This window comes from Euphorbia lathyris, chromosome 5 (genome assembly GCF_963576675.1).
Source record: "Euphorbia lathyris chromosome 5, ddEupLath1.1, whole genome shotgun sequence".
NCBI classification, from domain to species: domain Eukaryota; kingdom Viridiplantae; phylum Streptophyta; class Magnoliopsida; order Malpighiales; family Euphorbiaceae; genus Euphorbia; species Euphorbia lathyris.
This window is the reverse complement of record NC_088914.1, coordinates 20,448,430-20,592,608: the sequence shown is the minus strand read 5'-3', so window position 1 is coordinate 20,592,608 and position 144,179 is coordinate 20,448,430. Positions and strand designations below refer to the sequence as shown.

The window sequence follows — 144,179 nt, the reverse complement described above, 5'->3', positions numbered from 1 at the left end:
GCAAGCTAGTACATGTCCAAACCATGTGTCAGATAAATCAAGTAGTGATCCATTTGTTGATGGATTGACACGTGAAGATATATGAGGTACTTATAAGGTTGATCATGATGATGTTGGAGATACATTTGTCCCTGAAACACCCACTTGGTAAAGTTGTTCCTGAAACAAATGGATGAGCTGATTGTGTCTCATCAAGTATCTACGAGATAGATGATGAAGATAGAAAAAGAAGGATGACTGATCCATTTCGGTGGCTTCCAAAGATCCATGATGCACCCGTGATTCCTATTGTATCTAAACCATCAACATGGATGATCAGTTTAAAGGTGCATGATATATTCTTAAACAAACAAAAATTGCAAGATGCACTTAGGAGACGTGCAACTCAAGAGAAATATGAATGGAAGGTCTACAAATCCAACAAGTCTTTACTTGAAGTTAAGTGTACACATAATATATGTAAGTGGAGGGCTAGAGTTATTCTTATACAGAATTTCAAGATGTTCAGGCTTCAAGGCATGAATAGGATGGACCAACACACTTGTCATAGAGATCAAATATTACCACATTACAGGAAAGTGGGGAAACGTGTTGCATGAACATTACTAGCAAATATGTTTGATTAGGACGATAAAGTGTTTCTAACAAATTACATTATTTTTTATTTTGGGAAAGATCACACAATTAACCTCTCTTACATGCAAGCTTGGAGACCAAAAGTTGGGCTAGAAGCTCAATATGATACACAGGAAGAGTCAAACATGTTACCGGACTACTGCGAGACATTGAAGAGTACTAATCCAGATACGGTTACCCATATTGAAACTGGTGATGATGATTAGTTTAAGTACTTCTTCATGGCTATAGGTCATTTCAGACAATATAATATGCATTTAAGTAAACACAAGGGATGTGCTCAAGCTGTAAGGGCTCTTCCACCCTTAATCAAAGAGTGAGAGTGAGGGTTTGAACCTCACTTTGGGCATGGAGCAATCTTAAATCCTTGGGCCAGTTGTCCCACCCATTTGAGGTTTATAAGTTCATTCCATACCGACCGGACCGGAATAGGCTTATATACATTCCCATTATGAGAAAGAAGGGGTTATTCGAGTGTATCTAAATAGATACTATGTTTCCATATGGATCTCTCTGTCGTTACATTCCATTTAGGATTAGGAATAGGCGTAATAGGACCCCCATTTTTACATATATATCTCTCCTTATTTGGGACTACCAACCAGCGATCAAGGATTAGTCTGGATGTGGACATGGCTTAAAGATGCCGTCGTGGTGGTGCGAACCATCCAGGATTATCTCGTGGTTTGACAAAAAATAATATACATTTAAGTAAAAATAGTTTATGTTTTGTAAAACATACCGACTTCGCAATTCACCTGAAGGCTTCACATTTACCTACTTGTGAAGCAACCAAATTCACAATCTCATTCAATTGCAAAACAAATGGAAAATTGTGATTTGCAATCCAAGTGGAATGTTCGCAATATCGATATTGCAAAGCCCTTTGCTAAAAAAAATGGCTTCACAATTCATCAGAAAGTCTTCACCATTTACCTATTTGCGAAGCCCTTTTGCTAAAAAAAAATTGGCTTCACAATTCATCAGAAGTCCCATATTTACCTATTTATGAAACCCTTTTGATAAAAAAAATGGATTAACAATTCATCAAAAGGCTTCTCATGTACATATTTCCAAAGTTCTAGATGAGGGTTTAGGGTTTATTTCTTTACAATTTGGTAATTGCGAAACAAACTCACAAAATGCGAAGTATCACAAATGTTGTTAAAGTTCCTTTAGATTAAATTAAAGGTCAATCGTATGCATGCTACAACGATTTATATCACAATCTCTAGTTGAAAAAACACTAACATACACCCTCTTGAACATATAAACGACTTCTGATTCTCTCCAAGGCGCATCTACGTCCATTTGATTAAAATAAAATCATAGTACAAAAGATCAAAGCAAAAACTTGGAAAGATCAAAGCAAAAACTTGGAAAAATCAGTCAAAAACTTGGAGTGAGCTTTCATCCGCCAAGCGCGAGTCGCGCTCTAGTCCTTTAACCTCCCCTCCAACCGAGCAATTTTAGCACGATCCTAAATGGCTTCCTCCCTCAGTTGTTGGACCTCAAACTCCTTTTGCCTCAAAACATTAGATAGAGAAGTCGCATTCTTCTCAGCACCGTGTAGCCTACTCTGCAGGTCGACCGCACGACCAGTGTAAGGCTACAGGGTTTTACCATAGTCAAACTCAACCCCAGGCATTGGCAAAGCTACGAGAAGGCTTCGGTGTCGAGTAGCGAATGGAACATATCAACGTACGCTGATGGTAGAGGCCGAGTTGGTATAAGCAACACTATAGGGGACAGGGACTACTCTGGCATTAGATCTCCGCCACCCCCTGGGTCAGTAGTCGGTACTGGGTTAAGCGATCCATCCCCTTCCATTAGGGATAGGAGAGTCGGGCATTCGTCCTTCGTGAAGGGAGGCGGATGTCTCCGTAGAAAGGAACTATATGGACATTATGGGGCCGACAAATGCCCATAGTGCGTGCCCATTTTAGGGCAAGGTTTAATCACAGGGAGACCCTTCGGGATGAAATATCGACAGACGCATTAACGGGACGTGAGATGGGGATAGACCCCTTCGATATGAGTTGGCTGGCCGAGACTTGGGGGAAAGTCGAGGCACCCGCGGGGTTTTGGCCTAGCTCTAACCTGGCCTCGTGATTTGGTATCAGAGCCTAAACCAAGCAAAGGCCTTGTGAAGTATGCGGTAGTCTCTTAACTAAGCAAGACCTTTGTGAGGTGGACGAGTAAGCTTTAACTAAATTAGTTCTTCGTGATGTGAGCGTGTCAGCTTTAACTAAGCGAGTTCTTCATAGTGTAAACCAACCGTGCTTTTAACTAAGCAAGCTTTTCGTGGTGTGAGCCAACGTTGCTTTAACTAATCAAGTTCGTCGTGGTGTGAGCGAACATTGCTTAACTAAGCGAGCCCTTCGAGATATGGGCTTGAGATAGTAAAGATCCTAAATTTCCCCAACGAATTTATGGATGGAAATTTACGATGCTTTTTCCTGAAAATATTTTATGATGCCTTTGGTTTGACGAAGGCCCGTGGTTTACCAGGGCCATGGTTGCGAGACTTTTACCCAGTGTGTGGGAGTGCGAAAAATAGCAAAAAGGGAACTAAGATTGCTAAAGCATACGAATGCTAGAAAGGAAAATGATACTCCCCTACGGCTGTAGGCGATGGAATTCCACGTGATTCAATCCCTTTGGGGGTAGAATTCATAGGTGACAGTCGGAATTCGATGCACGTGTGAAGTAACATAGAGATGATCTATCGAATTGATGGTTGTCATAGCCAAATTATTGAGGCGTAATTTGTGCTTGAATCCTTCTAATTCAGTTAGACATTGCTTAGTCTTTTCTATGAGCCGAGAAAATTAAGGCGGGATATTGAGGGCTTGGGGGAAGGACATGAACGGACTGTTGAATTCTTGTGATGATGTAGGAGTATCAATGTATAATCCGAATTTCATCCTATCATAATCGAATAGAAAGTTGTGTGTGCCTTCTCAAGAGTCGGGGAAAAACTCATTATCGAGTTACCCCTCGATTATGTCGACTTTGTCCTTCGGATGGAATTTGATGGCTTGGGCGAAGGACATGAATTGACTGTTGAATTCTTGTTTGACTATGTAGGGTTATGGGAGCATAACCTGAATTCCGTCCTATCTGAATTCAGCAGAAAATTGTGTGGGCCTTCTCAAGAGTCGAGGAAAACTCATTGAAGAGTTACCTTCGGATTACATGGACATTGTCCATCAGAAGGAAACAGACCATTGTTCGAAAAATTGTGGGAATTCTTAGGCATGTTGGCCTAGTCTATCATGGCAAAGGTAGACATCGAAAGTAATTATGGATATTGGGTGGGAAAACATCTTATTGGGAAATTTGGTGGCCACAATTGGCCTTGTTTGGGAAATTACGGAAGTTGTGTTTGTCCAAAGAAGGTCGTGCAATAAATACTAAGGAAAATTTATTTGACCTAGAGTTGGTCAGGAGATGATAGTGAGAACTCTGAGGCTGTGAGCCAACGTGGAGTGTTTCAAGATTTGGGTGACCTTGGGGTCCGGTCCGTGAGGATGACCGATGCGATTAAAAAGAAAAAGGTCGTGATCACTCGGGAAAATTATTGGAAAAGGCCATTTTGTGAAATTATTGGCGGTGGCCATTGTGAAAATAAAAAGAATTAGGTTGCGGTAACCCAGGGTGGTATATACCCTTGAAGACCTCCTCGAGTGGAGATGAAAAGTTCTAATCGCTATGAATGTATTGAGGGGACGCCTGAAATAATTAATAGGCCTTCATATTTACTTGTAATGAGCTCTGTGGAGGGGATGCCCAAAACAACTCATATATAAGAAGGACGTATTTTCTGTGCAGGTACTCCAAGAAGCTTGAGAAAAGTGAGGAGTTTCGACAGCAAAAGAGTGGGGATCCCACTAAGAGAAATGAAGTGTGCAAAATCATCCAAAAAGTGACAGCAAACCCTAAGGAGCTTAAACTCTGTCCAAGAAAACACAAGTTGAATCAAAATGGTGGCGTAAACAAATGGAAATGTCGACTGACAAATCAGCGAGCAAAAGTGTTAGCAAACTGTAGACATGTCCATCCCAAGGCATTCTACTAGTGAGCTAAAACATACAACAACAAGGAGATCCTAGCGGAACCCATGAAGGCAAAGATCGGTGAAATAAAAAGCGTGAGCAAAGTTGAAGGAGGAAGATTCAAAGCAATCGAGGGAAAACCCTCGTGATCAAAGATTTGACGGAGGCAGATTGTGAGACCATCGATGGAAAAACCCTTGGGTTTTTAGATTTGGAGTTTTGACTTCGACTTCGAACTCATCCTGATGGAGAAGGAGAAGCAACCAATACAGAAATCGAAAATTGACAGAAGCAGGAAGCAAGCAAAGATTGCGAACGTCAACAACAAAATGTCCATCAAACATCAGGTGTAGCGAGTTCTACCTAATTTCGGTAAATCAAAGTATTTAAATACTTGATCAATCGTGTAAGTGGACTTACCTTTATCTCATGGTTAATTATGGTCATATTATTTCCTCGATATTTGGTTTTGGTTGTGAATGTTGGTACGGTTGCATTAAAATGTACTTTGACTACGAACATTCACGCAAAATTTTTTACTTGCGAATACTGTGGTATTTCCTTTTGTTCTTTTTGCAAGGTGCAAAACTTGAGAAGAGTTTGGATAGTCGACCTCATGGTCTTCGTCGACTTACCAAACCCTTGCTCTCCCAAGCAACGATCAACGAGGACATTGATCCTCAAGTGGGGGAGCGTACACGGAGGAGGATTGGACCCGAATGGACCCCAATTATGGTATATTATGGTGATATATTGAAGGGTGGGTTAGATGAAGATGAAAGATAGAAGAAGAATGAGATGAAAGACCCTGGATGGAGGAAGAGTATGTCGGATAAAGATCCTGAAGAAAGGAGGAGTACTGGGATGAAGACCCTTAATAATAGAAAAGTATTTTTAAAGTTCGAAAAATTCGAAATATTACTTTTGCTATCATAAGGGAATGTGCCGACATTGGTAACGCGAGAAAAGATCGTCAATTGCAGACGCTCATGTGGCAGAGTGCAAGAACAATGAAATGAAAGCATCGACATGATGGGTGAAGTGTGTTGGGATTAATCATTGAAAATTAACCAAGTGCAGCAGACAACTACGGTTAGATTTTCTATAATCCAGTTAAGATCGTGTCAGACTGCCACAGAGTGAACTTCAAAACAAAGATCCAGGAACTTACGGGTGATGTCTCTTCTAGAAACGGCTGCAGGAATCCACAAGTCGAGTGAATCTCTTTAATCACGTGCACCAACCGTATAAGAACTGAATCGGTGCTAGCCGTAATCGATTCAAAATGATCTGAGCATAAAGAACGCGAAGAACTTTGTGCAAGGACTAGCGGGACCGAAATTTCCAGTTGGAAGGCTAGTGATCATTAGCTTTCTAAACCTTATGAATAAATATTTGGGAAAATACAAAAATAAACATTGTGGTTACATTTGTTTTCGATCGCAGCCTTGTGATTTAAAAATTTATAAAATGGTATCTTGAGGTTCATTCCATTAGCAAACACATACCAAATTAACTAACGATGTTAAAAGTTAAAGGAAAAAGAGTTAATTTAGTCCTTATATTTATTTATTTTATAAATTAACTCTCTTTATTATCTAATTATCACAAACAAACACCAAAATAAAAAATAAAAATAAAATAACAATCAATGATTCAGTAGAAGAATGGAGAATAATGGAAGATGAGAAAATGGAAAGATGGAGAAGAAGGTGTATTTGCTTTTTATTTTTTATTTTGGGGTTTGTTTGTGATAATTAGATAATAAGGGGGTTAATTTATAAAATAAATAAATATAAGAACCAAATTAACTCTTTTTCCTTTGACTTTTAACATCATTAGTCAATTTGGTATGTGTTTGCTAACGGAATGAACCTCAATATACCATTTTATAAATTTTTAAATCACAAGGCTGCGATCGAAAACTAGTGTAACCACAAGGTTTATTTTTTTATTTTTCCCTAAATATTTGTATCAATTAGGTTTAGGTTAAGTGGCTAATGTTCAATTGGCCCCTCCTTGGTCCCTAACCATATATAACCCACAGATTATATTTAATTCAATTAGGTCCAAATAGACCTAATTTAATTAGCTAATTTCTAATTAGTCCCTCCTTTATTCTTAATTATAAATATAACCTTACAGATTATATTTAATTCAATTATATATATATATATATATATATATGGTCCAATAGTATTTAATTACATTATGTTCAATAAATAATTTATCATATGTAATCTAATTAATCATTGATTGATTAATTACATTTAAAAACTTAATTAATTAACCATAACCAAATTAAATATCAAATTAATTAACTTGTTAAATAATAAATAATCAATTTATCCCTTTCTTAATTAATTAACAATTAATTAACATATTCCATTATGATTAAATACATAACATGTATTTAAGGTTATACTATTATTCAATTCCACGAGTTGTGTGTGCACGATCCTAAAGGTTCGTCCTCAACCAGACAAGGGCCTAAAGCCCAATGACCATAAGTGGATTCTAGCAAACCATTAAGGTCTCTGGCTTATACGAATTACTTCAGTCGTCTATACAAGACACGTGAAATCCAATAGATGATCTCTCAGTATCTCTTTCCATTTGCATATCCATATTATAAACCAGAAACATGGTGGTTCTCATTCTCTATGCGGTTTATTATATTTCTTAATCTTAAGTGAAATGATGAAACAGATAAGTAAACTACTTGTCAGGGTGTGGCCACACTCTTCTTCAGTTCCACTTATCAAGTGGCTGGTGATATTGGCTCATCGTTAGGTGAGTGGTAATCCCATCATTTCATCTTTCCGCAACAACGTGTTCAACGATCCACCCAACATACCTGTATTTGGCATCCTGTTACGGACCGGTTAGGCGCATATCAAAGTGAACCGCATCCCACGCCATTTATTATAATGAAATAGGTCTGGGATAATAGAGTTCTACACTTAGAAAGATCAATGACATGTACACCATGAATCTTTCTAGAGCGGATCGGTCCAGTCCTACATTGAGCTACATCAGTGCGTACCTGTATCCATATCTGACTATACAAGTGTTGTAGTAGTGCTTCCTACACAACTACACAGATACTGGATGCATAGACCTTTAGTTATATTCGTTCCCACAAATAGAACATGTCTCGGATGTTTCATGATAATCAATCAACGGATACTCCATACATGTTTCATAGCACAAGATATAAACATCATGAATTATTGCCTTTATTCATGTAACACATATACAATGTATTCAAATAATATACAAAATGTCTAATACATATTGCATGACCAATGCCTACGAACTAGGGCACACCAACAAAGTGAACCATTTTCAAAGATAAGCGAACAGTGAGAAAAGTCAAGCAGAGTTCAAGTGCAAGCGGAGATCAGGTTGGAAAGAAGAATGCGGATAACTTGGCGGAACCTCGGTGATGTTCGAGGAGGAAGCAAAGATCCCTTTAGATGAGGTGGACTTGATCAACGAGGATGTTGATCCTCTAAGTGGGGGAGGATGTAGGGGGGAGTTTGACCATAGGCAAACTCAACCTTAGGAATTGGCAAAGCTACAAGAAGGCTTCGACGTCGAGTGGCGAATGGAACATATCAATGTACGCTAATGGTAGAGTCTGAGTTGGTATAAGCAGCACTATAGGGGAACATGGACTACTCCAGCGTTGGATCTCCGCCACCGCCTGGGTCAGTGGTCGGTACTGGCTTAAGCGATCCACCCTCGTCCACTAGGGACAGGAGAGTCGGGCATTCGTCCTTCATGAAGGGAGGCGAATGTCTCCATAGAGGGAAACTCTACGGACATTATGGGGCCGGCAAGTGCCCATAGTGCATGCTCATTCTAGGGCGAGGTTTAACCACAGAGAGACCCTCCGGGGCGGAATACCGACAGACACATTGACGGGACGCGGGAAAAGGATAGACCCCTTCAATAGGAGATGGCTGGCCGAGACTTGGAGGAAAGTCGAGGCGCCCGCGGGGTTTTGGCCTGGCTCAGACCTGGCCCCGTGAGAACTAGCACAACTCAAGGCCTCCTACTCCCTAGCACGAGCAGCTTTCCAAGCTCGAGAAGCCGATGCGGCAGCCACATCTGCCAAGGCCTCAACCTTCTTCAATTCTTGGACAAGATCAGCACTCGCATGTGCCTGGCCCAACTCCCTCTCCAGCTTTTCCACTTGGTGAGCAAAGGCTAGAAAACTCTGTTCTGTCGCATCGAGTTCCGGCACTCCAAGAGTAGAGGCTCCAAGATCTTGTTGTGTCCCATGTAATCTCATTTCAAGCCTCACACAGTTTCGAGCGAAAGAGGTATATTGATGGCTCACCTCCTCAGTCGATGCCAAAGCCTAATAAAAAACAAAAGGTTACATCTGCACACCATATAAAGATAAAACAATCAACAATGACTTACCTTGGCAACACAAGTGATGTGCATATCAATCATCTTGTAACCATTGTCTGACAAAAAAAAATTGCTCTTGATCGAAACTAGAGCAAAACGACCGTGATCATGGGAAATCTGGGGGTAATTAAAAAGAAGTCCCAAGAAATATAAAAAAGGAAAAAAAACTAAGCCGAGAAATGTCAAACTGAGCAAACTAGGCCTCTTCTTTTACTGTCAAAGGCCCATCCTCTCGAGCCACCCCCGCATCTTTCTCGTCCTGAGGCACCTCAAAAGATCGAGCCTTCTTCCTCATCGGACTGGACGAAGATCTTCCTAGGTAGGGATCTTTCTCTTATTGCGCTTGCGGACAACCTCAACCCTCGAATGTTGGCCAAAACCTTAGCTTCAACCTCATCAAGAGATGGCCCCTTCGGAATAGTTCCAACATCTTCTTCCAAAGGAACTTGAGGCTCGGGCATGGTCCCCTAGGGACCCTCTATGACATCCACTCGGGAGGACTCTAAATCAGATAGTGTGACCATAAGGACTTCTTTGTCCCCCCCCCCCCCCCCCCCCCCCCCCACTATCCCGAACCAAAGCTTCAACACTTGGCTACACAACAGGCTGTCCAGCAACCACGTCCGCCTCGAGCATGCACACCCTAACCTCAAATTGAGGCATATAACCAATAATAACATTAGGCTCGGGGCAAACCCCTAATGGTTCAGGAAGAATAGGCTCGGGCTGGAAGGAAGTCGCTTCTCAGCTAGAGAAATGTACATCAAGTCCAAAACGAACCTTGCCTCCCCTAACCACACCTGCAGATCTGATACAGGTAGCGTCTTCATGAGGATCAACCATACCCATAGATCCAGTATGTATGGCATCTTCACGAGGATCAACCACACTAGTAAATCCAACCCGTGTAGTGTCTTTATGAGAAACACCACCCTATAGGAGGCAGAGGGAAGATGGACATCCATCCTTTCCAAATCAGGACAGCCAGAAATAAAAGACCATAATTTTTCTACAATCATCAAAAACTTGTCTTCCATTTTCTTCCTAGAAGATTTATCGGCATGTGAAGGCTTCTTAGGGTTTTGCTTCTTGGGTTCTATAATTGAAAATGAAAGTACTGGAAAAGCAAAAATAAGATCAAAGAATACCTACGTTCAAATCAAATCGCCTGAAAAAGAACAAAGCAGTAAGAAGGCAGTGAACAAAAATGTAAAGAGAAACTCGCCAACTTCTTCCTCCTTTTATACGCTCAAAGTAGAAATTAAAACGCTAGACGTCATCATTACTAAGCAATAATGATCAAAGAGCATTAACTGCTCCTAGCACGTCCCTCAAAGAATGTGAAACACGACATGTTGAAAGCAGAGACAAACCGCTGTCAACTCAAAAGATGCTCAACACAGATAGACACGTTCTGACATAGTTGCAGTTAAGAACAAACAAAAAGACGAACAAATTAATCGACAGAAACCCACACAATCTCCTTATAGGTCCCTCAGTTTTTAAAAAATCTTAAAAATATCAAATCGAACTCCCACATATAAAGGTTCAGGCCTTTTTTATCCATAAAGAATAAACAAGTATACCGCACCCCGAGGCCAGGGCTTTCCCATCCGAAAAAACGATAAACTCAAGTCGATGATGACATCTGATATCAGACAAGTATAAACACACTCACATGACACTATTTGGGCCACCACTTGGGGTTAGAACTCATGTGGAATCATCATAGGAATCAACTACGACCCAATCTCACAGTCTTGGCCCGCAAAATCTCCATCGACTCCGTCAAAGATCAATGTGTTACAACACTCATGCCCAATCTCATCAATCACGGAACAAATGGGCCTAAGAGATACCAAACCCCGATTAGCAAGCACATGTTTGCCTATCAATAGATGACATGTAGCACAACACACTCCAAAGCTTATAATCACCTCCCATAGCTTGATCACAGTATAAATAAAGATCCAAGGTATACCACTTCATTTATATTCACTAAGCTTATCCTAGCTTTGATTTAATGTTATATTCATCCTCAAATCGTCCCTAAAAGCTAACTTGAACATCAAAGTGGATTAGACGGACTTTAGCTCTAACCCCTCCTTTAACATTGTTCCTTCCTACCTGCAATTAGTCACATAAGTAAGAATAAAATTGATTTTGTTTAACAACATTAAGATAAAATTGCATTACTTCGTATATTAATAGTAAATCTGCACTTTTTCAAAAACGATAAGAGCAAATTTGGACATAATTATTTTAAGTAGTATTTTTATGATTAACTAGTTAGAGACTTAAATATTGACATTTTAATAGATTACTTGTAATGCAAAAGTAACAAACTAACTTTTTTTTAGACATAATTGATGTTTGAAAAGTTCGATATAATAATTAAACAACGAAACAAATAATAGCAAACTTATCTATTTAATTTTTTCATTAGGATGAGATAAAATTGCGATTACTAAATTTGGACATTATCCTAATTATTTATAAGTGTGAATAACATGATAAATATTTTAGCTATTTTTTTTGTGATTAATTTATATATACCTACAGACTTAGCCGTTGACATTTAGAAACGATTACGTTAGTAACACAATAAATATTTTAAAATATAATTAATATTTAGAATGCAATAAACATTTTAAACATGATTGATATTTGAAATATCTGATATAATAATTTAATAACAAATCAAATAGCAAAAGAATCTATCCATTTTTCGGTTAGATAAGAATAAAAATAACCTTTCTTAAAAATATTAAAGATAAAATTTTAACATTTTGTACATTAAATCTGTACTTTTGTAACATACTTGGACTTCATACCTTTGTATTCTATTTTGCTTTGAAAAAAACATCAAAACAGCCCCTTCTCTACCATTTTCTAACTTTCCCACGCAACATAAATTCCTGAGATTAACAAAAACACCAAATTTGAAGTCTGCAATAATTAAACAAGAACCAATAGGTGCATAAGTGTATATTTCTTATGTTGACACTTTGCTACACAAAGAAACAGAAAGCCTGTGCTTCATTTGTCGTGAATTGGGAAAAAAAAAATGTAGTGAACCAATTTAAAATGAAAAAAGCATTGATACACTTCGACTGTAATCTGTTCTTAGCACTACAATACTAGGAAAGCTAGATCTACTGAAAAGTTATGACAGTATTAGCATCAATCAGTTTCACCGCTACCTTGAAAAAAGATAAGGCACCCTCACCTTTCATGTTCTTGACCTCAAAGCAAGACCAGTTTCTACCTTCTTAATTTCAAAAATAAGCATCCTCCACATCTTGAGCACAAACATTTCGGCTTCATCATCTAATATAGACTGAAGCATCTCCAGCATTTGCGACGCTTTCACATGTTCTTGGGTGCTTGATACAATATAATCTACCAATGTAGCTTCTTCCTCACCCAAAAACTCGGTGATTTTCTTCGAAATCCAAGGTCTCATTCTCTCATGAAGCTCTTGCTGTAAGAAAGAAAACAGAAGAGAAACTAATTTAGGACATGTAATTAACACCATTAATTTGAGTTCAATTTTTAAGCATAGAAGCATCAAGAAAACCATGAAATGCTAACTTTGGCATATTGAGCATCAATGAAGACATTTCACTACTAAAAGGAGCTCAAGTCACGAGGAGCATATGCAGGAACCATTGCGAATTTTAATTAAAAGCTAAACTCTACAAATAATTAATGTATACTCAGTCAATAACAATGAACTTTTAGATTAGAAAACTGCAACGAAAAAATAACACTCCTGAAAATAAATAAAGATAAAGTAGTACATTGGTTTTGTTTAACCTATTCTTTGATTTGGAAACTTTGTTATCAGCCACACTCTGTACAGTAGTAGGTAGTCAAACAAACAAGTTTCAGGCAAATAGACAGATATTTGGACAACTACAGAGTTTCAACAATTTACATGTCTAAAAGTTCGCTTTTCATGATGATGGCAAATTTTTTTAACAAGTCTTGCATATCACATGCAAATACAATTGCAAAAAGTCTAAGCTGATGTAATTCAACTATAAAACTGATGCAGAATACTTCAATAAAATTTGGAAGCATAAGAAACTGGGAGGAAAAGGATTCAGAAAAATTTCTTACTTTATCGTACACTGCCCAATTGACCTCATATGAGAATAGCTCATCCTTTGTCTTTGGAATCATATCAATCAACTGCTTTGCATCCAAAAGTTTCTGCTTGTCTGGTGTTTTTACTTTGTTCAACCCATGTTCCCGATTCCTGTCCCGTTCAAGAATCTTATCCTTCTCATCTCTCATCCTATTATTACCATCATCATTTCTGTCCCTGTCCCGCTGGCTTGACTTATCATGAGATCGTCTACTTCTTTCCCTTTCCACATCAGGCTTCTCTTCTTTTGGAGTAACATTAGAAATACGCTTTGCAAATTCTGCAGCAGCAGCAAGATTCGGTGGTTGAGCATCAGAAACAGTAGGTTGAACAGCTTGCAGCTCCTCAGTTGAATAATCAATGGGAACCAGTGGCCTCATCTTTTTGTCCTTGTGTGCATCATCATCATCCTCTTCATGGAAAACTGAAGGAACTGCTGCTCGTTTGCCAGACCCAACTAAACCAAAACCCAATTTTCTTGCAGGAGCACTACCACTGTCACTGTGCCGTATATCTGACTCAGCCAGTGATGCTACAGATGATTCATCAACAGTACCATTTTGTAAAGCCTCATCTCCTGCCGGTCACAGTTACAAGCAATCAAAACAAAACAATAGAAAAAGTATGCGCATATACACATGCATGCAGTCTTTCATTCATTTTTTACTTCAGCTAGAGCACAAACTTCACAGGATACTGCGTATGAGTCACATGTGGCTTGTAAAAAGTAATTAATGTAAAAACAGAAAAGGACGAGTTAATCAATTCAGTTTATTACCAGAATCACCTTCATCATGTTCAAGAGCCTTATCTTCAAGTTCCATATTTGCTTCTTCAGTAGAATCTTTCATTTCACTTCCATTTGTGATGTGATCAGTTGGGAGGTTTGATGCATCTGCCTGTTGCAACTTGTCCTCCTCAGCCCTCCTTTCGGCTTCAGCAATTTCTTCCTCTTCTTTAAGTTTATCAGCCATGTCTTCCTCTTTTTCCCGTGACCTCTTCCTTCTTTTCTCCTCAAAAGCACTCCTACGCCACCTTTTCCCTAAATCATCATCATTACCTTCTTCATCATAAAGGATTTCCTTCCTCCTTTTGCGGTCTCTTTCTTTATCTTTCTCTTTCTCATACTGTCGCTGTTTCTCTTTCTCTCTCTCCCTATATTCCCAGTCTTTAAGTCGTTCTTCATACTCACGCTCTGCCTCCTCAATCTTCCTCCTCTGCTCCCTCTCCTTCCTAATTCGCTCTCGCTCTGCTTCCCTTTCATATCTTTCAATTTCCCGTTCCTTTTCTCGCTTCAAATCTCTTTCTCGGTCTCTGCTTCTCCTGTCATATTTTCTACTTCTATCAGGTGAGCTTGTTTCAGGCCTATCCTGTTCACTCGCTGCTTTGCTATCACTAGTTGTTTCATCATCATTTTTATCTTCAGCTGCATCTAAAGAATAAACAACATCAAAAAAACCCAATTCAAAACTTGTATTAACAAATTGAAAAGTATCCCTATGTTTTCAGAAGAAAAAAAAAAAGGAAGAAAATTCAAGGGTTCCAGCTCTAAATAAATAAACAATTGTCAACTATACACTACACATGGAGAAATCGGTAAGGAACTTTAGTTCTTTATCGTATGTCAGATTTAATTTTTGAACCTCTAAGGAAGTTAATCTTAAATGAGAGAGAGAGAGAGAGAGAGAGAGAATAAACAATATGTTTCAGATAATAAAAAGGGGAACTTTTTCAAAGAGTTTTGGCGGAAAAAAAAAGGAGAACAGCAGCATGGGTTAAGAATGAAAAACGTATCAACAAAAAGTTGAAGAGAGAATTAGTCATTTTAACTAGGGAGATATTTTTTATTGAATGCAGTAACAAAATTTTATATTTATATATCACTTTTTTTTATCTATTGCTGAAGTTAACACTAGTTTTTCAAACAAAATGATTGCGTTAAAACGTCGGAATATTTAGATTACCACCATATACACTATCAATTATCACAAGCAGATAGGTAATAGCTCCGGCATACAGTACCAAACAGCAATGCAACCATATCGTTTAAAATTGTAATAATGGTACATGTGATCAAAATAATCCAAACAAACACTCACCATGTCTCATAACATCTGGATCCGGGTCCCCATCCCTTGATTTAGCAGGCAATTCTGAGTTGGTAGTGGCAGATCCATCTACAGGTGTTCGTGGAGGTGGCGGAGGTGGAGGCAATGGCCTGGTCTTCAATCTCTCTTCTATCATGCTAGTAAGTTTCTGCAAAGCCTCTTTGTCTCCTTCCTTATCTTCACCCGTCACAATCCCAAGGGTTGCATTATCAGGATTTTCTTTGTTCCCTTTGTCACTGTCAGAGGCTTCAGCAGATTTGAGAGGTTCACTCTTTGCAACTAAAGTTGTACCATCCTCCTTATGAGTACCTGCAGCTTGATTTTCTTTGATATCCTTTAAGATTTCAGTTTTCTTTTCAACATAACGCTGGAGATATTCTCTTGTTGCTTGATTGACATTTAGCTGTTAATTATGCAAATTATATCACATACAAGTCTCCAAAATTTATATAGATGATAGGAAGGCAAAATGGAATTCAAGATACATGTGAAAAGAAAGTCCACATCTCTCTCAAGGTTTTTCATTCCTTTTATTTTCAAACAATACAATTGATGCAATGGGGCTGGGCACAGATCTTGGAAAAACTGGAATGGACCGAATATCCGAGTAAAAAGATCCAGAATTGGACCCAACCGTTGACTTTTTTCAAAGAACTGGACCAAACTGGATTGTTGACTTTTTGTCAAAGAACTGGACGGAGCTGGACCGAAATTATCCAGAACTACACCGATAATCGAATTGGATTGGACTGAACCAAATTGGATTGAAAGAAATGAAGATTTATCATATTAAATTTATATTTTATATATGAAGTTTTACTTTTTTTTCTTATTTAGTGAAGTGTTGTATTTCCTATTTTTATTTAAGGTAGGTTGTATTTCCTATTCTTATTTAAGGTAGGTTAGAATTATTAGGGCAGATTATATTTCCTATTCTTATTTAAGATAGGTTAGAATTATTAGGGCGATGATTTGTTAGGCCAACTGTACTTTCCTTGTTCCGTTTCCTATTTAAGAGAATCAGCTTGTACTAATTGATTATGCAATTGGTTAATGAAATCTTTTTTTGGTTAATGAAATCTTTTTTTTCTCCTATATTCTTCTCTCTATTCTCTCTGTTCTCATTCTTTTTTCTTCCTATTCCAAAATCCTAGTTCATCAGAATCCTAGTTCATCAGAATCCTAGTTCATCAGAATCCTAGTTCTGACATCATCTCCTCAATTTCATCTCTGAAGTGAAATCTAATTGTTTGCAATTTCAGTTTCAGGTATTGTTTCTCCTACTATTTCTTTTGGTTGTTGGTTAAATCCTAAAATTTGTGTACATATGACAATCAAAATAGATCAATTAATTTGGTAGTGTTTGGCTTTAGTCAAATTTTGATTTCTGTTATTGAATTTTAACTCGTTAGAATCTGGTCAAGTTTTTTCTGCTATTGTACTTTAATTTGTTGCTGTTTAGCTTAAGTTGTGCATTTCTTAAAATTTGCGTGTGTTAAGATGTTAAAATTGTTAATCTTGAAACTAAGTTATCCATTTGTTCTTTAGCAATTCGGTTTACCAATTACTTTATTTAGGTTGAAATTAATATTTGATATTGTAAACACATGTTATTTATTTTGATTAAGAATTTTATATATTTATTATCTTGTAAATTATATTTTTAATTTATTTTTGGTAAAAGAATACGTATTTTATTCTTTGACTCGTACTGGATTGGACCGAAACCGAATCCCCGAATCTCCGAATTGGATCGGACCAAAATTTTCAATCCAATCCTGGAGATTCATTTTTCGGAATCCCCGAAGTTCAATCCAATCCTGGAGATTCTTGAATCCCCGAACTGGACCGAACTGTGCCCAGCCCTAGATGCAAGGCATGCATAAAGCCCAAACCTGGATAAAAATCACTGTTTTCTATCAGTCGTTTTTAAACTGGTCACAAACAAAAATCATTCATGCTCTTAGAAACATTCCACTCTAATCTGGTTTCAAGATGATCAAATTAAATAGTTCAAAATTCAAATATGTGAAAAGGCACATGGTTTTCCATTACTTGACAGTCAATTACTTCTTTCCACATCTATAACTCACATTTTACATCGAAATAGAAAACAAATGACTATGCATGTATGTAACATTTAAAACCAACTATCAAAAATGGAACAGGGTAGATAGGAGAAAACTGAGAAAAGAAGTAACAATAAGTTATTTAATCAACTAACATATTACTATTTAATCAACTGATATATTACTATTTAACTCACAATCATTGTATGCAGTTAACCCCAAATGAAAATAACTTGAAAGAGAGCAATATAATTTGAATATAAAATACAAACATATTTATACATACCACCAGTTCTTGCCCATCAATATTAAATTTGCTCAGAAGTCGTAATGCACGGAGAACCCCTTCAGCAGATTCAAATTCACAAAACCCAAAGGCTCTAGGAGTCTCATCAGTGGGGACTTGAGCACGTTTCCAACTCTTGACTGGTCCACAAATCTTCATGAAATGCAGAATTATTCAGATTTGAAAAGGTATTCAAAGCCTAGTGCAAAAGCACAGATACAAGCACAAAGAAATAGAAAACTATGAATCAATAAGTTTAAACACACTGAAAGTGCAATCAAAAAGTACCCGAAGCAGAGAGAGCATAAAATCATTATCCACAGAAGGTGCAATCTTGCCAACATAAACAGTTGTTTGTGGTTTCTCTGCTGGCGTAATGGAAGGAAAAGCTGGCCTGATAATTTGAGGGATAATAGGGCGTACGCCAGGAATCCCTGGAAGAAGGGGACGTGAACCTGTTGGAAGCATTCCAGGTGGACGAGGATGATACATAGGGCGAACCATAGCAGGATATGGAGAGGGATATCGTTGAATCCCTGCAAAATTGAGAAACAAACATCTATGCAGACACATCAGAGCAGGTCCACAAAATAAAGACAGAAATAACTGTTAAGCCCACCACTATGCACATATGTGAAGAGGAATTAAATATAAAAACAATAACAATAATAAATGATGTTACCACACAACAAAACCAAATAAGAGATGGCACCATAGGCATCAAGAACACCAGCTCAACAGATAACCTGAGGGAAACATAAAGAAAATAGATCCAGCTCATAAACATGGATATGTGAAGTAAGCTTACCTCATACATCCATTTGCAATATAGCAGCCTTTTCAAACTATCTCATGCAACCATTGCAGAATTTTGACATAGAGCAGCATGAGATTTTGAACATCTCATGGCAAGGATTTCATAACAAGTAATTTAACCAATTTTTTTCCATTTTAATTTAACTCAGCCGTTAGTGGTCAAATGTGCAGCATGAAAACAACATAAAGAAAATCAAGAGAAGAAGGATGAAATATAGACTGTAATTGAAAGAATTGTTATACCTTAGAACACAAGCCAAGGAGCACTCAGTTGCTAACATGGTCTGCCGCTGGCAATTCATATACCCATGAAAGGGAAAGAACCCTTATAACTACCAGAAAGTAGCCTACTAAAATAAACATGACATAACCAGACATAATTTAGGACATATGGTATATGAAGGTTCAAATGTTCAAATTATAATTTGTTCTTATGTTGGTAGATCCAAATGATCTTAGTTAGTACAATAAAATAAATTCCTCAGTATTCTAAATACAAACAAAGATAACCAGGCAAATACGTGCATACCAAAAAGGAGTTGTAGTAGGTGAGATACTCTGTTAAGCAATATGAAGCCTTCCAACCTTGTTCAATCAAGACACTGTAGGAGAAAACATCCCGTCATCGACCCCTTCTCTAAATTCCTCCAAACCCCTCTTTAACACTCTTTCCCACCAAATCATACAATCAGGCGAATTTATAGATGACTATTATCCATGAGTTATAAAAAAAATATCTCACCAATGCACTTCATAGCTAATTGCACATCTCTTATGCTCATTCAAGAAACATCTAGCTACTAATGAAAAAAACTCAATGCTTCTTTAACAATGACATTCATTTAAGCACGCACGAACTAAATAAGCAGACCCCAATGGATATAGGAAGAGAGAGATAAAGGAAAGGAACAACCCACCAGAAGGGGGCAAAGTCCCTTGAGGAACACCTCCAGGAATTGCACCATAACCATTTGGCATAGGGGCGTATTGTCTCAAAACTGGATTCGGAGGCTGACCAGGATTAATCTGATAAGCCATCATCTGAGCTGGCACAGCCATGGCTCCAGGAGCACCAGAAGCAACAACCGTCGGCGCACTCACACCAGGCGGCTGAACCCCAGCGTTAGGGTTTTGATAATTCGGCAGCGGCGAGAATTGCGGAACCGGACGGAAGGACGGAGGAACAGGAAGCATAGCGTTGCCGGAGATCGCAGGCGGCCCATAGGATGGGATTCCAGGTGCCAGTGGAGATACTAAATTCGTATTCATTGTAGAATTAGGGTTAAAACTAGAATTTATCGCGGAAGTAGAAGTTGCCGATTGCTGTTGTAATTGTGGCAGTGGTGGTGGTGGTGGTGGTGTTGTAGAGTCGGATGTTGGATGTGTTGGGGTTAGGTTAACCGAATCGGGCTTATTAGAATTGGACTCCATAGCAACAGCAGGAGACGCCGGTGGTTCCGCCATGGAAACACCAAGAGATACCGCGCGAGCGAGGGAGAGAAGAGATCTGTAAAATGGTCGAGTGAGAATTTAATTTTCGATTTTGGCCCCTTTTTTTCCTTTTGCCCTAGAAAATGGCGTTCCAGTTTCTTATTAGCAAGTATTATCACAGTGTTTCAAGGTATAAACTTTCCATAACTACACTGCAATTTAATTGGAGGAAGATGATCATCATCAGTCATTGACGGCTGAGGCCTCCTTGATTTTGATCAAATATTATTCTAATGCAGCCATTTGCAGCTAGGCACGTCAGTACCCTAGTATTTATTGTGTTATTTTAGGTTAGATGAAGAAATTTTAGTAAAAAAAATTTACATGTTTTGAGAATAATATAGTCATTTTTCCATTATATATATATATAAAATAAAATTTAATTTTCAACTATTCAACTTTTTTTACATATATTCCAACAATAAGAGTGAATAAGTAAAACATGCGAATGACATATAAGATATACTTTTATAAGTGACTTAAAAAAACATGCAAATGACATGTAAGAAACATGCAAATGACATGTAAGATATATTTCATGTAATTATTTTTTTTTATTTCTCACAGAATCTAACTAAATCAAACTAAATTTTTTATTTATTATATTATATCCACATGTAAAAATTTGATTGATGGGTAATTCACGTGCCATTTTCAATGATTTTTATGGTGAGAATCTAGATAAAAATAACTACAAGATAAATAAAATGTAAAATTTGATGATTTTATTATTGAAAAATTAAATTTTATGATATTAGTATTTCATTATTGAAAAATTAAATTATATAGTCATTTTGTGGGTTAACTACAACCATAGTCCTTTAATGTAATAAAATTTAATTTCCGATTATCCAATTTTACATTCAACTTTTTTACATATATTCCAACAATAACAGTCATTAAAAAACATGCAAATGACACGTAAGATATATTTCTATAAATGGATTAAAAAAACATGCAAATGACATGTAGAATATATTTCATGCAATTATTTCTTTTATATTTCTCACATGAACAGAATCTAGCTAGATCGAACTAAATTTTTTATTTATTACATTTTAATCCACATGTAAAAATTTGATTGATGTGTAATTCATGTGCCATTTTCAATGATTTTTATTGTGAGAATCTATATAAAAATGACTATAAGATAAATAAAATGTAAAATTTGATGATTTTAGTGAATTATTATATGAAGCTTCAAATTCCCACCTCTAGCCCCGTGAAAGGACGAACATACCCTTTTACCAAATTTTAAAATTCTCAAATCCTCTCTAAACCCTCTTGGATCAAATCCAGAATAATTTATCAACGAAAACATGGATCTGAAGAGGGACGGTAAAGGAAAATGACTAATGTTACGAAATTCTGTTTGATTTTGTTGATTTTTGCACGTTTTGTTTATTCGAATTTGGATTTTTGGGGAATTCGGATTCGTGAGGTAGGGCGTGAGGCTATCACGCCTCCACCTCTGGTGCGACGTATGAATATCACGCCGCACCATAAGTGGAGGCGTGATAGCCTTACGCCCCATCATAGGAGACGACGTGATATTCATACGCCGTCTCATGTGGTAGGGCGTGATAGCCTCACGCCCTCACCTATGTGAAGGCGTGATGGGATCACGCCCGCGTGGGCAAAATTCAATTTTTTTAAAAAATTTAATTTAGTTTTTATTATTTTTATTTTATTAATTTGATTATTTTTATTTTTTTCCTTCACGACACACGGGCGTGTGGCTATCACGCCCCACCGTGCGGTCGGGCATGTGGCTATCACGCCTCACCATGTGGTCGGGCATACACGCCCGACCACACGATGAGGCGTGATAGCCACACGCCCGTGTGACGGAAAGGCAAAAAAATAGCTTTTTCCCATCCAAAACCTATGAAAGGGCATTTTCGTCCTTTCACGAGGCTAGGGGTGGGAATTTGGGGCTAAATATAATAACACCCTTTTATTATTGAAAAATTAAATTTTATGATATTAGTATTTTCATTATTGAAAAAATAAATTATATAGTCTTTGTGTGGGTTAACTACATCCATAGTCTTTTAATATAATAAAATTTAATTTTCGCTTATTCAATTTTACATTCAACTTTTTTTACATATATTCTAACAATAACAGTCATTAAAAAAACATGCAGATGACACATAAGATATATTTCTATAAATGGATTAAAAAAATATGCAAATGACACGTAGGATATATTTCATGCAATTATTTCCTTTCTATTTCTTACATGAACAGAATCTAACTAGATCGAACTAAATTTTTTATTTATTACATTTTAATCCACATGTGAAAATTTGGTTGATGTGTAATTCATGTGCCATTTTCAATGATTTTTATTGTGAGCATCTAGATAAAAATGACTATAAGATAAATAAAATGTAAACTTTGATGATTTTATTATTGAAAAATTAAATTTTATGATATTAGTATTTCATTCTTGATATTTAGAAGACAACGGGTGTGATTAATCCTTATTTTATTTTATTATTGATATTTGGTGAATATAAAATCGCCCATATGGCACTCACGAAGCCCGGACCATCACTCGGAAAAGAGAACACATTGAGTCATCATAGTGAAACTGCTTAATACGATCTTGTCTTAAGGTCTTAGCTCGGAAAGTCTTTCAAGACCCCATCAAGGATCAACTTGTTACAACAATCGCGCGCAATCGTGTAAACCATGGACCTAACGGGCTTAAGGAATATTGAGTGTCGATATATGGGTATACGTTCACCTATCTACAAGTGACACATAGCATATCCCGCTAAACTTATAACCATCTTCTACGGCTCGATCACGTCACAAATAGAGTAAGACATTGCTCAAAATACACTATTATTAGTGTATGCCCTAGTCCTATTGATGTTGTAATCTGATTATTATTATTATTATTAAATGGCATTAATCTGTCAATTACGTTTTAACTTGTGCAATGTTTTAATTGAAAGAGCATGTATAGTGATCTGCACATGTTTGGATACTTAAGGACCCGGACAAGTGAAACCATGTGGCAACAAGATATTATACTAAAGCATTCCTAGTATATTGTCATCATGGAAACGATGATGAACACAAAGACTAGTATATGTCTTGGTAGTGATGGTGTTTCATTGGTCATTGAGTGTTAGACCAAGGGGTATAAGAGCTTACATGATGGTAAGCGCTAGACTGATCTACTTATGAGAACATCACATGGTCGAGTGTCATAGATGGTTCTCATGTAACGCTTATAGTGGATTCCTTAGACCTGAAGTCATTGTGGAACCTGGATGACACAACATACTTTTGTTATCGCATAATGGGCCAGTAACTTGGTGCCAAGTATGGGTTAGTCAGATGTGTTCTCAATCATGTTTATGGACTATGAGTGAAGTGAAGGGATTACTACTTTCCTATGTGAGAGAGGATATCATATGCCACTTGATATGTGAGACTGAGAAGTGTACGGTCGTACATAAATGAGACAGTTTGGTAATTGTTCATTTGAAGCTTATCATTTCACTAGGGATGAAGGAACGTATTAACGTATAATGAGGGTGACAAAGACCATACCTCATGCTAATCAGATATCCATTAGTAAAGGAACATAACAAGGTTGCTATTAGGTTCACGTGACCATGCAAGTTATACTATTCAATCTGGATGATCTAAATGACTTGCTAGAGTGTATTTGATTTATGGGATGATAGATGGAATCGTTCCCACTACCATATATGAATAGACCTAAAGGATCTCATGCTAAAGAAATCAAGTTGAGTTCGTTCGGGAAGTTCAAAAGTAAATATAACAGTTATATTTATTCTGAACATAAATTGATATTTATGTAAAATTGTGAAAAAGGTTGTAGCTGATTTAATTGGATTAAAGTCAGGTCAAACTCACTCTAGTTGGATTGGATTGAAGGTCCACATAATCAATGTAAATTAATATTAGATATTAATTTGCATAAATTAATTTAGTACATAGTTATATGTATGTAAATTAATTTAGATTATGTTAGGTATTTTGATAATTAGATTAAATTAAAAACTAATTAAATACAAAATATTTAAATAAAGGAATAAAGATATAATGAAGAGTTTTTTAAGGGACAAACTACACACTCTCTATCCATAGTGGTCGACCACTGTTAAGCCCAAAATATACCTAAAATATCATATATAAATACGCTAAATTTACATTGAAATCGTGCTAATTATATTCATTTAGAGTACTTTTACGTCTTTATATATTTTTTTGATGCAAGGTACTTAATTATTTGGTTAAATCCAAATAGAAGCTAAAACGGAGCAAAAACGAGGGAAAAACCTAAGTTACGTGCCAAAAGTACGTGTTAATCAGAAGACCGATTCAAGGAGACGAGAAGCAGCCGAGAGATGGGGGAAAACATCCCTGTCGCGACTGAGATTCTCAAAATCTCAGTCGCGACATGCTAATCTCAGTCACCAAAATTCGACTTTTGTCAGCCTTCTCCCATGCCCCGTGTCACGACTGAGATTCTCAAAATCTCAGTTGAGACAGCGAAGAATTCTGCACAGCTTTCACATGTCAAAAATCCAAAAAACGCGTCTGTTCGTTTGGATAAAAGCGACCCTTCACCAGCGGACACGACCCTTCAAACACAACCATTCACCAATTATAAATAAGTGATTCATTTCAAAATTCAATGTGAGTTGTTTGTTATAGAAAGAGAGTAGATATTATGTTGAAGAAACTCTGACTCGGAAAAGAGTCAGATTAGTTTTCAATTCTGTAAAAGCAAACTTGTTGTACACAAATTGTTCTTAGATTAGTTATAAACACAGTAGTGATTAGTTTAGTTTTAAAGATTGTTCAGAGACAAGTTCTCATTCTGATAGTGGACCTAGCGGTCTCTATTCTGAAGATTCAGCGAGAAGAACTAACGGCTGAAGCGCAAAAGGGTCTGACAAACCTACGGAGTTTGAGGGAAAGATTGACAACCCGGATCTCAAAGTTTTCTTCAAAATGCTATCCATGTTTCTTCCTCTCTGTTAACTTGTGAAGATTCACAATTCACTAATAATACATTTATTTTATTCAATATATTCTTCCTGTTGTTATTTTGATGTTATTCTGACAAAATGATTTTCAAAGTAATAAACTGGTGTTTTCATTAAAACGTTTTACACAATTATATTTACAAGGAAACTTTGTTGAACACTTGAAAGAATTAGTTTTTATGGATGATATGATCGTTAGTGCGGCTTATCGGATATAAAATACTAATTTGATTAAGGTAGAAATTTGCTCCGATCCAGAGAGATTTCTACGGTTCAAAGCCCATTAATTGCGTAAATTCATGAATTGTTACATGTTTATAATCTTACCAAAGTTATAGTTGTTTTCTTTGCTTAATGCGAATAAGTTTTATACACTTTTTATTCTAAACACGAAAGTTTCTGTCTTGTAATCAAATCTCAAGACAGAATTGTTCTCTAAAGTTCAACATATAATTCTCATCTAATCCTAACCAATACAAACCAATACAATTAATTAAACGATTTTCTTAAGTTAAACCTAAAGTCGAGAATAAAACTGAATTAAAATAAGTTTTAGTTAAAAAGCGTTCCCTGTGGGTTCGATATCTTTTATTACTACAAGCGTATACCGTGCACTTGCGAAAATCGCTCAACAAGTTTTTGGCGCCGTTGCCGGGGAACGCCAAATTTTTAACAAAAATTTATATTTTTCGTGTTTTATTCTGAACCTTGGTTTATAGTATATGTATTTATTTATTTTATAGTTTTTTTATTTATTTGAGGATGGTCACCAGGACTAAATCCTTGTTGTTATTTAACATTTGCAGATTAACAGAAAAAAAATCCAAGTTTCTCAAAGAAGATAAACTGGAGATTTGATTCACATAAGAAGTCTACAGAAAAGAAATTCGGCTAGCAGATACATCAGAAGGGAAAGGAAATTTTTGAAAAAGCTTGTCAGATGTCACTGATGGTTTTTCTAGAAAAATTTACCTCTTCCCAAACACCTTTAACTCTTTTCTATAAACTTAACCCTTCACCAAAACATCATATCTCTTTGTAAAAAAAATTTATTCAAATCCTACATTAAAACTAAATAATTTCTTTTTATTTATTCATATCATTTTCTTAAAACATCTACATTTATCTCTCTAAGAAACAGCTGATCAACTCTTCTCATACAGATATATCAGAAAGTAGGAATGGGGAATACAGTCAATGAAATTATCTTATCCGTCAGGAAGGAATTGTCTACTTTTAGTATAGTTTTGAAAGTTTCAGTTCATGTGCGTAGTTTTTGTTCGTGCACAGAACTATAAATTCGGGCATTCAACCGAAATCACTAGATCCTTAATTTGATAAAACGCTAAAAAAAACAAAAAAATATATATATTTTTTCAAAGTTGGGGATACAGCTCTATTATTTCCAGGTAAGCTTAAGTCTATATGGAATGGACCGTATGTGGTTATTGAAACATTTGATTATGGAGCTTTAGAGTTAGAAAATTCCAAAGGCGATCGATTTAAGGTTAACGGTAATCGATGCAAAATTTTTTACGAAGGAGCTCTAATTCAAGCAATTGAATTCGTGGACGAATTCTATGAAAATTTATTTATTTAGTCTTCATATTTTTAATTTTTCTTATCTTTTGTTCATAGTTTTTATTTTTATTTCTTTTAAAATTAATCTATTTTTATTTTCATTTTTAGTTTTTTTATTATTTATTTGTGTACAAATAAGTTTTTTTTGTAAAATAAAATTCTAATCTAGTCATGTTTTGAAATATTTCTTAAAGTATTAAGTGTTTTTGAGAAAATATATATTTAGAAATCTCTGTGGAGATTCTAGAAATCTCAGTTGAGATTCTCCATGTTTTAGAATTAGGGATTTCTCAGTAGAGATTCCCGAAATCTCAGTTGAGATTTTCAGTCAATTTTGTCCAAAAGGTATCAGTTAGACACAACTTTTCATTTTCAACAGACATAACTTTTAATTCTCAACAGACACAATTTTTCACTTAAGTAACCTATATATTCCTGTAGATTCAGAATTCTTTTATTTCACTTCATCTCTTTCAGAATTCTGAATTTCTTTCTTCATTTCTAAAGGTTACAGACACAATTTTATTCACAAACATGACTACCTCTCTGAAAAATGCTAGGAAAAATACTTCTGCTCGTAGCAAGTGTGTTGATATCTCTTCACGCTATGGAGCATGGTTTCCATCTACAATGAAGATGAGGGAAGACGATATTTGAAGTTTAGATATGCACAGTTTTGTGGAATGCTGTATATGGACGAGTTCCTGAATGAAGAACTCGGGATTAGCGATGATATGAATCGCTATCTTACAAACTTAGGATGGACCAAGTTTGCATCAATGAAGTTTCCTATTATTGGAAATTGGATACTAGAGTTTCTATCTACTGTTCGTTTCGTCAATAAGAGGCGTGTTCATCCCAGTTTTCATTGTGAGGGTAAGATATTCACTTTTGGATATCATGAACTTCATGCTTGGTTTGGTTTTCCACCACGGGACACTACTCAACACCATCCTGTAAGAGATATGACTTCTACAGATATATGGAGAATGTTGACGGGATTTTGGAGATTCAATCCAAGTCTTGCCTACAACAAATCAATAAATTCTAACTCCATGCTGTATCTTCACAAATTTCTCTATCATAGTTTGTTTGGTCGAGTCAGAAGCAGTGTCGTCCAAGATACATATTTGTACGTGTTAGGAGATATTTTCCAAGGCAACATAGTTAATTCCTCAGAGATTTTAATGGAGGGATTAGTTGCCGCTTCACGTTCGAAGAATCGGAAAATAGGGTTTGGGAATATCATATATGGAATAATCCTGGGTACCAAGGGATCAGTTTCTGTTCCTTGGACTGATAAGGAACCATTTCCCATACTTAATTACGAGTTTTTGGAAAGTGAGGGACTTGTAAAAAGAGTTTTTCGTTCTGGTCCAAAATTTATTTCTCCTGGAGAAAGACAAATCTTCATACAAGTGAAGATTAACAAGGCCAATGCACGACGTATTCCAATTCATAGGGATACTGTTTAAATTTATATTGTTTGATTGTATATACTGTACATATGTTTGATGTTTATGTACATAGATGTTTTGTTTTTATGTATATATCTAATGAGGTATTCATTGTAATTATCTTCATTATGACTAATAAATTTTCATTTTCTTTTCATCATTAATGTATCTTTTAATTAAGGCAAAACCTTAGGTTTTCCTTCAATTTAATGTTTCAGTTTTTTTTTTAAGTTTCAGGAATTAAAACTTAGCATTATCTTCGTTAATTATAAGAGGAGTTGAATTAATCATGTTGATATTGTCAAATTTATCAACTTTTAGCTAACAGTTCCGGAATCTCGGTTGAGATTCTGAAATCTCAGTTGAAACAGCAAAAGAACCAAATTTTCAGGAGCAATCAGTCCCTTGGCAGGCTTGCTGTCGCGGCTAAGATTTTGAGAATCTCAGTCGCGACACGCGACCTGAGTGACGGGAATGGGACTGATTTTTGAGTTAATTCATATTCCTACTCAAATTACATACCTATTAATCTATCCTATTTAATACCTATAACGTACACCTATATACATCACCTCTATTTTCACCAATCAATCATCTTTTACTCTTCCCAAAACCAAGATTCACTCACCTTCCCAATATATCTTTACCCTATTCATCTTCTTCTTCCCTAAACCACAACCATTATCTTTACTCTATCATTCATCTCTTTCAAATCTCTTCATCTCTTTCACCAAAATCACACAAAAATGCTTAGACAAAAGAGAGTTGCTAACAAAACCAAAGCAACTGAAGCCAATAGATTACGAGTTCATTATGGAGCACCGTTCGATATTGAGACGGAGGCGGAGGGCCGAAAATTTCGCCACTTTTCTCATCACAATATAGAGTTCATCGACATGCCTTTTATAGATACTGAAACGGTAAACGAATTTTCTTTTACCGAACGTATTGATGAATTTTTAACCGTTCTTGGTTGGACAAAATTTTCTAGCATGCGTTTTCCTAGTAGTGAATCGCATATTGTGGAGTTTTTAGTCACTCTCAATTAACAAGAACCGTGGTATTATTTCTTTTCGAAATAATGGTGTTCGTTTTGAGGTCGGGTATGCGGCGATGGGACAATGGTTTGGTTTTCCTACTCAAAACTTTTATTCAAAACCAAAGACGTTTGATGCACACACGGTTTGGCACTCTTTAACCGACTTAGATGTTTTTCATCCGAAGAACACGTCTAGTAAGTTAATTAAGGATAATTGTATCTTTTTCTTTCACAAATTTTTATCCTTTTCTTTATTTGGTCGGGTTGAAAGTTCAAAGGTGCAAATCCGTGACTTGTTTGTGTTAGATTGTATTTTTAAGAATTTGACCATCGATAGTATTGGAATGATATTTACTAATTTGGTCCGAGCTTCCGCTTCCCGTACTAAGCAAGTGCCAATGGGTAATTTAATTACCAGCATTGTTTTGGGTGCTCGAGGTGAATTAGCGGATTATCAAAATTTGCCTCATGTTGGTTTGCCTTCCTTGGATATCACGACACTTCAAAGAGCCCATTTGTTGAAAAAATTGGGACCACCCGCATTTATATCGTACGAGGATTGTACAAGACGTATTTTTGCTACTTTAGGTGGTGAAGCTTCAAGTTCTCAAGGATTAGGTGCCCACGAAGATGATGAGGAACATGATGAGGAATTTTATGAAGAAGAGGAGGAGGAGAATGTTGATGCAAATGCCCAAGAGCAAGCAAATGAGGAACCAAATATTGAAGAACAGGTTGGATGGCAACGTGTTTTGACACAAATGAACGAGAATAACCGTCAAATGCATTTTACGGTTAGATGAAGTCATTGCCAACAATACCGAAATGAGTTCGAGGATAAACACGGTGGATGCCAATATCACTACTTTGAGACATGAGCACAAATCTACTCGTCGTCGGTTGCTCTCATTCTTCTAACGCCAAGGCGTTGAGCTTACGCCATCACCACCGAGTTCACCTTGATAGGTTTTATCCTTTCTTTCTTTAACTCATTTTCGTTGTTATTATTATGTTATGTTACGTTTGGTACAATTTTATTTAGGTTTGGTACAATTTATTATTTTGTTTGAATTTTTCTTACCATATTTTTCATTCTAATTCGCATGATTTAATTTCGTACTATTTTTCGTGTTTTATCAATTTTTGCACCAATGAGGACATGGTCCAAATTAAGTGTGGGAGGAGATATTTCATATTCGTTTTAATTTTAAGTACGAATGAATGCAACGAATGAGAATGAATGTTATTTATTTAAGTATAAATGCATGTTGTTATTAATGTTTAAGTTATGTATATAATGCAACATTTTTATAAACAGAAATACAACATTTTTTTTTGTTAAGTATATATTTCATATGTTTCACCAATTCAATTTTCAAAATAATGTTTAACATATTTTAAGGTTATCATTATCGTTAGAAATAATATTTCTATACGGGCAATATCTTTTTAAAATATTTTTTACAAATCTCCGAAACGATTTTATCAAAACAAAACGTCTCGAGTAAATATATATATAAGTAAAATTTCTTTAGTTTCAAATCTCTATTTTATATCATGAGTACATGATACTTTGGTCCCTGGATGGTGGCAAAGAGGCCCGCTAGACGTAGGAATCAACCTGCAGTGGTTTACAATCGTCCTCCTGATATCAACACAAATTCTAAGTCCCTTTCTCCTAAAGCTACTGTTATTCCAAATGTCAAGGAGAAGCCTGTCCTCAAAGCTAGAAAGGAGGCTGGGGTTTCTTCAGTAGCCTTGCCTGGGTCCAGATTTGGGGCCCTGATGATTGAGGAAGTTCAAGAGTCAGACCAAGATGAGAATCATATGGATGAGAGTATTCCAGGATTAGAGTCTGTAGATCCAGTCGAGAAGGTGGTTGAATCTGTGAACCCGCTTTTTGTCTCTAAGGATGAAGCCCAGGGGGGGACCCTGACCCTTGCAGCTAGAAGGATGAAGAATTCAAATGAGGTTAGTATTCCTGTTCCTGGTATTGATCCTGGGATTGGGAAATCTATGGGAGTTAACAAAACTAATATGAAAAAGCTTAAAGGAAAACAAAAAAGTGGCCTTAACACTTTGGCGTTTCCAGATAAGAGGGGGCCCGGGGGTACCTCGGTAAGGCTCTCAGGAGCCCCTAGTAAATACCTAGCTTAGGGTAGGGGTGTGGTCAGTTGTCCTCCTTTCTATGGATTTGTTATTTTGGAATGTTAGGGGTGCGGCTAGCAAGGCTACCCGTATCCATATTAATGATCTTATTAAGCAGTTTAATCCATCTTGTTTTGCTCTTTTGGAAACTAAGATTAGTGGTGAGAAAGCAGATGAGGTGGTTAAGAAGTTTAAGAACTGGCACTGTGTTAGATCGGAGGCAACTGGCCGGGCTGGGGGGATTTGGCTTTTTTGGAGGCCAGATCGGATTCATTTTGATATTCTTAGCATGGATAAGCAGTTCATTCATTGTAAAGTGAGTATTTCCGGCAATACTCCCTTTTTTATTACCCTTGTGTATGCTGACCCTATCTTGTCTAATCGAAAACGGCTCTGGGAGGTTCTCTATTCTATGAGTGTCAGCATTTCGGAGCCCTGGTTTGTGGCGGGTGACTTCAATGATATCGCCTTTATGAGTGATCAGAGAGGGGGATCCAATCATTATGTTAATCGCTGTCTGCATCACAAGAATAGTATGGATTTATGTGGGCTTTCCGATCTGGGGGCTTCTGGTCATAAATTCACTTGGAAGCGTAATAATACTTTTGTTCGATTGGACAAAGTCTACGCTAATGTTTTAGCTCTAACTTCCTTCCCCGAGTGCTCTGTGTTGAACCTCCCATTCCGTCATTCGGATCATTGTCCTATTTTATTTAGACTTTTGAGAGGTAAGCATCCTAGGGGTAAGAGACCGTTCCGGTATCAGTTGGCTTGGGAGTCCCATCCTAAGTTTAAAGAGTTCGTTCATGAGAGTTGGAGACCTCATTCGTATGTACTGCAAGCTGCTGAAGGGTTCAGGAATAAGGTGCAGGGGTGGAATAGGAATGTGTTTGGGCATATTATCAGAAGGAAGAACAAGTTATTAAAGAGGATGGAGGGCATTCAACGCAGGTTGGAGGGGAGGTTTGATCATAGCCTTGAGGGCCTCCTCAGAACCCTTCAGAAGGAGCTGGAGGCTGTGCTTAGGCAGGAGGAGTTCCTTTGGTTCCAGAAGTCTCGGAAGTCCTGGATTAGAGATGGCGATCGTAATACCAAATACTTCCATCTCTCTACCCTGATTAGAAGGCAGAGAAATAGAATTGAGGCCATTAAGGATTCTAATGGTGATTGGGTTTATGAAGATGAGGTTATTCGAAACTTAGCCCTGGATTTCTACAGAGAGCTGTTCAAAGAGGAACCTGTTCTTTTGGAGAGGGCTCACTCTATTGCTACATTTCCTTTAATCAGTGAGGATTGTAGTCAAGAGGCCTTTCAACCTATTTCCCGAAAAGAGATTGACCAAGCTATCTTCAGCATTGGGGCTTCTAAAGCTCCTGGGATTGATGGTCTTCCGGCGGGCTTTTACCATAAGCATTGGGATGTAGTGAAGGAAGGCATCTATAATTTTGTCTTGGGGGTGTTCAGTGGTTCGAAGGATATTGAGCTGGTTAATAGAACCCTCCTGGTTCTGATTCCTAAGATTGATAAGCCTTCTTCCTTTTTGCATATGAGACCTATCAGTCTTTGTAATGTTCTTTACAAAACTGTTACAAAGATTGTGGCTAATAGAATCCGTGGCATTCTTCCTGCGATCATTTGTCAAAATCAGGGTAGCTTTGTGCCTGGTAGACAAATGATGGATAATGTGGTGATCGCCCAAGAGATGGTCCACACGATGAAGATTAGGAAGGGGAGGAAAGGCATTGTGGCTCTGAAGCTGGATTTAGAGAAGGCCTATGATCGAATTAATTGGGATTTCTTGATGGAGAGCCTTGAGAGAGCTAGAATCCCGGACAGCTGGAGAAGTTTAATTAAGGTATGTATTTCTTCTCCTGTGTTTCAAGTTATGGTCAATGGGGATATGTCGGAGGAATTTTCCCCGGGCAGAGGAATCCGTCAGGGGGATCCTATGAGCCCTTTCCTTTTTGTTATTGCTATGGAGAGGCTCTCTCACCTGATTCAGGATGCGATTGATAATGGGAGTTTCCACCCTGTGGCGATCAACAGCTTCTGTCCCCAGGTGACTCACTTATTCTTTGCAGATGATGTCCTTATCTTTCTTGAGGGTAATGAGGAGCAGTTGAGAGTCATTAGGATATTCTGGATTGTTTTTGTTCGGCCTCTGGGCAGAAGCTTAATATCCAGAAATCTAGGATGATGTGCTCTAAGAATATGAATCAGAGAGTCTGTAAGAGATTAAGTGATCTCTCAGGTATTCCTCTTACTGATTCTCTTGGGAAGTATCTGGGCGTTCCCCTCCATAGTGAGCGTGTGTCTAAAGGCTCCTTCAAAGAGACTTTGGATAAAGCTAATTCGAAGTGTGCCACTTGGAAAGCCAAGACTCTGTCTCTCGCTGGCCGCCTCACGTTAATTCAATCTGTTAATTGTGCTGCTCCCAATCACATCATGCAGGCTTGTAAGCTTCCGGATCCTGTGCTTAATGATCTTGACAAGATTAACCGTAGGTTCCTGTGGGGGGAAGCTGCGGAGGGCAGGAAGATCCATCTTGTGCCTTGGAGTGAGGTTTGCCAGCCTAAAGATTCTGGGGGTCTGGGTATTAGGAAAGCAAAGGACAATAATAAAGTTTTATTAATGAAACTCCTTTGGCGTATGTGGCAAAACCCCTCCTCTCTTTGGGTTCGCCTCTTTTGTGGTAAGTATCGGAAAGACAAAATCTTCGGGGGCCCGAAAGAGAGAGTTGCTAATTGTTCCTTCCTCTGGAAAGGACTTAGTGCTGTGTTTGATGAGTTCTGCTCGGGAGTTGGCCTGGAGGTGGGGAATGGTAAGTCCATTAGTTTCTGGTTTGATAACTGGATTGGGGATAAACCGTTAATTGAGGTGTGTTCTTCCCCCCCGCCTAGTGATATACGCAACTGGAGGATTGCCGATGTGGTTGACTCGGAAGGGGACTGGATCTGGTCAAAGTTTGATACTTTCTTTAGCCTTGAGACTCTCCTTAGAATGCGGGGAGTGAAGGTGAGTAATCAAGAGGAAGACTTGGATAGGCACTGTTGGGCGCTGACTAACAATGGAGTTTATTCTTGCAAATCGGCCTTTGAAGCTTTCTCTCTCTTTAGATCTGATCCTCCCTCGGATGTGTGGAAGTCGATTTGGACCCTTAAAGTTCCTTTCCGTATTAGGAGTTTCCTGTGGCTGGGCGTTAAGGACAGGCTTCTTACTAATTCGGATAGGCACAGAAGGCACTTGGCTGATTCTGGAGCTTGCAGTAGATGCAGAGGCCATGTTGAGACTTTGTGCCATGCTCTTAGAGATTGCTCTAATAGTAAAGAGGTTTGGAGGAAAATTCTCCCACACCATATTTTCTCTTCCTTCATGGCACATTCTGAGGTCGACTGGTTCTCTGATGGTGTTAGAGGAAAGTTGCTTCCATACATGGAGCATGGTGACATTTTCTTTGCTATTATCTGTCACCAAGTTTGGAAATGGAGAAACGAGGAGATTTTTGGAGATAAAACTGTTTTTATGACAAACTTAGCTGATTTCTTCTCGAAAAAACTTTTCTCTATTATCGATAGTTTCAAAGGAGAGTCCCTTGCCAGAGCCTCTCAGTGTTGTGATGTCCATCTCGTGGGATGGAGCAGGCCAAGAGAGGGGGTTGTGAAGCTGAATACTGATGGTTCCTGCCTCAGTAACGGTAAGATTGCGGCTGGAGGTGTGCTTAGAGATGTAGGGGGCGTCTGGCTTTCTGGGTTCTCCCAGAATTTAGGGTTGGGTTCTTCCTTTTCTGCGGAGCTCTGGGCTATTCTTACTGGAATCAATCTTGCTAAAAGGCTGGGTGTTAAGAGGCTCTCTGTGGAGTCTGATAATTTGGAAGCAATCAAAATGATTTTTGAGAATCATTCTATGGGTCTTAACAGTCGCAACCTCATCAAAGCTATTATAAGGCTTTGCTCCTCCTTTGAGTTCGTAGAGTTCAGACACATTTTTAGAGAGCAGAATCGTGTTGCTGATCGCTTGGCGGCGGCGGGCCATGAAGGGACGTTAGGCGTTACTACCCTTCCTGTTTCCCCTAGTTTCATCTCTCATCTTCTCTTAGAAGATAGGATTGGGGTTAGCTTCCCTAGGCTAATTCCTGGGTAGTTTGTTGTTATTCATTTTTCTTTTCCTTTTCTACCAAAAAAAAAAAAAAAAAAAAAAAAAAAAAAAATATCATGAGTACATGATAGATATAAATCTTATTTTCAATTTTCAATTAGGTTTATAGGCATAAATCGAACTAACAACTTTAGCTTTTTAGCTCGGTATGATTTTCGTCTTACATTAAAAACCAATTGAAGTTTTTAAGGAAAATTTAGCCATAATACATGTTGAATTTCAAAGTCGATATAGGATGAATGTGCTATTTTTCTTCCCCAATTTTATTTACATGTTAATTAAATCAAGTAGTCGTATTCTTAACTTTTGGCCACGATTGAGACCAACCTTATCACAATCGAGGTATGAAAGGAAAGAAAAAGTAAACAAACGGTACTTTTGGCCACGATTGCGACCACCCTTATCACGGTCGAGGTATGAAAGGAACGTTAGAAATTAAAGCAAAATTAAACGTGTTTAAAGTTTTAAGTAACGATTGCGTCCACCCATGGCATGGTCGGTACCTCTTAAACGAACACAAAAGCAAATTAATATATATAAAGTCACGGACGAGACCACCCTTATCACGGGCGTGACTAAGTAAATATATTAAACCTAAGTCCTTAATAAATCTATATTTGTAATAGTTTAGGTTTGGGAAAGGAAATTTTGTGCTTTGAAATGCCTTGAGACGAAATATTCAAAAACATGCGTGCTTACACCGTCCCGAATACTTCAATATAAAAATTGAGATACAATACGAATGATATATCTCTTTTACACTAGCTAGTTTGATACTTTGCGTATAAATTTACCATGAAAAGTTTTTCTTTCGGTTTAACTAATTTAAAGAGGAATATATGGATATATGTTCTATTTATAAAGAGATTGATTAAAGAATAAATTCAGTGAAATTTTGCTCGGGACTAGCAAAAGCTTAAATGTGGGAGTTTGTTAAGCCCAAAATATACCTAAAATATCATATATAAATACGTTGAATTTACATTGAAATTGTGCTAATTATATTCATTTAGAGTACTTTTATGTCTTTATATACTTCTTTGATGCAAGGTACTTAATTATTTGGTTAAATCCAAATAGGAGCTAAAACGAGGGAAAAACCTAAGTTACGTGCCAAAAGTACGTGTTAATTAGAAGACCGATTCAAGGAGACGAGAAGCAGCCGAGAGACGGGGGAAAACATCCCTGTCACGACTGAGATTCTCAAAATCTCAGTCGTGACACGCTAATCTCAGTCACCAAAATTCGACTTTTGTCAGCCTTCTCCCATGCCCCGTGTCGCGACTGAGATTCTCAAAATCTTAGTTGAGACAACGAAGAATTCTGCACAACTTTCACATGTCAAAAATCTAAAAAACCCGTCTGTTCGTTTGGATAAAAGCGACCCTTTGTTGAGCGATTTCCGCAAGTGCACGGTATACGCTTGTAGTAATAAAAGATATCGATCCCACAGGGAACGCTTTTTTAAACAAAACTTATTTATAATCGGTTAAATTTACTTTTAGGTTTATAATATGGAAAAATCGTTTAATCGGTTTTGGTTTTGAAATTGCTAGAATAAGAATTAGATTAGAGTATGAAGATGTTAGAAAATATCTGATTTAAGATTGAATTTGCAAAACAGGAACGTTTTAGTACTTTAGAAAAGTAAACAGGTATATTTGTTTGCATTAAGCAAAGAAACAACTTTAAACTTTGTACGAATTATAAAGATGAAATAAATGACGGAACCTCTAATTAATTGGCTTTGAACGCGACAAAACCCTTTCGGCATAGTTGCCCTTAATCAAATTAAAACTCTTTCGAGATAATAATTTGCCTAAGTGTTCAACAAAGTTTCCTTGTAAAGATTTGAATTAAATACGTTTTAATGAAAACACCAGCATCAATCCACTTCGGCTCATTTACCAAAGTGCTGCATAAAAATCTATCGAATAGAACAGACTTTATTAGATGAAATATAAATTGATACAAGTTTACAGAGAACATGGAGCATTGAATTCTTCGACGGCGTGCAAGTGAACGGGTTGTCAATCCTTTCCTTGGGTTTCGTTCGAGTTTGTCAGGCTCAGGGGCGAATCCTCTACTCAATCTTCTCGTTGAATCTTCGTAATAGAGACTGGGTCGGTCTACTACCAAAATGAAAACTAAACTGGAACAATGTCTAAACGCTACTGAATTTGTTATTAATATGTAAACAATGTGTGTACATCATATTGCTTTTTACAGAATCTAAATCTAACTTCTGAATCACTTGATTCGGAATTTCTGCATAAATTCTACATTAATCTCTTTCTTCTACACATATATCATTATATGTCCTTATTCTTATCAAATCTCCATCAACTCTTTATTTATAAATGTTGAAGAGTCTTGATCGAAGTGTCGTGTCCGTTGCGAAAAGACGTATCCGTTGTGGATAGTCGTATACCTTGTGAAGGGACGTATACCTTGTGAAGGGACGTATACCTTGTGAAGGGACGTTCTTATCCACCCGAACGATCGCGTTCTGTCGAAAATAAAAGTGTGTAACTAGGCTTCTAAATCTCCTGCTCGTACCGAGATTTATCAAATTCACTACCGAGAATGGGGGAGCATCAATTGTACTTCGGACGAAGGGGAAAAGTGACTGGCGACGCGTGTCGCGATCGTGAAAAGGGGAAGCCGCGGTCGCGGCACGGAGCTTTTTTCGTTTTTCAGCTCTCGTTCGTGTCCTCGACTTGGCGTTATTAATTTTCGTCGTCTTCGACTCCTTTTGTAGGGCTTTTCTTCTATTTTTGAGCTCTATTTACTCCTATTTGGATTTTACCAAATATTTATGTACCTTGCATGAAAGAAACATATTCGAGAGTAAAAGCATTCTAAAATAGGTATAAATAGCATAAATTCGTAGCAATATTGATGTAATTATTGATGATATTTTAGGTATATTTTGGGCTTAACACCCTTCACCAGCGGACACGACCCTTCAAACACAACCATTCACCAATTATAAATAAGTGATTCATTTCAAAATTCAATGTGAGTTGTTTGTTATGGAAAGAGAGTAGATATTATGTTGAAGAAACTCTGACTCAGAAAAGAGTCAGATTAGTTTTCAATTCTGTAAAAGCAAACTTGCTGTACACAAGTTGTTCTTAGATTAGTTATAAACACAGTAGTGATTAGTTTAGTTTTAAAGATTGTTCAAAGACAAGTTCTCATTCTGGTAGTGGACCTAGCGGTCTATATTTCGAAGATTCAGCGAGAAGAACTAACGGCTGAAGCGCAAAAGGGTCTGACAAACCTACGGAGTTTGAGGGAAAGATTGACAACCCGGATCTCAAAGTTTTCGTTAAAATGCCATCCATGTTTCTTCCTATCTGTTAACTTGTGAAGATTCACAATTCACTAATAATACATTTATCTTATTCAATATATTCTTCCTGTTGTTATTTTGATGTTATTATGACAAAATGATTTTCAAAGTAATAAACTGGTGTTTTCATTAAAACATTTTACACAATTATATTTATAAGGAAACTTTGTTGAACACTTGAAAGAATTAGTTTTTATAGATGATATGATCGTTAGCGCGGCTTATCGGATATAAAATACTAATTTGATTAAGGTAGAAATCTGCTCCGATTCAGAGAGACTTCTACGGTTCAAAGCCCATTAATTGCGTAAATTCATGAATTGTTACATGTTTATAATCTTACCAAAGTTATAGTTGCTTTCTTTGCTTAATGCGAATAAGTTTTATACACTTTTTATTCTAAACACGAAAGTTTCTGTCTTGTAATCAAATCTCAAGACAGAATTATTCTTTAAAGTTCAACATATAATTCTCATCTAATCATAACCAATACAAACCAATATAATTAATTAAACGATTTTCTTAAGTTAAAACTAAAGTCGAGAATAAAACTGAATTAAAATAAGTTTTAGTTAAAAAGCGTTCCCTGTGGGTTCGATATCTTTTATTACTACAAGCGTATACCGTGCACCTGAGGAAATCGCTCAACAACCACCCCCTCTTTATATGTTGGTCAGTTTTGTGCTTTTCACAGATTGAGAAAAGAGAGATATCATAACCTCATAAGTTACTATACAAAAGTTCCCTGGTTGTCATGGTGACTAATGCTAGCACATCAACGGATTCAATTGATTTATTTGTGTGTGAGATTGCAGAGGGAATTTGCATTTCAACTCCTCAAACTCGTATCAACAGGATTGACTGTCGTTCCATGGTGTTCAATAATTATTTTAATACCCTCTTTTAAGATACATTTGTTTTCCTGAGTGTTTATAGAATTATTTCCGCCATTATTTTTCTATAATTAAAACCCAATAGTAATATCAGAGCATTCTTATATGCTTTAGTCGGATTAAAAGTTATTTTTGTTCATTAATTATGTTGTTTTAATTGCTTTTGGGACTGTTTTGATTTTAAATATGAATATGATTTTGGAATTTTCATATTGCATTAAAATGTAAAATTAAATTTTGTATTGTTCGGGTTTTGAACCATGGATGGATGGGAAATGGGCTCGTTGTGCCATCGTCCATCATGAGGCGCGATGGAACAGCAAGCAAGTTGTTCCGCCACACAGGATGGCAGGAGCCAAGCTCATTTCGTTTAAAATGATAATAAATAAATTTACTATTGTCCTGAACAAAAAAGTTTAGGCGGTCCTCATAATGGACAGACCGGAAAAAGAAAAATATAGGTTTGGGGATTTGGAATCCATCAAATGTAAATTTTTAGTAAATGACAATTGGGCTAGGCCCATGAACCAAATCCCGAAAGTCAAGTTTTATCGAACATTAAACGAGTTAAAGTCTAATGGTTAGAATTTATATTTTGTTAATTGGATTAACAAAATTGGAGGAGTTTTATGGATAATTAAAATTGGTAATCTTAATGTTGAGAATGGTTCTCATTTTTGGAATTTAACTAGGAATTAATTATGGCACAATTAATTCCACTAACATATTAGAATAATTTCATTTGATGAAATTGATCAATGGTTGATTGGAAAAGGTTCTAGATATGTGATTCCTATTAAATTGGCTAGGGATTTTAATATGTTTTTTGTTGTGATACATTGTGATTTATTATTGATATACATGGGCTTATAAGTCTAGTTTCCAATTGGGTTGTAAATTTTATTAAATACGTCTACATACCATTTTTATTGTTCTTTGTAAATCTATAACAGTTTAAAATTCTATTGTAATTCAAAGATGGAAAAGGGAGACTAGAAGGAAGCTCATGCCCATACTAAGAGTTGAAGCCCTACGCTTTTTCCTATTATAAAAGTTTTTTTTAGTTTACTTTCAATAGGATGTACTAGGAGGTCCATGTATAGTCAATTATACATATCTATATTTGCATATCCATTTCGCTTTGTTCCATCCATAGGCTAAATAAGCCTCAATTAACTTGATTATTAATCCTAAAATATTAAGTCGATAAATGTTTTTCACAATTGCACCTTGTCAAGGTGTCGATAATTTCAATGTGGGATGTGCCAAATCCGAGTACATTAGATTATCTTTGTGAGGCAAGGGTTAAAAGTATTGGATACACTTTAACATCGAATTGGTGGTTGGGCTTAACAGGAACCCCAATGATAGGTCCATATTTATACACATATTTATATCTTAATTCCTTAGGGTTTAGTTTTAGTTTAGTTGTTTAGGTGTAAGTTTACATTGTTTTCTGTTTTATATGTTTTTTAGACTCAATTTCAAATTGATGGTTATATGGTGATTTTATGGAGCTTAAAGAGAATTTGAGGAAATTTGTCAAGTCTTGTGCTGAAAAAGAGTTTTAAATGATGATTTGTCCTAACATATGCCCATGGATCAATAATAGTCTGGATTTGAGCATTTAATTGAGAATTCATGACTTATGTTATGAGATTCTTAACATATATAATATTTATGAGATTTTAACTCTATTAAAATTTTCTTAAATAGTCCTAATTAGAGTTTAATCCTAAAGAGGAGTTTCTTTTAGAGTTTAATTCTAAAAGAGGGTTTATGTTAGAGTGTAATTCTAAAGATGGGTTTCTTTTATTATTATTATAAGGAATTAATAAAAGTCAATTTTTCTCTCTGCTGGAAGCCAAGATGCACGATTATGAAAGTTATAAGCAATTAATAAAAGTCAATTTTCCATGGCTTCTTCTTCCTCCAAGATGAACTAATTTCCAATTTCTAGTTAGAGGTTTTTAGGTCTTGAACATTCAATTGGGAGATCATTATGTACTTAATCTTTTTCATCTATTTCAAGTAATCAATTTCTATTTTGTTCTTGTTCGTATTGCATGATTTAATTGAATCCTTGATTTGATTATTTGCTTGTAATCATTTCACTAATTAGATGTTTAAATACGTAATCGTTTAATTCATCTAATACAAGTGGCAACTAACATAGTTAATTATGGATAAGCTTTTAACTTATGTTGTGAATGTAATTGATATGCTTTAAATAATCATGCTTTAGTGATTATTGAATAGAATTGGTATCTCTTTCATACTTTAATGCTTTCAATCAAATTAAATTCTGAAGCTTGTGTGGAATTGTTTAATTGATTAGAGAAAATTAATGAACTCTTCTTAATTGTCCAATCGGTAAGAAGACATAGGTTGTTAATGCTTTTTAATAACCGTAGCTAATTTATTTGAAAGGTTGGGATTTATATCATCTGTGATCGATGATCAATTGGTTCAATTCAAGACTCAGACCTAACCTCTAGCTGGAATCTTTCTCTTACATATTTATCATCTATTTATTTGTTTCTCTAATTCTACTAGTCTCTGTGGATTCGACCCTACTCCATATTTACTACAGTTTTTGGATTTCAAGAGTAGGTATTTTATTTTTGGTGAATTCGACACTCATCAAATTTTGGCGTCGTTGTCGGGGACATGTTTTTTTAACGGAATTATTTCTTTTTAGTTAGTGCTTAACAATTTTCTATTGCTTTATTTCTAGTGATTAGTGTTCATCAAGCTCAAGTATGTCTCTTTAATAAAATTTTCATGCTTTAGGTGCTAATATTTTGCAATTTCAGCAGAATACTTTGATATTTCAACAAGAGACCCAAACAAGTCTAGAAAATTTACAGTCACAAATGAGCCAAATGGCAACTTTAATCAGCAAGTTGGAATCTCAAGCTTATGGACATCTTCCATCCCAACCTGATGTGAATCCTAGGAAGAATGTTAGTGCTATCATGTTGAGGAGTGGCAAAGAAGTGCAATCACATGATAACTTCGTCTCAAAGCAAGTTGTGAAAAAAGAGCTAGAAAAAGAGGTCATTCCTAACCCAAACTCAAAGGAAACACCATCACCATTCATTATAATTCCTCCCCCGTTCCCTAGTCGATTTTCAAAATCTAAAAAGGAGGATCAAGAGAAAGAGGTACTAGACTTGTTTAGAAAAGTTCAGGTAAATATCCCTTTTCTTGAAGCAATTAAACAAATTCCTCGTTATGCTAAATTTCTTAAAGATTTGCGTACTAATAAGAGGAAATTAAGAGGTAATGAAAGGATAAATGTAGGAGAGAATGTTTCTGCGATAATTCAAAAGAAACTTCCTCCTAAATGTGAAGATCCAGTTATGTTCTCTATCCCTTGCAAGGTAGGAAATGTTAGAATTGAAAATTCTATGTTAGATCTAGGAGCTTCAATTAATATTATGCCACGTTTTATTTATGCATCTTTAAATGGTGGACCTCTAAAATAAACGGGCGTGATAATTCAATTGGCCGATAGAACTAATGCTTATCCCGATGGGGTGCTAGAAGATGTACTTGTGCAAGTTAATAGTTTGGTTTTTCCTGCGGACTTTTATGTTTTAGATATGGAAGATGATGATTTTCCTAAGTCGTCACCAATTATTTTAGGGAGACCATTACTTAAAACATCTAAAGCTATAATCAATGTGCATGAAGGTACACTCACTATGGAGTTCAACGATGAAGTGATTAAATTTAATATATATGAAGCTATACAATTTCCAAGTGATGTAGCTTCTAATTTAGTTACTGATGCTGCTAATGCCATGCATGAGATTTTTTATAGCAAATTTTTTGAAGAAACATTACATGTGGAGCTAAATGATGTTTTGCATGAGAAAGGTGATCTGAAGCTAGAACTCGAGGCCATAATTGGTAAATTCAAGGTTGTGTATATAGGCGATAATGAAACCATTCCGGTGATCATACCAAAAGGAATGCAACAGGAAGTGTTGATTCAGGTCTTGAAGGAACACAAAAATGTCGTTGGAATTACTTGAGTATTTGGCATAATGTCTAGTCAAAGATGATAAATAAAGGCGCTCTTTTAGGCAACCCAAATTTCTCACCATTTACTTTATTTTAATTTTGTTTTATTTAAATTCGGTTTTAGAAACAAATTCATGTCTTTGTGTTTTGCACATTAGGGACAATGTGTGTTTTAGTGTGGGGGAGAGGTGTCTAGGAGAAAATTTTGCATTTTAATCTTAATTTTAAATTGATTTCTCTATGTTTAGTTTGTGTTTTGTGTTTTCATTTTCATTTAGTTAGCTTGTGTTTTAGTCAAGTCGTGTTAATCATATTCTCCTTAACTTGATAGTTTAATTGACTCGTATTATTGGAATCAAGAGTAACAGTTGATTTGGTAGTCTTCATTTTGAGTGCACTATGCCATTTTCCCTTTCACATGACACAAGATACATGACAGACATTTGTTTTCGTGTCGTCTCAATATTTTTCGTGACAGTATTTTAACTCCATGTCATCTGAAGGCGAAATAAAAAATGCGCTCGATTCTCAGATGACGTTACGATTACAGAAGCCTATCATCCAAAGAAAACGCGCATTTTTGTTAAATTTCACTTACTCATCAGATAACACCTGAAATAAATGACTGTCATTGTATACGGAAAACAAAAAAGCAGCAAACGAAATTTCACTTACGCGGTCATATACCAAATTTAGGCGCTGGATGGTTTGACTGAAATTCCAGCTCGTATAAAAAGCCCATCTCTCACCCAAAATCCCATTTTCTAGGTTACGCAATCTTGATCCCCTCTTATCTCTCTTTATCTCTATGGTTGATTCATGCAATCAGTGAGCTCGAAAGACGGTACTGGTAAGTATCTATTGATTTTTATTATTCCTTACTCTCTCTTTTCCTCATCCGATTTACTTTTGTGTATGTCGATTTCAGCAGCTGGAATAAGGATCTATTGATTTTCAGACCTATGATTTAAAGGGTTAGATCTCTCGCTTAGATACTGATTTTATTGTATTCATTGTTAGATTCACCGCTTAAAAGCTTGGGTCTTTATCTTTTTTTTAACCTAGGGCAATACAGTGCCGGTTGCTGAAGATGTTCTGATTTCTTTTTGTTTGAACATAATATTTACATGGATAGTAAGAATGCTACATGCGAAGGTTAACTGAAGAGATTGTCAATCAGTTCTTGTGTTTAGCATATGGGAAGATTTCTTTAACTTATTGAGTATACATTGTTGTTATGTTGGTTTGAACTAATTGGTTGCATGTATGATGTTATTGTGGGTGGTGCTGCTGAGATAGGTTTGCAATATATCTTCCACTTGGCTTGTTATCTGAATGAGTATATGCATGTATATGAACATAGAACTCATTGATTTAGGAAACTAGTCTGATTTTGAGTATATATAAACTCTATAAGTCCTAGCTTCCTAAACAGTTATATCTAACCAATCAGTTCATACCAATCATTTCATCATCACCCACAACATCATACATATATGTAATCGTTCAGTTCAAACCCATATAGTAATATATATATATATTACTATATGGGTTTGAACTGAACGATTACATATATGTATGATGTTGTGGGTGATGATGAAATGATTGGTATGAACTGATTGGTTAGATATAACTGTTTAGGAAGCTAGGACTTATAGAGTTTATGTATGAATGATCATTACGCATGTGGCTGATTACACATACTCTAAAGCTTTAAATGTTCTTTGTGATTGGCAATACTCTTATGCTATGAATGTTCATTTGGGCATGTAACTGATTAGTTACATGTATGATGTTGTTGTGATTGGCCATACTCTTATGCTATGAATGTTCATTGAGTGAAATAATGTTTATGCCTACAACATATGGTTTGTGAAGCATAGTCATATGGTCAACCTAAATCTCCATTACTATGTATCATGTCACTTGGCTTGTTATGCTTATGGAAAAGTATTTAACATGGTGATGAAGTTGTATGATTCTAACAACACAAGTTTATGACTAAGCTTGTGGTGACAATATCATACACTTCATCACCATGCTAACTTCATCATGAATTGTACAATCCAAGTAGCAGGTACATAGTGGTGGCTTTAGGCATGTACATAGTGATTCTAACAACACAAGTTTATGACTAAGCTTGTTATAGCATGTTAGGCATACTCTTAAAGCTAAAAATGTTATGAATAAGTAAGGAATAGACATGCACAAATAAGTTGTCTACTTGATATTCTGTTTAGGAATGTAGCTGATCATGCATACTCTTAAAGCTGAAAATGATGAACTTGCCTGATTCCTTTCTATTTTAACATGAGTTATGTTGATGAGACATATGTTTCATGTCAATTTAGCATGTTATGTGTTATGTGTCTATGTATGAAGCATGTTGGCTTGTTTTATGTTCTGTTTAGGAAGTAGAATTGATTCAGGAATAGACATATGTTTCATATCAATTTAGCATGTTATATGTTACTTGAATATACATATGTTAGGAAGTAGAAATGATTCAATTTAATAGACATAAACGAATAAGTTGACTACTTATTATAACATGTTTTGTGTCACTTGAATATACATATATATGTCTACTTGAATAAGTTGTCTACTTTGTATTACCTATCAAAAAAGGATAGCGTGCAAGGGGGGCATTATGATGTGACATGCGAATAACATACAGGGGGCGTGATGCATGAATAGAAAGGAGATTTGGATGCTAAAGAAACACTGGAGCTGGATGGATGGAGTAGAATATTGGAGGGGCATGGAGCCAACATTGAAGATCACATTGATTACCAAGTAGATTTGTAATCAGTAATCATTTTGTTCTTCAAGAATGGCTCTATGCCCATCCAGTAGTCCACACCATCCAGCTCAGTGTTTCTTTGGCATCCAAATCTTCTTTCTTCAACAATGTGTAGATGGTAACCAAGGATATCGGGATGATGGGGAACCATTAAAGTTAAATGGCGTCGAATACTGGCGGGGCATGGAGCCAACATTGAAGATCAGATTGATTACCAAGTACATTTGTAATCAGTAATCATTCTGTTCTTCAAGATTGGCTCTATGCCCATCTAGTAGTCCACACCATCCAACTTAATGGTTGCCCAACATCCAAATCTCCTTGCTATTCGCACATCACGCCCCCCTTGTACGTTATTCGCACGTCACATCATAATGCCCCCTTGCTTGCTATTTGCACATTATATATCCCCTGCATGCTCTTCAGTCCATCTCTTGGCAGTTGCTACATAACCTGCCCTGTTGTTGATGTATCGTTCAACAATTCGCTCTCGGCCAGGAAATGGCCCCTCAATGAAGGGCTCTACCAGCAGTCCATAAATATTCCACAGCAGCTATAAAATGCATAGATAAATTAAATTAGACCCCAAACATGAGTAGATAAACTAGACCCCAAACATGAATAGATAAATTAGACCCCAAATGCATATATTTATAGCATCATCTTACCGTGGCAATACTATGGGCAGGGCGATCAAGTAGCTGGGGCATAGAAACATACCCCAAGGGACCGATATTAGGATGATAAATTTTGGTCCGGAATATGACATGCGAACAATAGTAATCTCATGAGAGTATTTGCATATATATGAACTGATTTATATGTGTTAACAAGTTTATGCATGTTCTTACAACTGGAGGTGTGGAAGGGAAATCGACAGGGAAGTCCATATGGACTATGAATACACCTCCTTCATAAGGGGTGTTTGGAGGGGCCTTCATCACGACAGTCCATTGCCGATGGTCAGGACCTGCATATATATTGACAAGCCACCTGGGTGCCTCATATCGGAGTAGGGCAATCTGAAACTCAACATTACGATGGAGGTTCCTTATAAGTCTATCCATGCTCGATATAACTAGAGTAAGTATAGTGTTAGGTTGCCCTGGGTGACTCTTGAGAATTGTTAAACGCTTCATATTTATAATGTGGGTGGGTAAGTGAAGGGTCTCAGAATGGAAAAAGGGTAAAACGAGATTAGTTAGGTCTATCTGTATGCAGTGCGTAATTAATGAGCATCACCAATTGGTTTTGCAGATATCAAGACTTTAGGGATTCTAGGAAATGATGACTTAGATATGCTGCAAATCAAGTTGGATTTGGCTTCCAATCAACACCACCACGCCTCTTGAAAGATTGACATATTGACATATTTGGAGATATTGCTTTTTTTTTTACCTTACTACATTCAAAAATTTGTGTAGTTTAAATGTAAACAGATTATGAGCATTAGTCTCCAATAAAATTAAAATCAATGATATACAGAAATTCTTGTTCATTTGATTATTGTTCATTTCCAAATTCATTCGAAGAAGAAGGCAAGGAGTGACATTTACGGTTAAAAAAATATCATCTAAACAACAATAAAAGACATTAAAAATAAAAGAATATGTCATCTAAAATAAATCTATTGACATGATTGATTAAGACCTATGTCATCTGATACAAGTTACTACGATAGAAATTATTATAAAAACTGTCACCGTGAATACCAATATGCCAATTTCCCATATAGCTACTTGACATTTTTAATTATTAGTATGTCATGTGATGACATTAAAGGTGACGTTAATAAATAAAAAGATGCATCGTAACAATATTCATATGACAGTACGAAACTAGGCTGATGTCATGTATAATATCTTCAAATGACAGAACCTAACCATCGTCTGAAGGCGCAATAGACGGCAGCGAGCCTTGTGACAGATTTATATCTCGCGGGACGACGGTTTCTAACCGTCATCTGAAGGGGGTTTTGGCGTAGTGGTGATTCATTTTACTGAAAGGATCAAATTGATTGAAAAGTATGCAAAGCTTGGTACAATTACCCTCGAATTGGTGGTTGGGTTTAACAGGGACCCCAGGCAAACCCTGGCCCTAAGCATAAGAGAGGAAGTGCCAAAAGTCCGAAAGACTATTCCCTCTAAATCGAAATTGCACAAGATTGCAATCGAAATGACATTCTTACCTAAACAGCCAAGTCTTAGCATGAAGGGTGACTTTAGTAGGATTGTGGCCTTACATGGGTCTCGGTCCACTAATAATAGCATATATTAATATGAGTTATTTTAAACGATATATTAACTCATTAAGTGGGAGAAAATAAAATTCCATTTGTTAATCAACCCTATTTTTCTTACATGTAGATAAACGAACTACAGTTAATAATGACACAATAACCGAACCTGAATTAAATAAGAGTTTAATGGACTTGGAGCCCAATGTATTAAATTAAAAAAGAAAAGAATTGGGATGCTCCTGCTCCAATAAGTTGGGCCATTATCAATTAGAAGATCCACTAAAAGGAAAGCTAAAGATTGATATGGGTCGGGCCCATACCGTGGAATGCAATGTAATAGACATCAATCTTTCTGTTGCAACATCGTGGGTATTGGATACCGAATATGGGTCACATATTTGCTCAAATGTGATAGGACTTAAGGACATGAGAGTATTGGCACAAGGTGAAGTAGACCTTATAGTTGGGATGGTGCACGAGTTATAGCCTTGGGTCTCAACTTATTTTTGGCATTATAGGTTAGGACATGTAAATGAGAAAAGAGTCTCTATGTTACATGGACTTAGAGTCTTAGGATCATTTGATTTGGAATCATATGACACATATGAACCCTGGCTTAGAGGCAAAATGACTAAGAGTCATTTCAACAAGCAAGCTAAAAGGACCAAGGACTTATTAGAGTCGATACACACGGTTGTATACGGTCCATTAAGTTTCTTAGGCAGAGGTGGTTATAGCTACTCCATCACTTTTACTAATGACTTCAGCAGTTATGGCTATGTTTATCTGGTGAAGTATAAATCAGAAACCTTTGAGAGGTTTAGGGACTATAAAAGTGAAGTAAAAAACCAGTTTGGCAAGTCGTCCATATGGCTAGTATGATCCAAAGCCTAATTCCTACATACCTAATATGGAAGTTTTTAGCACCTTACATCCTACTCTCCAAGTCGGTCATATGGCTAGTACGATCCAAAGCCTCCTGCTCTCAGGCACGAGCAGTTTCCTTAGCTCTCCGAGCCCAACTAGCAGCTTCCTTTGCTCGAACCTCGACTTCAACTGCTCGAACTTCAACCTTCTTCAATTATTCAATGAGATTAACACTCACCTGAGCTTGGCTCAACTCTCTTTCCAACTCCTCCATTTGGAGGGCAGAAGCTGCATGATCTTGTTGTGTCTTCTTCAGCCTCATTTCAAGCCTCACACACTCCTCAACTAGAAAATTGTATTGCTAACTCACCTCCTCTACCGAAGCCAATGTCTAAAGAAAAGTGGAAGCTTACAGTCGCACAACATATAAAAATAAGTTAACCAAATGATAGCTTACTTTTGTAATGTGGGTAACGTGCACATCATTTATATGGAAAAATTGCCATCTTACAAAAAGCCATGCCCTCGCAGGAACCAAAGCAAGGCGAGTGAGATAATGTGAAATCCGAGGATCACTAAAAGAAACATGATCCCCTCCATAACGACGGGTCTAAAGCTAAAAGAAACATGAAGTTAGAAAAAACCCAAAGAATGAAGAAGGAATATAGAAAAAAACAAAGCAAAAACTAATAAATTATTCCTAAATAAATAGCTACTTTGGTTGGTTTTCTTGTTGTGTCCTCTTCCTCTCTCTTGAAGGCAGTTGCGTTCACATGGACCCTGATGACCACGGAAATTTGGTCATTCACCGTTAGATCTAGACGGATTAAATATAAGCCTTAGGATGTTTTGCATCTCCACCTTAGGATTTTAATCCGTCTAGATCTAACGGTGAATGACCAAATTTTCGTGGTCATCAGGGTCCATGTGAACGCAACTGCTCTTGAAGGTTCTTTGTTGTATATCTTTTTTAGTTTTGGAGACCTGAACTTTAATGCAGAAATTCCAACCAAACTAACAAAGCACAAACATAAAAATGTCCCTAAACATCAAACTTTACCCATTGAATGCTTGCATATGCCGTGTATGTTAGTTTGGTGGGCAATGAGCATTGTGATTACAACAACAACAACAACAACTCGAATAAAGTAAAAATATGAAAAGTGTTTAATGTTAAATACTAAAATTTTCAACTTCAAAAGATGGATTGGTTCATCAAGCATAGTAATGTGAAACTTACACATTCACTTTTAAGAATTTATGTTTTCAATTATTTTCCACACTTTTTTCTTGCACTTGTAAGTCGCATAGCCAATTTGATAACCTGACAGGTACATAACCGAAGGAGGGATCATCACCCCCGTTCAACCCTTCTAGGGTTGAAGAAATGAGCACGTTAGATTTTTGAAATCACATTTTTAATGATTAAGGAACATTTCTCATCTATGGCTTCCACTTCAACATCTCCAATATCCATGCAAAGCAGCTTTTCATCTTTATAACAACCAACAATAACATTCCACTACAATATTGATTTTCATATTTACTTCCTAAAACTAGAATTATATGCTTAAAATCTTCAACAACAACCTTACATTGAAGAAGAGATGGATAGGATCAAGAGGCTACAAAATGGATTAGAGACGCTAGTGTTGGAAGGAAAAAATTGAGGAAGATTAGTCTTACTCCAACACCGTGGAAGCCATTGTAGAGAGTTTCAGTGGATTGTTAATAGGTTGAAAAGGAAGGAAATCTATTTTTTTTATCGAGAGAACATACAATTGATGCATTATTTTAATCATTTGTAACTCACCAAATTTCATAGTGTCTTAACATATTTCGTTTTAAAAGAAAAAAATCCCGAGGTGAGGCCAATTGTCGATTTTGGTATAGATTAGGGGGTTAATTGATGATTTTAGGAGATCAGGTATCCAATTGAATTTGGAGATATAGTTTAGGGGGCAATTTGGGCCTTAAGTCTATTTTATATTATGTATATTTCAAATTAACATATATTTTTTATTGATAAATCAAATTAAATTAATTTTTTTATAGAATTTTAGTTAAAGGTGAATGATTTATTTATTTTTACAAAAAACAATAGTTTGTACCTTTTAGTAATTTTAATATATACATTTTCATATTGTTTTCTAACTGAAATCTTTAAAACAGTAATAATAAAATATGAGATTAATTAAGAAATATTTCATGAATACAATGAAAAACCAAAAATTAAATTAAACAACAATTAAAAATCAACATCATATTTACGATACAAAAAAATTACAATCTATATTGAAATGGAAGCAACGTCAATTTATTATGCTATAAACTATTATAATCAATACTTTACTAATGTTGCACATGAAGAGACTTTATCAATTCAATATGTTATATATATATATATATATATATAACATTTGCATTAAAAAACTTCAATTACATATCAAAAAAATCATAAGGATTAGATACAAATTCACATTGATGATAATCATTTTGCTTGATGGAATTTCATGATCACCAAAGTATTCGAATTCCATTATTTATTAGGTTACAATAACTCAATATATCCAATTGAATCAGTTTAAGGTGATGAATTCTCCTATTTTCATCACGTAATATCCCATTAAGACATTCAATCAATTTGTTCTCCATTCTTTCATGGTATACAATATCAGTTACGCTCGCAGATATCACTTATTTGACTTTATTAATATTTTCTAATAATTATATATTTCAAAACCAAGAAAACAAAACAAATAAAGAAATAGAAAACAAAAATCAAGGGACGAAAAAGAAAATTAGGAGAGAATTATCTTTGTCTCATGTTTTTATTTCTAAAATAGGAGAAAATGTCAAGATATCGGCATATAAAGAGGAGAGTGAAAATGTTTTTTGCCTATTATTTTTTAATGAAGTATTAACTCCAAAAATTAATTTTAGTTAAATAGAATTAAATCGCAATTGTAATCACCTAGGACAAAAAATAACGTTTATAATTAATATGTGAAATTAATTATATTAATTAGAGCAATTATGCTCAACATTTTGAAGTGATTCAAATAATAATATTTTTAATTAATATTTTCCAATAACTTTTCCTATATAGACATGTGTTACAAAAGCAATTGTCTCAATATCCCATAATTAATTTACATTTTCAGAGTTTGAGAATCAAAATGTCAACTGCTAAATACCACCCCAAATTACTTATCACCGCCTCTTTTGGACTCTTTTTGCCCGTCTCATAATTTTGATCAAAAACTAAAAATTCTCTCTCCAAAATCATAAACCCGAACAAAAATAATTGAAATTATGAAAATAATTGATGCGTGACAATCCGAACCCCGAAAATGGATGATTACGAGTTGGAAACATTAAGATTTACATCTTTTTTTTATCAAAGAACTCATGAAAATAATACATATTTTTCATGACGATTTTACATTTTTCGTCACAAAAAATTGAATGATTTAGTATTTTTCGTCGCTAAATTTTTTACGAGTTTGCATATTTCAAAATTTGGCCTAAACGGGTGCGGCATACCGCCCGACCCATGGCGGCAACGGATGCAGCGTACCGCCCGACCCATGGCGGGAGCGGATGCAGCATACCGCTCGACCCATGGTGGGAACGAATGCGGCATCCGTTCCCGCCATGGGTCGAACGGTATGCCACATTCGTTTAGGCTAAATTTTGAATTTTCTCTCAAATTTTGTTCCCCCAATTTCGGAAAAAAAAAATATGCCAAGGGCAAAGTCCAATGGGGGCGGTGATAAGGAATTTAGGAGCGGTAAATAGCAATATCCAAGTTGCTTTTTCATTTTTTAATACATTCATTTTGAGTTCATATCTAGCGTAATCCAAATTCTTCAATAATAATTAGACGCTTACAATCTATTTGTCTAGAGGAGTGAGCAAAAAAACTGAATTTCTTGTTAATAATAATAATAATGTAGATTCTATGATTAAAAAATGAAAAGACAACTTAGAACGGTAATAATGATATAACATAATTTATAATTGAAATAAACTTCATTATAAGTATAATGTTTGAATACCTCTTTAATTATTTTTTCAATATGTCTCAAACTTCAATAAACCACTATTGTGTGAAACTTTATATCTATTCATACCAAAATACATAAAATTAAAAAATACAATGCATATCAGTTAGATAAACCTAAATTAAATAAAGTAATGTACTTCACCAGGTTCTGAATTTGAAAATTAATGCAACTTCAATTAAACCTAACAATTGAGTACATATAAAGCTGAAAATCTAAATTTTAGTTAGAGTTGACAATCGAAACGATTACATCTAACAACATATACTAAAAAAAGGATGCAAATGTACAAAATCTTTATTTTAGTCATTTTGAAAAAAAAAGACAAATAAAACATAAAACATAAATTTGGTAGCGAGAAATATGGAATTTGGGTAACGACAGAAAAGAATTTCATCTCTCAAAAGTGGAACTATAACAACTATTGTTTTATAGAAATAAAGCAACAACACAATTGAGAACAAAATAATTACTATATATGAAAAAATCGAATAATTACCTTTAGAAACATAAGGATTCCATAAAAAATTTGACACCCTTGCATTTTCTGATTTTAGTTGTTCACGCATCTATTTCTATCAGATTTCTTCAATTGGAGACATTAAAGTTTGAATTTTCTAAATTTTTGAAGAAAATGCTATTAAATAATTTATAAATGGAAACCGATTCTGAATAAATATGAATATCTTAATGAAGTAAAAATAAAATTATAAGATTATATTATTTCAAGTAAGAACAAAATTACATTAAAAAAAAAGTAAGAACAAAATTATAAAACTATAAAAACCAAAAATAATACATCACCAAAATTAAAGGTTGATGATAGGACTTTGGTTTTGACCAATGAATATAATGGTGGAATACTATCTATGATGCTTTATATATAGATTTATTGGTGACTTTTGGATTTCTTTTGCTTTGTGTTTTTTATCTTTCTATAATGTTTACTTTCTTTTATTAATTTAATTAATGGGCTAGTAATTGATAAATTTTTATTATAAATTATAAATATATATAAATGACTTTTCAATTTTCATTATGTTATTATTAATTAATTAAGTCTTTTTAATTTTGATTTTTTACTATGTTGACAACTTATTAAAAAACCTCTAAAACACTTCTCCACGTTTCTCCGTGCTTCCACTATTATATATAGTTTTTATTGTAAAATATAAATATATATAAATGACTTTTCAATTTTCCTTCTGTTATTATTAATTAATTAAATCATTTTAGTTTTGATTTTTACTACGTTAACAACTTATCAGAAAAACATCTAAAACATTTCTCCTCATTTCTCTCGGCTTCCATTATATATATATATATATATATATATATATATATATATATATATATATATATATATATATATATATATAATGGATACATGGACTTTTAACTTATTCGAAGAGTTACTATATTCAGTTTATTGTAATTTTTTTATTTCTGTTATTTAATTAAATAAAAGGAAAAGTACAAAAATAAACATTGTGGTTTGAGTCATTTTCAAACATAAACTATGTGATTTAAAAGTTTACTAACATATACCTTAAGATTGATTCCGTTACCAAACAAGGTCCAAAAAGACTAACAATTTTAAAAAAACTGAGGCGACAGTTAAGGACAAACGGTAAGAGGAGTATTTTTTATCTTTTCATGTATTTTATATTTTATTATATTTTTAAAATTTTTAAATCTTACCCAATCTCCAACTGACACCTCATCTCTACTCTTTCTCTCACATCTCTCTCATATACTTTATCCTAAACCTCTTCTTCGTCTTCTATCTTGCAATATTGAATTTTTTTTTGGGTTAATTATAAGTAGATACACCCTGTGGTTACACGTATTTGCAGATGGGTACCTGTAGTATTTTTCTTTACAATTGCAAAATTTTGTATTTTTTTTACTTTGCCAAATTTGGCCTATAATGACCTAAAAATGAAAATTTTCAAGAATTAAAGTTGTTTAGTATCATATTTATTATGAAACTATATATTTAATTTTTCAAAATCATCATTTTTGGAGTTTTCTCTCTCTAAATGTCAACTTTCTCTATCATAAAAAACAACCCTTAAATGACCTTAAACTTAAAAGGTTGAAGAATTAAAGTTGCTTAAAATATCATTTAACTCTTGAAAATTTTCATTTCGAGATCGTTATCGACCAAATTCTAACAAAGCGAACTCAAATGCAAAATTTTGCAATCCAAAGGGTTGCGGTTGCAAAAAAAAAAAAAATACAACACATGTATCAATGTGCAAATCGGTGAAACCACATGACATTTATATATAATTAACCATTTTTTTTAAAGAGTAAGCTTTATGACCTGAATTATTAAACCATAATTAAATTTTGAGTACATTCTTACAAAAAGGTCATCATATTTGATACGAAATTCTCTCTGTTAACCTCGTCTTCTATAGAAATCACTCTCAATCTATCTCCCCAAATCTTCTCTCTTTTGTCCTTTTCAAAAATTTTCTCTCTATTTTTACTTTCCAAACAGAAAAAGAAAATCCAATGTATTCTTCTTTAATCAAGAGAGAAAATCTTGATCTCTTAATCAACACTTCACCTCCTACACAAAATCAGAGTCTGAATCACATTTTAATTCCTCAAACCACCACCAGCAGTATCGGTATCAGAAACTTTTCCGATTCCGAAATTGACGCTGCGACCAACAATTCGTCGAACAAGACGAAGGTAATTGAGAGGTTTAATGTTAACATTGTGCATTTGGGATATCTCTATCATTATAATATAAGGTTTAATGCTGGAGAAGAAGAAGTTGAATCCTCGATGCCTTTATATGTTTATTATGATAATCAAGAAGTGAATGGTACGACAATTGTTGTGGCAGAGAAAGATGGAGAATTTGAGACAAGAAACTCAAAAGATGGTTTTAGCTAATATAATGCTTTCTGTTTGATGCTCTGTTTTTTCACCATTGCTCTGTAAGTTGTAGAATACGAGGTTGGGGGAGAGTAAAGAAGAGAAATGTGAGAGAAAGAGATGTAGTGAGCTGCAAGTTGGAAATTTGTTAAGATTTTAAAAATATAACAAATTATAAAATATAAAATAAATGAATGGACAAAAATATAATTTTACCTTTTGACTTTGACTGCCATCTCAAGTTTTATTAATACCATTAGTCTTTTTAGACCATGTTTGCTAACGGAAACAATATCAAACTATCTATTTGTAAACTTTTAAACTACATAATTTATATTTAAAAATAACCCAAACTACTTTTAAACTACATAGTCTATATTTAAAAATAATCCAAACAACACAATTTATTTGTGAACTTTTACTAACTAATATTTTTTTTAAAAAACCTCAATCCAAACAAACCCTTTTGTAAATTAATATTATTATATTAATAACACTTCATCCAAACAGACGCCATTGTCTATCTCAAAACTCCAAACCAAGCAAGACCTAAATAATTCAGTGATTAAAAGAAAAAAGATTGCCAAATTTGTAGAGAAGAGAAATATGAGAGAAAAAAGAGAAGTAAGTGAGCTGTAAGTTGGAAATTTGTTAAGATTTAAAAAATATAATAAATTACAAAATATAAAATTAATGGACAAAAATATAATTTTACTTTTTGACTTTGACTGCCATCTCAGCTTTTATTAATACCGTTACTCTTTTTAGACCATGTTTACTAACGGAAACAATATTAAACTATTTATTAGTAAACTTTTAAAACCACATGGTTTATAATTAAAAATAACTCAAACCACTTTTAAACCATATAATTTATATTTAAAAATAATCCAAACAACACAATTTATTTATAAACTTTTGCTAACTAATATTTTTTTTTAAAAACCTTCATCCAAACAAACTCTTTATACATTAATATTATTATATTAATAACAGTTCATCCAAACAGACGCCATTGTCCCTCTCAAAACTCCAAACCAAGCAAGACATAAACACTTCAGTGATTAAAAGAAAAAAGATTGCAAAATTTGTAGAGAAGATAAATGTGAGAGAAAGAGAAATAGTGAGTTGTAAGTTTGAAATTTGTTAAGATTTTAAAATATAATAAATTATAAAATATAAAATAAAAGAATGGATGCCATCTCAGCTTTTATTAATACCATTAGTCTTTTTAGACCATGTTGGCTAGCGGAAACAATATCAAACTATCTCTTTGTTAACTTTAAAATCACATAGTTTATATTTGAAAATAACCCAAATCACTTTTAAACCGCATAGTTTATATTTAAAAATAATCCAAACAACACAATTTATTTGTAAACTTTTACTAACTAATATTTTTTTAAAAAAACCTTCATCCAAACAAACCCTTTGTACATTAATATTATTATATTAATAACACTTCATCCAAACAGAGGCCATTGTCCATCTCAAAACTCCAAACCAAGCAAGACCTAAACAGTTAAGTGATTAAAAGAAAAAAGATTGCCAAATTTGTAGAGAAGAGAAATATGAGAGAAAAAAGAGAAGCAAGTGAGCTGTAAATTGGAAATTTGTTAAGATTTTAAAAATATAATAAATTATAAAATATAAAATAAATAAATGGAAAAAAATATAATTTTACTTTTTAACTTTGACTGCCATCTCAGCTTTTATTAATACCGTTACTCTTTTTAGACCATGTTTACTAACGGAAACAATATTAAACTATCTATTAGTAAACTTTTAAACCACATGGTTTATAATTAAAAATAACCCGAACCACTTTTAAACCATATAATTTATATTTAAAAATAATCCAAACAACACAATTTATTTATAAACTTTTGCTAACTAATATTTTTTTTAAAAAAACCTTCATCCAAACAAACCCTTTATACATTAATATTATTATATTAATAACAGTTCATCCAAACATACGCCATTGTCCCTCTCAAAACTCCAAACCAAGCAAGACATAAACAGTTCAGTGATTAAAAGAAAAAAGATTGCCAAATTTGTAGAGAAGATAAATGTGAGAGAAAGAGAAATAGTGAGCTGTAAGTTGGAAATTTGTTAAGATTTTAAAATATAATAAATTATAAAATATAAAATAAATGAATGGACAAAAATATAATTTTACCTTTTAACTTTGACTATCATCTCAGCTTTTATTAATACCATTAGTTTTTTTAGACCATGTTTGCTAGCGGAAATAATATCAAACTATCTATTTGTAAACTTTAAAACCACATGGTTTACTTTGAAAATAACCCAAATCACTTTTAAACCGCATAGTTTATATTTAAAAATAATCCAAACAACACAATTTATTTGTAAACTTTTACTAACTAATATTTTTTTTTTAAAAACCTTCATCCAAACAAACCCTTTGTACATTAATATTATTATATTAATAACACTTCATCCAAACAGAGGCCATTGTCCATCTCAAAACTCCAAACCAAGCAAGACCTAAACAGTTCAGTGATTAAAAGAAAAAAGATTGCCAAATTTGTAGAGAAGAGAAATATGAGAGAAAAAAGAGAAGCAAGTGAGCTGTAAATTGGAAATTTGTTAAGATTTTAAAAATATAATAAATTATAAAATATAAAATAAATAAATGCAAAAAAATATAATTTTACTTTTTAACTTTGACTGTCATCTCAGCTTTTATTAATACCGTTACTCTTTTTAGACCATGTTTACTAACAGAAACAATATTAAACTATCTATTAGTAAACTTTTAAACCACATGGTTTATAATTAAAAATAACCCGAACCACTTTTAAACCGTTTGGAATTTCCAGATTTCTGGAATTTCCAGAAATCTGAAATTTCCAGAATTAAAAAAAGAAAAAAGGGAAAGATGAAGAGAAGAAATAAGGAAGAAAAAGAAGAAGAAAAGAAAGGAAGAAGAGGAGAAAATGGAAGTAGAAGAACATAAAATGGAAGAAGAAGAGGAGGAAATGGAGGAAGAAGAAGAAGAACGAAGAACGAAGAAGAGAAGAAGAAGATGAGTCAACTTAAAAATTAAGAAAAAAAAAGTCAATTTTTTTTTTCCAAATTGCCCCTGTGATTTAACAGATTTTTTGTCGTCTTCTTAATTTGTATAACGGCGACAATCATAGGGAGCTGTTTGCAAAAAAAAAAAAATACCACAAATACCACATCGCAAATCGGCCAAACCACATGATAGTTATTTATAATTAACCCTTAAAAATAACCCAAACCATTTTTAAACTATATAATTTATATTTAAAAATAATCTAAACAATGCAATTTATTTATAAATTTTTATTAACTAATATTTTTTTTTTAAAAACCTTCCTCCAAACAAATCCTTTATTCCTTAATATTATTATATTAATAAAGTTCATCCAAACAAACCAATGTCCCTCTCAAAACTCCAAACCAGCGAGACCTAAACAGTTCAGTGATAAAAGAAAAAAGATTGCCACAGAAATCCATGCATGGAAGAAATCAACTCGAGGAAGAGACCACTAAAGCTTGACTGGAACGAGATATTCGACCAAAACGACGGTGAGCCACCGCAGATAGAAATAGTAAAAGGGGCTAGTGAGCCACCGAGACCATCACCTATGACCACCGATCAATCAAGAGAGGACATTGTATCATTGACCGATCATGAGCTCAAGCAAAACATTAAGCGGCAAAAAGACAATTTTAGAAGATTAAGCCCAACTTTGCCAGACGGAGGGGAAAAGATTCGGAATGTTCTTAAACTTCTTGAGGAAGAGGACCAGCGGAGAGAGCTTGCACGCGCCGAGAAGGTTGGTTTTGTTTCATTTTTTGATGTTTTTGTCCATTCAAATTGATTTTATACCTGTTTGGTTGCCCATAAAGTGGTGGAAGGGCATAGAAATGGAATGGTACTCTGCATCCCCTCCTCCCCCCTTCCGCTTGCAAAATATTGTATGTTGGTCGCCCGGAGAAATGGGGGAAGAGCTATTGAAAAACAGTAGTGGGCTTTCACTTTTTCTTAAAGAACGTTTTATGCCTTTTATCGTGGTTTTTTTTTTTAGTTTAGTCTACTTGTTTGAATTGCTCGAGTGTTAATGAAAAATGCACAATGTTTGGGCTTCTAATTTGCTCTAAATCTTCTTATATCTGCATGCTTTCAGTTTCTCTCGAATCTCGAATTAATGGTGTTAAATCCTCCCTTCTGTAGCTTTACTTCTTGTGGAATCAATTCATTTTATCATAAACTTATTGTGTGTTAGAGGTTTTTTTTTTTTTTTTTTTTTTTTGGGTTGTTGTTGTTGTTGTTATGCTTGTCTTGTTAATTGATCGGTTGGCATCTGATTACATACACAACTTTTCGAGGTTTTGGGAATAGGTTTGCTGGATATAGCATGCAGTTTAATATATATTGTTCTCTGAATTGTTGCAAGACAATTGGTTATTTTTTTCTTTTCTTTTCTAAATCTGTAATATCTTAATGTTACTTGGGATACTTAAGAGCTCTTACCTGCCAATAAAGAGTGTATTGGGTGGAGGCATTGTGGGCGAAGTCTAGCATCCTGCTGTGTAGAGGCCTAACTGGACCAGATCTTGTTTGAACCAAGTAGCTTGGACTGCTATGCAATATGAGGAAATAAGTTTGCGTTTGTTCTTAGCTTGAACTTTTGACATAAGAGTGCTTTTGGAAAAGAATAAGTAAAATTTATGAAGATAGAATCCTTAATCAAAAAGTCTACGGGGCTTGAGTATTTCTTCGCGATCTCTTTATGGAAGTTCGTCTAAAATTCTTAGATGAATAGTCAAATAAAGTATGATCCAACTATAGCATTCAATTTTCAATAGCTGAGTGGATTTTGCTCCCTGATTTGGAAGATTGATCGCTGTCGATGTATAAATTGGCGATATTTGTGATCATAGTTATTTAAGGCGCACAGAGGCGCAAAGGGGCCTGCAGCCTAGGCGCAAGGGGCAGGGGCACACCTGAGTGACACAGGGCGCACTAAATGAAAAAGAATATATAAAATTATAAATAACACTTAGCATTTCTAAAATGCAATCAAATAACAACAATCTTAATCATAAAATGCATGAAATAAATTCCAAAGTTCAACTTCAACCATCACTAAAAGTTCAACTTCAACCAAACACTAAGTTAATAACTAAAACTAATAGTCTAATAATAACTACTTTTCCTCAATGGAGGAGATGGCTGCTTCAAAGAATCGCAGCTTGCAAGAATGGGGGAGATGGCTGCTGCATGTTTTGCGTGTCTTCATATCTCTTGCCTTTTCTTTTTTTCTCTTTTTCTATTTTAACCTCAGCCCTCCATCATAAAGATATCCAATGGCTTGATTAGAACAACCTATTCTACTTTAAAACCCTAAAAACCTTAAACTTGCGCCTAGGCAGGCCTCACTCAAGGCGAGAGGCTACCCAAGGCGCGTGCCTGGTGAACATTGCCCGCCTCACTGACACAGAGGCGCACCTTTAACAACTATGTTTGTGATGATGATACAGGGCCTCTGGTTTGGTATTTCATGTTCTTAATTATCAATAACAATTTGATTTAAGAATGCTGGCATGAAGTCATTTGCTGTGCTAGCTATATTTGTACTTTATTGTGTAAATGAATCTGTCGTGATTCTTTATACTCTTTGGGCAGGATGCTGATCCATGTTTGAACCACATTCAGTTGACAAGTGCAGATAGAACTGGTATGTTCAACTCTCTACTTTGATCTTCCTCCTTGAGAAAGATGTTACAGAGCAGGTTTTCGTAAGTGCTTCAGTGAAAATACTCTGTTCTTGTACAAGGAGCCATTGATTAAGAAAATATGCAGTGATATTATCACTCTTTCTTTTTTCTTGGTGCATATTTCTGAAACCTAGATGTGATTTATTGGTGCTTCAGATGGCTGTGAACGAGAAAATGCATTTTCTAAAGTCAATTCACGATCTGAATTTGCTTCTTGTTTTACTAAGAAGATCGAAGGAAATGTATGGTGTTATCACTGCACTTTTTTTCTTTTTTTTTTATAACTCATTTTTAAGTAGCCTATATTACTAAAGAACACAAACTAATGCTGTCCAATTTTAATTTTTGTAACAGAAAAATCATAGTGTAGATAATGCATATGATAAAGAAATCTCAATTTTGGGGCGGCGTCGCGACCAGCAGAAAATGAGATCTAGGGGAGCCATGTTTGAAAATAGAACAACGAAAAATCAGCTGTCGTCTTCTAGATTTCCTTTCCCATGTGATACCAGTCTTTCACAAAATGGAGGCAAGCGTGGTACTTCTTCCCACCAAAATGGGGAAAGCTTATCCAGCAATCTGATGAGAAAGTGAGCATTTAGATGTTTTTATATTTTTTATATTATATACGTGTGTGTGCTCCATACCTTTCTTAATATTAAACTGCCTCTTGATATTTGAAATTATTACATTTATAGAGTTTATAATCCTATGCCAAATTTGTTACTCTTGAATGATCCTGTATGAGATTTAATTAAAATAATTTTATTATATTTGGATCGTCAGGGAAGTTATTCATTGGCATGTGCAGGCTTGTTCAGTTTTCAGTTTCTTATTATGATTTAATTCCCTCTATGCATTTTCATTTAGATTTTTTTTTTTTTAGTTTTTATCGTTCTTATAATATATATTTGCTCCATACCTTTCTCCATATTAAACTGCCTCTTGACATTTGAAATGATTACTACGTCTATAGAGTTCATAATCCTATGTCAAATTTGTTACTATTGATCCTTTAATTAATAATTTTTTTGTTATTTGTTATTTTCAAATTGGGAAGTTAGTCAGGTTTGCTTAGTTTTAAGTTTCTTATTATGATTTAATTCCCTCTATGCTTGGAGGGCCATTAGTTGGTCGTTTGGTGTTTTAAGAGTCCCCTCTCATGGGGGATGGGAGTATTCTAGCATGAGTTCAGTTTTTATGTCACTTGAGCTCTTCAAGCTTTTTCATGCAGTAGTATCTTATGTAAGTATATAAGTACTTACTTTGAAGAACAATAACACGAGTTCGGTATAAGGCCATTTGAGCTCTTCAAGTTTTTTCATGAAGCAGTATGTTACTTAACCATCATTTAGTAATGGCCATATTTGATAGATAAGGAATACTGCAGTTCCCTTGGTTTTGAATTATATTGGATCCACGGATTGAGGAGCGTTCTACAGACTTGGTTTTGTTAAAAACTCAATACTTTTTATTTTGGCAGAATCATATTATCCATGTCTTGTAATTTTTAAATCAGCCTTTTGACTAGTGGGCCTTGAGATGTTTGCATTTAACTTAATCTTGGTGTTTGATCCCCAAGAAATCCAAAATTATTTAATAATTATCTCCGGGCAATTCCAGTTAATACCATCTGAAATTTTCTATTTTTATTTGTTAATCTATTATTAACCAGCTACATTATCTCCTACCTTTTTCCACTTATTGAAATGCTCAACTCCAACCTTAGTTCATATGTTTTTTTTTTTTTAAAAATTAAAAACCATATGTAATTGGATCTATCTCTTTCCTTTTGAACTAAAGATGTATCTTGCATTGGTATGTTGCCATTTTTTGAGATATTTACATGGATAAATTATTTTAATGGTAACTGTAATGAATATTAGCTTAGGCATTGCTTGGAACAAAATCACTTGAAAGCTATGTTGCACGGAAACGAAATGGAAATGGAAACGGAAACGGATACCGGGAAGCATTATTTCTAAGAAATATTAGCTAGGAAATGGTAATGGAAAGGGAAAGGGAAAGGGAAACGGAAACGGACACGAAACGCGGAAACACTAATGAAGAAGAGTTTCCGTGCAACATAGCTTGAAAGAAATGAATTCAATTGAATTTTTATATGATTTACGATTCTGTCAAATTAGCTTGTTTTATAGAGAACATGATTAAATTTCCATTTTTATTTCTTTCCAAACTAGATTTTTATGAAATAACTGAACGGAATTCCTTCAAAATTCATCCAAATGAAGGTTTCCAACAAAGGGTTATATTGGATAAGATTGTCAAGAATATAATCTGTCTGATGAGTGACAAGTATTTCAGTCTAATGTAGTTTTACTATATCATAGAACGTTCGTTTAGGGTATTTACTGAAACTCTTGACTTGCGTGTTTAGTTCATTTTCTATTTTACTATTATTTATTTAACTTATAGTGTATTGTCTTACAAAATTCATGGTTGCTGCCACTGATTTCTTCCTACTATTTCACTTTGTTTGTGATTCTATTATTAAATCACTGGTTGAGAGGGATAGGCTATATTTCAAAAAGATGCTGTCACTGTTCAAAACCGCCGCCTAGACCGCGCGTTCGAAATCGAGAATCTGCCCGATTTTCTCTGATTAGTCCCTCTAGGCGTTTTGTTTGCCCCTAGGCGATTTTTAGCCGTCTGGGCTCTGCCTAGACTGCCTTGACCGCCTAGGCGCCAATGAACAAAAACATTTTTGTTATGAATTTATTTTTTGTTTTATTATAATTCACATTTGAGTTGTTTCAATGATATGTTTGTTGAAATGTTGATCTTTGCACATTTTTAAAGATATATGTTACAAATATAGGTGTTTTTCTATATTAGATAATTTATATTATTATTTTTAGATAGTATAATATATCTTTTAATTGAATTTATATAACAATTTGTTGATTAACAAGTAAAAAATATAAAAATACGATTAATCCCCAACTAATCCCGGATTAATTCTCGAGGGCCCTGTCCGCCCGACTAGCGGCTAACGCTTTTTTACAACCTTGGATGCAGTGAAACTATTGCCTTCTTCAAAGAGACTTGTTTCCCCAATAAGGAAATTGTAGTCCAATTTTGCATGCAAATACAAGAGTCTTGCTGAACTATACGCACCATATTTAGAGTTTGGTGCATATTTAATTCCTTAGCTCTTCCAATTCCTTTAGCATAAATATATGATCCTGATTGCAATTTTTTTTTGGTTGAATGCTCAAGTATATGGTTTTACTTTAATGCATTATTTTCCTAAATAGTTAATTGTTTTTACTTTTGGTGATAGGAAGGATAATTGTCAGGCTGTACATTCAAATGGCTCAAGGCCTAGGAAGGTATGTCTTATTTATCATCCCTTGCATTACAGATGTTATCTTTTGCTTGTCTTTTATCTACTTCAGAAAATCTGTGTAGTTTTATTCGAGTGGAAATCTTTGTTTTAAAAGGTTATGAGAGCATGGAATGAAAGAATATATTTGTTCATTTTTCTTAAGACTATGTCCTATATTAGCTTTAAAATATTGTATATGTCATTGTAAATACAATATCTTTCCTTGTTAGAAATGCAAAATTAGATTTTTTGCTTTAATTTTGAATAAAATTTTAATGGTGTTATGGTAGTTGTTGAGCAAAAATGATGACATTCTAACTTGATTAATTGATCGTAGGTTATGGATAGAGTGATTGGAACCTTTGTTTAATGCCCTTACGATATCTTGTTACATCTTCAAGCTTGATTCTCTTATTGTTTTATGCATTACTCTCTTGGTAATCATGATAAACTAAATTTTTTATTTTTATCTAGTTTTCATATAATCAACATACTCTTTTTTTTATTGTTTTATTAAATCTCTAAATTTGAATTTTCTTATTATTTAATTAAAGGTATATGCGTGAAACACAACTTACTAATTAATTTTGTTTGATTAATTCTATTTCGTTTTTATTCAAATAATTCAAATACTCTAACTATAATACTAAATACTATAACCATATCATGGTCTCCTTTTAATCTAAAATTTTCTATCTTATATCTTCTATTTTTTTTATCTTATAAGACCTCAGGTGCTTATTAAATCTCTAAATTTGAATTTTCTTATTATTTAATTAAAGGTATATGCGTGAAACACAATTTACTAATTAATTTTGTTTGATTAATTCTATTTCGTTTTTATTCAAATACTCTAACTATAATACTAAATACTATAACCATATCATGGTCTCCTTTTAATCTAAAATTTTCTATCTTATATCTTCTAATTTTTTTATCTTATAAGACCTCAGGTGCTAATGAAACTATTTTAGTAAAACTTAACTGTCTGTGTAAACCACCGGCTCTCGGAAATAACTCCCCCCCCCCCGAACACAGCTTACAACTTTAATCGTACTGTCCTCTCCAAAGAGCAACTCCTCTTATCAAAAGGTGCTGAGTTAATCCGAGTGATTGCCCTTCTCCGACCCTTACTGCCCAACCTGAGAGCGGACAATCTTGAGTGAAATAAATACCGTGGCTTCGTTCTTTTTCAACAAAATCATCACACAGTAAATCAACAAAGCCCAAAGTGATCTCTCTTTTCTTCTTCAAGTTTACCTACTACGGTACCAGCGTGAATATGATCTCCACCAGACATACGTAACACCTTAGCTAGTACACGAAAATGCATACCATGATTCTTCTGTCATAACTGCATGCATTGGGCGGTGAATGCGAAAAAGTAAAACATTATCTCGGCAATAATGAGCCAAGCTAGTATTTGCCATGAATCCCCCTGTTAAGTAATCACATTTATACATGTAAGTGGACAAGCAGGCAAGGCCAAATTGACTACTACAAATTGCTTTAACTAGAGGCTCTTGCTAATTTCTTTTCCAGGTTGAAGAGTTGTGGGTTGGTTGTGCTTGAGTGATTACTACAATGCTTGATAAGATATTAATACGATAAAAGATCTCTTACTGAAATTCAAATGTAAAAATTTCCTGTTTCTACGAAGCTAATATTGGTTAATTTTAATAGTCTTGTGGGAGTATATGGAGACATGGAGAATTTTCTCTTTCAGTTTAGTAATTCTCGTGATTGACACAGTTTGGTGATTCAAACGGTAACACAATCAAGTTTAGCCCTCTCTTGTGGATTAAATTGTTTCCTTCTATATCAGTAATTTGAATATTCAATAATCAAAGCTTGTGTCAACTCCCAATCAACCTTCCATACGAGGAAACTTGTTTTTGCATGAATGATATAACCACTCAAACTAGGTACACTATTCCCTGAAATGTGGATGAGTTTTTTGCAGGATAAACCAATTAGATACCTTTGAATTCTACTATATGTAACACTTGCAAAGAATGCTACTACCCTTAGATGGAAGCAATTTTGCATGAAATAAAATAAGAATTTCGATCGTGAGACACAAAATGCCAGGAGTTTTCTCATGCATGACAGTTTTTTCTGACACATGGAAATTATAGCCAAAAATTCGTCTCGCTGGAATACTGCAATTAGAGTTATAATGTTGCACCATTTTAACCTTTTCATTCTGTTGCTCATTAGAATTTAATTGACGTTATTCAATCAGGGGCAGACTATTGTTCTTGAAGATGAGGATGACACTCAGTTTGTAAAGACAGAGCGAGAAAACAGAATTGGTCAATGGTAAACAGAATTTCCAACACTCGAGTCTTTCTTTCTTCCCATTTCTCAGTTTTGAAGTTTGTTAGTGTTTGACGATTAGTGATTCTTTTGTTGCTTTCAGCATCAAGGACACAAAGATTTATTATCCTTCAAGGTGCTCCAACTAATTCCCAGAGATGCTACTGACTACATTGGACAATAATTGATTAGAAATTTAGAATTAATTTGCAAGATGGTTTATGCAAACCTTCTAATCTCTCTCTCTCCTTTTATCTTTTTGCTTGTTAAACCAGGGATGACCCAGAGTTAGTGGAAATTTGTTTCTCCAACATAAACTGCTTAGATCCTGAAGGGTTTTTGACATCAGAGATAATGAATTTTTACATTAGGTAAGCACATTTGAATGCGTTTAGGAATTGATTTAATTACTAGGAATATTCATCAGGTCCTGTCTTGTTATCCTTTAAAAGTTCCAACCCTGTAAATGAGTACATTCACCGGGAAATGAATAAATTTCTGAACTATTACTTTGTTGTATTATTCCACACAAACATTTTGTTGATCATATTCTTGCTTGCTATTTCTTCATGTTGGTTGCACCCAAAGGCCAGTTTTGGGACTATCAGTTTAAGTCTCTGACTGTTCTGGTTGCAGTAGCTTAATCCTCAGCTTTTCTTTATGTAATTTTGATGCCTGGTGTACAGAAAACTTGAGATTTTCAGCTATCTAAACCTAGATAATGGCAGTCGCAGTAGCTTAATCCTCAGCTTTTCTTTATGTGATTTTGATGCTTTGTGTACAGAAAACTTGAGATTTTCAGCTATCTAAACCTAGATAATGGATTAGGACCTTGCCCTTAAGGGTCGACACAAACTTGAACATTTTAGTTTTGACTAGTTGTCTAACAAAACACAAATTCTTGATTAGCAGTTTTGTGTAAGATATTAAATCCACAAAACCTACAAATTGTGTAGACTACCCCACCAACCAAAAGAAAAAGAAGAAGTAAATCTCATTTTGTAGTTATTAAACAGCAGTAGGTGACATGTGAGGTTCAGTTTGTGACCAAGAAGAGAGCGGGAATACTTGCCATTGCCTACAGAGAGAAGGCTCTTTGTTTTTCCAAATATGGAAAATGACAATGTGTTTATGGGTCTCACATGTATGCTAAAATGAAATAATACAATCAGGAACAAGATTCTGATGATAGAATCACTTAAATAAAATGTATAAGCAGAAGCAATATTTGTGAGCATCATTCTAGGAAGACTATATCTAATTACTGTTATTCAATCTTCCACGGAAGCCAATAATTTGATAATTTAGTTTTTTAGTTTGAAGTCTTTTTCGAGTTGGGTTCCTTGTGTCTGGTCAGGGATCAAGCAGATCACACTTCTTATTTGTACAAGGGAGAATAATTTTGTTTTCTTTGTAATTCTTGAGAACTTTTTTTTCTCTCCATGTGTTACTTGCAAGTCTTCTTGTATGCAAATATTTGAGCGATGTTGGTGCATTTGTACAGGTATTTGCGGCTGCAAATGTCTCCTACAAACAACGGTTTATGTGATTATCACTTTTTTAATACTTTCTTCTACAAGAAACTCAAACAGGCTGTGTCTCACAAGGTAGTTGTATTTTTTGATGACAAACAAAATGGGGAAATTTATTTTTGTTTTTTCAATAGATTTCTTATTTTATTCTTCAAACATAAAATTCATTGATGCAATATGCTCTACGATATTTTTATTAGCAGCTTGTCAAACATTGAGCCATAAAACTAGTTGCCTAAGTTAAAAACATTGGCAGCATTGTTGCTTACCTGCTGTAGTCATTCAATCACTACATGCTTAGGAAATTTGTAATGATTTCATATATCTTAGACCGAGGCAAAATGGGTTGATAGGGGTAAGACTTCTGTACTCGATTTATCCCAAGGGATTTAGAATTATAAAACATAAGCATATATTCAGTACAGTTTTGAATTTTCTTGAGATACTGGTAGGATGCATCAGCAAATTCTGTATCTTTTGCAAATTTTACTATTTGACACATGTCAGCAACTCATCTTTATTTGTAGGGGAGTGATAAGGAATCCTCTTTTATCAAGTTCAGAAGGTGGTGGAAGGGTGTCAATATATTTCAGAAGGCATATGTCTTTATCCCCATACATGAAGAGTAAGATTCTTTTATTCAACTTTTATATATATCCTTGCTTTACTTTTTACCCTTGAGTGATAGGGGTTGTCAAGAAACCATATAACCCCAAAGCTTAAGCTTATAGGTAAGGCTAAGAAGAGCTTTTATTATTATCTCTGACACGCCCACATGCAAATACCCATTGGGCTTGAAGCGTGTATAATACATGCCCATCTTACCATGTGTTGAATTTCCATTACAAATGGAGTTAGGATTTCAACCCTGGACCACTTGGTTTAAGAGTCTCTGCTCTAGTATCATGTCAAGGAACCATTCGACCTAAAAGGCTAAGTTTATAGGTGAAGTCCAAGAATAAATTTTATTATTATTATTATTATTATTATTATTATCTCAATTAGGGGTATATATAAATTGTGATTATTTGTTCCAGTGGTGAAGATGTATCAACTTGTCACTGTAGGAATGACTGACGACTTTGTGATTTATATGTCCATTTTTTTTTGTTCTAATTAAGTGACATCAGATGGATTAATTGCAAAATAGGCCACAGAGCAGCCCAGTGAAGTTTTAGGCCTAATACAAATGAGAAAATCCCATTTGGAATTTCAAAAATGTTGACGCACCTTAACTTGTCTTGTTACACAGATAGAATGAGAAAATGTAATATTGTATCTATTTATGATAGAGAAGAGTATGGATTTATACAAGAGCCTCCTAGCTAAACTAGGAAAGCTAATTAACGTGATTACCTATAATTATGCTATTCTATCCCTATGACTATGCTAATACAGCCTGTAACAACTAATATTTACAACTGTAACACTCTCTTTCAAGCTGGAGCATAGTTATTTATCATGCCTAGCTTGTTATAAATATAGTTTACTCCATGCCTAGCTTGTTATAAATATAGTTTACTCCATGCCTAGCTTGTTATAAATATAGTTTACTCCAACCTCATTTAAGGCTTTAGTGAAGATATCTCCAAGTTGCTCATTGGTTTAGATCGTAGAAATGATGTTCCCTATAGCTTCTCACATATAAAATAAATCTACTTCAATATGATTGGTACGTTCATGAAACACAGAGTTGTATGCAATATGAAATGCTGCTTGATTATCACACCATAACTTTACTGGAGTAGTGATCTTGAATCCAAGTTCAGACAAGAGATGATGAGTTCACATAATCTCACAAACTAATTGAGACATTGCTCGATACTCTGATGAGCACCAGAGCGAGATACGGCATGTTGCTTCTTGCTCTTCCAAGAAACTAAATTTCCTCCTAGGAAAACACAACAACCATCAATAGATCCTCAGAAACATTCGACCTCAATGAACGAATCAAAAAAAAATTCATTCTTGTTATGACCATGATTTTTGTATAGTATTCCTCATTCAGGAGCTCCTTTTAAGGTACATATGAACTGTTCAAGCGCAGTCCAATAATCAATGGTAGGAGAAGACATAAACTAGCTAACAACACTGACAGAATAGACTATATCAGGGTAGGAGTGTTTAGTTTTCCAACCAAACACCTATTTCTTCCACGATCTTCAAATAACTCTCCTAATGCGAGATGCAAATTCAGTCGCAGGCGCACTGCATGACTTAACACTTGATTTTCCTGTTTCTGACAATAGATCAAAGACATATTTTCTTTGAGACTCAAAGATTCATTTCTTGTTTCTTGACACCTCAATTCCCAAGAAGTACTTTAGAGCTCCTAGGTCCTTTTTATGAAATTGACCGTGAAGAAAGGATTTTAGAGATGAGATTCATGAAATGTCACTTCCCGTGATAACAATATCATCTACATAGACTACAAGGAGAATCATACCCGATGCAGAGTGTTTATAGAAAACATAATGGTCACACTTGCACTTTTTCATCCTGAACTTCTCAACTGCTTGGCTAAACTTCCAAATCATGGTCTAGGACTTTGTTTCACGATTTAAAGATTTGCGGAGACAACAAACTTTGCCAAACTCCCCTTAGCAAACCCTGGTGGTTGCTCCATACAAACTTATCCTTGAAGATCCCCATGTAAGAAGACATTTTTAATATCCAATTGATGCAAAGGCCAATTAGAGCAAGCCACCATTGAAATAAAGAGCCGAATAAAAGTCATTTTTGCCACCGGAGAAAAAGTGTCAGAATAATCTACCCTATAGGTCTGAGCGTACCCCTTTGCTACAAGACGAGCTTTTAAATGAGCCACTTGTCTATCAAAATTAACTTTAACAATATACACCCATCTCCATCCAACAGACTTCTTCTGTCAGGATTAGGATTTCTGACAGTAAGATTAGGGCAGAAAAGATCTTAAGAGAAGAGAAGAATAGGGAAAGAAGAGAGAAGGTTAGAGAGAGATCGAGATAAACAGATAAAAGAGAGAATATAGAGAGAATTTAGAAGAAAGAAATGAAGATTTCATTAATCAATTGCATAATCAATTGGTACAGAGCGATTCTCTTAAATAGGTGTTACAGACCATGTAATACACTAGAATACATGGGATACCATGTAGATTAAGAGTCTACATTGATATATTTTATTTAAAAGCAATACACATATATATACAAGGTTCTCCTTCAATCAAGGAGTCAAACTGACCCTACCAGCAGCTCTAGCAGCCCTAGAGCAGCCTTAGGCATGCTATTCATTAATTACACTGTCTTATACTCTAACACTCCCCCTCAAGCTGAAGCATGAATTTTAATCATGCTCAGCTTGCTAGAGATATAGATAACATAGTCTTCCAGACAATACAACTGAAAACAAAAAGCTTAAGATACTTTAGAATATAGAGTATAATCCGGGAGACGCAACTCAGAAGAACCAAATCGGTAGGGCAGAAGATAGACGACGAGACAACAACAATCCTCGTTCGAAACGGAAAAGCAGAACCCATTTAAAACATCACCAACACAAATGGAGATTCACCCGAAAACTAACCGGACAGACAGGTCGGAAACAGAGAGGTGACAACGGCGGAAGAGGAACAGCGACAATCCATTGAGGTGAACTCAAACTCTGCTCACAAGGCAGACAATACTACTGCTGAAAGAAACATCCCAAAAGTACAAACCCAGAAATTCTGCTCACAAGGCAGAAAACAAATTCTGGAATCTCTCAATCCAGAAACCCAAAACAGAGACCAAAACAAAGCTCTGATACCCATTTAAGGAGGACTTTTCTTACAGCGACGACGACACAGGGTGGTCGGAATGTGAGGAAACGCGGATCGGAGGCGGAAGGGATCAACCAGAGGGGTGGTGAGATAAAATGATGTCCCAACAGTGAGTATTCAAGAGACCCAAGCTCTTGACAGAAATGGAACCCTGGGAAATACTACCCAGAAAATATTGAACCCTGGGAAATACTATCCAGAAAATATTGAACCCTTGCAGAAACACAACTCTGGAAATACTTCACAACTCTGGAAATACTGCCCAGAAAAAAGAATTCAGAAACCTTAGTTAGGCTCTGATACCATGTTACAGACCATGTAATACACTAGAATACATGGGATACCATGTAGATTAAGAGTCTACATTGATATATTTTATTTAAAAGCAATACACATATATATACAAGGTTCTCCTTCAATCAATCAAGGAGTCAAACTGACCCTACCAGCAGCTCTAGCAGCCCTAGAGCAGCCTTAGGCATGCTATTCATTAATTATACTGTCTTATACTCTAAATTAATGGCCATAATAATTCCAACTTACCTTAAATCACCTTATTAATTCTAGGGTAAATAATTTATTAGTCCCTTACTTTTTACCTAACACACTGTTTAGTCCCCCTATTTTGAAAAACACATTTTAAGGTCCCTATCTTTTGCCAATATTAACATTGTGATCCTTTTATCTATTATTTTAGATTTTTAACCGAACATATTAGCTTTTAGGACAACCTCAATACAATACAAGTTGACCATGTTACTATGTTATTTTCTATATATCTGTTTATGCTAAAATATAACGATTACAAGTCTAAAAAAACTAGACAAAAGGACCAAAGGGTTAATATTGGCAAAAGTTAGGGACCTTATAATGTGTTTTTCAAAATAGGGGGACTAAACAGTGTGTTAGGTAAAAAGTAAGGGACTAATAAATTATTTACCCTTAATTCTAACCTACCTTAAATAAGAATAGGAAATATAACATTCCTTAAATAAGAATAGGAAATATAGCAATTCACTCAAAATAGGCATAATTCGAATAATTGTGACAATACTTCCCTTTTAGAGCATTCTTGTCCCCAAGAACGTATGAAGTTTGGAATTCGGTGAACTTGAAAGGGCTCCGGGATAGAAACAACCCATTGAATTTGTAGGGGGACGACAGTGAACTTGAAAGGGCTTTGTGGCTGTGGCTGAAACAGACCATCTTCATTGCTTTCTGGTTTATTTTCTAGAGCATCATCACCCCATATGAATTTCATTCTTCCCATTGCATAAGGTTGGTAAGCTACTACATCTCTTTTCTTTATACTAAAACCATCTTGTAGAGTATCATCAAAAAAGCAAACCTTTATGTCAACTGGCACAACCGGGTAGAGTATGAGTGTTTCTGTGATAACAACATGGGCATAATTCTTCTTCTCAATAGCTCCTGCTACAATTTCTTCAAAATTTGTAAATTCTTCTGCTTCCGAAACATGTCTCGCTTCATTCACAACCTTTTCTTGCACATCAAGATGTTTGCAAAGAACGTAGATGGACCAAGATAGAGTGGCTGATGTTGTGTCTTTTCCATCAATCACACAATTCAGAGTTATGTCTCGTAAACATGTTTTATCAGTTTCTAACTCATTTAGGAACCTAGAAAAAATGCCATCTTTCTTCATTATTTCTGTGATAGGAGCATGAAGATAATTCGTCTTTTCAAAAGCTTCCTCTTCAATGTTGGCTGCCAATTCTTCTTTGTTCAATCCATTCATGCTGTCTAAATCAGCTCCAAATGCAACCTTGAATATAGACTCCGAGATTGGATTCATAACCCAATCCTTATGCCTCTCACTACCTCCTCCAACTACCTTCACCAATGGAATTACTCCCCCTTTTAAATCATTCTTGTCCCAAAGAATGTAACAATAAACAGTGCTGCCACATAGTCCAAACTTGGACTGGAAATTTGCTTGTCCATAGATGGATGAGGAATCCATAGGTAAACTATTATGAGCTGGGTCGATTTTAAAGGTTGAGTTGGATTTCAGATTGTTTGGGGTGTTTGAGGGCCAAGGTGGAGTGGTGAACGGAGATTTGAAGAGTGGTTGAGTTGTTACCCATGTTTCATTGATGTGAGCAGAAGTTTTGGTGTAGGAATGGTTAGTTTGGGGCCATTGCTTTGGAACTAGGGAAGATCTAAATGTAGGATTGAGCGATCTTGATTCAGATTGAATTTTAGGTATCTACATGTTAATAACAGTGGTCTGATTCCTTACCTCTTCAAACTGCTGGTGGTGCTTGTCTAGGCTGCCCAACTTCATTGCAGGCACTTCCTCCAACAGTTGAGATGCAACTGAAGAAGGATCCACTACTTCTTTAGGTTTTTCTTGCAAACTGAAATCTGGTGGCTCTAATTTCCTCTCAGGAATTTCATCGAACACTTGGAGTGCAACTGAAGAAGGATTTGAAACTCCTCTAAATTCTTGAATCGATTGAATCAAGTTTGAGAAGGATTTACAGATTTGTTCAAGAGAGTTTTGTTGCTCCTTACGAAGAAGTTCCCATCACTGATCAGAGTCATGTTCCTCCTTGCAAATCCGTTCCCATCGTCGATCAATTTCTTCCATGGTCGGAGGATGGCCCTAATAATTCTAACTTACCTTAAATCACCTTATTAATTCTAACCTACTTTAAATAAGAATAGAAAATATAGCCTTCCTTAAATAAGAATAGGAAATATAGCAATTCACTCTAAATAGGCATAATTCGAATAATTGTGACATCTTCACAACATGCAAATCTACCAAATCCCAAGTACCATTAGCATCCAAAGCATTCATTTCTTTTCTCATTGCATTGCTCTTCTGGATTACTGAATAACGTCACTTTTTTCTTTCTTTTTTTTTTTTTTTTTATTTAGGCCAAATATATACAAATGGGCAATGCTCTAATTTTTTTTTTCCCCAACTGAATGAAAGCTAGTTTATTGGCTTAGATGCTCATCTGATCACATACTGACATTATCAACTATTGGCCTGCAATTCTATTGGAGTGGCTTCTAATGAAAGGATATTAGGTTCTCATATTGAACCCCTTAACTTTGAACACCTGCAAATAAATGGTCATTCGAGTTAGTCCTTTGTAATTTGGATCTGCGAGAACATGATTTACCTTCTAACATTTACATAAGCCTTAATTTGTAAAATTTATATTTTCATAGGTATTTAGCAATATGTTTCTATAAATTGTTCGAATTATAAATTTTTGGGTGATGAAAACCCAGGGCTATGTGTGACCATGTATATTGCGAAACATGCAAATGCTTTGCAATGAGAAGTATGCTATGTTGCACGGGAACGGACAATGGGAAACGTAATTACTAAAAAACATAGGAAACGGAAACGTGGGGGAAACATGTAAATATAAAAAATATAAGGGCATAATAAATATTAATAATATATTTAAAAAACAAGATGAAGAAAGGACAAGCTCAATCGAGATTCAAGAGACACGGATTATAGGAGAAAAAAATATAGGTAACTTCTTTAAATTGAAGGATACAAGGAAGGAATTATCAGCCAAATAGGAAGTTTCAATTTTTCTAATCTTAGACTGAATAGGAATTGCAAAATAGAAAGTTTGAATTTCCAGAATTTTAGTTGAAGGGGAAACCGTTTAAAAACTGAGAGACGCTTTTTCATATTTTGGGTAATTACGGAAATGTATCCAGAAATGTTTCATATTAGCTTCCGAGAGTTTCCATTTCCCACGTCTGCTGGAAACGGTGAAACGCGTGTCATGATGAGTTTCCGTGCATCATAGGAAGTATGTATTGTTATTTTTAAAGAAGGTGATGAAATATGGAAATAGGTGTCACAATCGTTAATTAGTTTTTCATCTTCATTTCCTCTCTTGTTCAGCACAGATTACTTCGTTTAGACTGATCTGTTGTGTTTGATTCTTTTGCAGCCTTCATTGGAGCTTGGTGATTATTTGCATCCCAGACAGGGAAGATAATTCAGGACCAATTATTCTTCATTTAGATTCTTTAGGATTTCACTCTAGCAAATCAGTTTTTGAAGAAATTAGAAGGTGAGAAAATTTGCTTTATGAAGTTTTTCTTATTCTCGGTGGAGAATTTTGCTGATGTTTATTGGTTGAAATAAAATCTTAACTTATTTTAAATGCTTAAATTTGGAGTTGGAATTACCCATATTTTAAGATATTCCCATGTTTTGTACGTGGGAAGCATCGGGGATTATCATAATGAGTTGTGGCATCTGTTTCTTCTGAATTCTAAGTAGTCCTTCACTACAATGCCTCCTTGAGCAAATTATTGATCCTGAGTTATTGTGTTGCAGTTATTTGAAACAAGAATGGCACTACTTGAAAGAAGAAGTTTCTCCTCCGGATCTTCCAATTTCTGTCCACATATGGGAAAATCTACCTCGTAGAATTGATGAGAAGAAAATTGAGGTGAATTTTGTTTACAAAGTTTTCAAAATTTATATCATTTGCTTGATTTGGCTACCTCCATTTATGTGAGGATAAAACATATGCCAAGTTTAAGCTGTCTGGTACAATCATACATAATCAAAGTTGTTGGTAGCATGTCATTGCATTTGCTTCTTGTCATTTGTTTCTTTTTTTTTTTTTTGGGCATAATACATTATTTGCCCCTGAACTTTCAAAGTGTTCTGATAGCCCTCATCTTGCTTAAAATGTAATCAATTAACACTTGATTTCAAAAAAGTAAGATGCATGCTGAAGGATTGGATTGTTGCACGCATCTTGGAAAAGTAAAACGACCAAGGCTAAGGTATATGGGGTTTTAATATAAGAGAGGACAAGTTGTACAGTTGAGCAAATAAGAACTTCATTTTTAATATGTTTTAATCTATTCTATGAATTATGTAATAACATTTCACCGAGCGTGCAACACACCAAAAAAGCAATTTGTAATAATGTAAGCATGGTATAGGTTAGGGGTGTTCAAAATTGGGTGGGCTATTATAACCCACCTTATGACAACCCATCCAACATATGCAAACTAGTTATAATGGGTTACATGGGTTTAATGGTTTATGAATTCCATATCTAGTGGTTTATTATAAACCATCTAAGAATCCATGTAACCCACCCAACCCACACACTCCTTCATTCTATTTTATTATGTTTAAAAATGATTTATAAAACAAAATGTGGACACTTAGTGTGTATACATATATATATATATATATATATATATATATGTGTGTGTGTGTGTGGAATCTGGAATTTCAGAAATTTAGAACTCTAGAAATCTGAAATTTCAGAAATTTGGAATTCCAAAACAGATATCTGGAATTTTAGAAAATTCTGGAATTCCAAAAAATCTCGAATTTTAAAAAATTCTGGAAGTTTAGAACATTCTGGAATTCCAAAAATCTGAAATTCTAGAAATTTAGAATTCCAGAAATCTAGAATTTTAGAAAATTCTAGAATTCCAGAAATATGAAATTCTAGAAAATTCTGAAATGCTATAAATCTAGAATTCTAAAAAATTCTGGAATTCAGAATTTTAGAATATCTAAAAATCTGGAATTGTAGAAAATTCTGCAATTTCAAAAATCTGAAGTTTCAGAAAATTCTGTAATTCCAAAAAATTCGTGAATTCCAGAAATCTGAAATTTTAGAATATTCTGGAATTCCAAAAAATTCTGAAATTCTAAAAATATGGAATTTTAGAAAATTCTGGAATTCTAGAAAAAAAAAAGTAGAATAGGAGGAGGAGAAGTAGAGAGTAAAAAAGTTAAAAAGTGATAAAAAGAATTCTCGAAATTCGATTTTAACGGTGTTAAGAGATTTGCGGCGTTTTTTCTAACGGTAGAAATCACATGAGTTTTTTTTTTTTTTAAATTAACCCTAGATTCTATTAAGTTTTGATCTAACGTTGACTGACGAAATTCATTTAGTAAGACACTAACCATGTGAAAACCACGGTTAGTGACAACCACCGTCATATGGGATTTGGAAAAGTTTGTTTAAATTAACAATTTCTTCTAATTCTTGAAGTCAATTATATTACGACATGCATATTCATGAAGTAAAGGATACTTGCAAAATTTGTATAAAACGAAAACCAGAAATGAGAAAACAAGACAATAAAAAAAAGAAAACTAAGGAACAAAAATTAAACAAGAACAACGAAACAAGATTCGTCAATGGTTGATTGATTTGCCTTTTAATTTTTTTATATTTTGCTGTATTTTGATTATATTATCATATATGAGTCTATATTTTGATATTATTATAAAAAATAAACGAGTTCAATTAAATTAAAAGAAGTTCATAAAAAAATGTTAAGATAAAACATGTAACCATTAAAATATAAGAGAAAAACACACACAAAAAATCAGCTCAATAAAAAAAATAGAGTTGAATTGTATAGACTATTGTATAATTTCAATATCAATCCTAAGAGGGTTTTTCTTTCATGTAGTGGTATCAAATTTGTGTATGAAATTCTTAAGAGGAGATTTTTCTTTTCATGTGATTTCATTAAGGTACATATTTGGAACTTCTGGAATTAATAGATCAGCCATAGCCGTAGGATGAACTTGACATCGGTTTCTTCTTTTAAATTTAATCCTAACACTGTTGGCAAGGATCGGGATGGAAAGAGTTGTCTTGTTCACCTTTGATGGAGAAGGAAGGCACAGGAGGGGCAGAAGGGGAATCCCTCGCCAGTTAGGTAGGGGTATATAGGAAAAGTAGTTAGTTACAACATACTATTGAGCTGTCGAAGTGTAGGCACCTATATTGCACGGACACTTCTCATTAGTACCGTTTCGTGCCCCTCTCCGTGTCCGTTTTCATTTGAAGCTAGGAAGCACTGACATGGGTACTTGTGCGAGTGCGGCAAACAGCAACAACAACAAAGCCTTAGTCCCGAAATGATTCGGGGTCGGCTAACATGAACTCATGTCCATGAGATGTGGCTAAGTTTTACGCTGGCCGCCACAAACCTACCGCAACCCTCAAGGGCGGCAAATGGCATTTTGGAAAAATATGGGACACGGATACGGCGGGGACACACCAAGTTTGTGTGTGTGTGTGTACATATATATAACATTCATAATTTATTATAAACTATAAATAGCATCATAATAAGTCATTAATTCATATAAAAAAGGAAACATTTAATACTTCAAACTATTTAAACTACCAAAAAAGGACGGTTGCTATATTATTTTCTTTAGATTTTGATTTCTTTCTTTTTTATTAGGTTTTTTTTTTTTTTAATTTTGTTTTATATATCAACCCCTCTTTTTTGTAAAATTATTAAAAAAACCTTATATTCTACTTAATTAACTAAGAAGCCATGTCCCTGAAGTGTCCTTTGAAGTTTCGGAGTGTATGCCCTCAAGTGTCCTCTGAAGTGTACGAGTGTCCAACACTCGTACGTTAACCTCTTAGAAGTTTCGGTGCTTCTTAGGTTTGAAGGCTACTTTAAGGTTATGTTTTAGAAATAAGTTTTCTTTCTTTGTCTGTTTCCTTGTGCATTCCATGTCAGTGTCCGTGCAACATAGAAAGAAACTTATGTTGTATGAATATTGTCTGGGAGAGGAGGTTAGGCTATTTTTTTGGTACTTTCTACTGCATTTTAGGGTTCTACCTTGTGTAGAGGGAGGTTTCCTCTTCCCGTGGGTTTAGCTTTACCTGTTTCTTTATTGTCCATTTTCGATTAATGAAAACAGCTTCTATTCTCTTATTCTATTTGCTACAGGTGCCCCAACAAAAAAATGACTCCGATTGTGGTCTGTTTGTTCTTTTCTTCATGGAGCGATTCATCGAAGTGGCCCCCGAGAGATTAAAAAAGAAAGATTTAGCAATGGTATTTCTGTCTGCTACTGAAATCTGAATTTCTTCTGAGTGATATATTTAGGCCCCGTTTATTTATCGGAAAATATTGCGCAGGAAAATATTTTTCTAATTTTCTGGTGTTTGTTTGCTTATGGAAATAACTCAATGGAAAATTTTAGGTTAGTCAACGGAAAATTATATAAAGAAAGTGAGGGAAATGTTTTACCCTTTTTCTAGAGAGAAACATTTTCCTGAGCTTTTGAACCCTACTCCATTCCTTTTTCCCTTTTGAAAAACAATAGCCACCCACCACTTCTTCCCGTTTTCCGGTGTTGCAGCCAAACACCAGAAAATTTTCTAACAAAAATTTTCCCTTACCCAAAATTTTCCAAAACACAATATTTTCCAGCCGGCAAACAAATGGGGCCTTAGATCATTTTCTTTTACTTCAATTTCGTTTTTAATTTTCAGTTTAGCAAGCGATGGTTCAGACCTCAAGAGGCTTCTGATTTGAGGGTGAAAATCCGCAACTTGCTTTTGGATGAATTTGAAAAGGAAACTACTGTTAACTGCAGCTTGGAATCACCATCTTCACCCACAGATGGCGCTCCACCCTAAGTCTGATACAGAAGCTACTCTACTTTTTCTCCGATCGATTAATTTTCTGTCTGTGTACAGTATGCCAAAATTAGATTCTGTGGATAAAATGGTGAAATGGCTCTTGTACAGCTGAGCTGGAGGAAAAGGTTCACATACCTTGGAGAGATGTACACATTTTGGTCAGTTTTAGTGAGTTAGAAGTCGACACAGAATTCATCACCACATGTATAGGAGGGAATTGGAACGTTGGTAATTGCTGATGATCCCTTTCCTCAGGTATAAGTTGTTTCTGCCTGTGTTGTTGGTAAAGGGGGAAAGTGTAAAGCCGAAAAGGACAATTTGTCGAATGTTCCAATGTTATTGGTTTACCATCAGAGAAATGTTTCTACAGCTTCCCTGATCAGATTATGGGGATAACATGTTGCTTTAAAATGGGTAAAAGGTTTAACTTTATGAGAAATTACAGTTACTGCAAAACATTTTCTGAGCTATAATAAAAAAATTGGAGTCTGAAAGAGGAAATTGAAGTTCGCAGGCATCAAACGGTATTGGAGGGACATGTAGAATGTGGTAATTATTCTGTCAAGTTTTTAGAGTCCTTGAATACATGAAGACTTGCAGATGTAACTTTTCGAATTAGGAAACGAAAGTCGAAAATGTGGCCAAATTACTGTTGAAAAATACCAAATGACATACATGGCTTGAATACAGGTGGCATTTTGATGTTGAAATTCGTTCAAAAGCCGCTAATTCGACTTGTTGAACGATTGATAAATGACAAGCCAGTGAAATTCTAAAAAACAAAAAATTATGCTGGTGATTATTGTCATGATAGCTTAATCAATCTCTTCAATTGATACATGAACAAAATACACAAATAGATGCTCATATATGGGTAAATAATTTATTAGTCCCTTGCTTTTTATCTAACACACCGTTTAATCCCTCTATTTTGAAAAACACATTATAAGATGCCTAGTTTTTGCCAATATTAACTTTTTGGTCCTTTTGTCTAGTTTTTTTAGACTTGTAATCGTTATATTTTAGCATAAACAAATACATATAAAATAACTGAGTAACATGATCAACTTGTATTGTACTGTGGTTATCCTAAAAGCTAAGATATGTTCGGTTAAAAATCTAAAAGAATAGATAAAAGGACTGCAAGGTTAATATTGGCAAAAGATAGGGACCTTAAAATGTGTTTTTCAAAATAGAGGGACTAAATAGTGTGTTAGGTAAAAACTAGGAGATTAATAAATTATTTACCGATATATATACAAACACATATATTTCCAAATTGTACACACTAACAATTCATTCTTTTTCTTTAAAAAAAAAAAAAAACAATTCATCCTTTTATGCTGAAGGGAGACTAGTAAATAACCAAAAATAACACTTGTTGATAATTTTTCTTAGATTTTGCCTATATTCTTGTTGAAGGAAGGAATCTATGTGTAGCAAGATTAAGTGAATATTTAAAATTGTTGTCATTTTATTTTTATCTATTCATACATAATTAAAAAAAGGAAAAGATTCTTCCAGAGTCTCAGTATCTAGAAGTGTATGATAACCAAAGCCCAATACTATAGAGAAAATTAAGCCACACTATTCAATCCAAGTGGTTAATGATGCACATTACTATGATGATTTTATTTGTGTGGATCATTATTATCAATAGCAATAATTTATTAAATGAATTGTTTTACTTTATAAGTTTCAATTGATTGGCTGGAGTTATTAGATTATAAGTATAGGATTGTTTTTAACTATTGATATTCTTTCGGGAGGAGTATGGGCTAATGAAGCATGAATATCATATTGGAATTGAGACCCCAAGGAAGTTTGGGCATTTATTACATGGATCATATTTGTAGGGTTTTTTCATACTTGAACAAAAAAGAAAGTTGGAAGGTTTAAATTCCATGATTATTGCTTCTTGGTTTTCTTATAATTTGTATATGCTATTTTGGAGTTAATTTATTAGGAATAGGACTACATATTGTGTTTTGATTCATAAAAAAAAGGAATAGGACTACATAGTATGGTTCATTTACATTACCAATTAAATGATATAGTCTAAATAGATACTATCATTACTGTTTAGACAATTAGACATCCAACCGGTAATTGAAGGACCCAATTACAAGAGTAGAGTTCTACCAACTAAGCTATATCTTTCTAGCAAATTGAATTACATAAGATAAAATCTTTTTTCTTTTTAGCTAATTTAATGCAAAAGTGGAGCATGCATAAAGGAATTAGATGCTTTTTCTATTCGTGCAACTGGGCCATACTAGACTTGAACTCAATACCTCGTACGTAAAGTAAATCATCGCACCTACGATTCAACCAATTAGAAGAGAATCAATAGATTCCTTTTCGAGAGTGATTCGTCCTTTTTTACCGCAATATACAATTCCTTGTTGTATTGTGCTCTCTAAGTGTGTGTTTTCTCCCCTTCTTCCTTATCATGACAATTTTTTTTGAAATAACGTTGATAAGAAGAAATAAGAAGGCATTAAGAGACTCTCCTGGTTCCACCTTAGATACTCTAAGATCCCTTTTCAAATCTCCTCCCATTTCAAAGAGATAGATAAATAGACACATTCCATTGCACTGATCGAGGGGGTCGAAGATCAAGAAGTGAATTTTGTATAAACTAAGAATTCTTTTTATCGTTATATCTAATCTCCTGATCCTTGAAAAAAGGATAGAGAATTTTCACCTCCTTCCTTTTGACTAATCTAACAAACATTTGAACTTGGTAAAAAAAATGGTTGAATAATTAAAAAATGAGATTATTTAGGAATACAATTGCACATTGAATTTTTTTTATAGTAGATCCACAATTAAAACAGTATTTGCGATTGTTCCATAAGAAATGAAACAAAAGACTGGGTAGAACTATGACAATCATTATATGAGGCCTACCCAATGCTAGATGCAGCGGCCTATAATAGATCAATATGAACATCATGAGTTGTCTTGTAATAAAACCTTTTATTGTTGGTACATTTTTGTGTGTGTGTGGGGTAAATGGGATTTCACATGTAACATGATTTATGACCAACAAGGCACGTCATAACCCACCACAAGAGAAAAACCCATATGGATCTGCCACACGCTAGAGTGTCCAAATCTATTTCCTGATGAGGGGCCAAGCCTAAGTATATTTTTATCCTTTTTTTCAAAGTCTTGAAATCTCACACACACTTTCTCTCTAATAACTCTCTGACTTGACTGCTAGAGTGTATACAATGGATAGCTCTCGAAGTAGGTGCCGTTCATCTAGAAGGCTTACACCGAACATTCTCGATACCTCATCATTTAGCGCGGTGAGCGATGTGGCACGTTTTATAAATTCGCTATGGAGAATAACATTTGCAAATTCCACTATAATACCAACTTTTTCTACACCATATTAATAAGGTAGGAAAACATAAAAACACTACACAAGAACTGCATACCTGAACTTTTCCCTAATATTGAGGATATCAACTCACATTTTACCAATTTAGCTGATTTTTGGGCATATATTTTTTCGAATAAATCTATCTCTAACTCTGCTGTTGCGACAGTTATCTACTAGGATATATGGCGTAATTATAATCAGCTTGTTTGGAGTAACTCTTCTCGACGGAAGTAATTTTTAGCGTATCCACCGCTTTTGTATCTTGGTGGAACCAATATCATACCCATTAACCTATTGCTTCTACTGCCCCAGCTCGACAACTAGTTGGTCACCCCTGTCCCTGGTTCGCTTATTTATAATGTCGATTTTGATGTGTTTTCACTATCTCAACATGTTGGATATGGTTTCATCTTGAGAAACTTTATTGGATTTGTGTTTGCTGCAAATGGTAGGCTTAAGGTCTTAGTGCGGGAAGTTTTAAGTTGGCTGAAAGCAAATGAGTTTCAAGATGTCTTCGGTCAGATTCTAGTTCAACCTATCAATGATCAAGAGGATTTGCTCTTTATGTTTGGTTTAATTGATCAAGAGGATTCGATCTTTATGTCTGTTTTAATTTGTTAGTCGATTTATAAATCATGTAGCTCATACTTTAACTAGGTTGACTGATTCTGAGTCAGATAGTAGAGCTTGGAGTGTTGTTTCTCCTCTTTTTCTTGTTTCTATTTTGAGAGTTGATCAATAATATCATTTCCTCTCTTCTAATTTTTCTTTTAATCCTAATGTCATAAATGTAAATATTATGTTTATGTCTTCTGCACCATTATGTTTATGTCTTCTGCACCAGTGGCATATCAATTGATTCAAAAGAAAATTTAATTTTTTTTTTCTTTTTGATTTCATAATAGATTTGGAAAAAAATGTCTTTAAATTCTATCAAATATTTGGATTTTTTAATCCAAGACATGAAACACACGGATAATATTTTTTTCCACGCATACATGCAAATGTAATATACTACTGATTAGTGATAACATGACGTAAATGAACAGAAATAACAGGATTCATGATTAATAAGATACCTCCGTTCAACCCTCAATTGTAGATACTAGACCTGAAATTTGACGATAAACAACTTTGTTATTGCACAATTTCAAAATTGATAACATTTAACACTTAAATTTCAATTTTTACATTTTACCATCAACTTGTTTTGGAAAAACTTACTACTTTACATAAGAAATCAGTACAGGCATTGAAGAAACCTAATTTGGATATTTTCAGTGTCTGGAAAAGCTCCAGCAGAAGCAACCTCTAGGCTGTTGTTGAAGAGGAGTCATACCTTTACCTGTGGATACATCAATGCCCTCTAACATTGAGACAACCTCCTCCATCTCTGGTCTTTTATTTGGGTCTTTGTCCCAGCAACTTTTCATCACTTTTGCCACTGACTTCGGACAACATTTTGGTACTTCTGGTCTCAGATCCTGCAATTTTTTTCGCAAAATATTTCACTTCAGCTCCTACATTTCTTATCTTCCTAATCAATGGTCTTATGGGCATAATTGACTCTTATAACACAATTGTTGGAAAGTGATAAGAGCTAAAGGTGTAATATTGAAAACAAAGAAAGGATCTCCAGCATTATTCCACGTCACGTGGAAGGAAATAAGATCCGCTATCCGAGTAAGACACGATGAAGGAAGTTGAATGAAAAGGATCCACCATCCCATCTCGTTCAATGTACATCCGCCATCGTGTCCACTCTGAACCGTCGCAGAAGAAACCAAGGGACGCAGAGAACTGACGCCGCATTAGTTAGTAATTAATGCACTTAGATGATACTTAACAGCTATTATAAGCATTAATGACGTGATTGTTCAGATATAGCACCATTAATGATAAAAGGTTACTAAAATCCATATAAATACCTTGACTCCAAGATATTCAGGTATGCACACTAAACCTTCTAAACTTTTGTTAATTATTCTTATTATTCTCAAATCCTATATTAACTTTGGCATTGATATCTGAGCGTCTCCCGCCGATCCGAACGACACCTCAGAAGGAAGATATTCCAGCCAAGAAAATTCACACTATTATCAAGTATAATAAATTAGAATAAAACTGGTTGATTAGGATCGGTTGCTGTTAGCTTTTTCGGAAGGAAAATCAACAAATTTCTATAGGCTACCAATAACAATAAACATTAGATATAAATAACTGTAAATAGGTCCTAAAAGTATTACCCCATAAACAACCGCAGATGTGGCTTGAGAGAAGTTATGATTTGGGTATGGCATTTCACAGCAGTAGATCTCCCACAAGCAAATTCCAAAGCTATATACATCACATTTCCTGTTGTAAGGTTCATTGAAAAAGACCTGTGTATATTATAATATCAAAATTAGCTATTAGTATTCACCAGCTTTAAATTCCTGAAAGGAAGGATTTATAATTATAAAATAGAACACAATACCTCTGGTGCCATGTAACCATATGAGCCAGTACAACCAGTCATTTCATTAGGAATTAAAGCTTGGAATCTAGCAACTCCAAAATCACTTATTTTGATTGTTAGATTCTCATCAAGCAGCATGCTTTCTGTCTTCACACTCCTGTGTACAATATTCTTGGAATGGAGGTAACTTAAACTGCAGGAAATTAAGAAAAACACCAAAATAGTTGATTAGTAAGAATCTTTTTTCATAGGCTAATAAAAAAACTGAAATCTCAGGAATAGGAGCCAACCCTCTTGCAAGATCTAGAGCTAGTTGCATGACAGTCTTGAAATTGAGCTTTCTTTTGTGGTTGTTTATGAGATAGGATTTGAGAGTACCTCCACTTTCATATTCAGAAACAATACAACACATATCAGCTTCACTTCCATCCAAGGTACCAGCTATACCTCCAATAAACTGCATGCAAAAAACAACCATAACTTGAGTATTTAATTGTCTATATATTTTAAAGACTTCAATGTGTAACTGTTATGGAACCAATTGAACTAAAATCTCAAGCTTACGGAGTGTACTACACAGGCCCATCTCAGAGTGTGTTTTTAATTTCACAAATTAATGGGGTTGCAGGCACTCGAACCAAACGGTCGAGGAGGCTCTGATACCATGTCATGAAATCAATTGCAAATCATATGTCTTATATGAATCTTTTGACAGTAACAATTGAGCCACAGTTGTGTGTTTTTACCTTACAAACATTAGGATGGGTCAGGTTTTTCCAAACAGAAACCTCTTGCTTGAATGCTTTCCTCAATAAAACGATTTCAGCCTTTGTCATATTATCTTCGTCACCCCATTCAAGAAACTTAACTGACAAAAGTAAAAAAAATATATATATATATATATATATATATATATATATATAGGAAACACAACTCAGAAATAAAATAATCAGATTATAGAAATTCTAATAACCTGTAACATCTTGGTCGTCATAGACTCCTTTGTAAACAAAACCATGAATCCGTCGACCAAAGAATTGTTTAATTGTTAGTTTATGAGGATCTAATTCCCATTCTTCCTTGACATTGCCTTTGGCATTGCTAGTTTCATATGCCTTCTTCTTTCGTGTGATCCACAATCGGTCAAGATACCCATCCCATGATTCCAAACTATTAGAATCAATCATGATTGCACTAGTGTTACTATGCTTTACCTTTATTGAACTTTTCAAGACTGTATAACAATGATTTTTTTTTTTTATAAAATATATATAGTTATAGTTTCCTATTCCTTTTCCGAAACTGATCAAGATTATAAAATTTTATTAATTATACGTGATCTACTGTTATTGTTTAGGAAAGCTATTTCCCTATTAGCAAAAGGAGAGAGCCATTATCCTGGCAATTTCGGATAAATAGGAAATCAGAAGGAGATGCTAAAATTTTGAATCACCTGCACTGACACAAAATATTTGATTCAACAACAAAAACCAGTGGATGTAAGAGAAATTCAAAGAAAAAAGAAGATTCAACGCAGTTACTCTTCAATCTGAAGATAGCGGCTTTTATCGTACTGCATAGAACTCGGTGAAATCCGGATTGTGTTTGAACCCACAATTGTATGCAGACTTGGAGGTTTTCTACTGCCATGAATCGCTGCATTCTCTCTAACAATCGATCGTAATCTCTAAATGATTTGATTTTGTTAGATTAGCCTAATGCATGTTCTTTTTGGTTTTACAAGTGTCGCTATTGGACTCAGATCCAACAAAAACATTCCATACAGGAATGCGATGAAAGATCCATTGATGATCCACTTGTCTTTGGACTTTGGTATTTTTTAGAAAATCCTAAATTTGCCACGTATACCTGCCACCTGTCTTATTGACAGCTAAACCGTTGTGGCGCGTTTTAACATCTAAAATTAAATTAGAATCTCTTTTTTTCTTTTTTTTCCCCAACATTCATCTTATTTTCTGATAAAAAAAAATGGCAAAAAGCATCCTGAGGCCCTGATCTTTCATTGTTTGGTGCATTAAGCTCTCGATCTTTCATTTAGACACATTAAGGCCCTGATCTTTCATTGTTTGGTGCATTAAGCCCCTCGATCTTTCATTTAGACACATTGACCCCTTGATCTTTTATAAATAGGTGTATTAGGTCCTTTTATAAATCAATTCATATATGGGTGTATTAAGAGCATGTTTGATTCAACTATTAGCTAGTAGATCCTGATCTTTCATTGTTTGGTGCATTAAGCCCTCAATCTTTCATTTAGACACATTAAGGCCCTGATCTTTCATTGTTTGGTGCATTAAGCCCTCGATCTTTCATTTAGACACATTGACCCCTTGATCTTTTATAAATAGGTGTATTAGGTCCTTTTATAAATCAATTCATATATGAGTGTATTAAGAGCATGTTTGGTTCAACTGTTAACTAGTAGATGTTGTTGTTGTAGTAAGCTGTTTGTTATTAATTATTTAATTATTAGTGTTTGGTAAAATTATACTGAACTGCTACTGTTAGTATATATTTATTTCTAATATGGGCATGTTTTAAATTAGGGTCCGTTTGTTTTATCTGCTGTTTGTTGTTGCTGTTTGCTGTTTCCTGTTACAGTTTGCTGTTTGAAAAGGCTGCTATTCCAAAAAGCAGGGATTCCCTGCTTTTATAAAAAGCTACTTTTCGGCTCCAAAAGGCAAACAGGAGGTGTCTAACCAAAAACCTTAAACTCTCCTTTTCAAAGTGAAAAGGCAAACAGGAGGTCGAAAAGCAGCTACCAAACACCCCCTTAATCTGCAAATAAATTATAAAATAAAAAATATATTATACAAATTAATAAAAATAAATTATATAAAGAATAAAAAATAAAAAATTTATTGAACGCAACAAAACTTTGTTTTTCGATAATTTTGCTCTAGAAATAAAAAATAATGTAAAAAAGGAAACACATTTTGTGGAAATAAGAATGATAATTTTGTCAATACCAAGTAACTACAAACAACTATCCATGAAAAGCTCCAAAATGCTGCAGTGTCCAGAGAAAATACTAAACGCTGCGGTTATATAAACCTAACCAAACGATATGTTTACTGCGGTTTGGAGTAAAACGCTAATAATTAAACAACTAATAACAAACAGCCTACTACAACCGCAAACAACAAACAGCAACAACAACATCTATTAGCTAACAGTTGAACCAAACAGGCCCTTAATACACCCATATATGAACTAATTTACAAAAGGACCTAATACACCCATATATGAAAGATCAATGGCTCAATGTGTCTAAATGAAAGATCGAAGGATTAATGCACCAAACAATGAAAGATCAGGGCTCAATGTGTCTAAATGAAAGATCGAATGCTTAATACACCAAACAATGAAAGATCAAGGCCCTCAGGATGCTTTTTGCCAAAAAAGATCATATGATCAACACAAAACACATGAATGAAACTACATTAATTGCAATATGCGTACAATTGTCCGTATGTGAGAGAAACATGTACACATAAGCAGGGATTTACATGTAAATGAAGAAAAAGGGTAAGAAGATCTGGATTTATACATTTGCTGATTCACAAACTTAGTTTTTAATTTTTTTTTTTTTTTTTTTTTTTGTTTTTCCTTAACAATTAATACCAACATAGTATGTATAAATTCTAAATAGAGCCACACATGTGTAGGTCAAGCAGTATAGCGAGATTGGTGATGTCTACAATAGAGAGCCATACAGAGCTCAGTGAAGTAAAAGTTTGCGTTGTTTCTTCTTTTCAGGTGTAGCATGTACCTGTGCCTTCATTCCATATGTCTTCTCCTGAAAGTTCTCAAAGGCTTCAGACACAGCTTCAACCTGTATTATATATGATAAATTCATACATCAATTACTTGATTCAAACCCTGTGACTAGTATGCTGATAATGATTTTCTTATACTAAGTAGTATTTTTCACAAACCAGTTCAGGCTTCTTGGCATACACCCTCACAATCTTGTCTTGATAAAAAGAAGGCAGCAAGTGACTGATGAGATTATCTTGTATTGAGAATTTACCTTCGCTCTCATAATCCTGACAAAAACACTAGCCATATTAGTCTTCAAAAATATATCTATACTTCTCAAAACCCCTAAATTATTCAGTTTTAACACTAGAACACTAAATTGAATTTTCAATTTAGGCAAATTTACTCGTATCAGGTGGGCTTGATGATATATTATATTATAGGTTTAACAGTAAGAGCAGGAGCAAATTTCCATAATATGACAAAGAGTTGTGACTAGCGTTTGATGTACAGTGGCATTTTTCTTGTATTCTTCAATATTCAGCAATGAAATAAAAAAAGAACTATTTTATTACTCTGCAACACCATGTAATTTTTCTTTTAAGAAAAGAAAAAAAGTGATTCCATCAATCCAAATATTTGCCTCAATTCCAGTCCATCTATCAAATAATATTTACTGTATTAAATTTACTTGCAATTACTTGTAGCCTTGAAAAGGAGTGCAAGGATAAAAGAACTGAAAAGAAAGAGCAGTGGAAGTGATAAGTACCTTGAAAAAATTGACGCTGCATGCCAGATTACATGCAAAGAAGAGAAAATTGTCAGATAAAAGATTTGAAGATGCAAATCTATCGAAGAAATTTACACCAACAAGCATTGTTGTGTCTTTCCTCATATCATTTACCTATCCAGTGGATTATTTCTTCCACGAGTCAAATCAATCTTTGTAATGCTCACAGCGACATCTTCCTCTTTCAGCGTACTGTGATTACTTCTCTGGTAAAAAAACCACAATTTTGAGATAATGTTTCTACTTCTCTGGGTTAACGAAATAGTAGTATGGTATATCTTTTGGAACCTGGGAGCAAACAATGTCCTGCGGGGTGATGTCTTTGAAGTGCTCAAACTGGTCTTTTGGAACAGAGAACTCATTACAGAACTGCAGACATAATGTATTTTGCCTTAGACTTTATGACATAAATGCATGTTGAGAAGATCCACAGCAGTTATGTTAACAAGTTACTGTAACACACAATAAAAAGAACTCTTCCTTTCAAGATAAAATGCCAATTACCTGGTATAGATCTCTTCTCCTAATCCGGAGGATTAATTCTTTTGCTTCTTTGAGCTCCTTGCTGGAATTAGTTTCAATAGATTTCAGTATAGAGTCGTCTAACTGCATTTGTCAAAAGAATAACATTAGTAATCTAAAAGAAAGGAGACTTGGAGAATAAATAGATTCAATTGGCATTTATGCAAGTAAAAAGAAACCTTCCAAAACTCATCTGGGTCATGAATTGCATCTGAAATTCCAAGATAACTATTCGCTTTAGTCAAAGCATCAACAACCATGAGTTCTATAGCCTGATAAGAAATGAAAATCTGTCAACCCAATTGTGTCATCATTTGGATAACATCATGGCTACTTATTTCCTCAAAAAAACGAAAAAAAAAATCTGCACCTTTACTTTTGCATGCGTATAGACTGTTCGGTGCATGTCAGCACGAGTAGTAAATAACTTGTGGACAGTAAGATCTGACAATGACATGAGTTATAAGCTAAAAATCATGCAAGTTGCTAGCAAAACCAAGATAAAGACAGTCAGGTACTGACAATCTTTGGCACGGAAGCATATCTCATCCCCTACAACACGCATCGTATCCATTAACCTGGATTGGCAAACATAAGATGCAACAGACCAGATCTGTGTTTGAATTCAGATTGCATCATAAAGGACAACAGATAATTGAGGACTTATACATACCTCTTAAACTCAAAACCACACCCCAATCCACAAGCCCGGGTGTCGCGAACAATGTAATCAAACCTGAGAAGGAAATTTGATAGTCAATCTGCATAGAGTAATGCCAAAGAGAAAAGGAACAAATAGTAGAAAAATTGAGATAGCTTACTTGTCTACATCTATTCCATTTCTACCATTTGCAACGATATCATATAAAAATTTCTTTTTATTTGCAGTCTATATCAGAAGAAATTTTAGTTAGACAAAAGTTAGAAACTCGAGAAAATAAAAAAGTAACACAGACAAGGCTTACTCTATGATGACCATGTTCAGTGCTAGCAACTACCATCTCCTGCAACAAGAATAAAGAATTGGATTGCAAATGATTATTCACCTAGAAAAAAAAAATATAACAATAAAAAGATCTTAAAACTATCATATCATGTCAACGATGGGATAATAGAATTCTCAAAGTGTCAAATGGTTTTAGTGAAGGTTAGAAATAACAAAAGATAAAATAAACAACCTTTGCTTTCTTTAGGCATTCGGGATCTATGTCAATGTGATGCGAGTCTACAATGTAGTCAATCATTTTTATGGACATATCCTCATGAGACCTGAAAAACAAGATAAAAAGAATCTTCTGATGAGAAGAGTCATATTAAGATTTTGGCTCAAGGAAAGACCCAAGCCTATAAAAAGAATTTGTCATGGACACGAAAAATTAGTGTTCTTTGATGATTTAACAAACAATATTTTACAAAATAGGAAAAAAAAAAAAATTTTGTTAAGTAGTTGGAAGAGCCTCGTTACTTCTGCAATTAATATTGCAAAGTATTAAAAAAGATTGAAGATAGTTTAAAATGGCCGTACTCACTAAAATTACACTTAGAATCTGGAGTAGCTTAGTTCAGTAAATTACTTTTCAGGTTTCCAAATTCAAGGTAACAGATAAATGTCAATAAAATATTTTAACTTAACTCCTTTACTAGCTTCACCATTGATGACATTAGATGCTGAGGTGTAAAATTCGAACTTAATACCCATGGAGTCACTATGGCCCAATGGAAAAAATAAACTACATCCTATATGAGATCAAATGCAGCATAGTTACCATTTCTTTTCATAGCTCTTATTAAACTGGGGCAGGAAATCGCGTTCAAACAAGTGGCTGAATGGCCCATGTCCAACATCATGCAAGAGTCCTAAACAGAATTGAAAAGAAATACATTGGCTGAAAACAACAAAGCTTTTGCAAAGAATTATTAAAAGCAAGAGCATACCTGCAAGTTTCACTGTCTTTATATCCATCTCATCAATATCAAGCTCAAAGCCCTGTATGGGTCATGAAGATCTTAGTAAACCATTCCAGTTATTATGAATAACAATGAGAATTACCAAACAGAGGACATGTCCTACTTGGTGATTTTTGATTGTGTGAACCGCCTCACTGGCCAGCCAATATACTCCTAGTGAGTGCTCAAAACGAGAATGTACAGCTCCCGGATAAACCATATATGTTAAACCTGCAGTTGATTATATGTTGGTTCACTCACTAGACTTGATTAAGGAGAATGTTATATGAACCACACATTCATGCAGCACAAAGCCATGAACATTTGTAGCCATCTTACCAAATAACAACTACTAGCTAATTAGAACCCAAATATGAAATGTTGACAAGCTAAACTAATTAAAGTGGATAGAATTTTTTCTATTTCATCAAACAAAAAAAATGTAATATTCACTTAGTTATAGTCAACAATAAGTCAACCACAGTATACACAAAAAAAATTCAGTAAATAATCACCAATTAAGTTTTATAATATATAACAGATCCAAATTTTTAAGATCCAGAAAATGATAATCATTGTTTAAAGCAGTTCTCTTCTCCCAGTTAGAATCAATAAAGAAAATAATGTCAAAGAATTAACTAGGCAGGAGTGGTGGTGCTTTCATAGGTTGGAAACTAACCGTTCCCAAATCCAGAGAACAGAGATGAGAATTTTAATGCATATATACCATTAGAAAAGCCAAATACGAAATGAGATAAAGGCCATCATCATCAGCATCAAGTCTAATGCAAGTACAACAAAAATTTAAAATATCTTGTAAATTACCAACGAGAATTATTGCTTGAACAACTAGATAATTCTACAACTCTTAACTGATATCATCTCTAGAAAGGATAAACACTCACCAAGTTGCTTTAAGTCACGAAGTCTGCAACATACAGTAACTTTGTCAGATTAGAGTCTGAGTTATGAAACTGAAGAGAAAAATTACTGAATCAAACTTGCCTCTGAAACTGCTCTGTGTCAACAAACTTTAGAAAGATCTGAAATAATACACCAAAAAGTCATTATATCTAGCTCTCACATTACATGCTCCCCCTATAATACTTGTTTAACTGAAAAAAGTTGGAGGTACAATTTCTGAGATCATAAGAAATTCTACGAACACATTAAGAGATGCGGCATATCATCAATTGAGAGAGTTTCAAGTTCAGATTTCTAGTTAAGGAACTCCAGGCCGGACCAGACGTATATATCATATGAAAGTTGAAACGAGGCTATAACATTAAAAAGGAAATTAATACGACAAGTTTTAACAACGATTTTAACCACATAAACTAGACAGAGAACCGTGATGAATATGAAGATCTTGAGTATATTAAGAGTCGAAAATTATTAGCGAAAAAAACTTAGAACGCTTCAACTAATTATCAGCTAACTAGACAGGCAAACAGAAACCGATATATTAGTGCAAAAACTTAGAAGACTTCCGCTGACGCTCAATTGAATACTGTATGTTTCTTCATCTCTTCTTCCTCCACATAACAATCTATTTCTGATTCTTCTATATTGTCCTTTTCCTGTTCCTTAATCATACATAGTTCATTAATCCTCCATTATATCTTGTTTCTTAATCCTCTTTGCAGATGGAAAACATGCATGCCTTACAATGTACTTCCCTATTTGATTCAATGCTTCTTCCTTATTCAAAATCAACAAAATTCCTTATTCAGTTACGGCCAGTTCAGACTCAGGTAAACGACATTCATTTTACTTAAAAAAAAATCACTGGCAAGAAGAATTCGAGTAATGAATCAGTAGGCAGTTCTCGTTTCTCACAACTCCAAGCACACAAACGAGAACAGAAAATTCAAAGACAGAACAGCAAATAGAAGTGAAAATTGAAGAAGAAAAAATATACCGGGTCCAGATAGATGTTGCCATGGACGTTATCACGAACCTGCTTCGAGAATCTGCGATCCTGGTAAGAAGCAGAGCAGGAGTGCTCTTTGGACGAAGTTCCCATGGTAAGCTGAGAGAACAATGATTAGAGAATAGAAATGAAAGATGTACAGCAGAAATCTAGGGTTTGAACAAAGAGAAAGAGAAGAAGGTTGAAAAAGCAGTTACTGATAGCTGAAGAGGGAAGGTCTGAATATATATACAGGATACATGGAGGAAAGAGAGAATATGGTGAGGAAGTGATGCCGCCAACAGAGCGATTATGCTCGTCGAGTGAGCGCGTGGAGGACACGAGCCAATAGTATGGAGTGGATCGTCCATGTTCTGTTGCCGTTTTGGTTGCCCCTTCAATTTGTTCATAATTAACGTTTAAACACGTAATAACATCTGAACTTTATAACAATAATTAACGTTTAAAATTTTAAAATCACCGATTCATTATTTACACGGGTAATTTACTAGATGTTATTTTTTTCATAACTATTTCTATCAAATTAAATATTTTTAACCTTTATTTTTTTTTTTTTTTGAGAAGTAATACTCTTGGATTTACTCCTTGTTTATTTGGAAGCGATTTAATGAAGGTAAATCGGAGTAATTGAAGGTTAAATATTACATTAACCTTGTTTGGAAGTTGTTTTTAGAGAGTAAATGAAGGGTTAATAAAAGTTAAATGTTTACTTCCTTTAACCTATAAACTCTAACATTCAAATTGGGAGGTTAATGGAAGTAACGTAAAGTCCATTAAAAAATTTATTTCTGCAGAATAAATTTAACCTTACTTTCCCTATATATTTGAACTACCAAACGAAGTTAAACTTCTAACTCTCATTTGCATTCTATAAACTACCAAACAATGTTTAATATTTTTAACTTTCATTTCCATCACTTCCCTTTATTTTCCATTACCTCCTTTAACTCTCACCCCATTAACCTCTAAACTTTCAAACAAATCTTTAGACTCTTTGACTTCATATATCTCCAACTTCTCGATCATTGAATTCTGCAAGAATTTCTCAAACTTTCAACCCGTATATCCACATGTTAAGCTAATTCTGGTGGACGGTAACTTCCACTTTAGTCATCTCTAACTCAGATAATAGATTTGAAGTAGAGAAAGTAAGAATTTTTTTTATTGTTCGTAAATTATTAATTGGGTTTGCATTATGAGAACTCATTTGTAGTTCTCATTTTATGATTTGGTTCTCATTTTATGATATATGTTCGCATTTTATGTAATGAGAACTCATTTGAGGTTCTCGTTTTATGATTTATCATGTTTGCGAACCTATGTCATATTTACAAACCATTAAATTTACTTTAAACATTCAAAATTACAATAGAAGATGGGTTGAAAAAAATACGAGGTTGAAGAAATTTACTCTAACATTCAGAATTTACTTCTACTTATTTTTTTATTGTTCTTTGTTTCTGTTTTTATTTTATTCGTTGTTCTTAGATTGAAACATGGACTTTTAGAATGTCGTTTACTCTTTTTTACTTTAAATTGACTATTAAATTGTAAAAATGTACGCGTGTATACTTTATATATATACATTTTATTTGTGCTAATATGATTAAATCAAACCATATTCTTAACCATTAGAATAATGTTTCATTTACATATTTATAATATCTAATATCATATATATTATAATCTAATTTATATTTCAATATATATTTTTTTAAATATCTAATATGATAAATATTTATTATTTGATTTATATTTCAATCAATTAACACATAATCTCTTATTAAATGATGCCCTTATTGGTATAAATTATTCGGCTTGGGCTGAACTGGATTTTAATATAATTAAGTTACGGCTCACTCAAACTCAATTCATCATTGATGTATTTATGCTTGAATATAGATAACTGTTATATATATATATATATTCCAAGCAACCCCGAAAGTGCACTCTAACCAGACTTTATAAACGTGCGATCCTATAGGTCCATCTAATCTCGGTAGTGGGTCTGAAAGATACTTTCACCCCACAAGTTATAGACGGACTCTAACAAGTTGTTATGACAACCCAAATTAGATTAGATATCTCATATTTAAAGAACGAGAACCTAATAGTAACTTGGAGGTCATCTTTGCTAATTGATATTAAGTCCAGCATGAGGCACGATGTTATCGCCCTCTTCTAGTGCTCGGACCTAAGGGTGTAAGCGAGCCGAGCCGAGCCGAGCCGAACCTTAAGTAGGTTCGATATTGGATCGTTAATATCTCGAGTTGAGTCCTCTTGAACCGAGCTTTGACCGAATATGACCGAGCTTTGACCAATCCGAGCTTTTATCGAGCTTCTAACGAGCTTTAACCAAATTCATCATACATGCATAGAATAAGTAGCGTAGAAAATGAAAAAGCCTTATAACATACTCCATATAAGTTTAAAATATTTATAAAGAAAAACAATCATGTTATTATTGAGCTTCCATAATAGTAGATGGTACTTATGGTCGGAGAACACAAACTCGTAGAAAAATTCAAACAATAAAATATATATTAAAGTTTGTAATGTATTTTATTCCTTATCAAAACCTAATGTCTAGTTAAAGACTCAAATGTCTGAGTTTTTTTGTGCTATTTTTTTTATGGGTTAAATCTTATTTGAGTTGTGAATTGTGATGAAAACTAATAATAATTAATGATATATATATATTAATTCAAAATAATCGAGCCTGCTCGCGAGCTTTGGAGCCGAACCTAAGAAAGCTCGGACTCAGCCCGCTAGTGCTCGAACCGATCCCAAACTCGAGTCGAGCCCTATCGAGCTGAGCTCGAATAGTTTACGAACAATCAAGGCTCGTTTATACCCTTACTCGGACCCTTCTTGATCTCTAAGTGAACTAATAAGATCAAATGAGCAATAACTCTGATTGCCTCATTCGGGTCTGGTCACACACTTCTCAACTTCACTAATCAAATGGTTGATGATATCTCCTCTTTCATAGGAGAGTAGCAATCCTCATGTTTCACTCATGGTTTCTAAGCATGATTTAGAGCATACCTAATCATCTCATACTTGGTACCAAGTCACGGACCCGTTGGAGAAATGATCTAAGCATAATGTGTCTCATCTAGGCCCCATAGTGACTTTGGATCAAAGGACTTACCTGCGAGTATTACATAAGAACCATCTATGACACTGTAACCATGTGATATTCTCATAGCGGATCGATCCAGTGTATATTGTTTCATAAACTCATATGCCCTTAACTGACATGTAATGTCTATGGCCAATGAAACACCATCAACAGGCAAAGCACATACTAGTCTTTAGTTGATCATCGTTCCCAATACGATAACAGACTAGCGATGTTTTAGAATAGTATGTTTTAGAAACACCATCAACAGGCAAATCACATAACGTGTCTCATCTAGGCCCCATAGTGACTTTGGATCAAAGGACTTACCTGTGAGTATTACATAAGAACCATCTATGACACTGTAACCATATGATATTCTCATAGCGGATCGATCCAGTGTAAATTGTTTCATCAACTCATATGCCCTTAAATGACATGTAATGTCTATGACCAATGAAACACCATCAACAGGCAAAACACATACTAGTCTTTAGTTGATCATCGTTCCCAAGACGATAACATACTAGCGATGTTTTAGAATAGTATATTTTCGTCTTAAGGTTTCACTTGCTCGGGTCCTTAACCCATCAAACATGAGCATTTAACTGATCTTAGATACTCTATAACGTAGATTTGCACAAAAGAATCAACAATATAGATTATTGCCTTATAAGACTAGTACCATATATATATATAAAATAATGTCTTCAAATAACCTCACATTTTTCACAAGCAACACAACCTCACAATCTCAAACAAAAATGTCTTCAAATAGTAGTGCATAATTCGAGGAATAGAGAGATCTAAATTCTTCAAGAGGATGAACAATTGGATCTCCATTTCCTTGAAAAATCACAATTATAAGCACCCCAATCTTCTGAACCTCGATGGAGAAAATATATGAAATGTGATCGTGAAGCCGCTGCAGAATGTGTGTATAATGACTACTTCTCAAGGAAGAGATATTCGCAATGGGGAATCATATAAATCAACGCCTTTTGGCCCCAGTTCATGATTTTATGGCTGTTGTGCTTAAGCGTATACCATATGATGGGCCCCAGTTCATGATTTCTTGGCCTTCAGAAGTTGCAGCTTCAGAAATAGACATTTCAATTTCAGACCTTGCAGCAGGATTCGAACCTACGTAGAAAAACTTCAACAAATTTACAGTCTGCCGCTTTTGACCACTCGGCCACGAAGACCAAAGCGAGTAGAGAGTAGGAATTTTCGATCAAAGATAAGGTTTATAGGTTGCAGGATGGATATTGACACAAAGATAAGGTTTACGGAAGGACAAGAAAGGGGGGCAACATCTTATTCTTTTCGCGAGAACTTCCAGATCAGAAAAGCATTTGGAACACTGAACTAATTTATTCAGGTAAAGTATTTTATAGATGATTCCGAATGGAGTAGAAATTTGTTCCAACATATAGCAGATGACTTGGTGAATCACACATCATATTTCCAATAGAGGGTTGACCCCGCAAAAAGAAACAGTCTGTCTCCACTATAAAATGCAGTGTAGTTATGCGTATACTTGCGCATGGATCCGTTGATGATGCTTTTGATATTCATCAAAATTAGCGAGTGCACGACTTCAAGTTGTATGTAGACAACTTTCTTGTTGTTATTAAGGTGTATGTACATGTGTATAGGAAAAGGCCTAATGAAATTGATGTACAACATTTGATTTAGATGCACGAGGAATATCATGAGTTTTTTTTGGAATGCTTGGTAGTCTTGATTGCATGCATGAGGCACGAAAAAATTGTCCAATTGCATAGAAATGTCAATACACCTGAGGAGATTATGGGCATTCGACAGTCATACTTAAAGTAGTTGGTTCAATATATGTTTACATATAGCACACATATTTTGGTATTGTTGGGTCGAACAACGACTTTAGTGTTTTGAGCATATCCAATTTGTTCCAAGATAACTTATGAGAAATAGCTCCAACAATTCAATTTACTGTTAACAACAAGACGTACAAACATGAGATACTACCTAATGGATGGTATATATCTTGAATGAGCCGCTTTAGTGAAAAGCTTTCCACATGCCAATGATCACTACGACGATAACTACTTCAGACGACGGTTCAAAACCGTTGTCCCGAAAAAAATTAAACTGTCGTAGGCTCATTGCTGTTTGATGGTACTTTAGACGATGGTCGCGTTATGTCATCCCTAATAGCTTCACAAACATGCTTATGTGCATTCTGTCATCTTCCTTATGTTACAATGATGGAATTATTAATAACAACCATCATATTATTTATATTTTAATGATAGTTCTTTTATTTAACTCGTCACTGAAGTGAGTGAAGCACTGACTTTTATAAATATGATATGACATATGTTATGTTTGAATTTCTCAATATAATGTATTCGTATGATAGTTTGTTTATTGTTTTCTGTCAAAGTATGAACATTTAGATGACAATATATTTATTTATATGTATCATGTGATAGAATGTCACATGCCGTTTTTATTAAATAAGATCTCAAGAAAATTAGTCCTATGTGACTATTTTAGATTATTAGAAAAGAGTTGTTGTTTTCTTTTCTGTCATTGTAACATATTCGTATGACAGTATTTCAGAAATTCTTTATCGTGTTACACATTTTAAGATGACATTCTTTTTATATTGACACTCATTTGATGTCATATTAGACGACTTATTTTTGACTTCAGTGTGTCGTATATAACATGTACATATAACCTCTTTCATGAATCTGTACATATAACCATTGCAGTACTAGTATAATACAACAAAGCTAAAATATCGAAATAAATCTTATATACTAGTGTTGTTAACATATCGAAATAAACAAATACAACAAAGCTAAAATATCGAAAGGGGGACAACATCTTATACAATACTGCCAATGGTTAGAGATAGAGTCGCTCCTAGGCATGGGTAGGAGGGACTTATGTCCTAGGCCAAGAAAGAAAAGGGCCAAAAATAACATTTTTATAAAAAAGATATATAAAATTTAAATTTCAAAAGATGTGACGACAACAATCCTAGCTCTAAATAATCACAGTACACATTCACGGTCTAAAAATAATTTTTTTTCATATGAAGTTCGATATTTTTATTAGATTCATTAGATGAAAGTACAATAAGAAAATGGTAAGGAATAAATCTTCACATAAGTAAATACAAGATCCATGAATTGATGAAAATAACTACAAAAAGCAAAAAAAAAAAAAAAAAAAAACTCATAAAAGGTATAAAAACACAAAACTATAATAAAACATATACTTTTGTAAATATGAATCTGTAAAAACATCTACAATCCAAATTTAATCTTTGAGGTCATTCTAAATATTCGGACCTGAGTCATTTTTTTTTACAACCACGTATATTTATTGATCAACTGGCAAAATAAACTGTTTCCACTCTTGCTAAAAAAACAAACATAAACAGTATAATAGTAGAGAGAAGTAACAATAATAAAAAATAATAAAAAACACATAAACATAACCCAGTGGGAGAAAGAAGAAGGAAGACAAACTTCCTTCGTCCTTCTCAAAATAGCTCAACAAAATAGGAAAGTTTGTATATTTGATAAAAAAAAGGTAATGCTATTCGTCGCCCCTATTTTCCTTACCGTCGCCTCCTGTTTGACATTTTTGCCCTTTTCATTTTTCATTCAAAAAAATGAAATTCTCTCAACCCGAAGAACAAAACGAAGAAAAATCATGCCTCCAAAACAATGAAAAATACTTGAACATCTAAGTTTCGTATTAACCAATAATCTGAAATTTAACGAATTTAACTTAAAACGAATTTTTTTTTTTGGTTGAATTTACTCTAAACAGGTAGCCCATACGGTCCGGTCCATGGACCGATCGTATGAACTACCAGTTTTGCCTAGGCAAAATCGGGTAGCCTACCCCGTTTTACCTAGGCAAAACGGGTAGGCTACCCGATTAGCCTACCCGTTTTGCCTGAGTAAAATGGGGTAGGCTACCCGATTTTGCCTAGGCAAAACTGGTAGGCTACCCGTTTTACCTAGGAAAAACGGATTTATTTTTTTTTAATTATAATAAATATTAAAAATTAATTGGACGCCTCAATACGTATTTTTTATTTCCAACTTATCTATACGTTTTTTATCCAATCAATACATAATTTATCAATAATTGAATTTACGTTCTAAAAGGTAAATAAATATAATTTACCAAATAAAAATTAATTGGACACTTCAATACCGTATTTTTTATTTCCGATCAATAATTTATCTATACGTTTTTTCTATCAAATCAATACATAATTTATCTATTTTTAATATTTATTATAATTAAAAAAAAAATAAATCCGTTTTTCTAAAGGAAAACGGGTAGCCTACCAGTTTTGTCTAGGCAAAATCGGGTAGCCTACCCCGTTTTACCCAGGCAAAACGGGTAGGCTACCCGATTTTGCGCAAAATCGGGTAGCCTACCCGTTTTGCCTGGGTAAAACGGGGTAGGCTACCCGATTTTGCCTAGGCAAAACTAGTAGTTCATACGGTCGGTCCATGGACCGGACCGTATAGGCTACCCGTTTAGAGTAAATTCAACCAAAAAAAAAAGTTCGTTTCAAGTTAAATTCGTTAAATTTCAGATTATTGGTTAATACGAAACTTAGATGTTCAAGTATTTTTCATTATTTTGGAGGCATGATTTTTCTTCGTTTTGTTCTTCGGGGTTGAGAGAATTTCATTTTTTTGAATGAAAAATGAAAAGGGCAAAAATGTCAAACAGGAGGCGACGGTAAGGAAAATAGGGGCGACGAATAGCAATCCATAAAAAAAATGGAAAAAGAAGAGGAGAAGAACACGGGTGGAGGGTTTTTTTTTCCTGCAACTTCTTGTCTAAATTTAATCCATTATTGCTAAATGTAAAAAAAAAAAATTCATTTTAAAGCAATTTTCCTTTTTTATATAATTGATTTTATGTGTACTTAATTATTAAGTCTCTCATTTTCAACTTGCGTTTAGGGGTGTTCAAAAACCGAATCGCATCGAAATAACCGACCGAACCGATGAATTTCGGTTTTTTCGGTTCAGTTTTCGGTCTATTAGGTTCGGTTTCAGTTTTAATTTTATAATATTTCGGTAATTTCGGTCGGTTCGGTTTTTAAATCAAAACTACCGAATTAACCGAACAGACCGAAATAAATTAAATATAATTAGAAATTAGATTTATTATATAATTAGTGTATGTCATTTATTGTTCTCAGTTATATTTGATTTAGAATTATATTATTAGAATCTTTGTTGAGCATGATAGTTTTTGGATTGTCCGTAACTGATTATATTATTGGTCTATTTAATGTTTGTCTTCCAATTTAGTACAACTATACACTAATTCATATTTGGAATTAAGATTGATTTTATTTCTATATAAAATTTCTATGTTTTTTTTATTTCTATTCTTTTTTCTTTCAATCCAAAAATAAAAATTGTTGTATATATAAGTAAATATTCAACAACATCATTAACGTTGTAATATTAACCTTACATAAAAATAGTTGTTAATGAAATTTTTTAATATAAGGAAATCGAATAACCGAACCGAACCAACCGAAATAATTCGGTCGGTTCGGTTATTTATTATTATTTGGTTAGGTTCGGTTTTTATTTTGAAGCTATTCGGTTTTTGGTTATTTTGGTCCGGTTTTCAGACCGAACTGACCGATGAACACCCCTACTTGCGCTTCTAGGCATCGAAAATAGGCTTGGTAACCATATGTTTGCACATTCACATAGTTTTTTTTTCATATAATAATTCAAAGGATCACATAGTCTTTTTTTGTTCATATATTTGCACATATGAGTTTTTTTTTTTTTTTTAGATTTTGAGAATGATAGTTGAAGATTCGAAAGAATTTCCTCTCCGACAAGTGTGTGTATCATTTATTTTTGGAATATAAAAATCGCTAGGAAGAATAATTAATTGTATTTGTTGTTGTCTAGTTATGGTTACAATTTAATCCAATTTAATTTTGTGGCTATCATTTGTTCTTAAACACTTCCTTTCGCCTTGGAATGCAAACTTGAAATGATGGTTGATAGACGGTAAAATAATATATAATAAATAAAGAAAAAAGAAACTTGAAATGATTGGATATGCTGATTTTTGCCGTTTACGCAAATTATTGTTCAGTCAAATAGCAGATGTACAAAGCTGTACGGAAAGGTAATATTTCTCTTTCATTGCATGATTAACTATATAGTATACACCTTTCAAAAAAAAAAAAAAAAACTATATAGTATACACAAGTTAAGTGTTGAAATGAAAATTGTAATACATGGAAGACGCAATAGATTGCGGCTTCAACACAACATATTGATATCACAACCCCACCAAAAATACATGGGAATAACTATAGAATGTACTTTATGGATTGGCGGAGGTACACTATGGGTGCGGTTTGCATTCCCCGCTGCCAGTCACAGTCCGTCTACGGTGAATACAAAACCGTTACATTAGGGGACCAATTTTATACCTACGTATTGAAAAAAAAAAATCATGCTATCTTGACAGCTCCAATCTCAATTTTTCGAAGATAAGGGGGCCAAAATCATCCCTGGAAAGGGGATATCTCAATTTTTCGAAGATAAGGGGATTCCGACGCACGAGACTGCTCCTCTGTCTCTGCCCCTTCTGCTTTAACTCAGTCATGCAATTTCATCCATTGGGAGTGGAGGTGACAAAAGTATACGCAACCCGATTATATAGACACGAAATCAACACATAGTTTTAGTATTTAGATTTAACTTAGTAGATATTATGTCATTTTTGAATTGACACTCACTTTTTCGTTTATTAGGTTATAGTTGACATGTTAACTCAAAAATTGCTCGAAATGATACAAATATTTAAAATTATTGTTATATTCTAACAAATTTTTATATGTAAATTACAATTATTACTTATAAATACGATTCAAACCTCATATATATTGTTACAAGTCAATCTTAATAGAGATAGTAAAAATAAAATGTGACATGTAAACACCTTACATTATATCCCCCAATATGATATTATATTAGCAGACTTTTGGATAGTTAATGTTAACATATTAATCCAAAGATGACATTAAATTTTTAAAATATTACTATTTATATGACTAAAAAACACGATAAAAAATCAACAATAACCCGATTAGGTTACATAATTATGGCATAATAGTTCCTCCATCGCGATCGCTCATTTGTTGGAAAGCGTTGCACTGTAAGTTAGCAACTGAGGATATGTTATGCCAACGCGGAATGATACTAGCGTCGAGATGTAGTCTATGCGGAACTGCTATAGAGACACAGGATCATCTATTGATACAGTGTATTTTTGCACGCCAAATTTGGAAATCACTAGAGGAGGCTTTTTTAACTTACCTGGGCACACCGCAAACAGTTGCTCAATTATTTCAACGGGCTAATGATTTACATTTCAGTTCGCAGGTCAAGCCATTATGGCAAAGTGCAGTGATTCATGCTATTTAGGTAATCTGGAAGGTAAGAAATAACTATATATTCAATGATGTATCGGTTGATATCTCATTCACTCTACGACTTATTTGGAAAGGAGTGCGGGATGCTGATTTTTTCAATCATGGGGTAACGGGCTCAGCCAGGGATACACAGATTTTGTTACGATTTGGCATTCAGGGAAGGGCTGCCCCTCCCTTATGTTGCCAGTTCGTAACTTGGGCATCTCCTCCACAGGGCTGGACAAAAGTAAATACCGACGGTTCCTCTTCAACTACAGCATCTGGCGCAGGGGGAATTTTTAGGAACTCGAGAGGGTTTCCGAGAGGTTGCTATGCACTGAAATTAGAGACATGTGATGCTCTTTTTGCTGAAATAAAAGCAGTCATCTACGCAGTTAAAATGGCAGCGAATCGACATTGGTTTCCACTTTGGATAGAGTCGGATTCGTTGGTAACAGTGAATCTGCTAAAGAGCCACATCAAAGAGGTTCCATGGCAGCTTATGGCTGATTGGCTTCATTGTTTAACTATAATTAATAACCAACTGGTGTGTGTTTCTCACATTTTTAGAGAGGATAACTCAGTTGCTGACTGTTTGGCACGTAAAGGGGCTAGTGATATGGAGGAACAGTGGTGGGACAACTATCCACCGTTTTGTTCTGAATATGTTTTTAATGACTTCAATAGAACTTCATATAGACGATATTGTTAAGTTTGGTTTTGGACCTGTTGTCCAATTTTTCATTTTTTTCATTCTTTATTTTTACAATTTGTAATTCTTTTCTTTTTATTTAATAAAATTTAGGGGTTTGGAAATTGTGGGTAGGGACTGATGCCAACCTAGTTGGGATGAGTCTTGCCTCTCAACCTTTTTGCTCTCTGCCTTTACTTAAAAAATCAATTATGAGTGCAAACAAGAGATGAAGAAAATGCTTCGAATGAACATTTCTTTTTCTTACCTATGTCCAGGCAAAACCGCATTGCATGAAATAATGAAAATTCACCTTAACATTAAGTAGGATGGATTTTACCCCTGCATAATTAAAAATTTAAACAGGCTGGTTTACATGTTACATAAGATCATCCACACATCAATTATGTCTTAAAATGTTTATTTTGTTAATGTAGTTACAAAAAGAACTATCAAAATCCAAAAAAAAAAAAAAGTTTGTCTATGTTGATTAAAAAAAACTATAAAAAATGTCTATAATATTTACCAAATTACTATTATTTACCAAATTACTAACATAATTACAAACAACCTGCTAAAATACATTACTTCAGTTGATCAATATACTTGTTTGGAATATCTTATGTAGCAGTCAAACAATAGATCAAATTAACAGCCAAATCAACCCGTTCAAATTTCTCATTAGATAGAGATACAATTGATATTGCTCGGAAACATTAGAAGTAATTTTCACTATTTCGTACAATAAAGGTAAATCAACACTTCCCCATAAGCGAATGGCCAAATTTGGACTTTATCCTCCAAAAATATAATAAGCAGCCAGGCCAAAACTACGCTGTTTTGGCCTGGACTTGGCAATGCAGCTTATATACAAATTGGCTTATTTTTTGCACCCCATCAATCCAATACTAGCTCCGCCATGCTAAGGACTCTCAGTAGCTTAAACAGAATGCAACAAAACCAAACAGCAGTAAGCAGCTAATAAAAGTTATAAAAAATATGATAAATCTAATCAAAGCAGATATGTGACCAGGAGAAGAAATCACCGAGTTCAGATTCAATCATCAAAACAAAATGGGATACTTTTTACTCATTTCATTATTAAGGCAATTTTTTTGTCTCCCAAATAAAGTAAACAAACCTAAGCATTTACAGCCATTTGAAATGGCTGAGGAACTCTAAGCAGGGGTGCCTGGATTACTCCGGGGTTTCCAAGTTGACCACAAGCAGCCATCTGATCATCACCTCTGCTGTCTCGCATGAAAACTCTGCATTTCCCCTCTGCCAAAGTATTTCGAAACTCAATCATTTTCTCTCTACTGGTAGCTCTAAACTGGGATCCTTTGTGAGGATTGAATTGGATGAGATTGATCTTGCATGGAATGTCTTGTACAAGATTGATAAGCCTCTTTGCATCCTCCAAGCTGAAAGCAAAACAATCAGACTCGCACTCAATCTAGTTTCAAAAGGAAAAGTAAATCAAATCTCATATCCAGTGACAGATCACCGGTGTACCCTCTGGTGATTTATGGGTGCTCAATTGATTTTTTCTGTGAGCTTTTGTTGAACAAAATAAAGCTCCGTACACAGCTTCCATGGAGTTTTTCGGCGTTTTCCAGAGACTAATGGATGCTCAAGCCCCCTGGATCCGTCACTGCCCATATCTGGAAACAGCTAATGGGATACACAGTAACTACCAGTGAAGCCATTTTGGTGTGCTAATAACAATGAAGCTGTAATCTCAGTCTTCTTATACAATGAGGTCAAACTGAAATGCGGACACATGAATTAAAAAAAAATATCCACTTTGCTTTATAGTTTTTTCTTCTCTCTCCTTTTCCATTAAAAGCTTAGTTGTGACACTAAGGGCTCGTTTGGTTCGCGGAATAGAGAGGGAATAAAATAGCTATTCCGAAGAAATAGCTATTCCCACCTTTGGTTCAATATTTTTTATGGAATAGCTATTCTATAGAATCTCTATTCCTTGTTTTCATGGAATAGCTATTCTTTAATTTATCAAAGGAATAGTCTATTCCTAATTTTGTATTTTTGTAATTTATAAAATTACCCTCCATTACATCCTCAATCTTTTCTCTAGCCCATTTCTCAAATCCTATATATTTTGGCGAATCCATAATTTATATTATAAAAAAACGTGAAAAATGAAAAAATGAGAAAAACAGTTAAAAAATGTAAAAATACGAAAAATATGAAACACAAAAACGTGAATAATGTAAAAAAGTTACAAACACGAGAATATGGAAAAAAAAACGCGAAAAACATGAAAACGCAAAAAAAGCAAACACATGAGTAACACGAAAAAGTGACAAAACACGAAATATACTAAAAGCATGAAAAAATACGAAAAACATGAAAACGTGAAAAAATACGAAAAACACGTAAACATAAAAAAATACGAAAAACACGAAAACGTAAAAAATGCTAAAACACAAAAATGTGCCAATAAGTGAAAAACGCGATAAACATGAAAATGCAAAAAACGCAAACAAAACACGAAAACGTGAAAAAATACGAAAAACATGAAAAGGCACGAATAACACGAAAAAGTAACAAAATGCGAAAAATACAAAAACGCGAAAAAAACGAAAGCACGAAAAACGGAAAAACTAAAACGTGAAAATGTGAAAAAACAGAAAATGCAAAAAAATACAATAATGTGAATAACACGAAAACTTGACAAAACGCGAAAAATACGAAAATAAGAACAAACACCAAAAACAATAAAACTTGGAAAACATGAAAAAGCGTAAAAAAATGCAATAAACTTGAAAATATGAAAAAACGTAATAAACGCATTTTTTATATTTTCGTATTTTTAACGTTTTTTCACGGTTTTCGATTTTTCATATTTTCAAAAAATTTCACTTTTTGTGTTTTCCTGTTTTTTTTTTTTTTTGCATTTTTTCACGTTTTTTTCATGTTTTCCACATCTTTTTATGTTTTTTTGCATTTTCTTGTTTTCATGAGTTTTTTCTACATGTTTTTCCTATTTTTGCGTTTTCATAGCTTTCCACGTCTCTATAATTATGCTTTCATTGTTTTTTCGTTTTTAAAATTTTTCGTGTTTTTTTCCGTCTTTCATGTTTCCCTTTTTTCTGTTTTTTTATATATTTTTCAAAATAATATATATTAAATATTTGAACAATTTATAGTAATAATTAAAATTTTAAAAGAAACAAGACATTACATTTAAGGGTAATGTTGTCTTTTGAATAAAAAAACTATCTATTTCATTCTATTTTATTCCACCAACCAAACATAGGAATAATTATTCCTAGGAATTTCTATTCTATTCTTTGTTATTCTATTCCTTTGGAATAGTCATTCTATTCCGCGAACCAATCGGCACCTAATAGGTTTTATTAGTATTTACCTGCTCTAAATAGACTTGGACTTTTGGTTCTTGAAATTAATGTCTTCTTATTTGTTAGAATCTTAATACTCCCTCCATTCCTTTTTTATAAGTCATTCTAGCCATTTAAGTTTTTTTCCAAAATATAAGTCTTTCTAGTTTTTTAAGAAATTTTAATATAGTTTTCCGGTCCAAGCATTAAATTTTTTATCTTGGTCTATGTGTTTTTCAAAATTACAAGACTTATTCACCAACCATTACATGAGAGAAATTTTTTTTTAGTTAATCAATGTACATTCATTAATTTCACTCTATATCATAGTTGGCGCAAGGCGCAACTTAAGGCGCGCGCCCGAGCGACCCGAGGCGCACACCAAAAAATATCATAAATTCATAATACTAGTCACAAATAGTCAAATAACAACAATAAAACCATAAAATGCATGAGTTAAGTTCTAATTAACTACTAAGGCATGAGTTAACTGTTACGATATGTGAAGTAAAAACTGTCGATCTTTGTCTATCCATGGTTTTCTTTTATTTTCTGAACTTAAAAGACCCTACCCTAACCCTAAAATACTCTCAAAATCCTAAGTACCCTCAACCCTAAAATACCCTAAGGTAGCTGAGGCGCGCCAAGGCGCGCGCCTTGCGCCTGGCTTAAGGCGCACCAAGGCGCACTAAGGCGCGCGCCTGACTGACCGCGCCCGCCTTTGAGCTCCAGAGGCGCTAAGGCTGGAGCCTTAGCCGAGGCGCGCCTTTAATAACTATGCTCTATATTAATTGTATTTCTTAATTTGTGTGAAACAACCTAGAATGACTTATATTTTGGAATGGAGGGAGTACTTAATTTTTAAGTTTGTCTGGCTGCTCATTACAGAATAGGTTCTAGTCAACTGCTTCTAAATGCATTAAACTTCGTACTTCTTTATTTCATGTTTAGTAACATTAATATTCTGTTGGCAAAGTTAGAATGCTAATATCTGAATTGTGAAAAAAAAACAGTGGATAAACTTTTGATAATGATAACATTTCAAAGTCCAGGGAGGAGATTTTGTTGTATCCCTAGTGGAATTGTTCTAAGGCTTAGACGTTTGATAGCCTTGTTTTATCTTGCTTTCCATAAACTGTCAGCTTCCCCATGTTGCACAGAAGAATTTTAGGGGAGTCTATGATCACACCAGAGAGACTAGCACAATATAACTTATAAGGGATATATTATTACTAAGCAGACCTTTAAGATTTATAAGCTCGAAATCCTAATTTATCATAAAAAATCTAGGAAGCATTTACTTGGTATGTTATTAAAGAAATTCTTGCTTTGGTACAAATTAAGGTCAAGATTCCATGAATCTTGTTCCACTCCTCAGCACAACATATACATGCAGCCTATTAACAGATCTCCCAATTCCTGAAAATGTAACTAATAATATAACAAAATACTATATATTTCTAGTCCGCACTCATGTAAATGCAGATAGTGTGCTACGGAGAGAAATTTTTGCGGTGTGTTATAAAACTATTAGAAAAGAATCACTCAACAAAAACTAACTAAAAACCACCCAGCAAAATTAATACTTGCTATAAGCATATGTTTGTTTCTTTCTAATTAACAAGATCATGCTTTGTATGAGTACAGAATCACTTCAGCAAGTAAACCACAAGATTGTATGTTTTCGAATATTACAATTAATTCAAAATAATATTATTTATATCATACAAACTGATAAAAGAAAAGTTTAACTAACCTGTCATTTACTTCTGCAAGCAACACATACTCAAAAAAAACTTTGAAGTTATTTTTCAACTGTAGTTCCTCCTTAAGGGTGTGAAGAAGCAAGGCTAAATTATACTTCCGGTTAATTGGCATGATCCAGTTCCTGACCTGCATAGTGTATTAGCAAAAAGGAAATTAAATATATGCATGTGTTCTCCAGTGCATTAAAGATTGAGCTGACGCAAAATATACCTCATCAGTTGTAGCATTCAGACTAACTGCAACAGAACAATTGGATTCACGAAGAAACCGTTTCAGCTGAGGGACAAGCCCACTTGTAGAAACAGTGACCCTGCGTGGACTGAAGTGAAGGCCCTGATCATGCACCATAATCTCTGTGGCTTTAATGACATTGTCAATGTTCTGAAGTGGCTCTCCCATTCCCTAATATATATTTTGATGCAAAAAATTAGAACTAAACAGGCTTATTGATAATCTTGTTTTTAACTTAAATATTGTGATCTAAATAATGACGGATTCCTCTTTTTTTTTATATAAATGGGAAGAAATCTCCTTCAGAAACTTCTTTAGAGTTAATGCCCATTGTCCTAAACCTAAAAGTACAGATATCACACCAGTTCGACACACAAGAATAAGAAAAACAAGATCATTTAACTCAGATTGTATGCACATTATTTTCTCTAGGACCAGGAAGCATGCAGCAACAACGAAGTGAATAAATCCTCATTTTTCTCTTCACTGAGAGATAGTGAAAATAACAGTGATTTGCTAGGAGCTTAACACTGGCTCAAGCATATTAATGAAAATTTTCTCTTGGATACCTACTGCAATAGAAGATGAAAACAAAAGTTCTTTTAGACTGGTTGGAAATTGTTTTTGGAGCATAATGGAAATGGGCTTTTTGATTCTCTTAATTCCTTCTTTTTCTTCTCATCACAGTCACTGTCAATTATGGAGTTCTCTTCATAATACACTTACCATAAATACAACATTTGTGACTGAACCATCTTCACCTACAAGCAGACGCTGTGCAAATATAACCTGGTCTACAATCTCAGCTGTAGTCAGGTGTCTCTTCAATCCCATCCTGCAAATTGGATTTATGTATCAGGAAGAGACGCCTGGTATGAACAAGAAGATGAGAAACATAGGCTGCAAGTTCAGATGAGTAAATATTAAAGCTTGCCTGCCGGTGTAGCAGAATTGACAATTCATGGCACATCCTACTTGACTTGAAACACAAACTGTCCTCCTACCTCTATCACAAGGTATGATAACTGTTTCTATCACTAGTTCATCATCCAACCTGAATAAAATCTGCAATTTCCTGTGAGTCCCAATATCAATGAGAAGACACCACAACTCAAAGCTATATAGAAACAAAAACAAAGATACAAATAAGAGAGAAAAAGCCATATTTCCTTTTTACCTTGCGAGTTCCATCAGATGCTGTACGAACATCTTCTAACGATATTGCCTTAAGTTCAGCATGTTTGCTCAACATTTTCTTAAACTCCTTATGCAACCCTACATTCGGTTAACAGAAGTATGGAAGTTGCAAAATAGATTACAAAACCAATGAACAAATAGCATCAAATTTTCATTAAATGGGGAGAAAAAGAAAACCTTCTAATTCATCAACGTGATGTGCCCAAGTATTGTTCCCATAAAGGCTCTTCCATAACATCATAGCCTGACCAGGTCTGAATCCATGAGACCGCACCCATTTCTGATATACAGTCGATTCTCTCACAATTAGAGGCAGAAATCTTAAATTTAAATCCCAATCAAATTTTATTAAGCACCCTAATTCCAAAAACAATTACCAACTAAAGACTAGTGATTAGCAGCATCTAAATTCAAATCAGTAAATCAGGACTAGTAAACAAAAAACAAAACACAAATTAAGCTATGCTAAGTACAAGTACCATACTTCAAGCTCAGCGTATCTCATTCCCTTGAGAAGCACTTTTGCGCCCTTGTGTGGAATAGCATTCGTGTCGTCACTTTCTACTCCAACAAAAAAATGTAAGTAGATAAAAATGCGAGCTCAATACAAACACCGGGTTATGCGATATGCTTACCGATATCAACAAACTGCGCCGATGAACATGCGGAGGATGAAAGAGAGCGGCGAGTGGAAGAAAAAAGAGAAGGGAGGTGGAGAAGGAGATGCGGCGGCGGATGTTTCCCAGAAGGAAAGGAGAGATGGTCATGGTGAGGAAAAGGAATAGAAAGAATAGAAGATGTGGAAACCATTGAAGGGTGACTTCCAAGGAGCATAGTTCGCATTCGCACCCGCCTCATCCACAAGCAACCTATCTCCATTTTCTCAACACCGGCCGGAAAAGTAGAATGGCGAGACTGAGAATTAAAACAACCTATTTAAAATTGAATTCATAAATTAATGGCCTAATACGTAAATAACCCCTGAACTTATCCAAACGTTGTAACTGCACCCTCCAATTTTCAATTATAACAACTTACCCCTTAAACTTGTCCAATTGTAAAACATAACCCCAAATTGGAAATTTTTTTACCCCGTACTTGAAGTAACCGTAAAAACTTTTTCCCGGATTTGTATCACGCCAAAGATCTGATTATCATATTCCACGAGCGTTGCAGATTTTGTGTTTCACGTGTTTCTTCAATTGCAGTCCATGTCAGCAATTTGGGGTTATGTTTTACAATTGGACAAGTTTGAGGAGTTATATTTTACAATTGAACAATTTTGAGGGGTAAGTTGTTACAATTGAAAGTTGGAGAGGACAGTTGCAATATTTGAATAAGTTCAAGGGATTATTTGTGTATTAAACCTAAATTAATTTAAGCACAACTGAAAATAAATTTTGAAGTCCCCCGTTAGCATAAAAAGATTGTGTTAGAGTGGAGCATGAATGTTAGGGTTATTAGGAGGGTATTAATAAATCAAGGCAGCTCATAAACTATTCCAACTCGGTTCAAGAGACTCGGTTTAAAAGTTAACAAACATGTTAAAAACAAATTTATTGTAAATTATATCTTAAATTTACATTTTTTTAAGTTTAAATAACAAAATGTTAACAAAAATTTGTACAAATTTGAACTCAAAATCATTCTTTAAACATTTCCAAGCCAAGTTAAACCTACTTAGACTCGGTTTCAGTTCGACTCTTCATTCTTTTTTTATTTATTTATGACTAACTCAATTTTATTAGACTATCTTCTATATCTCATATAGGATCCATCACTTATTTTATAATATCTACTATCCACTTATTTTTTAATATTGAATAGATATCAAATAATTTAATGAATTTTTTCAACTAAAAGCAATATGTGCTAAAAGCTTTTACATCATGTCAAGATAGATGAAATTAAAATTGCAAAACAAAAATAGTCATAACATTCGATTTAATTTCAAAATAACATAATATATATATCTCATATTTTTCTCAACAACTTATCAGTTTTCTTCAGGTTGTATTGCAAACTGACCGTTAATACATACTAAACTCTCTCTAATAAGAGAGTTTAATAATGAAAGGTTATTTAACTTTATTTACTTATTAGAATCAAACCGAATTATTCCTTTATTTTCATCAGATACAAAATCCCTGAATTGAACCAGAAAAAGGGTGAACCAATCTCACCCCTAGTTTAGGGGATCATCTCCCATTAGCATTTTCATGGTACCATCACCTTAAAAATTTATAATTGACAAAAATATTACAAAATTGTAAATGAACAGTTTTAGAAGGCAACTGGATCGAAAATGTAAATGAAAGAAAAAAAAAACAGAAAATGCACTCTATAGTTTCTAAAATTGTACAGTAATCTATGCAGGGATCTTGGCCGATTCAATTTTACAGCCAGTTTCTACCTGCTACATAAACTAGAACTGGGATAATATTCTACAAGCCGACACACAACATAGACGGGTCAGTGTAAACATGTATCTCAAATCACACGGACATGATTCCTCCTCCCATTTACTGCCATTAAGATTAGCCTATATTTTATCAATTCCAACCAACTGTAGGTTAAAATTGGAGTTGGGTCCTCCAGGCTCTCCTCCTCAGGTCTCTGTCCAGCATCATACACTGTGAACCCCTCTCTCTATTCGACAGTATCTTCACAACTCCTTTGTCTATCAGATTGCTAAAGCAGACGTGCAGATCAACTAATTAGTCCCTGCAAAACATAAAAGCCAGAGGTGAATGTTAGCTTCGTGTTCGGGGAAGGCCAGCACTTCACATGTATTTCCAGCAATCATTTCAATGCTACAAACAATAATAATGCATCTGAAAACATCATGGAAACCCAACTTCATTTATGTCAAACTTATCAACAGATAAAAATGCAAGAAGGCAAAAGCATTTAGCAAAACTAGTGGACATTAGGCCTGCAAGTGCTAAGGTACTCGTAAGTTACTGAAAACACGGCCAAGTCAGAATTGGTTTGATCTTGTGCATTGAGGTTAGTGATTTAAGCTTACTCTCACTTTTGGGGGAACATTAATTAGCATGCCAAGTTTGAAGTACTAACTTAACTACTTTGTTTAGACCATATTCTCTTGGATTAGGCAAATAAGAAATTTGCAGGGAAATTATTAGTTGTCAAAGAGATCCTTGTCTGATTATACCAATATAATTTTATGCTCCTATTGGAAGAGCAAACCAAAAGTTCTAAGCATAAAAATTGGTATCCGGAACACAACAAAGATCTTTCTCCAAAGCCATCATCGAAACTGTCAAAAATATTAACAAGTACCAATTCACTATGTTCACATGACAATACCTAAAGCAAAATACTTTTTTCATATCGTTAATGAATTTAAAATCAATGCACAGGCATACAAAAACAAATACAAAAAAGGGCCAAGGCACACAGAACATAATAAAATACACTAGAACTGAGCCAGTGTTTTATTTCCTATTGTCAGATAAATGACTAATTTGCAGACTCAATGAAGAAGTGAATGTGACATTTCAATGATGTGGATGCAAGCTCGGTGCTTCAGATAATCTCAAAATAAGTATTTCTTTACATATCAAATATAATATCAGTTTTCTAGATAGGCACACACATACATGCAAGAAAATTCAAAAGCAACCGGTGTTTGGGCTTAACAGTTAAGGGGCCTGTTTGGTAAAGAGCTTTTTGGGTAAAATTAGAGGTTTGAGTCACTTTAGAGGTTTGACTAGTCAAATCTTAATAGTGGTGTTTGGTGGAGAGAGGTTTGAAAGAGCTTATTGGGTCCAAAAATCTAATTTTGAAAAAGCTCATTTTATGAGCTTTTTCAATTAGCTTATTGCTCCATATCTTTTGAAGGACATTTTTACCCTTATTTACTACCCTTTAATCCCAAATAAAACTTTACCCTGTCCTTATTTGTCATTTTACACAATCAACTATTAACAATCAGCTAAGTTTTACCAAACAAGTTTACACAATTAGCTAGTCAAATCAGCTAACCAAAAACATAATAAGCTAACAGCTAATGTAATAAGCTATAAGCTAACAGCTATTTGCCAATGTAATGGGAAAGGCACGAAGGCAACTAAGAAGAATATGTCTTTCACCTTTCCTCTCCTTACAGTCGAGTCAAACAACAAGGACTGAATTCTCATTCCATTCTAGTTTTTTTTTTTTTTTTTAAAAAAAATTTTAAACCAAATACTATTACTGACCGAGTCATAACAGTGCACCGAACATGGGTATAAACCGTATATGGTAAGCGCAAATCTGTATCAAGATCCTAAGACTCAAATACATAAAATTCCAATAGATAAATCCATGATGACCATGGATTTCGAGCATGTTAAGGAAGAAAAATCAAGCTGAGACGAGATGACAACTGAAAGAATCAAATCATTTTCTTCCATGTGCAAAAACCTTTTTATATTTTGAATTGTTCTAATTTTTATGACAAATAAGCGCTCCCCTGCTATCATAACCTAGATATCTATAACTTCCATATAGTTCAGATTATACAAACAGACAAATACATATGAATTAGCAGTTTTAAAAGAAATGCACAAAAGGCAAAATGTTATTTAGCATGAAAAGTGTGGTGTGGGAAATTACTTACCAGTACTTAATAAGACCATCCCAGCCACAAGTTGCCACTTTACTTTGCTCTAGTGGATGCCACTCACACCCAATGCACACTCCCTCATGACACTTGAGAGTTCTGAAGACCTTACAACTCTTCCAGTCCCAAAACCAGCACTTACCCTCACCATCTCCTGACATAACAAACCGTCCATCTGGTGAGAAATTAACTTGGCAAGCATAACCTGCAACGATATGCCCTGCAAACCTCTTCTTCTTATTCAACTGAAACCTTTCCCTGGTACTGTAAATAAGAATCTGGTTATCCAAACTCTGTGCAGCAAGCCAATTTGTGTTGGGATGAACAGAAATTGCAGGCATAGAATGCATGTGAGGTTCACTAATATACTTGATAACAACGGGGATTCCAAATTCCCACACACGAAGTGATTTATCATCACTTGAAGTGACAAATCTCCTATTATTGTCCACAAAAGTAATGGTATTTACAGCACCCAAATGCTGATCATACTCCTGAGTAATCTGCCCTGTATTCATATCCCACTGCACAATTTTCTTATCACTCATACCCGCTAACAATATATTTTGCTTATCATCATCAGGGTTGAGTTTAACAACATATGGGATCTTCCCCGTGGAAAAGCTGGAGATAACTTGCCCAGTCTCTGTATCCCAATACTTAATATTCTTGTCATATCCAGCACTCAGAAACTTGGTCCCGTCATTACAAAAGGAAATATCCCTGACAGCCTTTGCGTGACCCATGTAAGTTCTCATACACTTGCCTGAATTGAACACATCCCATATCTTCACCTTGGTATCCATCCCAGCCGAAAGAATCAAATGACCATGTTTGGGGAAAAACCTAATTGCAGAAACCCCCTTTGTATGCCCACTCCATGTATGCACAAGCCTCTTCGGTATATAACAATGATCATTAGTAGCTTTAGCATCTTTGGGCGGTGCAATCCACGATCTTCCCTGATAATCTTTCTCTTCCTTACCGTGAAAAGTGCTCTTATCAGCAACAGCCTCTCCTTTTTCAACACCTTTATCTTCTTTCTTCTTCGCGTACTCCTCTGCATATTTCTTCTGCTCTTCGCTCAGTTCCGCTTGCAAACCCTCCTTCTTACCTGCCCATGGACTCTTCCTATTCTTCATCAACCACGCATCGGTAGCAGGATTTTCAATTTCTACCTTGTCTACATTCTGAGCCCCAGCCCCATCAGCATCCTCCTCAGCTTCATTCTTTTTCTCAATTTTTCTTTTCTTTTGCTCATGTTGTGGGATATTATATACTGAAATGCCATTATTTTTCTGCAAAGCATCCAAATCGCCAACATAATTATTACCTTCGGAAGCTGAGGGATCCGCGGCATAGCCGTACTTGTGGAATGTGTTGTATTGCTCATCGAAGACAAACGAATCAATGGCCGCGTCCTCGACAAAGCCAAGCTTGTGGTTGCGCATGCCCTGAGCAATGCCGTCTTTGGCGTAGGGATGAGCGGGGCCTAAAATGGGAGCCCAGAGCTGGTCGTAGGTGGGGTTGAAGGCGACAGCGTGTTGAACGGGGTCAATTGGCCTCGAGAGTGTCTGGTTGACCTGAGCCACCGTAAGAGCTAGCTTAGTATCATCGACTTTAGGGGCGGCGGATTTGGAAGGAAGGAGGCGCGGAGGAGACGAATCCGGTGAGGAACTAGGGTTTTCGTTATCATGTTCTTCTAATTTGCCGCCGTCTTCGTAAGTTCGGAGAAGATCCATTGTTGAATCTGAGATTTGGCCGGAGACTAGAGAGTGGTAGGGTTTATGAAGAGAATTCTGACCAAAATTCCAAAGAAATTTGGCGTCTTTTTTTTTTGCTTGTGTATCCTTGAAATGCTAGGAACTTCTTTTCCCCCTTGTTTTACATTTCTAGAATAACCCCCATAATTACAATGTTTATTTTATTATTATTATTATTAGAGTAAACAATTATAAAATCCTTTGATTTAAAAAAAAAATTATAAAGTCCTAATGTTTTTATATAACAAATTAATAAGTTGATCATAGTATTATACCGTCTTTAAATTTTGTTTTAATCAATTCTTAAATCCTTCAATTTCTTTTTTTAGATAAAAGTACAAAATTGCCCCTAATTATATATATAAAAAAACTTATCTTTTAGTTTCAAATTTAATCTAAATAGTTTTAATGATGTTTTTGAAATATACATACCAAAATTGATATATACTTATGTATACTAATTATATATATGCTTTCTTCTGGATAGTTTAGCCAAAGCTGGCATCCCGGAGAACTGGAGGATTTTGATTGAGAAGTGTATCTCCTCTCCTGTTTTCCAGGCCATGATCAATGGGGACATGTCGGATGAGTTTTCTCCCTCCAGAGGAATTCGTCAAGGAGATCCTATGAGTCCCTTCCTCTTTGTTATTGCCATGGAAAGACTGTCTCACCTGATCCAAGAGGCGGTGTGCAAAGGGACTCTCCACCCTGTTTCTATCAACAGACATTGCCCCCCTATTACCCATTTACTCTTTGCTGATGACGTCATGCTTTTCGTTGAGGGTAATGAGGAGCAAATTAAAACAGTTATGGATATCCTTGATTGTTTTTGCGAGGCTTCTGGCCAGAAGGTTAACATCCAAAAGTCCCGTATGCTTTGTTCCAAAAATATGGACAATAGCTTGTGCAGAAGACTGAGTGAGCTCTCTGGCATACCTCTGACGAACTCTTTGGGGAAGTATCTTGGGGTTCCTCTTCACAGTGACAGGGTTTCCAAAGCATCTTTCAAGGATATTTTGGACAAAACTAATGGTTTGTGTGCTAGCTGGAAAGCTAATTCTCTTTCCCTTGCAGGTCGCCTTACCTTGATCCAGTCAGTTAACTGCGCTGCTCCGAACCACATCATGCAGGCCTGTAAGCTTCCTGAGCCTGTCCTTAGTGACCTGGATAAGATAAATCGGCGTTTCCTGTGGGGTGAGTCTGGAGATGGGAGAAAGGTTCACCTGGTCCCGTGGAAGGAAGCTTGCCAGCCTAAAAACATGAGGGGTCTTGGTATTAGGCAGGCAAAGGACAATAATAAAGTCCTGTTAATGAAACTTCTTTGGAGAATGTGGCAATGCCCCTCCTCTCTTTGGGTCCGTCTCTTGTGCGGGAAGTATCGGAAAGATAGAATCTTTGGTGGCCCGAAGGAGAGGGTTGTTAGCTGTTCCTTCCTCTGGAAAGGGCTCAGTGCCGTGTTTGCTGAATTCTGTACGGGGATTGGCCTGGAGGTGGGTAATGGTAGATCTATTAGCTTCTGGTATGACACCTGGATTGGTGATAAACCGCTGATTGATGTGTGTAATGCCCCTCCGTCGGCTGATCTCCTTTCCTGGAAAATTGCTGATGTGGTGGACCCAGAAGGAGACTGGATCTGGTCAAAGTTCGACTCTTTCTTTAGTCTGGAGACCCTTCTTAACATTAGAGGAGTGAAGATTAGCAATCAAGAGGAGGATAAGGATAGACATTGTTGGGCCTTGACGAATAATGGTACTTATTCTTGTAAATCGGCCTATGAAGCTTTTACCCCTAATAGGGCTGATCCTCCCTTGGAGATTTGGAAGTCCATATGGTCCCTCAAGATCCCTTACCGTATCAGGAGCTTCCTTTGGCTGGGTATCAAAGACAGGCTCCTTACGAATGCGGATAGGCACAGAAGGCACTTGACTGAGTCTAGTGCCTGTAGTAGATGCAGAGGCAATGTGGAAACCTTGTGCCATGCCTTGAGGGATTGCCCAAATAGTAAGAAGATCTGGGAAGGGATCCTCCCTCATCACATCCTCCCTTCCTTCATGGCCTTTTCTGAAGGGGACTGGTTCTCTCAAGGAGCCAAGGGGAACTTGCTGGCCAACATGGAGCACGGTGCCATCCTCTTTGCTATTACTTGTCACCAAATCTGGAAGTGGAGGAATGAAGAATTATTTGCGGGTAAGGCTGTCCTTATTCCTGATTTACTATTTTTCTTCTCGAAGAAGCTCTTTGTTATTACTAAAAGCTTTGAAAGAGATTCCCTTGTTCGTCCCTCCCCGGATAAAGAGATCCTGCTAGTTGGCTGGAGTAAGCCTAGAGAAGGGTTTGCTAAGTTGAATACTGATGGCTCCTGCCTTAGCAATGGCAGAATTGCTGCTGGAGGAGTTCTTCGGGATGCTGGTGGCAATTGGATGGCGGGGTTTACCCATAACTTGGGGACGGGCTCCTCCTTTTCTGCGGAGCTCTGGGGTATCTTGTCAGGTATTAAACTCGCCATTCGCATGTGTGTTAAAAAGCTCTCGGTGGAATCTGATAATCTGGAGGCTATTAACAGGATTTCAGATAGCCAGGCTGTTTGTCTGAAGAGCCAGAATCTCATCAAAGCTATTTTGAGGCTTCGTCCTGCCTTTGAGTATCTTAATTTCTCCCATATTTTTAGGGAGCAAAACCGCGTGGCGGATCGCTTAGCAGCTGCTGGGTATGGGAGAATGTTAGGTGTTTCTACCCTATCTGTTCCTCCTTCTTTTCTTTTGCCTTTTCTCCTAGAGGATAGGATTGGAGTCAGCCTTCCTAGACTGATCCCGGTGTAGGTTTTTATATATATATATATAGGAGAGGGCTCTTGTGAGAACCCTTTTTTAGGTGAGGACACTTCCTTAGGTGAGAACCACTCAAAACTACGTCGTTTTGAGTATAAAAATTAAAAAAAACGAAATGCTACTAGTGGGGTTTGAACCCTGGCCACTTCACACATACTACTTGCTACTTACCACTGAGCTAATTGTTTCCTTTATCTATTATGGAGCGCGCTGATTAATATACCATTATCCATGTAGCTTCTATTGTTTAATATTTGACACATGCACTTATTAATATCGATTAAACATGCATAATAATAAATTATTAATAGAAAAAAATAAATGTGCATAATAATGAATTATTAATAGAACAAAAAATCCAAAAACATGCTCCAATTTTTTTTTATTGAATAAAAAAACAATGCATTAATGAGCCAGATCATGACAAAATTGTAACAATGAATCAGAAACAGAACTCGGTGATAAATTAAAAAAAGAAGGGCAAGTGGATAAACGAGAAGATTGTGCTAACACATGTGTCATCCCATTCGCTTGCCGCCGTATCCATTTGACTGAGTAAGAGTCATTTGATGTTAGAATCGATCGTATTTGAATAATTCTATCCCCAAATTCAGAATCATCAACAGAAGTAGAATTTATTGCATCAATCACTTGTTTAGCATCAGATTCGAAAACCACATTCCTTATTCCATCAGTTTCTAGCCATTGCATAGCCTGTAATAGAGCTTCAGCCTCACATTCTCGTATTGTCGGACAACATAATAGACCCGCACATCTCCCCATTACAAGCTGCCCATGTGCATCTCGTACTGTTGCTCCCATCCCTGCACGACCATCGGTGTTAAAACATGCAGCATCAACACAACACGAGAGAAATCCTTCCGAAGGCGGGTGCCAAGCCGTACAACCAACAGATGAAAAATTTCCTACTACTGTATTTCTGATCTGCTGTTCTCCCGTACCAGTCCGATTTCTCAAGGCATTTGCTTCTGACCAATCATTAAGTACAGTGCACGCTTGAGCCACTATTTATTTAATTCCTCTATATTTTTTGTAATTTATGTTTTTAAATGTTAAGGACGATGTTCTAAATATTGTTACATACGTTCTAACCTTTATAATTTGTGTTCTAAAAATTAAGTATAATGTTTTAAAAAAATCAGTAAATATATGGACCATTTTTACATTTGTTCTATAATATAATTTATAACTCATATTCTAAAGTTTATAGTCTGTGTTCTAAAAATTAAGTATAATGTTCTAAAAAAATCAGTAGATATCTGGATCATTTTTGCATTTGTTCTATAATATAATTTATAACTAATGTTCGAAAAAACATGACGCATGTTCTAAAAAATATAACGTATGTTCTAAAAAATATGTCGCATGTTCTAAACTTCATAGTTCGTGTTTTAAAAGTTAAAATATATGTTCTAACGTATGTTTTAAAAAATATATTTTCTTATATAAATAAAATATTAACATGAAATTTTATTAAAATATATAATATATTTTTACTTAAAAAATATTATATGGACCATTTTTGCATTTGTTCTATAATATAATTTATAACTCATATTCTAAATAACATAGCGTATGTTCTAAAGTTTATAGTTTGTGTTCTAAAAATTAAGTATAATGTTCTAAAAAAAATCAGTAGATATCTAGATTATTTTTGCATTTATTCTATAATATAATTTATAACTCATGTTCGAAAAAACATAACGCATGTTCTAAAAAACATAACGTATGTTCTAAAAAATATGTCGTATGTTCTAAACTTCATAGTTCGTGTTTTAAAAGTTAAAATATATGTTCTAACATATGTTTTAAAAAATATATTTTCTTATATAAATAAAATATTAATATTAAATTTGATTAAAATATATAATATATTTTTATTTAAAAAATATAGTATTGGATTTTTTTAGCATCAGATGTACTTAATAATATATAAATAAGAATTGTATAACGAACAAACTAAAGCAAACGTATTTTTATTTAAAAATTATAGTATTAGATTTTTTTTTAGCATCAAAAGCACTTAATAATATATAAATAAAAGAATTGTATAATGAACAAACTAAAGCAAGTGTATTTTTATTTAAAAAATATAGTATTGGATTTTTTTTAGTATCAGAGCCACTTTATAATATAAATAAAGGAATTATACAATAAACAAACTAAATAAGTGGCCCAGCGACAGATGGCGTGCGTGTGTCCGCCGACAACAGCAGTGGCTATTCACTTTCGCAGATAATATATATATATATATATATATATATATATATATATATATATATATATATATTATTTATTCTCTTAATTATTTATTTTTTTATTTTTAAATATAATATTTTAATACTAATATTAATATCTATACTATATATAATAGCGGAAGGATAGAGAAATGAAGAGAAGTGTTGTAGAAGCCTTTTTTTATGAGTTGTCAACGTAGTATAAAATCAAAATAAAAAAATTTAATTAATTAAAAATAACAAATTTATATTTATAATAGGGAAAATTACAAAAATAAACCTTGTAGTTACACTCATTTTCGAACAACATCCACGTGGTTTAAAAGTTTGCAAAGTGGTACCATGTACTTCATTCCGTTAGCAAACACATATCAAATTGACTAACGGTGTTAAAAGTCAAACGTAAAAGAGTTAATTTGGTCCTTATATTTATTTATTTTTATAATTTGACCTCCTTATTATCTAATTATCACAAACAAACCCCAATAAAAATCAAATATATCATCTTCTCCATCTCTCTTTATTTTTTTTTCTTATTTCTCTCTCTTCTCTCTCCTCTTTGTTAATTTCTCTCTCTAAAATCAATTGAATTTCCATGTTTTCAATTTAATGACACTTATACTCTCTCTTCTTCTCTCTCTAGCCTAACCATTTTGAAGATGAACAACACCTGGATTCTTTAATTATCTTATTTTGAATGTTAGATTTTCAGCAAAGAGTGGTTTATGGTTTCGAACGGCATAGTTAAAATCTATATATAATATAAAACAGTAACGATGGAACTGAGGTGTCACTTCCTCCTTTTTTACTGATAAAAAATATAATATAATATATAATATATTAGTTTTTATTTTATTATTATATTTATCTATAAAAATATTATTTAAAGTAAATGTGAAAATCAGATAATAATATTTAATTTATATAACACATTTGTGTCATTAATTGTAATTATTAGGTTGTATTTTTATTAATATTTATATATTAAGATGAATCCGTGCATCGCACGGGCCAAAAAATAGTACTATCTATATTATAATGCAAATGTCTAGGAGAACTGATGGTATGATCTCCTTCACACACAAAAAAAAGGAAGAGCTAAACAGGTGTGTATGTAAAATTGAGAAACTGTTCGTTGCAGTTCCTTTCCTCGCATAGAGGTCCAACTAAACAGAGTTCAGTTCTATCATCTATTGAGATTTCAATATGATGTTACTTTTAGAATTGAAATATTTACACAGTTATACAAATTCATGATAGAGGTCACCTGGAATGCAGAAACTTGTATATATAACACAGGAGGAAAGATATATCTGTCTTCTTAAAAGGTTACTGATGTGTACCACGTATCTTCATCTGAAGATGGAGAATGAGTAACTCGAGGCTTTATTGCAGTAAAAGCATCAAAGCGAAATCCAGCAAGTGGAGGAGAACCAGGAGGCAGATGTTGTTCCAATACAAGATCATTATCCATTAGTCTCTCTTGCTCAATTGGAATCTGAGATTAAAAAAATTTATAAGAAAAAGATTAGCAGATTATCAGTGGTATTGTCCAAACTATAACTGGACCATAAGTGTTTCTTAATTCTTATACCTCGAATCTACCCAATTGTGGAGTCCTCTCCAGAAAGCTATTAAATTTTGTCTCTTCAGGACCCTGTGATGACAGTCCCATCTCCTTCTTCACGGGAGGTCCAACTACTAAAATTCTTCTTGCATGAAGACATGAATCACTCTCAATGGATCCACTAAAAGAGGCACGTCGATTCACTTTGGCAAAGGGGTTTTCATCTGGGATAAAAGATTGAAGCCACTCTCAAAATTGATAGAACTTGGTCCAGGTCTTTGGACGTAGCATGATCCAAATTAAGACCTGGATTCTTTTTGAATGTTATAATGCAATCTACAACATTACAAAGAATCTAGGTCTTGTTCATCTTCAAAATGGTTAGGCTAGAGAGAGAAGAAGAAAAAGTATAAGTGTCATTAAATTGAAAATTCAATTGATTTTAGAGAGAGAAATTAACAAAGAGAAGAGAGAGAGGAGAGAGAAAGAAGAAAAAAAATAAGAAATTAAAGAGAGATGGAGAATATGGTATATTTGATTTTATTTTTTATTTTGTGGCTTGTTTGTGATAATTAAATAATAAAGGGCCAATTTATAAAAATAAAAAAATATAGAGACCAAATTAACTCTTTTTCTTTTGACTTTTAACACCGTTAGTCAATTTGGTATGTGTTTGCTAACGGAATGAAGTACATGGTACCACTTTGCAAACTTTTAAACCACATAGGTGTTGTTCGAAAATGGGTATAACCACAAGGTTTATTTTTGTACTTTTCCCTTTATAATATATTAAATAATTATTACCCTATTAATTAAAATAATAAAACACCGTAAGAGTTACAGAAAGATGAAAAAACACAAAGCAAATGAAATCCAAAAGTCACAAATAAATTTCTATATAAAGCATGATAGATAGTATTCCACCATTATATTCATTGGTCATGATAGACAGTATTATATTTCTGAAGGTAATTATTCGATTTTTTTCATATGTTGTAGTTATTTTGTTCTCAATTGTGTTGTTGTTTTATTTTTATTAAACAATAGTTATTATAGTTTCATCTTTCAGATCCATTTCTGCCTGTACACAGGTTCTATACCTCTCGCTACCTTATCCATGTTTCTTTTTTATTTATCTTTTTTTTTCCAAACCGATATCTCCAATTAAAGAAATCCGATAGAAATAGAAGATGCATGGACAACTAAAATCGGAAAACACAAATGTGTCAAAAATTACAAGAAATTATTATGTTTCTCAAGGTAATTATTCGATTTTTTCATATGTTGTAGTTATTTTTGTTCTCAATTGTGTTGTTTTATTTTTATTAAACAATAGATGTTATAGTTTCATCTTTCAGAGATGAAATTCCATTTTTGTCGTTACCCAGGTTTCATACCTCTCGCTACCTTATCCATGTTTTTTTTGTTTTTTTTTTCAAAATGACTAAAATAAAGATTTTGTATATTTGCATTCTTTTTTAGTATATGTTGCTAGGTGTTATCGTTTCGATTGTTAACTCTAACTAAAATTTAGATTTTCGGCTTTATATGAACTCAATTGTTAGCTTTAATTGAAGTTAGATTAATTTTTTTAATTCGGAACCTGTTGAAATCCACTCAGTTTTTAGTTTCAGTTTATCTAACCGATATGGATTATATTTTTTTATTTTTATGCATTTTGGTACAAATAGATATAAAGTTTCACACAATAGTTGTTCATTGAAAGTTAGAGACATATTGAAAAAAATATTAAAGAGGAAATGTTAATGCTTACAATGAAGTTTATTTCAATTATAAATTATGTTATATTATTATTATTATTATCAAGAATGTATTTTTTCTCAGTTCTCTAGACAAAGAGATTGTAAGCGTATAATACACTTGATAAGATGTTTATTCTTGAAGAATTTGGATTATGCTAGATACGAATTCAAAATGAAGGTAAATAAAAATAAATTTTGATGCTCAAAATCCTAAAAATGTACATTAATTATGAGATATTGAGATAATTGCTTTTGCAACATTGGCTTATATAGTTTTTAACTATTATATTGTGGTTTGTACAAAATTGTTAGTATTTCAAGAGTTTTTAACAGATGAAAATGAAACATGATCATAGGACAAGTTGTTGGAAAGTATTAATTAAAAAATATTATTATTTGAATCTCTTCAAGTTCTCAAATGTTGAGCATAATGATTCTAATTAATAGAATTAATTTCACATATTAATTATAAAACATTTTTTTTGTACTGAGTGGTTACAATTGCGATTTAATTCTATTTAACTAAAATTAATTTATAGACTTAATACTTCATTAAGAAAAAAATAAAAAAATTTAATTAATGTGCAAAAAGTATTTTCACCCTCCTCTTTATATGTTTATATCTTGACATTCTCTCTTATTTTCGAAAAAAAAACGAGAGGAAGATAGTTCTCTCCTAATTATCTTTTTTTGTCCCTTCATTTTTGTTTTCTATTCTTTTGTTTGTTTTTCTTGCTTACGAAATTCAAGAATATATAATTATTAGAAAATATTAATGAAGTCAAATAAGTGATATCCGCGAGCGTGACTGATATTCTATATAATGAAAGAATGAAGAACAAATTGATTGAATGTTTTGATGAGATATTACGAGATGAAAATAGGAGAAATCATCACTTTAAGCTGATTCAATTGGATATATTGGATTATTGTAGCATAATGAATAATTAAATTCAAATACTTGGTTATCATGAAATTCCATCAAGCAAAATGATTATCATCAAGATGAATTTGTGACTAATTCTTATGAATTTTATTTTTTTTATATGTAACATATTGAATTGATAAAATTTCTTCATTTGCAATATTAGAAAAGTATTGATTGTAATAGTTTATAGCATAATATATTGATGTTGCTTCCATTTTAACATTAATTATAATTCTTTTGTATCGTAGATATAATATTTAATTTTAATTGTAGTTTAATTCAATTTTTTTTAACATAGATTGTAATTCTTTTGTATCCTAGATATAATATTTAATTTTAATTGTAGTTTAATTCAATTTATGGTTTTTCATTATATTCTGATATATTTTTTTTAATTAATATCCTATTTTATTATCATTGTTTCATAGAATTCCAGTTATATAAAAATAATAAAATATTATTTTCAAAAAAAATATTAAAATTATTAAAAAGTACAAATCATTGAATTTTTTAAAAATAAATAAATCATTCACCTTTAATTAAAATTCTATAAAAAAAATTAATCAATTATTTTCAAAATTAATTTAATTTAATTTGAATTTTCAATAAAAATATATATATTAATTTCAAATATACATAATATAATTTTTTTTTCATAGGATGATATAAAATTACTTAAAAGTAAATATATCAATTTATTTATTTATCTAAATTATATAAAATTTCCATATCCCGTGCATCGCACGGGTTTTCGACTAGTTATTATGAATTTTCGACGACTTAAAAAAATCAGATTCTATTTATTGATTCATAAAATTTATTAGAGATAAATAAATATTACTTTTTATAATTTTGTATAGTTTTACTTCTATTTTAATAATTTTTGAAATATTTTTCATTTATTTTTTTAGTCAATAACTTTTACTTTACTAAATTAAAGTTCTACAATTATATAAAACTTAATAAATTAATTACTTAATATATGAGAGATTATGATATGTAGAAAAAAGAGAAAAAAACATAATATGTTATTATTAAAACATAGATTAAAGGGTAATTTTTGACTCAAACTTAAGGATTAAGGAGTTGACGAAAATAAAAACTCAAAGACTATATAATTATTTGTAAAAATAGAGAGACTTATTAGTGTATTAGGTAAAAATACAGAGACTTTATTATTATTACTATTATTTATTGTTGTTTGAAATGAATATTTTATTTCTTTGTAGTGTTTTGCTCATTTAAAATTGGGTTAATTAAAAAAAAAAGTTTCACCAATCCGTAAATTGGTATATGTAGTTTTTTTTTTCACTTAAAAAAATAATTATGTAGTATGATGTGTTACCAAAATAAAGGATTTTTACATGATAAAACGTGGCAAGAAACAATTTTATCCAAAAAGAATTTCCTTCTTTTTTAACTGTCTGTTAACCCTCCAATCATTAATATCACACAATAAAAAAAATCATTTTCCATTAAAAAAACAAGTATTATTTTAATAAATGGTTTAGAAATTAGCCCATATAATAAAACACTCTCCAGAAATAAGAGTTTCTGTGTCCAATGTCCAAATCAACCATGCTAATGGCTGGATAGTGTTTTTCTTATAAGGTAAAATTACATAATGATCATTGAAATGGACCACTAAAAATACTCTTAACTTATATATATATATATATATATATAATATTTATAGTAACTCTAACTAATAAAAAAAGGAAAGTGCGGCGGTTTCCCTTCGATTTTCAAGCGGCTATTCCTGGGCAATTTCTCTGGGATTTTCTTCTCTCCTTTAGCGGCGATTCCTAGGCGACTATGGCTGTTTGAAGATGCAGCCGCCATCGGTCAGCGCCGACGGATGAGTCTCGGAGGTCTGTTCTCGCCAGTGAGGTTAGTGATTACTGTCAACTGAGTTTTACAATTTCATTGCCTTCTTCTTTCTACTGTCATGGCCGCCTCCGAGCAGCCCCCTCCTCTGAACCACACCGCCATCCCTCCCCTGGTTCCACCTGATGGTGGAGGCTTGCCGCGAATGAGTCGCCCACCCTCACCAAAGTCCTACAGAGATGCCGCCGTCGACGAAACAATGGAAGACCAACCCAGAATCCCGATTGGCCTAAGAGCAAATGGTATGGGCAAAATTGATTTTGATGAAGGTAACCCCCTTTTTCCTAATATCACTATTGCTCCTGCTTTGGTCCAAGAATGGTCGAAGGCTTGGAGTAGTGCTCTGATTGTGAAGATTTTAGGTCGTAATGTAGGCTTTATTGCCTTGCGTACAAGAGCCTTGGAAATCTGGAAACCAAAAGGTAAGATGGATATGATGGACCTAGGCCACGGGTTTCATTTGGTCAAATTTCAGAGTCCTATGGATAGAGAGCATGTTGTCCGTGACGGACCCTGGATGGTTCAAGGTCACTATTTAACCATTCGTACCTGGTCTCCTACCTTTGTTCCATCTGAAGCTACAGTTGCATCGACACTTGTGTGGGCCAGGTTCCCCGAGCTTCCCTTGTAGTACTACGATGAAGATTGTCTAATGTTGATAGGTAACTCATTTGGGAAAGCTATAAGAGTGGATAGGAATACAACGGGGAAAGCAAGAGGGAAATTTGCGAGAGTTGGAGTTGAAATCGACCTATCCAAGCCCCTAACTGCTCAATTTCGTTTAAATGGCAGTGTCTATCATATCGAGTACGAGGGGTTGTATGTTGCTTGCACCAATTGTGGTCGATACGGACATACAAGAGAGGAATGCCCAAATTTGAGTATCTTGAAGAGTACAGACGTGATACCTCAAACTTCAGTTTCGCCTAGTACTGTCTCGACTTCTAGTGAATCCGTTAGTGCTGTTTTGGAGGCAGGAATGGGGAAGGATGAACATGACATTGCAGCTGAGTCTGTTATGAATCAGGTTTCTCACAAAGAGTCGGCCTATGGTAAGTGGATGATAGTGCCCAAACGGAAATACACACCCCGAGTTCCTAAACAAGTTGCTGCCTCTGAGAAGACCCCAAGCCCCACTTCTGCCCCTTCTAATCATACCCCACAAGGCCAAGTGCAATACAAAAAGAATGGTTCCAGGGAGGCGAAAAACAAAGGTGTCGATCTTGGAAATGGAAACATCAACAAGGAGTTTACTTTCGGTGCCTCTAAGTCTAGTGGTGTGGCGGCTCCTAAACCTTCGTTTAGAGGCCCCCCTGGCTTTCGTGACCTTAGCTCCCATAATATCTTTGGGGATCTGTGTGATGAAGTTTCTGATGCCTCTATAGATGTCGACAAAGCCTACAGGGGCAAGGAGAATGGTCGTAATCCTGATGGCTCTCCAGGCAGCAACAAGCGAAGTAGAGCTGGTAATGTTTCTTTAGAACCTCTTCTATCTAAAGACTTGAATATGATTGCAGTTGAAGGAGGTCAGTCCTCTGTTGTGCGAAAGCAATAGCTTTTCTTGGTGTTTTTTTGTTTCTCTTTTTCTTTATCTTAATGATTATCTCTTGGAATGGCTTCGGAGCCGGTGGTAATGAGTTTCACCGGGCTCTACGTCATTTGTTGTCTGTGCACAAGCCGGATGTGTTAGCTCTCCTTGAACCTCGTCTTCCCTTTTCGCGGGCGGAGGACCTGAGGAAGAAATTGAATTTTTCGAATGTGGATGTGGTAGATACAGAAGGTTTTAGTGGTGGTATTTAGGTCTTTTGGAACTCGACTAAGTACAGAATTACCGTTCTTGCTAAAAATAGACAGTTTTTGCGTACTCGAATTACTTGTGTGGGGGGTCCTTTGCATGGTTCCTCGTTCTTTGCCACCTTTGCTTATGTCCGTCCCCAGCTTACTTTCAAACGCACTTTTATGTCTGAAATGATTACCCTGAAAGCCACTGTGTTGGGTCCCTGGATTGTTGTTGGAGACTTTAACTGCATTAAGTCTATGAACGAGAAACAAGGTGGGTCCTCGAGTGTTCTTGATCGGTGTACCCTTTTCTCTAACTGGATTAATGATATGAATTTTATGGATATGGGTTTCTTGGGCCCGTGTTTTACTTGGTTCAGGGGCTCTTCTCCTCGTACCCGTATTGCTTGTCGCCTTGACCGTGCTTTATGTGATACTTCGTTTCGTAATTTGTTCCCGGAGGCCTTTAGTCGACATCTTCCGAGGAACCGTTCCGACCACGCACCTATATCTGTGAGTCTCCGCCTTGAGAAGTTGGGTCCTAGCAATAAGCCCTTCAGATTTGAAGCTGCTTGGCTCAGCCATGAAAACTTCAGACATTTCTTCAGCTCGGTCTGGGATGGGTCAGTGAGAATTGGCGATAGTCTTCAGAAATTGATTCCTGAGCTTCAGAGTTGGAACAAAGAGACGTTTGGGAATATCTTCTCTAAAAAGAGAAGTTTACTGCGGCACCTTGCAGGTGTTCAAAAGTGCCTTAGTGATCGGATCACAGGGGGGGCTGATTCGGTTAGAAGCTAGACTCATGAGGGAGCTTGACATTGTTTTATTGCAGGAGGAAGTTCTTTGGTATCAGAAGTCACACGTGAAGTGGTTGTGCTTTGGGGATAAAAACACATCCTTCTTTCACACGTCTACTCTTATCCGTCGACGCAGGAACAAGATTGAGGGCCTTAGAAATGATGCTGGGATTTGGGTTTGGGATGCTTCTAAGCTTAAAGAAATGGTCTCGAATTATTTTGAACATCTTTACACTGAGGAACTGGACTCTCCGCCTATTTTGACTTCTTGTAATACGTTCCCTGCTCTCCCTAGCACGGCTGTTGCTAACCTTTCAAAATCTTTTACCTCTGATGAAGTTCGGTTGTCTCTTTTTGATATGAGTCCTCTCAAAGCGCCTGGTCCCGATGGCTTCCAAGCCGGGTTCTTTCAGAAGTTGTGGGCCTCGATTGGGAATCAGGTCTGTGAAGCTGTTTGTTTGGCTCTTTCTTCAGGGTCTATCCCTTTAGGGTGGAATAACACATTGCTCACCACCATCCCTAAAATTTCTAATCCGGAATTGATCTCTCAGTTTAGACCCATCCGTCTCTGCAATGTGTTATATAAGACTACCACTAAGTGTATTGTTAATAGGCTCAAGCCGTACCTACGCACTGTTGTTAGTCCTATGCAAAGCAGCTTTGTCCCCAGGCGTCAGATTTCAGATAACGTTATTCTTCTTCAGGAAGTGCACCATTCATTTAAAAAGAAGAAGAAAGGTAGAAAGGGTTTCATGGTCATGAAACTTGACCTCGAGAAGGCGTATGATAGAATCTCGTGGGACTTTCTTAGAGATACTCTCAATGTGATGGGTTTGAATAGGCAGCTAACTGATCTTATTATGAACTGTGTTTCAGGGTCTCACATGCGTGTTCTGTGGAACGGGGAGCAACTTCAGGGATTCAATCCTTCTCGTGGCCTTAGACAGGGAGACACCCTATCCCTTTACTTGTTTGTGCTCTGCCTCGAAAGGCTTAATCATCTTATTTCTGATGCGATCCGGGATAAGGCTTGGCACCCTATTGCTCTCTCCCGCGGAGGCCCTCTATTATCTCACATCTTCTTCGTGGATGACATAGTTCTTTTGGCTGAAGCTAATGTGAATCAAGCTCTCGTAATTGATCGAGTGCATTCTAAACTCGTCGGGTGGAAAGAAAAGTGTCTGAACTTTGCCAGTCGCCTCACCCTTGTCAAATCGGTAATCTCAGCTATTCCTAGTTACTCTATGCAGACCACTCTCCTCCCTAAAAGTATTTGCAACAAAATTGATGCTTGTAACCGAGGGTTTCTTTGGGGCTCTCAAGGAGGCCAACGTCGAATTCATCTTGTAAATTAGGGTACTGCTAGTCTGAGAAAAGCCAATGGAGGCCTTGGCATTAAAAGTATGCGGCGCTTCAACTTAGCAATGATTGGAAAGCTTAGTTGGAAAATCCTTGTGGATAATGACTCGCTTTGGGCTCAGGTTCTTCATGCTAAATACTACGGTCAGAGGGTTGGCCTTAATAAGTTCCAAGCGAATCCGTCCCATTCATCCACTTGGAAAAGCATTGTGGCGGGCAGCTGTGTGATAAAGAAAGGAGTGGGTCGAATCATTTTTAATGGCAGGGATACCTTGTTTTGGCAGGATTGCTGGTGCGGTAATGTTAATCTAAGTTCTGTTGCGATTATTCCTCTCCCTGACAAGATGATGACTGCTACGGTCTCTGATTATTGGGACAACGAGAACAACTCGTGGCTTTGGTCGGTCTTTTCACATTTCATGAGTGCATCTAACATGCTCCGAATCGCTGCCTTTGCTGTTTGTCCGGACAGCCCTATTAGTGATTGCTGGCACTGGCCTCAATGCTCCTCTGGCAGTTATGAAGTCAGCACGGGTTATGAGATAATTGGGAGTGAAGACACTAGTAACCCTCGGCCTATCTAGAGCGTGATTTGGAAACTTAACCTCCCGGAGAAAATTAAATGTTTTTTTGGCAAGCTTCTCACAATGCGATTCTTTGTAACGTGAATAGAGTGAGACGACATCTGTCCTTGGATGCTTCTTGCCCTCGCTGTCCGGTCCCGGAGAATCTTCTACATCTGTTTCGTGACTGTGCGGTTGCTCATCGCTTTTGGTGTTCTGTTATACCTCACAGCTTCTATCATAATTTCTTTACTGTTGATCTTCATGCTTGGCTTTTGGAAAACTTGAACTGCTCCTTAGTCTATAAGAATATTCCTTGGTCAATATTTTTTGGTTTTGCAATTTGGGGGTTATGGAAAGGGCACAATGACATTATTTTCAAAGGGTACTCGATTGTGGTTGTTAACATTAACAATGTGTTGAAACTTTGCAATGAATTTTTGAAAGCTCAGGAGATGTTGTGTGCCAGTTCTATGCTGGTGCCTAAATTGGTTTGGATTTATTGGGAACCTCCGGTTGCGGGTTGGTGGAAGCTAAATACTGACGGGGCTTGTAAAGGTAACCCGGGGATGGCCTCTGCGGGGGGACTTATAAGAGATATGAATGGATGTTGGGGCGGTGGGTTTGGACTGAATATTGGCTTCTGTACCTCTACTGTCGTTGAACTTTGGGGCCTTTACTTTGGTCTACTCTTAGCCTGGGAGAAGGGCCTTAAAAAGGTGGTGATTGAGATTGACTCCAAAGTGGTGCTGCACTTCATGACGGACATGGTTGCAATTCATCATCCATTCTCATGGCTTATTTACAGATGTGTCTCTCTTCGTGAAAGGGATTGGGATATTCGATTTGTCCATGTGTTTAGGGAAGGGAATAGAGCGGCTGACTGGTTGGCGAACTTCGCAGGTTCTTGTTCTTTGGGTCACCATGAGTTTGGTGCGCCTCCTGCAGGCCTCCAGGAAATCCTCTCAGATGATCACAAAGGTTCTGTCCGTAGTAGAGTTGTTAGGATGTAATTTGTTCTTGGGTTCTGTTTCTCCCGTGGTTGTTCTGGGCTTCTTGCCTTCTTTGTCTAACAAAAAAAATATATATTTATAGTTGTTTTTATTCTCTTCTTCTTTCTTTCTTTTACACATTTGTTACTCTTCTTCTAATCATCAACGAGAAGAAGAGAAAAAGAGACAGTTACTTCTACAATAACGGTTGTTATATTTGATTTAGTTAAAATATTTTTAAAGGGGTTTTATATTAATCATATTGCTTCAATTTATTACTTGGTAATATTAGTATTTAATTGCAGGGTTTGAGCATATTATTTATCTTTTCCCATGAGATAGTACGACTGGATGGTAAAAATATTAAGATTGATGTGGACAATATAGACCATGCATTGAAAATCCCATATAAATTATAAAACTTTAAATCTTAGTTAGGAGAAAAAAGAGCACACAAAATCCATACGATCAAGTACGGATTAGAGGACTACATCAGAAATAAGAAAGTTGCTATAATAGCCAGATCGCAAAATCCATACGATCAAGTACGGATTAGAGGACTACATCAGAAATAAGAAAGTTGCTATAATAGCCAGATCGAACCATGGGAAGGTTGAAAAAATAATAACCATCAAGCACAAAATTCTTTGGGTCCTTTGGAATTAGCAAAAAACAATTTTATCCATTTTTTACTCTATTTTCCCTTTGGCTCACCATTATTAAATTTACAGAATCTTATAATGTGCCATTCATTGTTACAATAATAACAATTTCTAGATTTCAATTTTATGAAATTATTATTGTAACTTCTTTTAAGAATATTTTTTTTTGAATTCATCAGAGCTTTGATTTGCAAATCTAATACATAATCTATCATGGAAATATCTGTGAGATTGCAGAATATTATCAAGATCTTGTTTTCCTTTGGAAAAGTTTTTTAAGAGACAATCATTTTCTCTTTTTATTTCTTCAATGTGTCGACTTCTTTAATTAATTCAGTATTGATGTTAACAATGAACTTTATCTTATTCTGAAGTTCAGAATTCTTTTCTTTAAAAATCTGAGATTTCTTTTTATGCCCCTTGAATCTCGATAAGGTTCCTTATGACACATCGTATAAAATAAAACACACATTGGTTAATTCATCTTTAGATAAGAGACTGGAGGTTATCTAAGGGTGAATCTTCATTACTATCTTCAGAGATGTTTTCAGAAATTTGATCCTCATGTGCCATGAAACATATGTGTGCTTTATCTCCTTTTTCTCCATAACTTGAAGAGGAATCGTCACTGTCGCTCCAAGTAACCACCATAGCTCGCTTGCCTTTCGTCTTGTCTTAAGGCTTTAGATCTAGACAACTAGGCTTTATGTGTCCTGGTTTGTTACACTAAAAACAAATGACATCTTGAGGAGTTTCCCTTTTGAATTTCTCATATTTTTGAAAAAAAAATTAGGATATTTCCTGAAATTTTTTTCTTTCTTTTTCAAAAATTTATTGAACTTTTGAGATAGCATGACAACCTCTTCTCTTAGAGTCCTCATATGAACTTTCATTACTCTGAGTAGCTTTTAGTCCGGTGGAGTTAAGCTTTTTAACATCATGCTCTTTTTCATTTACTGATATCATTTTTATCTCATGTGTAAGCAGAGATAAAAAAAATCATCATAAGAATATTTCGAGAGATCTCTAGCTTCATCAATGGCAGTCAATTTTGGATCCCAGTTTGAGGACATTGTTCTTATTAATTTCTTAATAAGTTCCTCATCTAAAGTTTTGAGATTATTTACAATGGTGGTAAACCTTGTATTCATTTCAGAAATAGATCCGTTTACCTCCATTTTAAATAATTCGTACTCTCTCAAATAAAGATTCACTCTTAAATCTTTTTGTTTCTTAGTGCCTTCATATGTGACCTCTAGTTTTTCTCATATTTCCTTAGCATTGGTGCACTCTGAAACACGATATATTCATTAATATCTAAAGCACAATGTAGAATGTTAATAGCTTTAGCATTTAATTGTAAATTGTGAATTCATTTCCTTCTTATCAACAGTAACTCCATCATCAATTTTTGAAAGAGATTTTGGACCATCTCTAATAATTTTCCAAACAAATATATCAATAGATTGAATGAAATTTCTCATTTGATTTTTCCAAAATGAATAATTTGTTCCTACATATAATGGAGGTCTTGTGGTTAATAAACCTTCGAGAATAAGTTGTGTACACATATTCTCGAGGAAATTTATATTAGTCATATAGATCTCCCTTAGTATTTAAAATTTGAGCAAAAAGAGATTGGCTCTGATACCACTTGTTGGCCCTATATGACAATATAAATGCTAGAGGTGGTTGTTGGAAATTGGTGCATGTATGTTTTTATGTGCATATTAAATGAAGCATTTATATCAAGAAGATGGAGGATTATGCTTTGAGCCTAGTCAAGAAGTTAAAAGGTTATCTTGATCTCTACAACATATTAATTGAAGGTGGAGTTTACGAAGCATCACACCCTTTGGTATCCTTCTTTATTTCCTATAAATAGAGGCTCTATATTTCTGGAGAAATAGTTAGTTGCAAAAAAGGATGTGAGTGTTTGCTTAGAAGTATTACTGGATTCTCACTCTGTACACTTGTGCAAATTGTGTGTGATCAAAATTGGAGTAAATTTCATCAATGGTGTACAACCTTTACCTTATTTCACACTTTGGTGTACAACCTTCATTTTGTCACAATAATATATATGACCTTATAGGTGACCTCACATTATGGTGTATGGCCGGTAAAAATGACCGGTCAACCCAAAGTCAACGTGACACCTCATCAATTTTTTATCTTATCCATTTATAAAATAAGACCCATACATGGTGAAATTACTAAAATACTCTCCTTCCTAAATAAAAATATACACTATCTCTCCATCTTTTCCTTTCCCTTTCTATCTTTACTGTTTTTTTTCTACAAATCCTTTCTCTCTCTATCTTTCCATGTCTCTCTCTCTCTAACTTCTCCCTATCCCTTGTTAATGAATTATGAACAAACAAATCAGAAAGTTAACATGTCTCTCTTGCGGCATAAAAGTGAAAAAGAATAAAATTCATGTATAAAAATCCAACTAACTCCAACAATTATTTACATGAAACTAAAACTGCATCTAAATCTAAAAGCCACTCAAATGATTTAAGTAGATGCAAATTAAAAGGAACTAAAACTAAGGTCGTCCATTACTGGTTCAAATGGTTCAAATAAAAGTCCGTACAAAAAATAAGGTCGTGTATTGTTTATTGCTGGTTCAATTTTGTCATAAATAAAAGTGTTATTTTAGTTTATTTAAACCATTTTGTAGAGACCTTAATTTATTCGAGACTGTAAAAATTAAATTGATTTTGAGCTGGTTTGCGAAGAAGAGCACTAGTAGCAGGGTTCGAAGTTTTTTTTTTTTGCTCCAGACAGGAGATGCAAATATGAAGTTCTTTTAGCAGCAACTTGAATTTCCGGTAGATTATGGAGGTTGTTGGACAATGATTCGTTGTTGGATGTTTTTTTGGAAAGATGACTTTAATTACAAATGAGAAGGAAAGTTAGAAAGAGAAAGGGAAAGATAGAGAGAGAAAGGACTTGCAGGAAAAATAAAGATAGAGAGAAAGGGAAAGGGAAAATGGAGAGATAGTATATATCTTTTTTTTATTTAGGAAGAGGGTATTTTAGTACTTGTACCATATGTGGGTCCTCTTTAATAAATGGGTAAAATAAAAAATGATGAGGTGGCGCATTGACTTTGGGTTGACCGGTCATTTTTACCGGTCATGCACCATAATGTGAGGTCACATATAAGGTCGTATATATTAGTGTGACAAAATGAAGGTTGTACACCAAAGTGTGAAATGAGGTAAAGGTTATACACCATTGATGAAATTTACCCATCAAAACTGAGTAGAGTGTACTTGGGTTTTGGGTAGTGAGTGAGTGATTGAGTGTTGTAATACTTGTACTTCATTCTCCTATAGTGCAAAAAGCTTCTTGCAATAGCTCCAAGGATTAGCCACTATTTTGGTGGTGAACCTTGTAAAAATTATTGTGTTCTTTCTTGTTTGTTTATTTCCTGTATTCCATGTTTTATTTCCCCATTTTTCCGTTGTGTCCTGGAAGAGGAATTTGGTACTGTGGCCATTTTGTTTTTTTAAATTCCTAACAACTGGTATCAGAGCTATCTGGTTTGGACAATGGCAGGGTTAAACAGAATAAGTTCTGGAATAAGCAAGTTTGATGGAATTGACTTTTCATTCTGGAGATTACAGATTATAGACTATATGTATAGCAAAAGTTTCACTTACTGCTTTCAGAAGTGAAACCAGCAGACATGAGCCAAGAGGATTGGGAACTTCTCGATCGACAAGTGTTGGGCATAATCAGATTGACGCTAACACGAAATGTGGCTCATAACATAGCAGAAACCAAGTCAACAGCCGAAATGATGAGACTTTTATCAGATATGTACGAGAAGCCTTCCGCAAATAACAAGGTACATCTGATGAAAAAGCTATTCAATTTGAGAATGGGTGATAGTGCTTCAGTTGTAGAACATATAAACAAGTTCAATACCATTATTGCTCAACTAACGTCTGTTGATATTACCTTTGATGATGAGGTACATGCTCTAATTCTTTTGGCTTCATTACCTAATAGTTGGGAGCCTATGAGGGCTGCGGTTAGTAATTCTGTTGGTAAGGGAAAATTGTCATTTAGTGATGTCAGGGATCGAATTCTTGCTGAAGAAGTGTGAAGGATTGATTCCGGTGAAGGTACATTGACAAGTTCTACTTTAAATGTTGAAAATAGAGGTAGAAGCAATGAAAGGACTTCTAATTGAGGACGAGGTAGATCGAAGTCGAGGAATGGTAGATCCAAATCAAGAAATTGGAGTGCTGGAATTGTGGAAAGCCTAGACATGTAAAAGCTAAATGCAGACTTCCAAAGAAGGAAGATAATAAGAAAGCTGCAAATGTTGTAGCCGATGAGGTACAAGATGCCTTACTTTTATCTGTTGATTGTTCTATTGAATATTGGGTATTAGACTCAAGTGCTTTTTCATACAAAATCAAACCGTGAAACCATGGAGAACTATTCAGTTGGAAACTACGTGAAGGTGTATCTCACAGATGGTGAGCCATTGGAAATAGCCGGAATAGGTGATGTTTGTTTGAAGTTAGAAAATGGAACAGTGTGGAAAATCAACTAAGTAAGACATGTGCCTAGGTTAACAAAGAACCTTATTTCAATTGGACAGCTTGATGAAGAAGGTCACAATGTGCACTTTACTAATGGATCTTGGAAAGTCAGCAAAGGAGCAATCGTTGTTGCTCGAGGTAATAAAACTGGTACTTTGTACATGACCACTAATTGCAAAGATACTCTGGCAGCTATTGATGCAGGTGTAAACTCAAGTCTATGGCACTATAGACTTGGTCATATGAGTGAGAAAGGGATGAAGTTGATGCTATCAAAAGGTAAACTCCCTGACTTAAAAGGTGTTGGACATATATGTGAAAGCTGCATCTTTGGCAAACAGAAAAAGGTGAGTTTCTTGAATGGTGGAAGAAAGCCTAGAGAAACAAAGTTGGAGCTGGTTCACACGGACGTTTAGGGGCCATCTCCTGTGCCATCCCTTAGAGGTTCAAAATACTATGTTACATTCAAAAATAAATCTGATGTGTTTGATACCTTCAGGAAATGGAAAGCTTTAGTAGAAAATGAGACAAATTTGAAAGTGAAGTGCATGAGGTCTTATAATGGTGGAGAGTATTGTTGAAACACCTTTCCACATGATTTTGATTTGACAAAATTATTTAAGTTAATCCCATGATTAAGACAATTAAATTTAAGTGCTTTGATTTAATTGTACTAATGTGTTTGTTCAATGTTGAGTATATTAATAAATGAGGACATGAATAAAAAGTAAGACAGAACGAAGTCAGCATAAGCCACAGAAGCTGAGTAGAACACAACTCAACATCATAAAAGAAAAGTCTTCTTCATAACAAATACTTGAAGGCAAAGCCGACCGAAGATGCTGAGTAGAACGTAACTCAGCCCCGTCGAAGGAGATCTTAAAGGCAACGTCAAACAAGTCAAGCTGAGTATTCATCAAAACAGCACCAATGATCCGTTGACTAGAAGACAAAGTCCGATAAAGGTCTACACCAATTCAGAAGCCTCAAAATTACACCAAGAGGCCTTCTCGAGATGCATGGATCAACTGGCGTTTGGCAAGAAGACAAACCTGGCGCTAGAAGACGAAACCTGACGCTAGAAGACGAAACCGACAAGCCTGACGCCTGCTAAATTCAGACGATAGGATTGGCCTGCAAATTTTGAATGTTGACTTATCAATGACGAAAGAAGACCGTTTGAATTCAATGGATATGTCCGAATTCAAATCATTGGAGCTTTAGATTTTGCTATAAACGGACAAGTTCATCACTTGTATCCTTTGCCGAAATACAAGAAAGCACAGACATAAAAGCAAA

The 144,179-nt window shown here is 34.7% G+C and overlaps 7 protein-coding genes across 25 annotated transcripts; 1 reads left to right on the top strand and 6 right to left on the bottom strand.

Moving 5' to 3' along the window:
- Positions 1 to 7,949: 7,949 nt before the first annotated feature.
- Positions 7,950 to 9,630, bottom strand: LOC136230820 (uncharacterized). Its single transcript, XM_066020001.1, has 2 exons — positions 9,129 to 9,630; positions 7,950 to 9,063 (listed from the first exon to the last, which is right to left on the bottom strand). Exons 1-2 carry the CDS (start codon positions 9,159 to 9,161, stop codon positions 8,755 to 8,757), a joined length of 342 nt encoding a protein of 113 aa, XP_065876073.1. The 5' UTR covers positions 9,162 to 9,630; the 3' UTR covers positions 7,950 to 8,754.
- Positions 9,631 to 10,575: 945 nt separating this feature from the next.
- On the bottom strand, positions 10,576 to 20,210 carry LOC136229510 (RNA-binding motif protein 25). Of its 7 annotated transcripts, XR_010689148.1 has the most exons (9): positions 19,469 to 20,207; positions 18,024 to 18,271; positions 17,736 to 17,888; positions 15,372 to 15,783; positions 14,051 to 14,704; positions 13,245 to 13,849; positions 12,349 to 12,603; positions 11,954 to 12,037; positions 10,576 to 11,246 (listed from the first exon to the last, which is right to left on the bottom strand). XR_010689148.1 is itself a non-coding variant. In XM_066018349.1 (8 exons), exons 1-7 carry the CDS (start codon positions 20,013 to 20,015, stop codon positions 12,352 to 12,354), a joined length of 2,871 nt encoding a protein of 956 aa, XP_065874421.1. In that variant the 5' UTR covers positions 20,016 to 20,208; the 3' UTR covers positions 10,576 to 11,246; positions 12,349 to 12,351. The 7 variants fall into 7 exon arrangements, 6 of the variants coding, with proteins under 6 accessions (XP_065874421.1, XP_065874427.1, XP_065874425.1 ...); XM_066018349.1 differs by lacking the exon at positions 11,954 to 12,037 and having other exon boundaries at positions 19,469 to 20,208; XM_066018355.1 differs by lacking the exons at positions 10,576 to 11,246; positions 11,954 to 12,037; positions 19,469 to 20,207 and adding exons at positions 18,418 to 18,481; positions 18,795 to 19,147 and having other exon boundaries at positions 12,039 to 12,603.
- A 39,832-nt stretch (positions 20,211 to 60,042) lies between these two features.
- On the top strand, positions 60,043 to 82,637 carry LOC136230305 (ubiquitin-like-specific protease 1D). Of its 6 annotated transcripts, none has more exons than XM_066019342.1 (14): positions 60,043 to 60,451; positions 62,305 to 62,356; positions 62,553 to 62,638; positions 62,751 to 62,986; positions 65,701 to 65,749; positions 67,997 to 68,067; positions 68,147 to 68,200; positions 68,340 to 68,435; positions 69,569 to 69,674; positions 70,124 to 70,221; positions 77,352 to 77,474; positions 77,744 to 77,858; positions 81,151 to 81,258; positions 81,699 to 82,637. In XM_066019342.1, the coding sequence occupies exons 1-14, from the start codon at positions 60,131 to 60,133 to the stop codon at positions 81,843 to 81,845; spliced, it is 1,662 nt and encodes a 553-aa protein (XP_065875414.1). In that variant the 5' UTR covers positions 60,043 to 60,130; the 3' UTR covers positions 81,846 to 82,637. The 6 variants fall into 6 exon arrangements, with proteins under 6 accessions (XP_065875414.1, XP_065875417.1, XP_065875411.1 ...); XM_066019345.1 differs by having other exon boundaries at positions 68,168 to 68,200; positions 81,699 to 82,635; XM_066019339.1 differs by having other exon boundaries at positions 67,991 to 68,067; positions 81,699 to 82,635.
- A 3,596-nt stretch (positions 82,638 to 86,233) lies between these two features.
- LOC136230206 (serine/threonine-protein kinase 54-like) lies at positions 86,234 to 89,782 on the bottom strand. 6 transcript variants are annotated; one of them, XR_010689303.1, is made up of 8 exons: positions 89,242 to 89,781; positions 88,674 to 89,153; positions 88,447 to 88,568; positions 87,991 to 88,157; positions 87,719 to 87,893; positions 87,489 to 87,623; positions 86,467 to 86,726; positions 86,234 to 86,353 (listed from the first exon to the last, which is right to left on the bottom strand). XR_010689303.1 is itself a non-coding variant. In XM_066019190.1 (8 exons), the coding sequence occupies exons 2-8, from the start codon at positions 88,885 to 88,887 to the stop codon at positions 86,328 to 86,330; spliced, it is 978 nt and encodes a 325-aa protein (XP_065875262.1). In that variant the 5' UTR covers positions 88,888 to 89,153; positions 89,242 to 89,781; the 3' UTR covers positions 86,321 to 86,327. The 6 variants fall into 6 exon arrangements, 5 of the variants coding, with proteins under 5 accessions (XP_065875262.1, XP_065875263.1, XP_065875260.1 ...); XM_066019190.1 differs by having other exon boundaries at positions 86,321 to 86,353; positions 86,588 to 86,726; XM_066019191.1 differs by lacking the exon at positions 86,234 to 86,353 and having other exon boundaries at positions 86,387 to 86,726; positions 88,447 to 88,502; positions 89,242 to 89,782.
- Positions 89,783 to 91,132: 1,350 nt separating this feature from the next.
- On the bottom strand, positions 91,133 to 97,044 carry LOC136229014 (uncharacterized). The gene is made up of 20 exons (XM_066017552.1): positions 96,873 to 97,044; positions 96,664 to 96,774; positions 95,748 to 95,785; positions 95,648 to 95,670; positions 94,867 to 94,973; positions 94,731 to 94,782; positions 94,562 to 94,652; positions 93,974 to 94,064; positions 93,761 to 93,799; positions 93,617 to 93,684; positions 93,469 to 93,531; positions 93,318 to 93,373; positions 93,166 to 93,239; positions 92,975 to 93,067; positions 92,778 to 92,879; positions 92,562 to 92,642; positions 92,388 to 92,479; positions 92,253 to 92,268; positions 91,660 to 91,770; positions 91,133 to 91,556 (listed from the first exon to the last, which is right to left on the bottom strand). Exons 1-20 carry the CDS (start codon positions 97,023 to 97,025, stop codon positions 91,443 to 91,445), a joined length of 1,575 nt encoding a protein of 524 aa, XP_065873624.1. The 5' UTR covers positions 97,026 to 97,044; the 3' UTR covers positions 91,133 to 91,442.
- An 11,495-nt stretch (positions 97,045 to 108,539) lies between these two features.
- Positions 108,540 to 115,437, bottom strand: LOC136229015 (uncharacterized). 2 transcript variants are annotated; one of them, XM_066017555.1, is made up of 10 exons: positions 115,175 to 115,437; positions 115,024 to 115,100; positions 114,717 to 114,819; positions 114,520 to 114,617; positions 114,277 to 114,407; positions 114,069 to 114,177; positions 113,322 to 113,513; positions 113,101 to 113,237; positions 109,121 to 109,403; positions 108,540 to 108,918 (listed from the first exon to the last, which is right to left on the bottom strand). In XM_066017555.1, exons 1-9 carry the CDS (start codon positions 115,416 to 115,418, stop codon positions 109,121 to 109,123), a joined length of 1,374 nt encoding a protein of 457 aa, XP_065873627.1. In that variant the 5' UTR covers positions 115,419 to 115,437; the 3' UTR covers positions 108,540 to 108,918. The 2 variants fall into 2 exon arrangements, with proteins under 2 accessions (XP_065873627.1, XP_065873625.1); XM_066017553.1 differs by lacking the exon at positions 108,540 to 108,918 and having other exon boundaries at positions 108,959 to 109,403.
- Positions 115,438 to 116,834: 1,397 nt separating this feature from the next.
- Positions 116,835 to 121,032, bottom strand: LOC136229409 (uncharacterized). Of its 2 annotated transcripts, XM_066018173.1 has the most exons (2): positions 119,164 to 121,031; positions 116,835 to 117,263 (listed from the first exon to the last, which is right to left on the bottom strand). In XM_066018173.1, the coding sequence occupies exons 1-2, from the start codon at positions 120,906 to 120,908 to the stop codon at positions 117,257 to 117,259; spliced, it is 1,752 nt and encodes a 583-aa protein (XP_065874245.1). In that variant the 5' UTR covers positions 120,909 to 121,031; the 3' UTR covers positions 116,835 to 117,256. The 2 variants fall into 2 exon arrangements, with proteins under 2 accessions (XP_065874245.1, XP_065874246.1); XM_066018174.1 differs by lacking the exon at positions 116,835 to 117,263 and having other exon boundaries at positions 119,160 to 121,032.
- Positions 121,033 to 144,179: the final 23,147 nt, after the last annotated feature.

Coding starts and splice junctions, on each gene's coding strand:
- LOC136229015 (XM_066017555.1), bottom strand. CDS start 115,418: ATGGAGATAGGTTGCTTGTGGATGAGGCGGGTGCGAATGCGAACTATG. Junction 114,408..114,519: donor CATCTGATGGAACTCGCAAG/GTAAAAAGGAAA, acceptor AGGAAATTGCAG/ATTTTATTCAGGTTGGATGA. Junction 113,514..114,068: donor TCACAAATGTTGTATTTATG/GTAAGTGTATTA, acceptor AATATATATTAG/GGAATGGGAGAGCCACTTCA.
- LOC136230206 (XM_066019188.1), bottom strand. CDS start 88,887: ATGATTGATTCTAATAGTTTGGAATCATGGGATGGGTATCTTGACCGA. Junction 88,158..88,446: donor CCCATCCTAATGTTTGTAAG/GTAAAAACACAC, acceptor TTTTGCATGCAG/TTTATTGGAGGTATAGCTGG. Junction 87,624..87,718: donor ATGGTTACATGGCACCAGAG/GTATTGTGTTCT, acceptor TAATATACACAG/GTCTTTTTCAATGAACCTTA.
- LOC136229409 (XM_066018173.1), bottom strand. CDS start 120,908: ATGGATCTTCTCCGAACTTACGAAGACGGCGGCAAATTAGAAGAACAT.
- LOC136230820 (XM_066020001.1), bottom strand. CDS start 9,161: ATGATTGATATGCACATCACTTGTGTTGCCAAG. Junction 9,064..9,128: donor ACATCACTTGTGTTGCCAAG/GTAAGTCATTGT, acceptor GTTTTTTATTAG/GCTTTGGCATCGACTGAGGA.
- LOC136229510 (XM_066018349.1), bottom strand. CDS start 20,015: ATGGCGGAACCACCGGCGTCTCCTGCTGTTGCTATGGAGTCCAATTCT. Junction 17,889..18,023: donor TTATGCTCTCTCTGCTTCGG/GTACTTTTTGAT, acceptor CATTTCATGAAG/ATTTGTGGACCAGTCAAGAG. Junction 14,705..15,371: donor TCCAGATGTTATGAGACATG/GTGAGTGTTTGT, acceptor TTTATTCTTTAG/ATGCAGCTGAAGATAAAAAT.
- LOC136229014 (XM_066017552.1), bottom strand. CDS start 97,025: ATGGACGATCCACTCCATACTATTGGCTCGTGTCCTCCACGCGCTCAC. Junction 93,800..93,973: donor AATGCCTAAAGAAAGCAAAG/GTTGTTTATTTT, acceptor TTCTTGTTGCAG/GAGATGGTAGTTGCTAGCAC. Junction 93,240..93,317: donor ATGCTTCCGTGCCAAAGATT/GTCAGTACCTGA, acceptor TGTCATTGTCAG/ATCTTACTGTCCACAAGTTA.
- LOC136230305 (XM_066019339.1), top strand. CDS start 60,131: ATGGAAGAAATCAACTCGAGGAAGAGACCACTAAAGCTTGACTGGAAC. Junction 62,639..62,750: donor CTAAGAAGATCGAAGGAAAT/GTATGGTGTTAT, acceptor TTTTTGTAACAG/AAAAATCATAGTGTAGATAA. Junction 68,436..69,568: donor ATAATGAATTTTTACATTAG/GTAAGCACATTT, acceptor GCATTTGTACAG/GTATTTGCGGCTGCAAATGT.